The sequence below is a fragment of the Oncorhynchus mykiss genome, chromosome 16, assembly GCF_057628025.1.
Source record: "Oncorhynchus mykiss isolate SJ-2025 chromosome 16, ASM5762802v1, whole genome shotgun sequence".
NCBI classification, from domain to species: Eukaryota; Metazoa; Chordata; class Actinopteri; order Salmoniformes; family Salmonidae; genus Oncorhynchus; species Oncorhynchus mykiss.
The window spans coordinates 15,681,884-15,826,062 of NC_143037.1; the positions used below are offsets into that span (position 1 = coordinate 15,681,884).

Below are 144,179 nucleotides of genomic sequence, written 5' to 3' on the forward strand. Positions count from 1 at the left end.
TGGAGACGAAAACCGCAAGCCTGCAGCTGTTCAGCTGGAAGAGAAAGGACACTTTTCCTCAGTTTTAAAGGCAAAGTGTGTCAAATGGAGGCTTTTACGTCCAAAGTCTAAGAGCTCTGCTTCCTTAACCACACTTAGGGGTCTATTCAATCAGACATCCACATAGCTGTTGTTTTGGCTAGTCGGAGGTGGAACTGGGTTAGAGCTGTCAAATCCACAAGTGGCTCCTGGCATTACACCTAAAGCGGACATTGCCATTAACTGCACGGAGTTGCATTAAGAGAAATCCCATGCATCCCAAACAAGTTCAAACACTGGAATGTGAGATGTAATCTACACCTCCATTAGCCTGATAGAAATACTATTTTCATTTAATGATTTTAAATTTGAGCGTCATTATTTCTATATATCCTACACTTTCTCGTTCTGAACTTCTAACGTGAGTGGGACGGGTGTGGCTTCGTGACAATGATCAAGAGCAGCTGCTCACCGATTTTGACAGCTCCAACACAGTTCACCTCCGACACCGGCAAAACGCTAGCTAGGTGGGTGTCGGCTATCGCAGGTTAAGCTTGATCTGATTGAATCTAGGCCAACGTTACATAAACCTTTTTCGATTAGCCTGATAATAAATCTTTCCATGGATTTGATGTTCTTACACCACGTGTCAAGGGGAGACACTAGAGGAGTGTGGACACGGGAGGAGTGTGAACACGGGAGGAAATGGGGATATTGGATTTTAGAAAGAGATAATAGCCAGCATGTTATCCAATCTGTGTAGTATATTTGGCCATACATTGGAAAATATACAGTACTTATATTTGGGACCTCACGTCCTACCACAAATTGACATGTATCCAGGCCTCAGCGAGGTCATAGATAATACGACGCAGTCCAGACAGTCTGGCGGTTTAGGATTCCATCTCTCCCTAATGATTGGCCTAATTCATGTGTATATTCTATGTTATTATCGTCCTCTCGTCTGGATCAACCGAATCTCATCCTCTATTTATTGACATGACTCTGCTTTCTCTTCCTGTCCTTCCCTCTCTTGGTTCCCGCGCATGCCCGGCGCATGTTAAAGACCAAGATGAAAGGGGGATATATGTTTGGTCATGCTCCATAACTGACAGAATAAAACAAACAGACTATCTACTCCTTGTCTAAACCATCCTTTTGCCAGACCTGTTTCAGCTGTGTGTGTGTGTGTGTGTGTGTGTGTGTGTGTGTGCGTGCATTAGAGCTCTGCAGACAGTCCCAATCCTCCAACCCCCATCTTCTTGTGTGGGATTTGCCTCCTTTAAGGCTGGTTAGCAGGCTTCAATCAGACTAATCCAAATTCCCTATCCACCCAGCACATGGCAGACTATCAGATTCACTGTGATAACATCACATACAGCAGGATGGTTATACAGTGTTTTGACTCTTCTGCAAACACGGGCTCCAGTTTGCACATACTTCAGCTGACTTCCTCAAGTGGTTAGTTTGGTCAGCACGGCGCCCAACATACCTGTACCTAAACACACACATTCTCAAATACCTCTGATGATGAGTTTAGGTGTGTGTGAGTGGTTTGGTTTTACTATCCTTGTGTGTACCAGAAGTCCTCACAAGGATAGTAAAACAAGGAAAATTCTAACAACTGGGGACATTTCGCCAATCCCCAGACGGAAAATGGCTATTTTAGGGTTAGGGTTACAATTAGGGTAGGGGTTAGAATTAAGGATAGGGTCAGGGGTTAGGTTTAGGGTTAGCAGTTAGGATTAGGTTTAGTTTTAGTGTTAGGAGTTTGGGATTAGGGTTAAGATTAAGGTTAGGTTAAGGGTTAGGGTTAGGTCCTGTGGGGAAAATGTAGATTTTTGGGTCCCCACAAGGATAGTAAAACAAATGTGTGTGTGTGTGTGTGTGAGTATGTGTGTTTGTTTGGCTTTTTTGTGGTTCATAGACCTACTTTGTAGAGACAAGTTGCCCGTCATTAATGAAAACATTCCATGGTTGCTATAGGGACTGTTTCGGTGGTGGGCTAGGATTCCACCATTCACTATCCGAAAAGATGAGTACTTTTCCTCTGCCACAAAGTAGACACGCTATCCTACTGCAATACACTCCTGCAACATGTTCACATTTATGGTATACACACATTACATACATTACAATATTGTAATACATTACAACACATTACATACATTACAATAGTGTAATACATTACAACACATTACAATAACGTGTTACAATAACGTTCCCAGCATACAACAATGATGCAGACTACTTACTTTTCAGGACCCAGTATTAAAAACTGAACAATACTTCACACCTTTAAAAACAGAATACGCTTGCGTCACACACATCAATAAAATGCCCCAAAATTTGGAACACTCAAATGTTGAAACGCTAACGGATGCAGGTGAAAATTTGCCAGTAAAGAAATATGAAATCTCATTAATTTTTTAAGAGAAAGCGAGGCCCCGCAGGCCCCTCCCTCTAATGGGGATGGAGGGTTTTTATTGGCGTGTTAAATATGAATGTCGGCCGAACAGTGGCGGCCCGTCCACCACAAACCTCTTGTGCATAATTGAATGACAACAGCTGATCAACAAGCGCCAGTCGATAGCTGGCTGCCTGGCTCCAAGCGTCAGCATCATTAGACGTGCATCAGTCACTCTCACTTCACTGAAGCCAGGAGGGGCTCCTCATCGATCCATAATGGCGGACACATCGCCACCTGTTATGTTGGGACTGGAGCGACTGGGAACGGAATGAAGTGGGAAGTAAGTGGACATGGCAGTGTTCTGTGATGTTGGTCTAGCCAAGAGCACATTCTGTCCATGGCACACAGTGATTAGGGGTGTTTGGTCCGCAGCCACAACAGCTACAACAGCCCAAAAAGGCAAGGCAGGCAAGTCCCCAACACACCAAGTGGAACCCGATCTCTCCTGGCCCATCTCCAGGCTCATTAACCACTAACCAGGCAGCACATGCTGAAAGGCCCCAATTACTCGTCACCGATCCCTTCGCCCTTCCACCACACTGCCACTTGACCAGGAGACAAGTGTTTGTCCCGTCTTAAAAACCCTGAACGTTTACAGAAAGAGTTTTCCACCGAAGTGAAATCATCACCATCTCACTCTTTTTAACAGGGGAGGACATGACAATAAAAATTCTCGCCGGTCGCTGTTCTTTCATCTGGACTGGAACTCTCATTCTCTCCTGTTAATTTCTCCATGGTGTTCAGACTCAGGGTCAGACACAGCGGCTTGGTGCATGGTTGGTTAAGGTCTGGCTGGGAGGCAGTCGAAGACAGATTTATGTAGTTTATGGAGCAGCTTTAGTCATCACTACATACAATGGAGTTGTTCCATGACTGTGATTGGAAAAGAAGGAGTCAATGAATCATAATAGATCACGCCACGCTAATGAACACTAGGCAGAGGTAGCCTACTATTCTAGAATTTTCCAAGGTCCTCTTATCTAATCTGACTAGATGGGCCTCCACTTTAATGCATAATGTTATACATGTATACATTAGCTATGTCTACAGATACATCGTTTTAGTACAAAACAGCCTCACACACCCACATTGGTGGAAACAAGAGCTGGCATGACAAGCCATCTCGTTCACAACAAGAACCCACACACCGCATCGACACTACACCATCCCATAATGCTTTGTTATCCTCGTCTCATCCAAGCGTATTGTTGCCATGGGGACGTCTATATACCAGCCGGGCCTTTGCGTGAAGTGCGGTGAGTGTGCAGTCTGGGGGCATAGAGCAGAGGGGAGAGAGCCATGTACACTCTTAGAAAAAAGGGTTCCTAAAGGGTTCTGCGGCTGTCCCCATAGCATAACCCTTTTTGGTGCCAGCTCTTTTGGGTTGCATGTAGAACCCTTCTGTGTAAAACACAAAAGGGTTCTACCTGGAACCAAAAATAGTTATTTAAGAGGTTCTTCTATGGGGACAGCCGAAGAACCCTTTTTGGTTCTTGATAGCACCTTGACTTGTAAGAGTGTAGGACAGGACAGGATATGATACACAGACAGATGCAGTCAGGGATCTTTATGAGGTGACGACCTCGTGAAGCTGCTTGAGAGAATGCCAAGAGTGTGCAAAGCCATCATCAATGCAAAGGGTGGCTACTTTGAAGAATCTAAAATCTAAAATATATTTTGAATTGTTTAACCCTTTTTTGATTACTACATGATTCCATCGGTGGTCTTCACTATTAGTCTACAATGTAGAAAATAGTCAAAATAAAGAAAAACCCTTGAATGAGTAGGTCTCCAAACTTTTGACTGGTATGGTATATAATATATTTTTTTTAAATGCAGGATGCAATATCATACGAAATGGATGACATAGTACACAATTGGATGACATAGTACACAATTGAATGACATAGTACACAATTGGATGACATAGTACACAATTGGATGACATAGTACACAAGAAACAGGGACGGTTTGAGCTTGTGAGCACCACTTTCAAAACTACTGGCTGAAATGATCCAGACGTTCTGGAGAATCAGGTACTGTAGACGGCTAGGACACGGACAAAGACGGCTTTGTTCCTCTGAGAAATGTGACACCTCGCCAAGCAGGAAGTTTGTTTTTCTGTTCCAGCTCTGAAATGAGGAATCAGAAGCCACAAATGAGAGTGGCGAAGACTGGAAAAGGGGAGAAGACGGGAGAGGAAGAGGGGAAGAGGGGAAAAGGGGAGAGGTGCTGGGCTGGCACCATCCTGTCTCAGGAATGTCCTTCACACTGACATGGAGAGATGGATGGATGGATGGATGGATGGATGGATGGGCGTTCATGATACCACACACACGGCACTATACATAAGACCTGTAATGTACCTTCTGCTGCATGTGCTGTACAGTAGGCATAATGTGATTGGTTATGTACTGTACAGTAGGCATAATGTGATTGGTTATGTACTGTACAGTAGGCATAACGTGATTGGTTATGTACTGTACAGTTGGCATAATGTGATTGGTTATGTATTGTACAGTAGGCATAATGTGATTGGTTATGTACTGTATAGTAGGCGTAATGTGATTGATTATGTATTGTAGAGTATGCATAACGTGATTGGTTATGTACTGTACAGTAGGCATAATGTGATTGGTTATGTACTGTACAGTAGGCATAACGTGATTGGTTATGTACTGTACAGTTGGCATAATGTGATTGGTTATGTATTGTACAGTAGGCATAATGTGATTGGTTATGTACTGTATAGTAGGCGTAATGTGATTGATTATGTATTGTAGAGTATGCATAATGTGATTGGTTATGTACTGTACAGTAGGCATAATGTGATTGGTTATGTACTGTACAGTAGGCATAACGTGATTGGTTATGTACTGTACAGTTGGCATAATGTGATTGGTTATGTATTGTACAGTATCATAATGTGATTGGTTATGTACTGTACAGTAGGCATAATGTGATTGGTTATGTATTGTACAGTAGGCATAATGTGATTGGTTATGTACTGTATAGTAGGCATAATGTGATTGGTTATGTATTGTACAGTATGCATAATGTGATTGGTTATGTACTGTATAGTAGGCATAATGTGATTGGTTATGTATTGTACAGTATGCATAATGTGATTGGTTATGTACTGTACAGTAGGCATAATCTGATTGGTTATGTATTGTACAGTAGGCATAATGTGATTGGTTATGTATTGTACAGTATGCATAATGTGATTGGTTATGTACTGTACAGTAGGCATAATGTGATTGGTTATGTACTGTATAGTAGGCGTAATGTGATTGATTATGTATTGTAGAGTATGCATAATGTGATTGGTTATGTACTGTACAGTAGGCATTATGGATTGGTTATGTATTGTACAGTATGCATAATGTGATTGGTTATGTACTGTACAGTAGGCATAATCTGATTGGTTATGTACTGTACAGTAGGCGTAATGTGATTGATTATGTATTGTAGAGTATGCATAATGTGATTGGTTATGTACTGTACAGTATGCATAATGTGATTGATTATGTATTGTAGAGTATGCATAATCTGATTGGTTATGTATTGTACAGTATGCATAATGTGATTGGTTATGTATTGTAGAGTATGCATAATGTGATTGGTTATGTACTGTACAGTATGCATAATGTGATTGATTATGTATTGTAGAGTATGCATAATCTGATTGGTTATGTATTGTACAGTATGCATAATGTGATTGGTTATGTACTGTACAGTAGGCATAATCTGATTGATTATGTATTGTAGAGTATGCATAATGTGATTGGTTATGTACTGTACAGTAGGCATTATGGATTGGTTATGTATTGTACAGTATGCATAATGTGATTGGTTATGTACTTTACAGTAGGCATAATGTGATTGGTTATGTACTGTACAGTAGGCATAATGTGATTGGTTATGTACTGTACAGTAGGCATAATGTGATTGGTTATGTACTGTACAGTAGGCATAATCTGATTGGTTATGTATTGTACAGTATGCATAATGTGATTGGTTATGTACTGTACAGTAGGCATAATCTGATTGGTTATGTATTGTACAGTATGCATAATGTGATTGGTTATGTACTGTACAGTAGGCATAATCTGATTGGTTATGTACTGTACAGTAGGCATTATGGATTGGTTATGTATTGTACAGTATGCATAATGTGATTGGTTATGTACTGTATAATAGGCGTAATGTGATTGATTATGTATTGTAGAGTATGCATAATGTGATTGGTTATGTACTGTACAGTAGGCGTAATGTGATTGATTATGTATTGTACAGTATGCATAATGTGATTGGTTATGTACTGTACAGTAGGCATAATGTGATTGGTTATGTACTGTACAGTATGCATAATGTGATTGGTTATGTACTGTATAGTAGGCGTAATGTGATTGATTATGTATTGTAGAGTATGCATAATGTGATTGGTTATGTACTGTACAGTAGGCGTAATGTGATTGATTATGTATTGTACAGTATGCATAATGTGATTGGTTATGTACTGTACAGTAGGCATAATGTGATTGGTTATGTATTGTAGAGTATGCATAATGTGATTGGTTATGTACTGTACAGTAGGCATTATGGATTGGTTATGTACTGTACAGTAGGCATTATGGATTGGTTATGTACTTTACAGTAGGCATAATGTGATTGGTTATGTACTGTACAGTAGGCATAATGTGACTGCTTATGTACTGCATGCAGCCAGACACGCATGCACTGTTTGTACATTTCAATCGTGGCATGCACAGAACACATGGCTGTATGAAAGGAGTGTGTTTGCCGATTATAGTGGTTATAAAGAAAACAAACATTATTACATTCATTGTCACAGATGGAGACAAGCAGAAGCCTATGTTTGCAAGTGCAGACTGAAAGTCAGGACTGAGCACTCCTTTCTCCCTGTTCATGTACTGGATGTTTATTTTGCCTGCTCTAAATGGTCTGATCTTCCCAGCAGATGTACGTACTGATGCAAGGGATCGTTCAACTCCTGTTCCTATAACTGCTGACTGCCTGCTTGGAGTCTGCCTGCCTGCCTGAAAAATGAGTGTGGAAGGATTTCAACATCCCCTCCCCTACACCTCATCTCATCTGATCCCCACGCCTCATCTGATCCCCACCCCTACACCTCATCTCATCTGATCCCCTCCCCTACACCTCAACTCATCTGATCCCCACGCCTCATCTGATCCCCACCACTACACCTCATCTCATCTCATCCCCACGCCTCATCTGATCCCCACCCCTACACCTCATCTCGTCCCCTCCCCTATACCTCATCTCATCCCCACGCCTCATCTGATCCCCACCCATACACCTCACCTCTGTGTGTGTGTGTGTGTGTGTGTGTGTGTGTGTGTGTGTGTGTGTGTGTGTGTGTGTGTGTGTGTGTGTGTGTGTGTGTGTGTGTGTGTGTGTGTGTGTGTGTGTGTGTGTGTGTGAGTCAGTATGAAGGCATGTGCATATTATGTGGGTGTGAGCAAATTAATTAATGTATGTATCTATGTAGTAGGATAGATGGAGTGTTGCCATCAGAGTCCATCCAACTCTACTTTGACGCTTAAAAGTGGTGGCTCGTATATAGGCTACACTAAAACATGTTTTTATTTTTTACCCCTTTTCTCCCCAATTTCATGGTTCCCAATTGGTAGTTACAGTCTTGTCCCCTCGCTGCAACTCCCCTACGTACTCGGGAGATGCAAAGGTCGAGAGCCGTGCGTCCTTCAAAACACGACCTTATCAAGCCACACTGCTTCTTGACACACTGCTCGCTTTTGTTACACTCTTCGAAATGATCGGACCAAGGTGCAGCGTGGTAGGCGTATATTTTGTCTTTATTAAAAATTAACATCTAAAAACAACAAAAGGAAAACGAACATAACGTTCGGTAGGCTACACAGAGCTGTACAAAAACAACATCCCACAAAACTAAGGTGGCAAAACAGGCTGCCTAAGTATGATTCCCAATCAGAGACAACGATAGACAGCTGTCCCTGATTGAGAACCATACCCGTCCAAAACATAGAAATAAAGAACATAGAGTTTCCCACCCGAGTCACACCCTGACCAACCAAACATAGAGAATAAAAAGATCTCTACGGTCAGGGCGTGACAAGCTTAACCCGGAATCCAGTCGCACCAAAGTGTTGTAGGAAACACCGTCCAGCTGGCGATCGAGGTCAGCTTACAGGCGCCCGGTCCGCCACAAGGAGTCGCTAGAGCGTGATGGGTCAAGGAAATCCACGCCGGCCAACCCCTCCCTTAACCCGGACGATGCTGGGCCAATTGTGCAACGCCTCATGGGTCTCCCGGTCGCGGCTGTGATACAGCCTGGGATCGAACCCGAGTCTGTCGTGAAGCAGTGCCTTAGACCGCTGCGCCACTCGGGAGGCCACACACTAAAACCTTTAGTCCCATTCATATTGTATATAAAGCGTCCCATAAAGTTCTGGTTCCTGTTTACACGAGAAACACTACATCAGGCCTGATCACTGCTGTGAGAACCCTCTTATTCTGTGTTCGTCCACCCATGGCTGCAGGGCTGGCAGTGAGGCTTAAAGTATGTACATATGACTCCTCCGCTTCACTGCACTGTGTTTTTAGAGCAAAGCCAAAGCTGGGTGTATGAAGGTGATGTATAGATATGGTCCTAGGTGTGTCTGTACGTGTGGGTATGGCTACGTGGTGTGCTGTGTGTGTGTGTGTGTGTGTGTGTGTGTGTGTGTGTGTGTGTGTGTGTGTGTGTGTGTGTGTGTGTGTGTGTGTGTGTGTGTGTGAGAGAGAGAGCGAGAGAGAGAGAGAGAGAGAGAGAGAGAGAGAGAGAGAGAGGTATCCCTGAGGTTACGTGCTTTCTGATGAGTGTGTGTTGGGAGTATGTGTGAATCAGTTGAGATTGTTTAGGAGGGAAAAGAGAAGAGCAATGATAGTTAACTACTGCTTTTTCCCCACTTTTCTTAACCATCTTCTCTCTTTCCTCATGTATCTTTATAAAATGCAAGCACACTTCTGACTGCTCTGGTTTTCTAAGTCAAAAGGACAGGGTTGCTTCATGATGTTTCCATGATTTCTATCACCTACATTGGCTGGCGAAAGTATTCACCCACCTTGTCATTTTTCCTATTTTGTTGCATTTCAACCTGGAATTTGTATCACTTGATCATTGTAGAGTTTGTATCACTTGATTTACTCAACATGCCTACGACTTTAAAGATGCAAAATATTTGTTATTGTGAAACAAACAAGAAATAAGACATAAAAACAGGCAACTTGAGCCTGCACCGTCCCAGTCTCAAATCTCTGGAAGACTGAAACAGGTTTACCTCAAGCATTTCCCTGTATTTAGCGCCATCCATCATTCCTTCAATTCGGACCAGTTTCCCAGTCGCTGCCGATGAAAAACATCCCCACAGCATGATGCTGCCACCACCATGGTGGTGTTCTTGGGGTGATGAGAGGTGATTTGCACCAGACATAGCGTTTTCCTTGATGGCCAAAAAGCTCAATTTTAGTCTCGTCTGACCAGAGTACCTTCTCCATATGTTTGAGGAGTCTCCCACATGCCTTTTGGCGAAATCTTTTTTCTGGCCACTCTTCCATAAAGCCCAGCTCTGTAGAGTGTACGGCTTAAAGTGGTCCTATGGACAGATACTCCAAACTCCGCTGTGGAGCTTTTCAGCTCCTTCAGGGTTATCTTTGGTCTCTTTTTTGCCTCTCTGATTAATGCCCTCCTTGCCTGGTCTGTGAGTTTTATTGGGTGGCCCTCTCTTGGCAGGTTTGTTGCAGTACCATATTCTTTCAATTTTTTAATAATGGATTTAATGGTGCACCGTGGGGTGTTCAAAGTTTCTGATATATTTTTATAACCCAACCCTGATCTGTACTTCTTCACAACTTTGTCCCTGACCTATTTAGAGAGCTCATTGGTCTTCATGGTGGTGCCCCTTGCTTAGTGGCGTTGCAGACTCTGTGGCCTTTCAGAACAGGTGTATATATAATGAGATCATGTGGCAGATCATGTGACACTAATTATGTGACTTCTGAAGGTAATTGGTTGCACCAGATTTTATTTAGGGGCTTCATAGCAAACGGGGTGAATACATATGCATGCACCACTTGTTGTTGTGTTTTTGTGAATTTTTTTGAAACAAGTAAACAATTTCATTTCACCAATTTGTGCTATTTTGTGCACTACATGAAATCCAAATAAAAATCCATTTAAATGACAGGTTGTAATCCAACAAAATAGGAAAAACGCAGAGGGGGGCGGCTACTTTTGCAAGCCACTGTATATTGGCTTCCTTTTCATTGCAACTGGGATACGTGATCACTTCAATGTTTGACTGCTGTCTCCTCTCCGGTGCCTCTCAGATTAGCCTAGGTCATTCTAGAAGGATACAATCGGATGACTCACACAGAGGGTTTGCAGTGATTATGATGTGATTACTCGCTCAGATATCATAGATGCAATGCTTGTTCAAACATGCAATAAGCCTACCCGAAATGCTCTTGGGAAATGTGGCTTCTGTATTCAGAAGACTGTATAAACAATTTGTGTGTGTGTGTGTGTACTTTCGGACATCCTGAACTACAGTGAGATGTCTATTTGTATGATTTGAGGAAAGGTGATTTGTAAGCCATAAAAGTCATCCCAGATTTGAGCTGTCATCTAAACGAGCACAAAATGATGACTAACGACCAAAGGACCTTAATAGATATCATCTTCACCAACATGAACTCTATAGGCCCTACATAAACTGTCAATCACGAACAAACCGTGTGTGATTGCCATTGTTTATTGAATTTTCGTAATCTTCTTTCACATTGTAATCCTGGTTGACAGCTCTTTGCATTTCCCAACACTGTTTATTCAAGCGGAGCGATTTATCGTTCTGCAAAAACCTGTTTGTCTCCTCCGGCCCGCTGTAGCTCCTCCTGCTTCTACCAATGACTACTCTTCAGCAATCGCACTCCTGGGTTGAATGCCCGAGCCAAATGATGTCATCTGATTATAAAAGGAGAAATTTGTGGTTGTTTTCTTTTCCTGTACCGGTAGTAGTTTCTTTTATTGTTTTTAGTCTGAAGAGCCCACTTGGAGCCAAAACGTCTCGTCTGGCCCTTATCGATGACATCATGGTTTAAGTGTTTATTGGTTGATAAGTGCAGCTATGTGGGAGGGCAAAGGCGAGCAGTGGGAGTCAGGACCAAGTTAAACTAGGTGGTGTAGCTGTCCTAATAATTGGCTACACTTTTCCATTATTATTTTGAAAAGAAATATGTCCAAAGTGATCCGGAAGACTCCCTGTGGAGAATGTAGGTGAATGAAAGCAGCTGAGAAGTAGGTTTATGGACCACACACACACACACACACACACACACACACACACACACACACACACACACACACACACACACACACACACACACACACCAAATCTGGGGCCTAACTGGTGCAAAGTACACTGTGTATTCATCCACCTTTAATACATGGGGAGAAATCTGGTTAATTTAAGTGGATTATTCTCCACCAGAGTTCCTTGTTAAAACAGGCCTGGGAAGGAGCAACAGGGGGAATAACATTGAGGTTGGGCATTTGGCAGCACTACCACAGACACTGCACTGAAATGCTACCACATGTGCCATTTGTCCACCATGACGCCACTGTAACGTGAAGACAACAATCATGCCTTCCGCAATCAAGGCTGTTGTCTGGTGACAATATCCAACCTAGATAGACAAAGACCTAGATCTAAACCAGATAGCCTGACATGTGCTCAAGAGGTTGCTTCATGAACAACAAATAATCCCAGATAAGGATCCGTCGGTGATGTAGTCTACCTCGTTACAGTGCTAGAGGGCATGAGTCAGGGTGTTGAGTGAGACAGTGAAGAATGAGCTAGAGACAGACAGATGAACCTGATGAGGGAGAGAGAGAGAGAGAGAGAGAGAGAGAGAGAGAGAGAGAGAGACGAAGGAACCTCTGTCTGTTACGTAGTTACCTAACAGGCTGTGACAGGTCAGCCTCAACAGGCTACGTGAGTCACTCACAACTCAAACGGCAGGTAGAACCTGTTGTAGCTGCTGTGGGGATAGGGTATGGTTGTACTCTGTTATACAGTAAAGTACACTAACCTTTAATTCAATGGGGATTGATGCTAGGAGCTTTGATAAATGGACCAATAATGGGTACACACAACATTAACACACTACTACAACATAAACACACACACATCCTTGGGCTATGTGTAATCCCGTGGACTGTGGCTATAAGCCCTGCTGACTCCAGGTGCAAGTCATGAGCTGGAAGTTGGGGAGGTGGAGGAGGATGAGGTAGAGGAGGAGGTGGTGGAGGAAGATTAGGATGAGGAGGTGGTGGGGCAGGAGGAGGTGGTGGAGAAGGAGGTGGTAAAGGAAGAAGAGGAGGAGGTGAAGGAGGAAGAGGAGGAGGTGGTGGTAGGTAGGCAGGCTGTAGCAGCCACCCTGCCATGCCCAAACTTAGTGAGAAGCAGCCTGCGGTTCATAGACCTCCCTTATAATCTCCTCTCTCTCTTTCAGCAAAACAGACCTTTATTTAAGCAGGTTACTCTCGTTGAGCTAAAATCTTTTTTTCAAGAGAGACCTGGATTGCTATATATTTCTATAGAGTATACTACTCTACTCTCAGGACTGAAACTACCCTGTGTAGGATGGCTCAGGTCCTCATCCAGGCATTTGTCCCAGCGACAGAAGGTTTTTTAATTAATGCACTGTAAGTCCCTCTGGATAAGAGCATCTACTAAATGACTCAAATGTAAATGTAAAAATGTCCTAGACCTTTATACATGGCCCTCAGAGAGTCCTCCCATACGGCTGGATGAAAAAATAGAGGATGGGAAACAGGGTTCGAGGAGCATTGAGGATGGCCCCATCACTCTTCCCCACAGCTGGACGACCCCTGAGTCTGCCTTTGGTGAAAGGTCATCCTCCTTGGGTCACCTGTTACATTAGCGCTCCGCCTGGCCCACACGCAGTGGGTCTCGGTGATCCCTGACCCCCCAGAATATACCTCTGACCCTTATCCATGCTGAATCATTTACCTGACACATCTTTGTTTACAAGAGCTAAGAGAAATAGTTGCCTTTCCTGTTCAGGAGGCGAAAAATAGACATTTACTGGTTGCTCCTTGTAATTACTTGGAAAATGCTTTTGTGTCTTGCTTTTTTGGGGCAATTCCCCAGAAGAATTGCCCCAAATTGATAAGAATTGATAAGAATGGATCAGACTACACACAAATACTCATTCGTATTTGTGTGTAGTCAGATTTTCAACACGATTAACATTTTGTGAAAGGAAAGGTGTAAGCCCATTGTCAAGTTGGACCCACTCCCACATGCATCCATTCATGACATTAGTGGAACTTGTCCAAAAAGCCCACATTCTGTTTTTATAAATGATAAGGAGTCTTCACAGTAGGCCTAAACATACTTATTTTTAATTGAGAAAAAATAGAAGGAGGATATAGAAAAATAAATAAAGAACTAGCATTGTACCCCATTCCAGTTCTGCATTGTTGTCTCTAGTACTGGCATATTTTATAATTACGTGTCTGGCTTAAGACATGGCAGGGCTATCCATTTAATCTGCCTATGTAAAGATAATACAATCCTGATTACATTGGGACCAGGAGGGAGAAGAAGGACACAACAGAGAACTGGTTGTCTGCTTGAAAGGAGAGGATCTAAGATACTCTTGTTTTTAATATTATTATGATTGAACTTTTCTCTTTATCTCCCATTTCTAATAAGCAGCTCGGAGCTCGAGTTACAAGCCGGAGAGACGGTCCAGGGAGATTTGGGGTCCTGCCGATAACGATCGGGGAATGCATCAGCATTCCAGGATGCATTTCAAACCATTCCTATTGGCTGAATAAAGCCTCTCTTTTTTTTTAAAGGAATTATAGAAAAATCCCTGTCTTCATTTCTTCATGATTTCAATCAGGGCCTCTGCAACAGAGAGGAAAGGAGAGAAGGAAAAAAAACAGAACACACGAAGACATAAGTAAGGTTTACACTGTTAGTCTATACTTGTCGTTTACGAAGCATGTGACAAATAACATTTTATTTGAGGCCTCTGTGACTGTTAGAACCCATGATGCGCTTGTCTGTTGTGTTTGTCTGACGTTCTGTGTTTTTTCTCTTTTGTTTCGTTCCAGAAAGTTGCGCATCATTCCCCTTCCACATTGGCTTGAGGAGAAAAACACCTCGGAGCATGCAAGCAGAACGGATGGGTTTATTGGTTTTAACCAGGAGTCAATCACACCGAGTAACATGAGCCCAGACAAGGCGCGGAGGCTAGATTGCGAGGACACTAAACGCTGGAAAATGAGGGAGGGGAAACACCATCTCCCTACTTACAAACGTCTGATAATCCAGCACATGTGCTGCCTTCTAAAGGGATACTTAGGCTTTTAAGCATCTTTGTCATTCCCTTCCGAGCTTACAGAGTTGGGCCAGGAACATCAAGTCATGTTCAATTTAGTCTGCTGATCCTGAACAAACCATTGTGGGGATGGGAGAACGGCAGTGCTGGGGACTAGTTGTCAGATTAGACAAGTGGAATAAGACACACACTCAAAAAGAATGATGCGGCTTAACTATTCATTCGCAGTTTTAATTCTGGGCATAAAGATTGGACTCTGTTCTGTATGTGACCAATGTTCTAGACAGGAAAACTCACAAAGCGAGTCATTCTTTTTCGTTTTTGCCTGGTCAGCTTTCAGATGTGGATGCATTTGAAAGAGCAAACAAGTCATAAACACATGATAAACCTATCCGTAACAAACCAATCAAATGTTAAGTTTGACACTTCAGAAGATATTGAGATCATCTTTTCAATGTGCACACCTTTCTCTCTGCATTAGCACATCACGTCACCATGGAAAAATCCCAACAATGCAAACAGGTGCAGACGAATGAAGATCAGTGCCACACATTGTTTAATCGCGGTTGCCCTCTGACTATTTGTCTTTCTGTTTCCAATGGGAAGCCACCCTGGATAATGAACCTAGCAAATAGTGATAAGCCTGGGCCAGAGACGAGAACAACACCTAACCAATCATACACAGAGATTATCCCTACCCATGACCCCGCAGGCAAATGTGACCTCTATTTCCTTGGCACTGATAAGGTGGGAGAGCTGCGGGACTACTTCTCTCTCTCTCTCTCTCTCTCTCTCTCTCTCTCTCTCTCTCTCTTTCCGAGTGACAGTAAAGTGGAGTGGAGTCTAATGTATGACTGCGTGGTGAGGACACTGATACGGACACCAGTATCATCACAGGCAAACAAACTGTTTTAACTATGTTTATCTAGCCTGTCGATCACTGACTTCTAAACATAAGAGATGGCTATAATATAAATTATTATTATGATGATTATTCCTTGACTACGATAATACCCACTGTAGCAGTAGGCTACTTCAGCACAACGTTGTCTCAGGGCAGTTCGCAGTATTCTGTACGTAAATCAATGACACTCCATTTAGAATGATATGTTGTGTTACGTTGCATTATGAATGGAATAGAGGTCGCACAAGGTCATACTGTCACGTTCTGACCTTTATATCTGTTGTTTTTGTCACTATTTAGTATGGTCAGGGCGTGAGTTGGGGTGGGCAGTCTATGTTTGTTTTTCTATGATTTTGGGATTTCTATGCTACTTAGGTAGCCTGGGTTTCACTGTTTGTTTGTGGGTGATTGTCTATGTTGATTGCTTGTGTCAGCACAGTTCTCATTAGCTTCACGGTGGTTATTTCGTTTATTGTTTTTGTATAGTGTTTCAGTGTTCAGTGTTTTCTTTATTAAAATTCAAGATGAACACATACCACGCCGCATTTTGGTCCTCCGATCCTTCTCGCCTCTCCTCTTCAGATGAAGAGGAGGACGACCGTGACACATACGAATTAGAGGACGTACACACTGAACAAAAATATAAATGCAACAATTTCAATGATTTTACTGAGTTACAGGAAATAAGGAAATCAGTCAATTGACATGGCAGGTTAGGTGAATTGACATGGCAGGTTAGGTGAAATGAAATGGCAGGTTAGGTGAAATGACATGGCAGGTTAGGTGAAATGACATGGCAGGTTAAGTGAAATGACATGGTAGGTTAGGTGAAATGGCATGGCATGTTAGGTGAAATGACATGGCAGGGTAGGTGAATTGACATGGAAGGTTTGGTGAATTGACATGGCAGGTTAGGTGAATTGACATAGCAGGTTAGGTGAAATGACATGGCAGGTTACGTGAATTGACATGGAAGGTTTGGTGAATTGACATGGCAGGTTAGGTGAATTGACATAGCAGGTAAGGTGAATTGAAGTGGCAGGTTAGGTTAGGTGAAATGACATAGCAGGTTAGGTGAATTGACATAGCAGGCCAGGTGAATTGACATAGCATGTAAGGTGAATTGACATAGCAGGTTAGGTGAATTGACATGGCAGGTTAGGTGAATTGAAATAGCAGGTTAGGTGAATTGACATGGCAGGTTAGGTGAATTGACATAGCAGGTTAGGTGAATTGACATAGCAGGTTAGGTGAATTGACATGGCAGGTTAGGTGAATTGACATAGCAGGTAAGGTGAATTGACATAGCAGGTAAGGTGAATTGACATAGCAGGTAAGGTGAATTGACGTGGCAGGTTAGGTGAATTGACATAGCAGGTAAGGTGAATTGACATGGCAGGTTAGGTTAGGTGAATTGATATAGCAGGTAAGGTGAATTGACATGGCAGGTTAGGTTAGGTGAATTGACATAGCAGGTTAGGTGAATTGATATAGCAGGTTAGGTGAATTGACATGGAATGTTTGGTGAATTGACATAGCAGGTTAGGTGAATTGATATAGCAGGTAAGGTGAATTGACATGGAATGTTTGGTGAATTGAAATAGCAGGTTAGGTGAATTGAAATAGCAGGTTAGGTGAATTGACATAGCAGGTAAGGTGAATTGACATAGCAGGTAAGGTGAATTGACATAGCAGGTTAGGTGAATTGAAATAGCAGGTTAGGTGAATTGACATAGCAAGTAAGGTGAATTGACATAGCAGGTAAGGTGAATTGACATAGCAGGTAAGGTGAATTGACATGGCAGGTTAGGTGAATTGACATAGCAGGTAAGGTGAATTGACATAGCAGGTAAGGTGAATTGACATAGCAGGTTAGGTGAATTGAAATAGCAGGTTAGGTGAATTGACATAGCAAGTAAGGTGAATTGACATAGCAGGTAAGGTGAATTGACATAGCAGGTAAGGTGAATTGACATAGCAGGTAAGGTGAATTGACATGGCAGGTTAGGTGAATTGACATAGCAGGTAAGGTGAATTGACATAGCAGGTTAGGTGAATTGACATAGCAGGTAAGGTGAATTGACATAGCAGGTAAGGTGAATTGACATAGCAGGTAAGGTGAATTGACATGGCAGGTTAGGGGAATTGACATAGCAGGTAAGGTGAATTGACATGGCAGGTTAGGTTAGGTGAATTGACATAGCAGGTTAGGTGAATTGACATGGCAGGTTAGGTTAGGTGAATTGACATAGCAGGTTAGGTGAATTGACATAGCAGGTTAGGTGAAATGACATGGCAGGTTAGGTGAATTGACATAGCAGGTAAGGTGAATTGACATAGCAGGTTAGGTGAAATGACATGGCAGGTTAGGTGAAATGACATGGCAGGTTAGGTGAAATGACATAGCAGGTTAGGTGAATTGACATGGCAGGTAAGGTGAATTGACATAGCAGGTTAGGTGAATTGACATGGCAGGTTAGGTGAATTGACATGGCAGGTTAGGTGAAATGACATGGCAGGTTAGGTGAATTGACACAGCAGGTTAGGTGAAATGACATGGCAGGTTAGGTGAAATGACATGGAAGGTTAGGTGAAATGACATGGCAGGTTAGGTGAATTGACATAGCAGGTAAGGTGAATTGACATAGCAGGTTAGGTGAAATGACATGGCAGGTTAGGTGAAATGACATAGCAGGTTAGGTGAGTTGACATGGCAGGTTAGGTGAATTGACATGGCAGGTTAGGTGAATTGACATGGCAGGTTAGGTGAAATGACATGGCAGGTTAGGTGAATTGACATAGCAGGTTAGGTGAAATGACATGGCAGGTTAGGTGAAATGACATGGCAGGTTAGGTGAAACGACATGGCAGGTAAGGTGAATTGACATAGCTGGTAAGGTGAATTGACATGGCAAATTAGGTTAGGTGAATTGACATAGCAGGTTAGGTCAAATCAAATCAAATTAAATCCAATTTATTTATATAGCCCTTCGTACATCAGCTGATATATCAAAGTGCTGTACAGAAACCCAACCTAAAATCCCAAACAGCAAGCAATGTAGGTGTAGAAGCACGGTGAATTTACATAGCAGGTAAGGTGAATTGACATTGCAGGTTAGGTTAGGTGAATTGATATAGCAGGTTAGGTGAATTGACATGGCAGGTTAGGTGAATTGACATAGCAGGTAAGGTGAATTGACATAGCAGGTTAGGTGAATTTACATAGCAGGTAAGGTGAATTGACATGGCAGGTTAGGTGAATTGACATAGCAGGTTAGGTGAATTGACATAGCAGGTAAGGTGAATTGACATGGCAGGTTAGGTGAATTGACATAGCAGTTTAGATGAATTGACATGGCAGGTTAGGTGAATTGACATAGCAGGTTAGGTGAATTGACATAGCAGGTTAGGTGAATTGACATGGCAGGTTAGGTGAAATGACATAGCAGGTTAGGGGAATTGACATAGCAGGTTAGGTGAATTGACATAGCAGGTTAGGTGAATTGACATGGCAGGTTAGGTGAAATGACATAGCAGGTTAGGGGAATTTACATAGCAGGTAAGGTGAATTTACATAGCAGGTTATGTGAATTTATATAGCAGGTTGGGTGAATTTATATAGCAGGTTAGGGGAATTGACATAGCAGGTTAGGTGAATTTATATAGCAGGTTAGGGGAATTTATATAGCAGGTTAGGGGAATTGACATAGCAGGTTAGGTGAATTTATATAGCAGGTTAGGGGAATTGACATAGCAGGTTAGGTGAATTTATATAGCAGGTTGGGTGAATTTATATAGCAGGTTAGGGGAATTGACATAGCAGGTTAGGTGAATTTATATAGCAGGTTAGGGGAATTTATATAGCAGGTAAGGTGAAATGGGTGAAGTTTAGAATAAGTGTTAAGGCAAGGGTTAGCTAAAATGCTACAGTTGTCCCCCAATGCAACACGCAACCTTTGGATTGCTATACAGTCGCAGATTGCTCCCACGCATATTCCCTGACCAACCTCCCTATTTTAATCTCTGTCTAAAGTAACTAGACCATTAGTAGGTATCATACGTCTTGGAGGTGCTCAGAAATACGTAAAGTATGTTTCGTATAGCTCTGAAACCAGGCTATTCAGCAGGACTTATCTGACACTCGATCCTCAGTCCCTCACCATTGAATGTTGTCAACACATATCACAGGACCAGCTTGCGTAACCAAGGGAGACAGAGCTTAAAACTCTGTAGACATCTGAATCCTCCTCATCTTCAGCCTTCACCAGCTATTTTAACCGTAAAAGGTCAAGCCACTAAACACTGTGCGTTGAGTCATCATAAAATGGAAAGTTCTTGTTTTCTTTTTCTTCTTCCCTAAATGAAGAACAAACTGAAGAAAATAACGGAAGAATTAAAGAGGGCATTTGTCATCATTTCCCCCTGCCGGCGGCACTGGACAGAATGAGAAAGTCTGGCGGTAGCTCTGGACGTGCCGGTGCATCTTAAACACGGCTGTGGTGTCGCTGTAGCCCACTCTTGTGCACTGGTCAGGGGATAGATCAAGTGAGGTTGTGCCCTGTGGAGGTAATGGATGGGGGCCAGGAGGCAGGATATCTGGCCAGTGTAGAGGAACCTGAGTGTGGACTGACTGGGCTCTGGGCTCTTCCCTGAGCTATTCGTTACCAAGAGACAGTTACACACCCTGCTAAATGAGGCCTGACCACCAGTCTGAGGTGAATGTGTGTGTGTGTGTGTGTGTGTGTGTGTGTGTGTGTGTGTGTGTGTGTGTCTATGTCCATGCGTGCCTCGGTGCTTGTTTATGTGTGTGTGCGTCATCTCAGTATGTTCACTGTGAGAGTGCTGTGTCCTGCGAACTCGTTAAAGTCTACAGCGTGTACCAACCCCAAAACCACTTGACACAAACAGCGACTATTGATGTTCAGGAATCGCAATTGAGCTCATTACATTTTCCACAATGACAACGTTGTTTGTGTGTCATTAGAATACGTGTGCAGGGCTCATTTTTTATTTGGAAATTTCTCTGGGTATTCTCTCATGTCAGGTCCTGGGTACACTGCTGAGAGGTGGATTTCCAGAAATGGCAATAATTTGGTCATATCTGACAGAAAACAGGATTGTTGAGGACACATACGGCGGTTACATTAATCTATTCAAAAAAACTATTTGGAATCTTACACAGATTAAAGTTAGCGGTATGGGGTCAGTACGTATTGCTTCTGCAGTATTTCTCCGTGTGTGGCTGGTATTAATAAGTCAATTAGCCATGGGTTAAAACTGAACATTCCCAGAGAATGTTTCCCAAAATAATGATTAAACAGATTGGCATATTACTTCCACTGGCAGACCTACCATTACTACACAGCTTTTAGTTCGATATAATGAAAAATAGAATGATGCTATATTCTCTCCTTCTATCCCCTCTCCCTTTTCTATTCCATCCTTCTTAATAGTTCTACACCTCTATATTCTGTCTCTCCTCCCTCTCTCTCTCTCTGTCTCTTCCCTCTACAGTGCCTTGCAAAAGTATTCAACCCCCTTGGCGTTCTTCCTGTTTTGTTGCATGTTGATTTCATGTCATGGACATACACAACATAGTCCAAATTGGTGAAGTGAATTTTTTTTTTAAATGACTTCTTTCAAAAAATAACAAGAATAAAAAACAGAAAAGGTGTGCATGCATATGTATTCTTTGCTATGAAGCCCCTAAATATGATCTGGTGCAACCAATTACCTTCAGAAGTCACATAATTAGTTAAATAAAGTCCACCTGTGTGCAATCTAAGTGTCACATGATCTGTCACATGATCTCAGTATATACAGTTGAAGTCGGAAGTTTACATACACTTAGGTTGGAGTCATTGAAACTCGTTTTTCAACCACTCCACAAATTTCTTGTTAACAAACTATAGTTTTGTCAAGTCGGTTAGGACATCTGCTTTGTGCATGACACAAGTCATTTTTCCAACAATTGTTTACAGACAGATTATTTCACATATAACTCACTGTATCACAATTCCATGGGACAGAAGTTTACAAGTTTAATATGCTTTTAATAAACAGCTTGGAAAATTCCAGAAAATGATGTCATGGCTTTAGAAGCTTCTGATAGGCTAATTGACATCATTTGAGTCAATTGGAGGTGTACCTGTGGATGTATTTCAAGGCCTACCTTCCAACTCAGTGCCTCTTTGCTTGACATCATGAGAAAATCTAAAGAAATCATCAAAGACCACAGTAAAACAATTGTAGACCTCCACAAGTCTGGTTCATCCTTGGGAGAAATTTCCAAACACCTGAAGGTACCACGTTCATCTGTACAACAATAGTACGCAAGTATAAACACCACGGACTACTCAGCCATCATACCACTCAGGAAGGAGAAGTGTTCTGTCTTCTAGAGATGACCGTACTTTGGTGCGAAAAGTGCAAATCAATCCCAGAACAACAGCAAAAGACATTGTGAAGATGCTGGAGGAAACAGGTACAAAAGTATCTATATCCACAGTAATACGAGTCCTATATCAACATAACCTGAAAGGCTGCTCAGCAAGGAAGAAACCACTGCTCAAAAACCGCCATAAAAAAAGCCAGACTATGGTTTGCAACTGCACATGGGGACAAAGATCATACTTTTTAGAGAAATGTCCTCTGGTCTGATGAAAAAATAATACAAAAGTTTGGCCATAATGACCATCGTTATGTTTGGAGGAAAAAAGGGGAGGCTTGCAAGCCGAAGAACACCATCTGAATCGTGAAGCACCGGGGTGGCAGCATCATGTTGTGGGGATTCTTTGCTGCAGGAGCAACTGGTGCACTTCACAAAATAGATGGCATCATGAGGTAGGAAAATGATGTGAATATATTGAAGCAACATCTCATGACATCAGTCAGGAAGTTAAAGCTTGGTCGCAAATGGGTCTTCCAAATGGTCAATGACCCCAAGCATACTTCCAAAGTTGTGGCAAAATGGCTTAAGGATAAGAAAGTCAAGGTATTGGAGTGGCCATCACAAAGCCTTGATCTCAATCCTATAGAACATTTGTGGGCAGAACTGAAAAAGTGTGTGTGAGCAAGGACACCTACAAACCTGACTCAGTTACACCAGCTCTGTCAGGAGGAATGGGACCAAATTCACCCAATTTATTGTGGGAACCTTGTGGAAGGCTACCTGAAACATTTGACCCAAGTTAAACAATTTAAAGGCAATGCTACCAAATACTAATTGAGTGTATGTAAACTTCTGACCCACTGGGAATGTGATGAAAGAAACAAAAGCTGAAAAAAATAATTCTCTCTTCCATTATTCTGACTTTATTTCACAATAAAGTGGTGATCCTAACTGACCTAAGACAGGTTTATTAGGATTAAATGTCAGGAATTGTGAAAAATAGAGTTAAAATGTATTTGGCTAAGGTGTATGTAATTTCCGACTTCTACTTCTACACCTGTTCTGAAAGGCCCTAGAGTCTGCAACACCACCAAACAAGGGGCACCATGAAGACCAAGGAGCTCTCCAAACAGGTCAGGGACAAAGTTGTGGAGAAGTACAGATCAGGGTTCGGTTAAAAAAAAATATCAGAAACTTTGAACATCCCACAGAGCACCATTAAATCCATTATTCAAAAATGGAAAGAATATGGCATCACAACAAACCTGCCAAGAGAGGGCCGCCCACCAAAAGGCACAGACCTGACAAGGAGGGCATTAATCAGAGAAGCAACAAAGAGACCAAAGATAATGTGAAGGAGCTGAAAAGCTCCACAGCGGAGATTGGAGTATCTTTCCATAGGACCACTTTAAGCCGTACACTCCACAGAGGTGGGCTTTATGGAAGAGTGGCCAGAAAAAAAGTCATTACTTAAAGAAAAAAATAAGCATACATGTTGGTGGCAGCATCATGCTATGGGGATGTTTTCATTGGCAGGGACTGGGAAACTGGTCAGAATTGAAGGTATGATGGATGGCACTAAATACATGGAAATTCTAGAGGTAAACCTGTTTCAGTCTTCCAGTGATTTGAGACTGGGACGGAGGTTCACCTTCCAGCAGGACAATGACCCTAAGCATACTGCTAAAGCAACTCTCGAGTGGTTTAAGGGGAAACATTTTAAATGTCTTGGAATGGCCTAGTCAAAGCCCAGACCTCAATCCAATTGAGAATCTGTGGTATGACTTAAAGATTGCTGTACACCAGCAGAAACCATCCAACTTGAAGGAGATGGAGCAGTTTTGCCTTGAAGAATGGGCAAAAACCCCAGTGGCTAGATGTGCCAAGCTTATAGAGACATACCCCAAGAGACTTGCAGCTGTAATTGCTGCAAAAGGTGGTTCTACAAAGTATTGACTTTGGGGGGGTGAATAGTTATGCAAGCTCAAGTTTTCTGTTTTTTTGTCTTATTTCTTGTTTGTTTCACAATAAAAAATATTTTGCATCTTCAAAGTGGTAGGCATGTTGTGTAAATCAAATTATACAAAGCCCCCGAAATCCACTCTCTGTCACTCTCTCTCTCTCTGTCTGCTCTCTCTCTCTTCCCACTATCTCTCTCACTCTTGCTGTCTCCTCCCTTTCTCTCTCTCTCTCTGTCTCCTCTCTCCCTCTGTCTCTCTCTCATGCTCTCTCTCTGTCGCTCTCTCTCTGTTGCTCTCTCTCTCTCTGTCTCCTCCGTCTCTTTCTCTCTCGCTCTGTCTCTTCCTACCAACTCTATCTGTCTCCTCTCTCTCTCTCTGTCTCTTCCCTCTATCCTGCTCTCACACCACCGCCCCCCTCAGTCTCTCTCCCTATTGATGTTAATAATGAGTATGAATGGATCTCCAAATTCCCATGGCTGTCAGACTGCCCTCTAGCCTTCCTCCCGCCTCCTGATGTTTACTGAGAATAATAATTGACTTATCATTCCACGCACCCTAATCTCCTATAGGTTCCCTTATGTAAACACACACATTATATCTACTCTATGTGTTAATCATTCAGCAGCTACTGTATCTGAAGCTTTTCAGATTGACGTGACTACTTAGTGTTTATCTCTCCATCAGCCCCCGGGAGACACATGAATTATGTCATTCAGAAATGAATGACCACATATTCAACAACTGTGTACTGTTTTGCTGTTTGCTCTTGACTAGAACAATGCTGAGCTCCACTGTGCTAGTGGAGTGGTTGTAAACACTGTGAGCCAGAGGCAAGAGGCAATGGAAAACAGAGGAAGAAGGGTTTGTGATGAAGTGTGCTAGAAACCTCAAAAGGTCACAGTTCAGACCCATGCATGATGCAGGGAGATGTAAAGTACGAAATAAAGAGAGAAAGAGACTGATGGAAAGAGAACCTGACAGCTCCTGGATCTCAATTCGTTCTCATAGATGACAGGCAAACAGCAGGCTACAGTAGAATCGATTTCCCACAAGCAGTACAGTAACAGCAATAGCAAACGTCTACCTAACCTCTGAATCTAATATAACTAACGAGCCGGAGCCCTCTATGAGACATTCTCAGACAGTCTACGGAGGACAGACATGCTGTGTATCCATTAGTATGGTTATGCTGCACCACTGAGGGAGTGGGTGAGTGGGCTCATGGCATTGATTAGGTCCAGTTGTCTATCGGGACGGGAAGAGAAATGAGGAGAGGAACTCTCAACGCTCCTGGCCCAATTATATACAGTGGAGAGAGAGGGATGTGGGGAGGGAGGGGGATGGGAGAAAGGGAGTAGGGGGGAGAGAGTGATGGGAGATGGAGAGAGAGAAAGAGAGAGAGACAGAGAGAGACATAGAGAGAGAGACATAGAGAGAGAGACATAGAGAGAGAGAGAGAGAGAGAGAGAGACAGTGAAAGAGAGAGAGGGATTGAGCGAGAGAGAGATGAGAGAAAGAGAGCGAGAGAGAGAGACAGAGAGAGCGAGAGAGAGAGAGAGAGAGAGACAGTGAAAGAGAGAGAGGGATTGAGCGAGAAAGAGAGATAGAGAAAGAGCGAGAGAGAGAGAGAGAGAGAGAGAGAGAAAGAGAGAGAGAAAGAACGAGAGAGAGAGCGAGCAAGAGAGAGAGAGAGAGAGAGAGAGAGAGAAGTCATGAAGTCCTAATGAAGAAGCTTCTCCATCCTGAATGGGGAAATCAATCATTTCCAGGCCCAGGGACATGTACTAGTCTGTGGCGACCTAAATGCCAGAACCGGACAAGAACCTCACTCCCTCAGCACACAGGGGGACAAACACCTCTCCCATCTGCCACCCTAGGCACAACTATGACAACATAACCAACAAAAACGGGTCACAACTCCTGCAGCTCTGTCGCACGCTGGGTATGTACATAGTCAATGGTAGGCTTCGAGGGGACTCCTATGGTAGGTATACCTATAACTCATCCCTTGGCAGTAGTACTGTAGACTACTTTATCACTAACCTCAATCCAGAGTCTCTCAAAGCGCTCACGGTCAGCCCACTGACACCCCTATCAGATCACAGCAAAACCACAGTCTACTTGAACAGAGCAATACTCAATCATGAGGCATCAAAGCCAAAGGAACTGAGTAATATTTAAAAAATGCTATAGATGGAAGGAATGTAGTGTGGAAACCTACCAAAAAAACAATTAGGCAACAACATTCAATCCCATTTAGACGACTTCCTGGACAAAATGTTTCACTGTAATAGTGAAGGTGTAAATATATATATTTGACCTCTCAGCTTCCCTATCAAATCTAAAAATGTCAAACAGAAACCTGAAGAAAATGAACAACAATGACAAATGGTTTGATGAAGAATGCAAAAACCTAAGAAAGAAATTGAGAAACCTGTCCAACCAAAAACATAGACCCAGAAAACCTGAGCCTACGCCTTCACTATGGTGAATCACTAAAACAATACAGAAATACACTACGGAAAAAGAAGGAACAGCACGTCAGAATCAGCTCAATGTAATTGAAGAATCGATAGCCTCTAACCACTTCGGGGAAAATTGGAAAACACGAAACAAACAACATGAAGAATTATCCTATCCAAAATGGAGATGTATGGGTAATCCATTTCTCACATTTTTTTGGCTCTATAACAAAAAACAAACAGCAAAAACATGCACAGATTCTGCCAGACCTGGGCCCTGACAGTAAATCTCAGTAAGACCAAAATAATGGTGTTTCAAAAAAGGTCCAGTCGCCAGGACCACAAATACAAATTCCATCTAGATACTGTTGCCCTAGAGCACACAAAAAACAATACATACCTTGGCCTTAACATCAGGCCCACAGGTAACTTCCACAAAGCTGTGAACGATCTGAGAGACAAGGCAAGAAGTGCATTCTATGCCATCAAAAGGAACATCAAATTCGACATACCAATTAGGATCTGGCTAAAAATACTTGAATCAGTTATAGATCCCATTGCCCTTTATGGTCGTGAGGTCTGGGGTCCGCTCACCAACCAAGAATTCACAAAATGGGACAAACACCAAATTGAGACTCTGCATACAGAATTCTGCAAAAATATCCTTAGTGTACAACGTAAAACAGCAAATAATGCATGTAGAGCAGAATTAGGCCGATACCCGCTAACGATCAAAATCCAGAAAATAACTGATAAATTCTACAACCACCTAAAAGGAAGCGATTCCCAAACCTTCCATAACAAAGCCATTACCTACAGAGAGATGAACCTGGAGAAGAGTCCCCTAAGCAAGCTGGTCCTGGGGCTCGATTCACAAACACAAACAGACCTCACAGTGCCTCAGGACAGCAACACAACTAGACCCAACCAAATCATGAGAAAACAAAAAGATAATTACTTGACACATTAGAAAAAATTAACAAAAAAACAAGAGCAAACTAGAATGCTATTTGGCCCTAAACAGAGTACACAGTGGCAGAATACCTGACCACTGCGACTGACTCAAACTTAAGGAACGCTTTGACTATGTACAGATTCAGTGAGCAAGGCCTTGCTTTTGAGAAAGGCCGCCGTAGGCAGACCTGTCTCTCAAGAGAAGACAGGCTATGTGCACACTGCCCACAAAATGAGGTGGAAACTGAGCTAAACTTCCTGACCTCCTGCCACATGTATGTCCATATTAGAGACACATATTTCCCTCAGATTACACAAATCGACAAAGAATTTGAAAACAAACCAATTTTGATAAACTCCCATATCTCCTGGGTGAAATTCCACAGTGTGCCATCACAGCAGCACGATGTGACCTGTTGCCACAAGAATAGGGCAACCAGTGAAGAACAAACACCATTGTAAATACAACCCATATTTGTGTTTATTTATTTTCACTTTTGTTCTTTAACCATTTGCACATCGTTGCAACACTGTATATAGACATAATATGACATTTGTGATGTCTTTATTCGTTTGGAGCTTCTGCGAGTATAATGTTTACTGTTCATTTTATTGTTTATTTCACTTTTGTATATTATCTACTTCACTTGCATTTTTAACATATGCTTCCCATGCCAGTAAAGCCCCTTGAATTGAAATTGAATTGAGAGAGAGACAGAGAGAGCAAAATGAGGATGAGAAATTCAGAGGAAGAGAGAGTAAATGAATGGGGAAATATTCTGAGAAAGGATAATGAATGCACAGCAGGCCTTCCACACAAATAACCAATTAGTTCATTGATGTTAATTCCAACAACGCCATACTATCTACAGCTAAGAGAATATAGCACTGCATCTTTAACCCATTTTTTCAAATATGAATCATGTTAGTCATTGGCTTGGTTTGGGATTAAGACTTTTACACCCTGACATAGACTGATAACCTGACATAGAGATTTTGGTTTGGTTCCTGTGATTCTGTGAGCTGGGTTTCAGTTGGTAGAGTTTGTATGGAGCCCCTATTCATTATACCCTGGGAGACCAATCAAAAGTTAGCAGTAGCACCATGCAGAGAGAAAACAGGTCAATGTTACCCCCTCAACGTCTCCACATCCCAACCCCCATTCCTTCTCTCTCGCTAACATCATCCACCTCTCTCCCTATGTCCCTAACATCATCCACCTCTCACCCTATGTCCCTAACATCATCCACCTCTCTCCCTCTCGCTCGCTAACATCATCCAACTCTCTCCCTATGTCCCTAACATCATCCACCTCTCTCTTTGTCCCTAACATCATCCACCTCTCTCCCTGTCCCTAACATCATCCACCTCTCTCCATATGTCCCTAACACCATCCACCTTTCTCCCTCTCTGTCCCTAACATCATCCACCTCTCTCCCTCTCTCTTTGTCCCTAACATCATCCACCTCTCTCTCTCCCTCTCTGTCCCTATCATCCACCTCTCTCCCTCTCTGTCCCTAACATCATCCACCTCTCTCCCTATGTCCCTAACATCATCCACCTCTCTCCCTCTCTCTTTGTCCTTAACATCATCCACCTCTCTCCCTCTCTCTTTGTCCCTAACATCATCCACCTCTCTCCCCCTCTCTTTTTCCTTATCATCTACCTCTCTACCTCTCTCTTTGTCCTTAACATCATCCACCTCTCTCCCTCTCTCTTTGTCCCTAACATCATCCACCTCTTTCTATCTCCCTAACATCATCCATCTCTCTCCCTCTGTCCATAATATTATCCACCTATCTCCCTCTCTCTTTGTCCTTAACATCATCCACCTCTCTCCCTCTCTCTTTGTCCCTAACATCATCCACCTCTCTCCCCCTCTCTTTTTCCTTATCATCTACCTCTCTACCTCTCTCTTTGTCCTTAACATCATCCACCTCTCTCCCTCTCTCTTTGTCCCTAACATCATCCACCTCTCTCCCCCTCTCTTTGTCCTTAACATCATCCACCTCTCTCCATCTCTCTTTGTCCCTAACATCATCCACCTCTAACTCTATCTCTGTCCCTAACATCATCCACCTCTCTCCTTCTCCTTAACATCATCCACCTCTCTCCATATCTCTTTGTCCCTAACATTTGTCCTTAACATCATCCACCTCTCTAATTGTCCCTAACATAATCCACCTCTCTCCCCCTCTCTTTGTCCCTAACATCATCCACCTCTCTCCCTCTATCTTTGTCCCTAACATCATCCACCTCTCTCCATTTCCCTAACATCATCATCTTTGTCCTTAACATCATCCACCTCTATCCCTCTCTCAGTGTCCCAAACATCATCCACCTCTCCACCTCTCCCCCTCTCTTTGTCCCTAACATCATCCACCTCTCTCCCTCTCTCATTGTCCCTAAAATCATCCACCTCTCTCCCCCTCTCTTTGTCCTTAACATCATCCACCTCTCTCCCTCTCTCATTGTCCCTAACATCATCCACCTCTCTCCCCCTCTCTTTGTCCCTAACATCATCCACCTCTCTCCCTCTCTCTTTGTCCCTAACATCATCCACCTCTCTCCATCTCCCTAACATCATCATCTTTGTCCTTAACATCATCCACCTCTCTCCCTCTCTCTTTGTCCTTAACATCATCCACCTCTCTCCCTCTCTCTTTGTCCCTAACATCATCCACCTCTCTCCATCTTCCTAACATCATTCACTTATCTCCCTCTCCCTAACATCATCATCTTTGTCCTTAACATCATCCACCTCTCTCCCTCTCTCTCTTTGTCCTTAACATCATCCACCTCTCTCCCTCTCTCTTTGTCCCTAACATCATCCACCTCTCTCCATCTTCCTAACATCATTCACTTATCTCCCTCTCCCTAACATCATCATCTTTGTCCTTAACATCATCCACCTCTCTCCATATCTCTTTGTCCTTAACATCATCCACCTCTCTCCCTCTGTCTTTGTCCTTAACATCATCTACCTCTCGCCTTATTTCCTCCCCCCCCCTCTCTCTTCCACTCTATCAATGTGTCTTCATCCCTCCATCTTGCTTTGAAAATGACACTCAGCTGAGATCCACTGGGCTCTGAGAAGACATGATTTGGGGCTGCTAATTCCTGTTATGTGATTGGACACAGTCAGTAGAGGAACACGGTACTAAGAAAACTGCAAATCCTCCCCCTCCAGTCTCCCTCTCTCTTTCTCGCTCTCCGCATCCCTCAAATTCAAATTCAAAAAGGCTTTATTGACATAGAAAGTGCTACCACATAAATTGCCAAAGCAAACATAAGACATATTCAAATCAATGATGTCACAGATAGATAATAATAGGAAAAATAATAATACTCAGTGAGCAATAATATTATTTTCTCTCTCTCTGCATCGTTTCCTTTCTTCCTCACACTCTGTTCATTCCTCTTTGATGAAGGTCTGGGAGTTCAGAGGAACCTGCTGTGGCTAGGATATCTCTGAATCACAAAGCACCATGGGAAGAGCAGACGGTTGTGAAGGAGTGTGTTTATGTGTGCATGTGGGTCACAAGCACCTGTGTGTGTGTGTGTGTGTGTGTGTATGCATGTACATATGGTATGTTCATAGGTAAAGTATGTTTGTATGCATACAGTGCCAGTCAAAAGTTAAGACACACTCATTCAAGAGTTTTTCTTTATTTTTAATTTTACATTGTAGAATAATAGTGAAGACATCATACTATGAAATAACACATATGGAATCATGTAGTAACCAAAAAAGTGTTAAACAAATCTAAATATATTTTATAGTTGAGATTCTTCAAAGTAGCCACCCTTTTCCTTGATGACAGCTTTGCACACTCTTGGCATTCTCTCAACCAGCTTCATGAGGTAGTCACATGGAATGCATTTCAATTAACAGGTGTGCCTTGTTAAAAGGTCATTTGCATTTTCTTAATGCGTTTGAACCAATCATTTGTGTTGTGACAAGGTAAGGTTGGTATACAGAAGATAGCCCTATTTGGTAAAATACCAAGTCCATATTATGGCAAGAACAGCTCAAATAAGAAAAGAGAAATTACTGTTCATCATTACTTTAAGACATGAAGGTCAGTCAATGTGGAACATTTCAAGAACTTTGAAAGATTCTTCAAGTGCAGCTACACAAAAACCATCGAGCGCAATGATGAAATTGGCTCTCATGAGGACCGCCACAGGAAAGGAAGACCCAGAGTTACCTCTGCTGCAGAGGAGAAGTTCATTAGAGATAACTGCACCTCAGATTGCAGCCAAAATAAATGCTTCACAGAGTTCAAGTAACAAACACATCAACTGTTCAGAGGACACTGCGGGAATCAGGCCTTCATGGTCGAATTGCTGCAAAGAAACAAAAGGACACCAATAATAAGAAGAGACTTGCTTGGGCCAAGAAAAACGAGCAATGGACATTAGACCAGTGGAAATCTGTCCTTTTGTCTGATGAATCCAAATTCGATTTTTGGTTCCAACTGCTGTGTCTTTGTGAGACCCAGAGTAGGTGAACGGATGATCTCCGCATGAAGCACGGTGGAGGAGGTGTGATGGTGTGGGGGGCTTTGCTTGTGACACTGTCTGTGATTTATTTAGAATTCAAGTCACACTTAACCAGAATGGCTACCACAGCCTTCTGCAGCAATACACCATCTAATCTGGTTTGCGATTAGTGGGACTATTATTTGTTTTTCAACAGGACAATGACCCAACACACCTCCAGGCTGTGTAAGGGCTATTTTACCAAGAAGGACAGTGATGGAGTGCTGCATCAGAGGACCTGACCTCCACAATCACCCAACCTCAACCTAATTGAGATGGTTTGGGATGAGTTGGACCGCAGAGTGAAGGAAAAGCAGCCAACAAGTGCTCAGCATATGTGGGAACTCCTTCAATACTGTTGGTTGAGTGGGCAAAGCTGTCATCAAAGCAAAGGGTGGCTACTTTGAAGAATCAAACATATTCAATGTATTTGGACTTTTTTAACACTTTTTTGGTTACTACATGATTCCATATGTGTTATTTTATAGTTTAGATGTCTTTACTATTATTTTACAATGTAGAAAATAGTAAAAATAAAGAAAAACCCTTGAATGAGTAGGTGTGCCCAAACTTTTGACTGATACTGTATGTGTTATGTACACCTGCCATACCCAAATATTGAATCTTACCTCTGAGATAATTCCCACCTGAATTAAATTTGAAAGCCTCCAGTCTCCCAGGCTGCACTGTGTAGCCACGTCGTTGATTTTGCTAAGATGTCACTCACCCTCAAACTTGTTTATGGCAAGCACAGCCATATCAAACTTTACAGGCCATCAAACTATGACTAATTCAAGTGAAGTACTCGCTTCCTTGCCAACCCAGCATCCCAGGGAAGGGTTGAAAGCGACTGGGTCATGATGTCATCAAGGAGGCCCCTAATCGGGCAATATGATCCTGGGTACAAATTATGTCACCTTTTGTTGGGCCATTCCATTCAGGGCTATGGAGCGGGAGTGAGATGAGTGCTAAAGAGAGAAGTCATTTTTCTCCCCATGACTGGCGTGTGAGAAAACCCGCTGTGTTGTGTTGGGGGGGGGACATGCTAATCAAACTACACAATAAAAATGCCATCAAACTAAGCTTAACCCCCCTTGCTCAGCCCCCAGTGCTTTCTAATCCCCGCTCCCAAGTCTTGATTCCCCCACAATGACTATTCCTCAGCAGTAGAGCAGGCTTTGAATATAGACCCCCCACCCCCCTTAGAAACACACTGCATGGGAATTGTCACAAAGTTGCTGTCGGTGGGAACAAAGAACTCCAAGGCACTAGGGTTCCGCCGAGGCCTTTTTTATTTAGACACGTGGAGGAATAAACAAAACGAAACAAAGGACTGCCCCTCAGGCACCACTCCTTTACTTTCTCCCTCCCTCTCTCTCTCTCTTCTCTCCCTTAAAGAAAGGATCGTCTGCCATAGGATGTGACCACTTCACCTTTCTCCAAAGCATTTGGACGTAAACAAACATAAGCCATACTTCCTTCACCAGTGTGTACTCCCTTTGAGCTTCAAATGCAAGTGTGTCATTAAAAGTAGGTCGTCCTGATATCATATGGCTCTTGTCTGTTAAAAACAGAGTACAATACAGCACCAATCAGGTTCTCCATGCTGACTTCTAGAGCTGAAAACCATTACATTTAGACATGGTATTTAGATGCTAAAATAGTTTCTCATGCCAGTTTACCAGTCTGGTACTGATGCCCGCGCCAGTTCCATGAGATGCCAGTCTCAGTTACTGATCTGGGGGACGTCTGGCCAGTCTGTGGCGTCCTCTCTGACTGTCCACGCCGCAACACCCCTCAACACGACTGGGCTCTCGCCCTCAGCACGGAGGGTATCAACTACCAATGAATGCGATGGATGATCGATGGATGTTGCGTCGGCGCCGGAGTGTAGTCCATCCAAGTCCCATTACCAGCCAAGTCCGCCCTTCCCTTCCCAACCATACCCCACCATCCATACTCCAGCCAAGAGGCAAGCCCAGGCGTTTTCCAACCCAGTGTACGCTCTCCGTGGTGGGGCTGGGTCGGCAGCCATCTGGGCCTTGGCGCTGTTACTACCCAGAGGCTGGAGGTGGAGAAACATCCAAAGAAATACAAACCAGATGGAATGAGGGATGGGATGGATGAGCAGAGAGGAGAGTGTGAGTCACTCTCTTTCAACTGGTTAATTCGTTTCTCTTCAGGACTAAGGGGTAGAGGGGGGCGTCTTTCTTCACACCCTCTCTGTCCCACTCAGCTTTCAGTAGAGGGAGAGGCTTGGGGGTCTTGTCCTCACACCATTTCTTCATATCACGTCCTGCATCAAGAAGAGAGAGGGAGGAAGTGAGCAAAGCGACACAAATACTCCGACATTTCAAGTCATTACCCTTCATTTGCCATTTCAAGTCATTACCATTTGTGGGTTTGGATGTTCCGCTAAATGTATGCATAAAATACCACAGTTAATCTAATGCCACCTCACCGCCAACAGAAACGTAATAGTCCCTGGTGTATCGTACAGTACATGATGTACGGTTGTTTGTTTTGGATGAGTAAGATAGCACCGTAGCTCTTCATTTTGCCTCTCTTGCAAGACAAGAGAGGCAAAGAGCTAGACTCCCAAACTCCTCTTCTTCCACCATGAAACACACATACATACACAAACGCAGACATGCACGCACACACACGTTATACACCAGGGCCGAATTGACTTCACGGCTGTCTTGTATTCCTGCCATTACCATGGCAGAGTGTTTGTCACTGAGGAGGTGGCGGTGACCTGGGAGATGAAAGAAGGGATTAGGGAGGAAGCAGGAGAGAACAGATGTGTCTAGAGACCAGTCAGCGCCCGCCCGCCAGTCAGTCAGTCAGTCAGTACTGGTGAAAGGAGGAATAAAATAAAAAAAGTGATCCGCCACCAGGCTCCCGAGCACTCCTCCTTTCACTACTCCTCCCTTGTTCATCTCTCTTCCCCTGAGCACTCCTCCTTTCACTACTCCTCCCTTGTTCATCTCTCTTCCCCCGAGCACTCCTCCTTTCACTACTCCTCCCTTGTTCATCTCTCTTCCCCCGAGCACTCCTCCTTTCACTACTCCTCCCTTGTTCATCTCTCTTCCCCCGAGCACTCCTCCTTTCACTACTCCTCCCTTGTTCATCTCTCTTCCCCCGAGCACTCCTCCTTTCACTACTCCTCCCTTGTTCATCTCTCTTCCCCCGAGCACTCCTCCTTTCACTACTCCTCCCTTGTTCATCTCTCTTCCCCCGAGCACTCCTCCTTTCACTACTCCTCCCTTGTTCATCTCTCTTCCCCCGAGCACTCCTCCTTTCACTACTCCTCCCTTGTTCATCTCTCTTCCCCCGAGCACTCCTCCTTTCACTACTCCTCCCTTGTTCATCTCTCTTCCCCTGAGCACTCCTCCTTTCACTACTCCTCCCTTGTTCATCTCTCTTCCCCTGAGCACTCCTCCTTTCACTACTCCTCCCTTGTTCATCTCTCTTCCCCCGAGCACTCCTCCTTTCACTACTCCTCCCTTGTTCATCTCTCTTCCCCTGAGCACTCCTCCTTTCACTACTCCTCCCTTGTTCATCTCTCTTCCCCTGAGCACTCCTCCTTTCACTACTCCTCCCTTGTTCATCTCTTTTCCCCTGAGCACTCCTCCTTTCACTACTCCTCCCTTGTTCATCTCTCTTCCCCTGAGCACTCCTCCTTTCACTACTCCTCCCTTGTTCATCTCTTTTCCCCTGAGCACTTCTCCTTCAACTCATCCCTTGTTCATATTTCTTCCCTTGAGCACTCTGCACACACCTTCAAAGAGTAAAATAGAATTTACCCCATATAGAAGGATGTTGTCAGCGTTTGGTACCTGTCTTCACACCAAGAGAAAGAGAGAAATACAGAGAGTGTGTGAGAGTGAGAAAACATATTCACTGAGTGTTGTGTAGATATGCAGGAGCACATGGGGCCCAACTGGAGTTCATATTTCCAGCCCGTCATAGAACACAACAGAACAGATATAAAACCTCCATGTTAGCCACAGAGCCAGGACCTTTTCATGAGCTAGGTCTGGTATGTCAGTAGAGCAGGCAAGAGGGAGAGAGAGAAACAGAGAGAGATACTGTAGAGTGTCAGGTCTTGGCCAGTAAATGTAATTGAAAGGAAGGAGAATCAAAGCCTGTGTCGTCTCTAACGTTAAACTCAGAGCACCCAAGACCTGCACCTCATTTGAAGGGATATCTCTATAACTAATTACATTAAAGCAATAGGTCACCTTCTAAAAGGAGGTCAAATGTTTATTGGATTATGTGGTACTTTAGGTATCTTTGATTGATTGTTCTACAAATATGCGAAGTGCTAAATGATGTGCCATGAACACAATGGATTAAATCCATGGTTAACTACGTCATCATGTAAGTTTGAGGATTCATTGTGTGAACCAAAGGGTGTCATCAGTTTGACATTCTACAGGTTCCTTACCGGAATTCCCTGTTGTTTAATTTGCTCCAGGCATTCTGACTCGCCAAGGCATTTGTTACGCACCTGAGAGATAGGAAAGAGAAATTATCCTTGATTAGAAATGTCCTAATCTTCGAGCATTGTCACTTTCATTTCGCATGCCTTTTTCTGAGAATCAAAAAGTATGAGCATGTGGTTTGTATTTGTTATTGTACTATAACTGTGGCCTATTGTGTGGATGACGACATCATGATTTAGCAATATCCAGAGCGTGAGAAAATGATCATGTTTAATTACAAAGTTGTTCATTTGGTTTACCGTCGAAAAAGCAGAGTGAAGGTCGAAAGAGTCTACCTTCACCCTGTTGTTCCCATTGTGCCCTCTCCCCATCCGAAAACAAAACAGAATCATCCAATGGCTTTCAGCAGTGCTAACCAGTTGCCCTGACAACCAATACAGCGTTTCCAAGAAAACGAGAAAGTGAGAGAGCACTTCACTCGAAGAACCCCCTGCAAAGCTATTCAGTCCAGGAGTTAGCCTGGTTGAGAAATATGCTAATGGGAAACAGCACAGGGGTAAAAACAGGGACAAACTGAGTTATTTATCATGCTGTTAAGTGTTCTAAGACAACTCTACATACTCCCCAGGAATGGTCTGTAGAGAGTTACAACACAACAGCCTGAATTTAGGCAGAGATTTCACCCTTGACCCCTTTAGAACAGTGACTCAACGAGCGTCCAGTCACAGAAATGTCAGCAGCAAGCCTTCTGGCCTTATCTTGTACAACACCCAATGGTGCCAATCCAATCCATTGAGCTCTGTATTCATTTCTATGGTTAAATCTGCCATGCTGACTCATTCCCATCAGGAGGCAAGCGTACTACGACAACGGCGAGTCAGTGTCAGTCCGACCAGAACCGCAGCTCCCTGCTCCCTCCCTCTCCCTCCCTGTGTGTACGGAGTGTCCTGTACTGCACTGTATTTATATACACTGAAGATCATTGCTCCCTCGGGACACACTGGTTGCGCCTCAAATAGAACCCTATTCCCTATATAGTGCCCTACTCTTGACGAGATTCCTGTGAGCCCTGGTCAAACGCAGGGCACTATGTAGGGGATGGGGTGCCCATTTGGGATATATTGAATCACTCACCAGGCTGATGGCTCTGGAGGGCAGCTTGCCGTCCTAGCAACCACCACCAATAAGAGTAAACCCAAGGAGAGAGCGTCTCCGACCGCACCCCCACCCCAGCCACCCCCGCCACAGCCAATCACAACAAACCAACTAACTAAAAACACAGCCTGTTTTGTACTTTATTTTTTGGGGAGGGATGTTCATTTCTCGCTCATGGGTAGAGAGGGTATTACATAAAACATCTGGTGCAACCAACTATTAGATAACTATCCCTGTAACATGATCCTACCCCTGAGATGCAAAGCTAGGGTCAGAATGATTTAACAGAGAGCGCAGTAGCATATAGCCCTCATCAATATCATCTTAAAAAGGTAGAACACATTCATACAGACCAGGGCGTGGTCACTGAGCCTTCTAGGAGCAGTACTCCACACCCCTACTGGCCCTAACCCCACTGGCCCATAACCCCACTGGCCCTTACCCCACTGGCCCATAACCCCACTGGCCCATAACCCCACAACCCCACTGGACCATAAACCCCTGGCCCATAACCCCACTGGACCATAACCCCACTGGCCCATAACCCCCCTGGCCCATAACCCCCCTGGCCCATAACCCCACTGGCCCATAACCCCACTGGCCCATAACCCCACTGGCCCATAACCCCCCTGGCCCATAACCCCCCTGGCCCTTACCCCACTGGCCCATAACCCCACTGGCCCATAACCCCACTGGCCCATAACCCCACTGGCCCTTACCCCACTGGCCCATAACCCCACTGGCCCATAACCCCACTGGCCCATAACCCCACTGGCCCATAACCCCCCTGGCCCATAACCCCACTGGCCCATAACCCCACAGGCCCATAACCCCACTGGCCCATAACCCCACTGGCCCATAACCCCACAGGCCCATAACCCCACAGGCCCATAACCCCACAGGCCCATAACCCCACAGGCCCTATCTCATTCCCACAGACCCTACCTCACTGGGCCTTACCCCACTGGCCCTTACCCCACAGGCCCATAACCCCACTGGCCCATAACCCCACTGGCCCATAACCCCACTGGCCCTTACCCCACTGGCCCATAACCCCCCTGGCCCATAACCCCACTGGCCCATAACCCCACTGGCCCATAACCCCACTGGCCCATAACCCCACAGGCCCATAACCCCACTGGCCCATAACCCCACTGGCCCTTACCCCACTGGCCCATAACCCCACTGGCCCATAACCCCACTGGCCCATAACCCCACTGGCCCATAACCCCACAGGCCCATAACCCCACTGGCCCATAACCCCACTGGCCCATAACCCCACAGGCCCATAACCCCACAGGCCCATAACCCCACAGGCCCATAACCCCACAGGCCCTATCTCATTCCCACAGACCCTACCTCACTGGGCCTTACCCCACTGGCCCTTACCCCACAGGCCCATAACCCCACTGGCCCATAACCCCACTGGCCCATAACCCCACTGGCCCATAACCCCACTGGCCCTTACCCCACAGGCCCATAACCCCACAGGCCCATAACCCTACTGGCCCATAAGCCCACAGGCCCTATCTCACTCCCACTGGCCCTTACCCCACAGGCCCATAACCCCACAGGCCCATAACCCCACTGGCCCATAACCCCACAGGCCCTATCCCACTCCCACAGACCCTACCTCACTGGGCCTAACCCCACAGGTCCTACCTCACTGGGCCTAACCCCACAGGTCCTACCTCACTGGCCCTAACCCCACTGGCCCATAACCCCACAGGCCCTATCCCACTCCCACAGACCCTACCTCAATGGCCCTAACCCTCAGGCCCTACCTCACTGGCCCTAACCCCACAGGCCCTACCTCACTGGCCCTAACCCCACAGGCCCTACCTCACTGGCCCTAACCCCACAGGTCCTACCTCACTGGCCCTACCCCATTGGCCCTAACCCCACAGGCCCTACCTCACTGGCCCTAACCCCACAGGTCCTACCTCACTGGCCCTAACCCCACAGGCCCTACCCCACAGGTCCTACCTCACTGGCCCTACCCCACAGGTCCTACCTCACTGGCCCTACCCCATTGGCCCTAACCCCACAGGCCCTACCTCACTGGCCCTAACTCTAAGCCAACCCCCTGGACTAGCCCAGCTCCAGCCATGGCTAGGTCCATATTCAATTTTCTTTGTTAAAGCAGTCATGTGAGTCATGTGAGATGTACACCCTGGTTCACGCAGCTTCCTGATAAAATCCGATTTCTGCCCTCCTATTGGCTGTGCTCCTGTGTTCATGTTCATTGGGCTAGACTAAGTTAGACTGGGCAGTACTAGTGAGGTAAACCGTAACAAGGCCTAATCATATTTGTCCAGGCCAGCACTGTCTCTCCACAGACAGAAGTCTACACTACACTACAGACGTCATACGCTCAGATTACTGTAACCATGTCAACGAGCCAAGCACCCTATCCAAACCACTTCCTAGTTTTGCTCACATGAAACACTGCTCCCCATTTGTTGTCCACTGCAACCAAAATAGGAAATATGGACTCAAGTTGGATACATTTTGCCAATGAACACATTTTCCCGACAATCCTCTTCCCCTGCCGATACGAAACTAAGGCCAAACTGAAACTGAAACAGAGCGTACAACTGGATAAGAAAATGGGCTGCTAGTTTGTAAATTCTTCAACCTGGAAATGAGATTAACAAGCCTTTGGCTAAAACTGAGTACAGGAATGTGTTTGCTGGGTGCATATCAGGCCATTCTCTCTCTCTCTGTTATGGTGTGAACCTACTGTATACTGAATGTGTGTTGAGCTCAGGCTCTCTCTCTCTCTTTCTCTCTCTCTCTCTCTCTGCCTCTCTCTCTCTCTGCATTGTTACAGTATAAACCTCTATGGCAGTTCGCTGCTAGGTTCCGAGCAGGGCCTTGTCATTGCTCCTGATTAGAGGCAGACATGCTGGCTGACTATACAACTCCCAGCCCAGACCCAGTATACTGCTCCAGCTCACACCTCCAGTACTCCAGGGCCCCAGTACACTGCTCCAGGCCACACCTCCAGTACTCTAGGGCCCAAGTACACTGCTCCAGCCCACACCTCCAGTACTCCAGGGCCCCAGTACACTGCTCCAGCCCACACCTCCAGTACTCCAGGGCCCCAGTACACTGCTCCAGCCCACACCTCCAGTACTCCAGGGCCCCAGTAGACTGCTCCAGCCCACACCTCCAGTACTCCAGGGCCCCAGTAGACTGCTCCAGCCCACACCTCCAGTACTCCAGGGCCCCAGTACACTGCTCCAGCCCACACCTCCAGTACTCCAGGGCCCCAGTAGACTGCTCCAGGGCCATGCACAGACATTCTGGGGGGCATATGCTCAACAACAAAAAAGGACACCCCTCCCCCCCAAAAAAATAAAAATTCTGCAACCGCTGTCACAGATTTCTTGAGCAATTATTAAAAGAAGAGGGAACAATCTGATGAGTAAAGTATTTAGCAAAACTATTTTGAACATATGCTGCATTTACTAACAATGACCAACACAATTCCAGTCAAAAGAGAAGATGGTATGAAATACACTGTACTTTAACCTACCATGACTATATCCAACCCAACTCCATTTGTTGCCACTATCATGTATCCCTGTGGTTTTCAAAAAACTTTGGACCCGAGACACCCCAAAAAGGAGTTGCACAAAACTTGTGAGCCCCCGCGCACGCACATGCACGTGTTCACGCGCTCGCACTATAGCTGTGCTAATTTAGCCTGTCATAGAGCTCGCCGGCTTGTAGTCCTAAAACTCTGGTTCGTTCAGCCGTTTCTATTGGAAAAATGAATCGGGAAAGAATAGGTCTGAGGTTAACACAGGCTTAGGAGACATGTACGTTTTGTTCTACGAGATAATACCAGTCAGTAAACATGACCTTTATGAATTATGAAGCCTTAATGTGCTTTATGGGTTGACCCGTGGCGGAGATCTTTGTGGGCTATACTCGGCCTTGTTCCAGGATGGTAAGTTGGTGGTTGAAGATATCCCTCTAGTGGTGTGGGGGCTGTGCTTTGGCAAAGTGGGTAGGGTTATATCCATCCTGTTTGGCCCTGTCCGGGGGTATCATCGGATGTGGCCACAGTGTCTCCTGACTCCTCCTGTCTCCTGTTTATGTGTCGGGGGGCTAGGGTCTGTCTGTTAAATCTGGAGTATTTATCTTGTCTTATCCAGTGTCCTGTGTGATTTTAAGTATGCTCTCTCTAATTCTCTCTTTCTTTCTCTCTCTCGGAGGACCTGAGCCCTATGACCATGCCTCAGGACTACCTGGCATGATGACTCCTTGCTGTCCCCAGTCCACCTGGCCGTGCTGCTGCTCCAGTTTCAACTGTTCTGCCTGCGGCCATGGAACCCTGACCTGTTCACCAGACATGCTACCTGTCTCAGACCTGCTGTTTTCAACTCTCTAGAGACAGCAGGAGCGGTAGAGATACTCTCAATGATCGGCTATGAACTACTGTGCACAACTACTGTGAACAACTACTGTGATTATTATTATTTGACCATGCTAGTCATTTATAAACATTTGAACATCTTGGCGATGTTCTGTTATAATCTCCACCCGGCACAGCCAGAAGAGGACTGGCCACCCCTCATAGCCTGGTTCCTCTCTAGGTTTCTTCCTAGGTTTTGGCCTTTTCTAGGGAGTTTTTCGTTCTACACCTGCATTGCTTGCTGTTTGGGGTTTTAGGCTGGGTTTCTGTACAGCACTTTGATGTATCAGCTGATGTAAGAAGGGCTATATAAATACATTAGATTTGGGCTTTTTTTAATTACGTAAATTCTTCAAAATTCACAAAAAGTGATGTTAGCTGATGAAGATTGTCTCGTATAACAAAAAATATAAGATCTCCTAAGCCTGTGTTGACCACAGACCTTATTTTTGGCGAATTTCCTATGGATGATAAATGTAGGCCTACTCTGTTTTTGCCATGCAAAACTGGAGGAAATGAAACAAATCCTTTCTGGTTACTAATTTGGATACGCTCGCCTGAGCATAGATGAGAATTTAACGACGACTTGAGGGCAGTGAGTTCAGAAAAACAACGACAAAAAAGTATACCATTTTTGTAAATATTATACCAAAGAGCACTTTGGAGACTGGAAGGGCAAAGGGGAATGTGCTCTGCACAGGTAGAGCCCTATCTGTGCACCTGCCTGCACTTCTCTGGCCCACTCCTCCAGTACTCCAGGCATCCACTACACTGCTCCAACAATAGCAGCCCAGCTGTTCAGCCCAGCGCTGCTCAGTCAGCCAACAGCAGATTGGCCAGGTACAGGGTCCACATCACCCAGCTTAAGACACCACAGAGAGCACAGCATACACTTAACCCTTACAGCAGGGTGGACTCACTTATAAGGAGTGATTGAGACGAATACCGTACTAAACAGCATTTTCAATGGATAATTATTCCACCTCTCTCTCTCTCTCTCTCTTTAATCCTGCTCTGCTCTATTATCCTTCCACAACATTTTCCCTCTTTCAAATCAGGATGAGTTATGATGGTTAAATGTCAAACTTAACATCCTCACTAACTTTCCCATCCTCTCTTTTGTTTATGCACACACCTCTACGTGTGTTCTCAAAGTGACATGTTCATGTAGACACACACACACACACACACCATTGGGCCTCTCATCTCCTGTCTCTTACGAAATACTGCATGGCATCTGGTAGTGGTGGGAAAAGTACCCAGTTGTCATGCTTGAGTAGAACAATCTATATATACACTACCTTTTAAAGGTTTGGGGTCACTTAGAAATGTCTTTGTTTTTGAAAGAAAATATCATTTTTTTGGTCCATTAAATAACATCAAATTGATCAGAAATACAGTGTAGACATAGTTAATGTTGTAAATGACTATTGTAGCTGGAAACGGCTGATTTTTAATGGAATATCTACATAGGCCCATTATCAGCAACCATCACTCCTGTGTTCCAATGGCACGTTGTGTTAGCTAATCCAAGTTTATCATTTTAAAAGGCTAATTGATTATTAGAAAAAACATTTGCAATGATGTTAGCACAGCTGAAAACTGTTGATCTGATTAAAGAAGCAATAAAACTGGCCTTCTTTAGACTAGTTGAGTATCTGGAGCATCAGCATTTATGGGTTCGATTACAGGCTCAAAATGGCTAGAAACAAATAACTTTCTTCTGAAACTCCTCAGTCTATTCTTGTTCTGAGAAATGAAGGCTATTCCATGCGAGAAATTGCCAAGAAACTGAAGATCTTGTACAACGATGTGTACTACCCCCTTCACAGAGCAGCGTAAACAGGCTTTAACCAGAAGAGAAAGAGGAGTGGGAGGCCCCGGTGTACAACTGAGCAAGAGGACAAGTACATTAGAGTGTCTAGTTTGACAAACAGACGCCTCACAAGTCCTCAACTAGCAGCTTCCTTAAATAGCACCCGCAAAACACCAGTCTCAACGTCAACAGTGAAGAGGCGACTCCGGAATGCAGTCCTTCTAGGCACAGTTCCTTTGTCCAGTGTCTGTGTTATTTTGCCCATCTTAATCTTTTTTTTTTATTGGCCAGTCTGAGATGTCTTTTTCTTTACAACTCAGATTTTTTAAACAATTTTCTACATTGTAGAATAACAGTGAAGACATCAAAACTATGAAGTAACACATAACACATGAAATAAATCATGTAGTAACCAAGAAAGTGTTAAATCAAAATATCTTACATTTTAAATTCTTCAAAGTACCGATTGCTTTGATGACAGCTTAGCACACTCTTGGCATTCTCTCAACTAGCTTCACCTGGAATGCTTTCCCAACAGACTTGTCCTGTTGGAAAACACATGATAGTCTCACTAAGCGTAACCAGATGGGATGGCATATCGCTGCAGAATGCTCTGGTAGCCATGCTGGTTAAGTGTGCCTTGAATTCTAAATAAATCACAGACAGTGTCAACAGCAAAGCACCCCCAGCAAAGCTGACATCAAGGCAAAGGGTGGCTACTTCAAAGAATCAAAAATATTAAATATATTTTGTCATTTGTTGAACACTTTTTTGGTTACTACATGATTCCATATGTGTTATTTCATAGTTATGATGTCTTCACTATTATTCCACAATGTAATAGTAAAAAAAAATAAAGAAAAACTCTTGAGTGGGTGTGTGCAAACTTTTGACTGGTACTGTATATAAATAGTAAAGTAAAGTACAGATACCCAAAAAACAACTTAAGTAGTACTTCAAAGTATTTTTTACTTAAGTACTTTACACCACTGGAATCAGGTTAGGTAATCACAGACCATGTGGGGAGAGAAAGAATGAGAGAGAGTTGTCTGTCTCCAAACCCTGGTCTTAACAGCTCTGCCTGGGCACTCTAACTCCTGCAAACAGTTATTAGCCATTTAGCTAGTGGGCCCACATAATTACACGATCAGCCTGTGCCAGTGCTTTCACGCCTTTGATTGGCGGTTGGTAGGGGCTCTGCTCGTTAGGGATAAGTGGCTTGGTGTTTGTACTAATGCCAACCCAAGGAAGAGAGATGTGCCAATGCAGAAGAACACTATCCCAACCTCCCTGCATCCTTAACAAGCAATATGTAGAGCTATTAGACATTGGCATTTGAGGGTTGTATTTATGATGAAGTTCAGGGAATTTATGAGGTGTTTCTATGCCATTTTGCCACACTGTACGTAGGTCATTTCCTCTGAGTCCGTTCAGAAACCCATACATTCATATTCCCAGCAGATATGTCACACAAACAGTCCATTGGGAGTCTCACACTCTATCTCCCCTGTAGTATTTTGACATTGATTCCACATACAGAGGAATGCTAGGAGGACCAGCCTCCTAGAGAGGGTTTCGCAATTAGTCTCAGTATTCCACACATCTGGAGATGTCCCTCTTTAGGGAATTATGTTTCTGGGAAGGAGCCTCACAAGCCTAGCTTCACATGCTTCTCCCAACACACACACACACACACACACACACGTGACTGCATAATGTATACACACATAAAAATACACACACACATGGGCAGGGTTGGGGAGTAACAGGATTACTTGTAATCTGTATTGTAACAAATCAAATCTGTTACATTAACAACTAAAATATTCTAATCGGATTATAGATACTTTTGAAAAACTAGATGACTACTTCTAGGATTACTTTTAAATTAAGTAAGGATGTTTAAGAGAGAAAAAAATATTTGACACCTTTTCTGTTTTCTCAATGACATTCAAATCAGCATTAAAAAAAAGCACGAGTTGAAGTTCGTTTCGCCTGAGCGAGACAGACCACAAGTCAGAGACCACTATGACAAATCACCAAATGCTTCTGATGAATAAGCTTTTGTAGGCTACAGTCCAAGCTATGTCTTCCAATGGTGCGACTGCTGTCGGCAGCAAAAGATTATCCACGCTTGGAGTTAAGGAGTTAAGCCTACGGGCTGGGAGATACAGATATCACTTGTTATTGATATGTGACTTGTTTCAGGAAACTAGGCATATGTGGCGCATCAATACTTCACAGGAGCGTCAGTTGAACATAAACTTTTTTTTATTTTTATCAAAATGATTTTTTGGGCAGTAATGCCTTCTGGAACATGTGATCTTTCATGTGCTTTAATAACAAACTTGTCTGCCATCTGTAAATACAAATTAAATGGTTAAATTACGAGCCTAGTTGGTTTAGCCATGGAAAAAGTCAGCAACCTTCCTGCTAGCCATGATTGGCTGAGATAATGAGGGGTTGGACATGCTGAGAGATGAGTTCGGAGTTCGGATTGGTCTGCCATGTAGAAAGCTTCTATCTATAATATGAGCTGGTCAGTGTGTGTAGGTAATCCTTTCTAACGTGGCTTTTTTGAAAGATATCACGTAGTAGAACTGCATAAGTGTTGCTCTCCACTTTCTGGAGGACCAGGTTTTGAAATCAGTGGAATTATAGTATGATAGCTAAGGAGATGGAGAAAATTCTGGCATTTCATTGCAAATATGCAGACAGAGTCGAAAAGAGAACACACAGAAGGCTGTTGTATAAAACACCTGTACGGATTACATCTTCAATCTAAGGGCAACCATGGCATCCATGACAGAGAGAGAAAAGCATCCATTCATGTTAGCTATCTAACATTGAACCTGGTTGGTTAACTACCTGCAGATTCATGCAGGGTAGTAATGTTATGAGTTGGGATTATGGTTCATTGTTTAGTTAGCTAGCTACATGTCTAAACAAAAGATTCCACTATGCAAGTTAATATTTCAATAGAATGTTTTATGATGTCCCTGTGAAAACTGTTGATAGACGTAGCTGGTAAATTCACTCTGGCTATCTACGTTGATTTCAGAGCAGTCTCGTCTGAGTGTGCCAGAGCGCAGAATAACTGATGAATTTATGAACGCTCAACACCTGTTGAATATGGACGGTGTCAGTAAACATTGGCAAATAAGCGTAATTACATTTTTGCCAGCAGCACAGTTGCAGTCACCAATGCTCTGGATAACACAAAAACAGCCTAACCAGCTCTGCCAGGGCAAGTAAAATGGTCAGAGTGAGCTGTTGTCTGGAAGTAGCTAGCAAGCTAGCCAACGTTAGCCAGTTAGCTTGGGTGCTTGACTGCTGTTGTTAAGTTAGAACGCTCGGATCAACCCTACTTTACGAACGGACAGTCTGACAACGCTCAGAATTTACGAACGGACAGTCTGACAACGCTCTGCATTTACGAACAGACAGTCTGACAACGCTCTGCATTTAGAAACGGACAGTCTGACAACGCTCTGAGTTTACGAACACTCCGACACTCCAGATTAAATTTATGAACACACCCATAGCATAAGCCAGCCTTTAGTCTTGAAATCTTTTTTTGTTTAATACATAGCCTCATGTGAATCCTTAAAGAGATGGGTGGGGCTCGAGCTTAAGAGGGTGTGGACGATGCTGAATGGGTGTAGACAAAGAAGAGCTCTCAAGTAGGTACCAAACATTTAAGGTCCATTTTCTCAAAATCGAAGTTACAAGTTTATCAACATTCAAAGAAGAATTACTTTCCCATTGTTCCTCAACTGTAGTATCTGATATACCGTTTTCTAGCTCTGAGTCTCTACTTTTATCAAAATCTAAAAAATACCATTTAAATCGTTGCTACATAAGACCGAATCGAGCTGGTCGGTCACATATCTACAAAGAGTATTTATGTGAATCACACTGCTGCAATCTCATTTAGCTAGGCCTATTTGCCCCTTGCAGATTTTGTGGATGGCTGTTCACAAATGTACAGTGTATGTGTATTTTAACCTAATAATGGTTGAATAGAAGAAGTTTAAGCTGCCTTTCAAATCACTGGTTTTGCCACCAGTGGACAGCCAGTGAGAAATGTGTATTTGCAACAGCTGCATAGTGCTGATCCCAGCCTATCTTCATAGACGTCTGAGGTAGTTCCTACTTTATAACAGTGCTGGGAAAAGTGCTCAATTGTCATACTAAGTATAAGGACAAATACATTAATAGAAAATGACTCAAGTAAAGGTGAAAGACACCCAGTAAAATACTACTTGAGCAAAAGTCTAAAAGTATTTGGTTTTAAATACACATACGTATCAAAAGTAAAAGTATAAATAATTTCAAATTCCTTATATTAAGCAAACCCGACTGCACAATTTCCTTTTTAATGATTTTTTATTATGGACAACCAGGGGAACACTCCAATGCTCAGTCATCATTTACAAACTAAGCATTTGTGTTTAGTGAGCCCGCCAGACAGTAGCAATGACCAGGGTTGTTATCTTGATTAATGCGTGAATTGGACCATTTTTCTGTCCAAATGTGACGAGTACTTAAAAAATATATATATATATATTGCTCAATCTAATTCGTAGTGACTTTAAAAAGTCCATAGACCTAATGGACGCACTTAGAGGGGAAATCTGTAGTTGCTACAGTACATCCATATTTTGACTTGTAAATGAATGATATATGGACCCATTGATTCTTGAAGAATATAACTTATAAAGTTATATTAAAGCTTGTTTTTCCTCCAATGTTTGTAAACATTGTAAATGTAAACAAACACTGTACAGCCTCAACACATGGTTAAAACAATAATGTTGACATCATGGATGGTCAGTCCTTGGAGCTCTGTCTATTAATCTGAGAGTGGTTACATTTCTCCAGGCCCATCTCTCTTTTGACTAAAACAAAGGCGGGGTTAGTTGCTTTGTTATAGTTTCAACTGTGGGTTTGCCCTTTAAACAGCTGCCAATTATTGAGATATCAAAGTGTCACCAACAAAAACACAAACAATAGGCCTATAGAAAATGCAGCATATGGCATACATCTTTCACATGCAAATAGCACTTTTTGGTAGTGCTCAGAGCATGCTATTCCATGAGAGCAGCACTTCTTTTTCAACTCGAAGCAATGAGCCCAATTAGTCCTCCATGACAACAAAACCATAAACAACAGAGTAGGCTAATAAGTCGTTCATATTTCCAAGTCCTATTCTTGAAGATCAAGGGGTATTAAAATGAATCGGAATGACTGGAAATCTGACAGACTTTGGTTTATAATGTAAAGCTATAACCTAAATCGTATTATTATCTGTAGTAGAAAGCAATGGGTTAGAGTAAGCCTACATAATCAACCCATAAAGTAAAATGCAACATCCATTTATGGCCAGGGCTATGTAAACTGTAACATTGATTTATCCTGCAATAGATGTCGTTCAATTGGGAATATACATTTTTGTCTTCTGCCTCTTAAGGGGAAAGTAATCTAAAAGTAACCGAAAGTAATCCGATTATGTTAATGTATGGGAAAAGGAAAATAAAATGGGAAAAGTATGGGACAATAAAAAGTTACATTACTGATTACAATTTTAAACGGGTAACTAGCAACCATAACAAATTAAATTTAGAACGTAACCAGCCCAACCCGGCAAATGGGCGCACACACACACACAGAAACACACACACACAGAAACACACACATACACACAGAAACACATACATACAGAAACACACACACACAGAAACACACACATACAGAAACACACACACACAGAAACACACACACACAGAAACACACGCATACAGAAACACACACACCCAGAAGCACACACATACAGAAACACACACATACATACAGAAACACACACACACAGAAACACACACATACATACAGAAACACATACATACAGAAACACACACATACATACAGAAACACACACATACAGAAACACACACACACATACAGAAACACACACACACACAGAAACACACACACACATACAGAAACACACACATACAGAAACACACACATACAGAAACACACACACACATACAGAAACACACACACACAGAAACACACACACACAGAAACACACACACATACAGAAACACACACACACAGAAACACACACACACAGAAACACACACACACAGAAACACACACTTACAGAAACACACACACACAGAAACACACACACACACAGAAACACACACATACAGAAACACACACACACACACACAGAGAAGCACACACATACAGAAACACACACACACAGAAACACACACACACAGAAACACACACATACAGAAACACACACATACAGAAACACACACACACACAGAAGCACACACATACAGAAACACACACACACACACACACACAGAAGCACACACATACAGAAACACACACACACAGAAACACACACACACAGAAACACACACACACAGAAACACACACACACATACAGAAACACACACACACATACAGAAACACACACACACAGAAACACACACACACATACAGAAACACACACACACAGAAACACACACACACACACAGAAACACACACACACATACAGAAACACACACATACAGAAACACACACACACAGAAACACACACACACAGAAACACACAGAAACACACACACAGAGAAACACACACATATCTGCGTACATATAGTGTCTCGGAAAGTATTCAGACCCCTTAACTTTTTCCACATTTTGTTACGTTACAGCCGTATTCTAAAATGGATTCAGTTGTTTTTTTCCCCTTATCAATCCACACACAATACCCCATAATGACAAAGCAAAAACTTACATCCGACCAGAGAATCTTGTTTCTCATGACCTGAGAGTCTTTTGGTGCCTTTTGTCAAACTCAAAGCGGGCTGTCATGTGCCTTTAACTGAGGAGTGGCTTCCTTCTGGCCACTCTACCATAAAGGCCTGATTGGTGAAGCGCTGCAGAGATGGTTGTCCATCTGGAAGGTTCTCCCACCTCCACAGAGGAATTCTAAAGCTCTGTCAGAGTGACCATCAGGTTCTTGGTAACTTCACTGACCTAGGCCCTACTCCCCCGATTGCTCAGTTTGGTTGGGCGGGGAAGAGTCTTGGTGGTTCAAACATCTCCTATTTAAGAATGATGGAGGCCACTGTGTTCTTGGGGATCTGCAATGCTGCAGAAATGTTTTGGTACCCTTCCCCAGATCTGTGCCTCGACACAATCCTGTCTCGGAGCTCTACGGACAATTCCTTCGACCTCGTGGCTTGGTTTTTGTTCTGACTTGCACTGTCAGCTGTGGGACCTTATGTCGACAGGTGTGTGCCTTTCCAAATCATGTCCAATCAATTGAATTTACCACCGGTGGACTCCAATCAAGTTGTGGAAACATCTGAAGGATGATCAATGGAAACAGGATGCACCTGAGCTCAATTTCGAGTCTCATAGCGAAGGGGCTGAATATTTTTGTAAGTAAGGTATTTCTGTTTTTAAGTTTTAAAGAATTAGCAAAAATTTCTCAAAACCTGTTTTTGCTTTCTCATTATGGGGTATTGTGTGTAGATTGCTGAGGATGTTTATTTATTGAATCCATTTTAGAATAAGGCTGTAACATAAAATATGGGAAAAGTCAAAGGGTCTGAATACTTTCTGAAGGCACGGTATATACACATGCAAAATCACACAAACACGCACGACAAACACACGTACAAACGCACACATATGCATGCACACACACACTCACTCACTCACGCACGCACCCACTCCCTCACACACACACACACACACACACACTTCTGATTATGAATTATACAGCTCTGGTACCAGCATGGTCAGAGATTAGAACATTTCATTAGAGCCAGATTCAATTTGATTAAATGGTTTATTTTTTCATCAGTTCGTACCCCACATTGAACAGCGTACATTACTTCCTTATTGGCAACAATAAGGAATACATCAAGGGAAATCAAAGAAAACAGAGTTGTGATTTATAGACCACAATGACAAAGATGATAACTCCAAGGGGCTAGAAGCAGACAACAACACCAATACAACACCAAAACAACAACTTCTAGTGATCCTATGAACTTAACAGGCAAGCTCTCAGAGAAATGTATATTGCCTGAGTCCCCGGTGGTAAGATACACATGCACACATAGTGTCTGTCAGAGGCCTTACCACCTAAATTCCACTAATTTGAGACATTTTTGTTGCATTCCTATGGGGAAATTGTGTCTAATTCCATTGACAGGAATTGAAAAAGCATTGACCTCAACTCTGTAGTGTCTGTACTGTTGTAGTCTCTGGAATGCATTTTGCCAATAAGGAAGTACTGTACAGGGTTCAATGTTTCTTCACTAACCTTTCAGGTCTTTGAAATACACTGTTCAGCTCAGTCTCTCTGCCTTGAACTTTGACCTACAAGAGAGAGGCCGGAGCCATACTCTGATACAGAATCACAGAGATTACACAACACACACAAACCACAAACCCTCAACTCCAACCCTAATCCTAACCCCAGAGTAGAAAGATGAGAAGAGTGAGAGAGAGCCAGAGAGAGAGCGAGACAGACAGAGAGAGCCAGAGAGAGAGAGCCAGAGACAGAGAGAGAGACAGAGAGGGAGACAGAAAGAGAGAGACAGAGAGGGAGACAGAAAGAGAGAGACAGAGAGAGCGAGAGAGAGAGAAAGAGAGAGAGAGAGAGAGAGAGAGAAGACAAAGCCTATTCTGGGTAAGGATTAAAATGAGTTCATGGATAAAATTCCAGACCCCAGATTTCTTGGAGAGACAAGAGCAGTGTTTAGCCAGGATTGTGTCAATATATCAAACCAGCCCAAAATACACCTCCAACTCCACTGCCTGTTTATTACCCGAGTCTGTGTTCTGACCACACATACACACACACAAACAAACAAGGCTGCACGCAGGCGCACACACACATACACCGCATTCATGTGCGCAAACACTCGCTCTAGCCAAACACAACCACTCAAATGTGACATCTACACAGAAATACACATGTTTCCTTGGAGACATAGGCTACATTCCACCCAGCAACCAATAAACACAACACACACATTGGCCTACTTCTGTCCTGCATTCTATATCATTCCTCAAGATTCTTGTTTAATGGTATTATTCTACTGTTGTCCATTTACACTTTCTGGAGTCAAACCCTCAGCATGTTGCGAACACACACTACTAGTCAAAGGTTTGGACACACCTACTCATTCAGGGGTTTTTCTTTATTTTGACTATTTCTACATTGTAGAATATTGGTGAAGATATCAAAACTATGAAATAACACATATGGATGCAGCAATCCGACCATGAAGGCCTGATTATCACAGTCTCCTCTGAACAGTTGATGTTGAGATGTGTATGTTACTTTAACTCTGTGAAGCATTTATTTGGATTGCAATTTCTGAGGCTGGTAACTCTAATGAACTTATCCTCTGCAGCAGAGGTAACTCTGGGTCTTCCTTTCCTGTGGCGGTCCTCATGAGAGCCAATGTCATCACGGCGCTTGATGATTTTTGCAAATGCAGTTGAAAAAACGTTCAAAGTTCTAGAAATGTTCCGTATTGACTGACCTTAATTTCTTAAAGTATTGATGGACTGTCGTTTCTCTTTGCTTATTTGAGCTGTTCTTGCCATAATATGGACATGGTCTTTTACCAAATAGGGCTATCTTCTATATACCACCCCTACCTTGTCACAACACAACTGATTGGCTCAAAAGCATGAAGAAGGGAAGATATTCCACAAATTAATTTAAATGCATTCCAGGTGACTACCTGAGTTGTTAAACACTTTTTTTGGTTACTACATGATTCCATGTGTTATTTCATAGTTTTGATGTCTTCACTATTATTCTACATGTAGAAAATAGTAAAAAATAAAGAAAAACCCTTGAATGAGTAGTTGTGTCCACACTTTTGACTGGTACTGTACATTGTGGGGGAATTAGCATGGAGGCTGCTGAGGGGAGGACAGCTCACAATAATGGCTGGAATGGAGTGGATGAAATGGCATCAAACACATGGAAACCATTTAGCCTCAGGCCACCATTCTGACCCATGTTTCAAGTTTCATGTTTTAATGTCACAAGTACAGTGAAATGCCTTTCTTGAAAGCTCTAAACCCAACAATGCAGTAATCAATATCAATTTAGTCCTAAAAATAACAAAGTAGAACAAAAACACACAAGAAATAAGAAATAAGAAATAAGAAGAACATGAGAAAGTAAGTAAGCTATATACATAGTCAGTTCCTGGGTCAGTTCCAATACCATATGTACAATGTGCAGGGATACATTGATTGAGGTAGATATGTATATGGGTAAGGGGACTAAGCATCAGGATATATGATACGTTAATCCCTTTAATCTGCTATACAATACGCTATTGGGCCTCATTCACTCTCACTGATTTTCTCCCACTGATGTACTCTCACTGATGCACTCTCACTGATGCACTCGCACTGATGCACTCTCACTTGGTCCTAATGGGCCTCGGGAACACAGATCTAATGGGCCTGGGGAGCACATCTGGTTCCGTGGGAGAATAGATATGTCATGACTAACAGGGTTCTGGTCTTAGTTCTGTGGGGGATAGAGGGATGGAAGTTGAGATTATGGGCCCAGGAAAAGGCCTGGAAATGCAGATCCCAGATCTCCAAGCCCCAGTCCCACAGCTCCAAGCCTCATCCCCAGACCAGAGCTCCCTGGCCCTGTCCGGGGTGGGCCCACTTGCTTTCTCCATCTGGATCTAATCACAAGGGTTTGTCGTTGGGAATTGAATCAAATTAAAAAGTGTAATATTTAATGCGACACCAGATGGAAACGGATAGGGGAAAAGAGGCCCTGCGGTCAGTCTAATATCCCCCTCTGAAGACCGGGCCTGGAATTCCTGGAGGCATAGCCTGTGGAAATATGTATGCACACATATGGGAGAGGAAGAGAGGCAGGCAGGGAGGCACGAACGATGTAACAAGATTAGTCGGAGTCAGGACACAGGAGCAGGGGATTCTGAGATCTAGCCTGTCAATCAAACCGCCTGCGGCCGGAGAAAGACGGGTCTAATCGCCGGACACTTTGGAGTACCTATAAGCACACAACAGCAGATACACACGGGTAGACACACACACAAACAGACACACACACTGTGTGGGCTGAGTTTGAGGTGATGTTTAGGACAGCTGTGGCTCAGGGGAAGCAACTCTTTCTTTTTTAGCTTTCATAAAAACAAAGACCAAGGCTAGAATTTCAGAGGGAGAGAGCGAGAGAGAGAGAGAGAGAGGTCGCCTGGACAATGAAATAGAAAATAGCCAAATGTAATAATGTGATATTGAACCAACTTAAGGAGCAACGCTGGACGTAAATCAAAGGCCTGATGGGAAGGCAGGGGTTTCCAACACTCAACACCCAGTCATAATGACCTACAGTACAAATATTTCACTTGGACATTTTACTTGATGTATGTCAGTGCAGTGGAGCAGCTGGGTTGCACAGCGTTACCGTCCTATGGGTCTCCATGGGGGAATTACTTGATTTCATGGGAATACAAGGCACACTTGATTTCAGAGAATACATCAATCAATCAATCAATCAATCAATCAATCAACCAACCAAATGTATTTATAAAGCCCTTTTTACATCAGCAGATGTCACAAAGTGATGATACAGAAACCCAGTCTAAAACCCCAAACAGCAAGCAACGCAGGTGCAGAAGCACACACAGTACACAATGTCAAGACCTGATTCAAAATCTGTGGGTCTTATAGATGTTCTGGTATCTATGAGGCAGGATATCATGTACTGTACTGGGTGGAATGAACTCTCTATGGGTTTCAGCGAGGGCCTGTGTGAACCAATAGGTACAAGAGGAGCGGAATGCAAGGTAAACTTGATTTGAGATACATGTATACTGTGCACACAAAGCAGGCCAGGACATGAGCCAAAAATATGTGTCTTAAGAGATGTTATGTGTATCTGCACACAATGTGAGGGTCTACACACGACACTGAGTTGTTAGCGTGGCATCACAGGGAGAGTTGATGTGGATGTCTGCATTAGGAGCTTGCACAGTATATGGATTTTAGCATGTGAGTACCTCCCCATGTTACTTTAGCATGGTGTGAGAGCCTCCCCATGTGATTTTAAAATGTGAGTTCCTCCCCATGTGATTTTAAAATGTGAGTTCCTCCCCATGTGATATTAGCATGGTGTGAGTTCTCCCCATGTGATTTTAGCATGGTGTGAGTTCCTCCCCCTGTGATTTTAGCTTGCTGTTAGTGCCTCCCTATTTGATTTTAGCATGGTGAGAGTTCCTCCCCATGTGATTTTAGCATGTGAGTTCCTCCCCATGTGATTTTAGCATGGTGTGAGTTCCTCCCCATGTGATTTTAGCATGGTGTGAGTTCCTCCCAATGTAATTTTAACATGATGTGAGTTCCTCCCCATGTGATTTTAGCATCGTGTGAGTTCCTCCCCATGTGATTGTAGCATGATGTGAGTTCCTCCCAATGTAATTTTAACATGATGTGAGTTCCTCCCCATGTGATTTTAGCATCGTGTGAGTTCCTCCCCATGTGATTTTAGCATCGTGTGAGTTCCTCCCCATGTGAATTTTGCACAGTGTGAGTTCCTCCCCATGTGATTTTAGCATGGTGTGAGTGCCTCCCCATGTGATTTTAGCATGGTGTTAGTTCCTCCCAATGTGATTTTAGCATGATGTGAGTTCCTCCCAATGTGATTTTAGCATCGTGTGCGTTCCTCCCCATGTGATTTTAGCATGGTGTGAGTTCCTCCCCATGTGAATTTTAACATGATGTGAGTTCCTCCCCATGTGATTTTAGCATCGTGTGAGTTCCTCCCCATGTGATTGTAGCATGATGTGAGTTCCTCCCAATGTAATTTTAACATGATGTGAGTTCCTCCCCATGTGATTTTAGCATCGTGTGAGTTCCTCCCCATGTGATTTTAGCATCGTGTGAGTTCCTCCCCATGTGAATTTTGCACAGTGTGAGTTCCTCCCCATGTGATTTTAGCATGGTGTGAGTGCCTCCCCATGTGATTTTAGCATGGTGTTAGTTCCTCCCAATGTGATTTTAGCATGATGTGAGTTCCTCCCAATGTGATTTTAGCATCGTGTGCGTTCCTCCCCATGTGATTTTAGCATGGTGTGAGTTCCTCCCCATGTTAATTTAGCATGGTGAGAGTTCCTCCCCATGTGATTTTAGCATGGTGTGAGTTCCTCCCCATGTGAATTTAGCATGGTGAGAGTTCCTCCCCATGTGATTTTAGCATGGTGTGAGTTCCTCCCCATGTGAATTTAGCATGGTGTGAGTTCCTCCCCATGTGATTTTAGCATGGTGTGAGTTCCTCCCCATGTGATTTTAGCATGGTGTGAGTTCCTCCCCATGTGAATTTAGCATAGTGTGTTCCTCCCCATGTGATTTTAATATGGTGTGAGTTCCTCCCTAATCAATGTGACAGGGGATTACACCGAGCTCTGAAGACCACCATGGGAGAGACATGGGACTGGGCACCACCTGGGTCACAAACACACAAACCCATTCACACATATGCACACACACAATATACAGTTGAAGTCAGAAGTTTACACACACTTAGGTTAGAGTCATTAAATCTCATTTTTCAACGACTCCACACATTTCTTGTCCAGTGGGTCAGAAGTTTGGAAAATTCCAGAAAAGGTTAGCTTTTCTGGAATTTAGAAGCTTTAGAAGCTTCTGATAGGCTAATTGACATAATTTGAGTCCATTGGAGGTGTACCTGTGGATGTATTTCAAGGTATACTCAGTGCCTCTTTGCTTGACATCATGGGAAAATCAAAAGAAATCAACCAAGACCTCAGAAAAATAATTCATCATTGGGAGCAATTTCCAAACGTCTGAAGGTACCACGTTTATCTGTACAAACAAGTACACAAGTATAAACACCATGGGACCACACAGACATCATACCGCTCAGGAAGGAGAAGTGTTCTGTCTCCAAGAGATGAATGTACTTTGGTGCGAAAAGTGCAAATCAATCCCAGAACAACACCAAAGGACCCTGTGAAGATGCTGGAGGAAACAGGTACAAAAGTATCTATATCCACAGTAAAACAAGTCCTATATCGACATAACCTCAGCAAGGAAGAAGCCACTGCTCCAAAACCGCCATAAAAATTTAAAAAACTACGGTTTGCAACTGCACAAAGATCATAATTTTTGGAGAAATGTCTTCTGGTCTGTTGATACAAAAATACAACAGTTTGGCCATAATGACCATCGTTATGCTTGGAGAAAAAAGGGGGGGCTTGCAAGCCGAAGAACACCATCCCAACTGTGAAGCACAAGGGTGGCAGCATCATGTTGTGGGGGTGCTTTGCTGCAGGAGGGACTGGTGCACTTCACAAAATAGATGGCATCATGTGGTAGGAAAATGATGTGGATATATTGAAGTAACATCTCAAGACATCAGTCAGGAAGTTAAAGCTTGGTCGCAAATGCGTCTCCCAAATGGACAATGACCCCAAGCATACTTCCAAAGTTGTGGCACAACGGCTTAAGGACAACAAAGTCAAGGTATTGGAGTGGCCATCACAAAGCCCTGACCACAATCCTATAGAAACTTTGTGGGCAGAACTGAAAAAGCGTGTGCGAGCAAGATGGCCTACAAACCTGACTCTGTCTGGAGGAATGGGCCAAAATTCACCCAACCTATTGTGGGAAGCTTGTGGAAGGCTACCTGAAACGTTTGACCAAAGTTAAACAATTTAAAGGCAATGATACCAAATACTAATTGAGTGTATGTTAACTTCTGAACCACTGGGAATGTGATGGAAGAAATAAAAGCTGAAATAAATAATTCTCTCTGCTATTATTCTAACATTTCACAATCTTAAAATAAAGTGGTGATTCTAACTGACCTAAGACAGGGAATTCTTACTAGGATTACATGTCAGGAATTGTGAAAAACTGAGATTAAATGTATTTGGCTAAGGTGTATGTAAACTTCTGACTTCAACTTCCGACTTCGTGGCCAAAAGTTTTGAGAATGACACAAATATTAATTTTCACAAAGTCTGCTGCCTCAGTTTGTATGATGGCAATTTGCATATACTCCAGAATGTTATGAAGAGTGATCAGATAAATAGCAATTAATTGCGAAGTCCCTCTTTGCCATGCAAACTGAATCCACAAAAAACATTTCCACTGCATTTCAGTGATTCTCTCGTTAACACAGGTGTGCGTGTTGACGAGGACAAGGCTGGAGATCACTCTGTCATGTTGATTGAGTTTGAATAACAGACAGGAAGCTTCAGAAGAAGGGTGGTGTTTGGAGTCATTGTTCTTCCTCTGTCAATCATGGTTAACTGCAAAGAAACACGTGCCGTCCTCATTGCTTTGCACAAAAATGGCTTCACAGGCAAGGATATTGCTGCCAGTAAGATTGCACCTAAATCAACCATTTATCGGATCAACAAGAACTTCAAGGAGAGTGGTTCAATTGTTGTGAAGAAGGCTTCAGGGTACCCAAGAAAGTCCAGCAAGCGCCAGGACCGTGATTCAGCTGCGGCATCGGGGCACCACCAGTACAGAGCTTGCTCAGGACTGGCAGCAGGCAGGTGTGAGTGCATCTGCACGCACAGTGAGGCGAAGAATTTTGGAGGATCGGCTAGTGTAAAGAAGGGCAGCAAAGAAGCCACTTCTCTCCAGGAAAAACATCAGGGACAGACTGATATTCTGCAAAAGGTACAGGGATTGGACTGCTGAGGACTGGGGTAAAGTCATGTTCTCTGATGAATCCCCTTTCTGATTGTTTGGGGCATCCGGAAAAAAGATTGTCCGGAGAAGACAAGGTGAGCGCTACCATCAGTCCTGTGTCATGCCAACAGTAAAGCATCCTGAGACCATTCATGTGTAGGGTTGCTTCTCAGCCAAGGTAGTGGGCTCACTCACAATTTTGCCTAAGAACACAGCCATGAATAAATAATGGTACCAACACATCCTCTGAGAGCAACTTCTCCCAACCATCCAGGAACAGTTTGGTGACGAACAATGCCTTTTCCAGCATGATGGAGCACCTTGCCATAAGGCAAAAGTGATAACTAAGTGGCTCTGGGAACAAAACATAGATATTTTGGGTCCATGGCCAGGAAACTCCCCAGACCTAAATCCCATTGAGAACTTGTGGTCAATCCTCAAGAGGCGGGTGGACAAACAAAAACCCACAAATTCTGACAAACTCCAAGCATTGATTATGCAAGAATGGGCTGCCATCAGTCAGGAAGTGGCCCAGAAGTTAATTGACAGCATGCCAGGGCAGATTGCAGAGGTCTTGAAAAAGGTCTTGAAAAAGAAGGGTCAACACTGCAAATATTGACTCTTTGCAACAACTTCATGTAATTGTCAGTAAATGCCTTTGACACTTATGAAATGCTTGTAATTATACATCAGTATTCCATAGTAACATCTGACAAAAATATCTAAAGACACTGAGGCAGCAGACTTAGTGAAAATGAATATGTGTGTCATTCTCAAAACTTTTGGCCACGACTGTACACTGAGTGTACAAAACATTAAGACATCTGACAAAGCCTGCTCTTTGTGAGTGAGTGAGTGAGTGAGTGAGTGAGTGAGTGAGTGAGTGAGTGACTGTGAGTGAGTGTGTGCCAGGACACATTATTTATGGTTGGCACTCTTTCAGCAAGCTTCCTCACTTTTCTACACCATATACAACACACAGACACAGCAACACTCACACACAGACATAGGCCTATACATATTCACATATGAACAAACGTTTACTTTCTTTAACGGGTCAACATTTTAAACAAAAGCGCATTACAGACATTCACATGGGCATAAAACCATGCCTCGCAAACCTGAACACAGCGTCCTTACCTCAGAATCTGTATATAGAAACGACATAAGTTTACACACATGGCTAGTCTTAATGATGTCCAGGAATGTAATATATCTGTGACCTGGCAGGGCATGGTACAGTACTGGAGAACCCAATATGTAGAAACAAAGGAGGTCAGAGGGAGGAGAAGAGAAAGAAACACAGAATGCACTTGATCTCTAAGAACCAAGTCAATAAAGAGTGAAAGGAAGGCAAACACTGTACAGAAGTAATAACTGGACTGTGTGTGTGTGTGTGTGTGTGTGTGTGTGTGTGTGTGTGTGTGTGTGTGTGTGTGTGTGTGTGTGTGTAGAGAGGAAGGTTAAAAGCATGCAGATATGCAACAGTATTTGCAGTGGATAAAAGTAGCAGGCAAATAACAGGTCTCTTTTTCAGTCAGTTCCTCGGTCTTCTCGTGCTCAACTGGAACCTAACCTTGTTCACATGACACAGAAATAGGTTGAAACAGTAGCACTCTTGTCGCTCAATGTATCCACTCAAGCCAACACTAACCATACAAACATTAGGCTATAGCCATAGTTGAACAGGCGAAACCGTGGAGTTTAGCCGCACGGTATCCAGGGGGGACGAAAACGGGTGTCAGCGCTACTGTGGGGTTCAAAGGCTATACCCCCTAGACTTGACCCGGCTTGTTGCTGGGCAACAACATGTTGTTTTATGCGAGGTCTGGGGCATTGGGAGTCAGGTCATGTACATGGCTTAGCTTTACAAGAGAAGAGGGAGAGATGTCTCACACCCCAGAAGCTTGCAAGCTGCCAAGGCAGAAAAATTTAAAAACTTTTTCAGCAAACATAGCTACACCCCTCCCTCACCACAAGAGGCAAGTCAGGCAACAGTTCCCGGAATCTGAGGAGAAAGAGAGAGAGAGAGAGGGGAGAGCGGGGACTATTCTCAATAATACCATTGGGTATATGTATTTACAGTGCATTCGGAAAGTATTCAGACCACTTGACTTTTTCCACATTTTGATACATTATAGACTCAATCTACAATTGATTAAATAAAAAAAGTCCACATCAAACTCCACAAAACAGGTTTTGAGAAATGTTTGCAAATTTATGAAAAATAATAAACAGTAATAGGTTATTTACATAACTATTCAGGCCCTTTGCTATGATACTCGAAATTGAGCTCAGGTGCATCCTGTTTCCATTTATGATCCTTGAGATGTTTCTACAACTTGATTGAAGTCCAGCTGTGGTAAATTCAATTGATTGAACATGATTTGAAAAGGCACACACCTGTCTATATAAGGTCCCACAGTTGACAGTGCATGTCAGAGCAAAAACCAAGCCATGAGGTCGAAGGAATTGTCCATAGAGCTCCGAGACGGATTGTGAGGCACAGATCTGGGGAAGGGTACCAAAACATTTCTGCAGCATTGAAGGTCCCCAAGAACACAGTGGTCTCCATCATTCTTAAATGGAATAAGTTTTGAACCACCAAGATCTTCCCAGAGCTGGCTGCCCGGCCATACTGAGCAATCAGGGGAGAAGGGCCTTGGTCAGAGAGGTGACCAAGAACCCGATGGTCACTCTGACAGAGGTCTAGAGTTCCTCTGTGGAGATGGGAGAACCTTCCAGAGAGAACTTGCAGCACTCCACCGATCAGGCCTTTATGGTAGAGTGGCAAGACGGAAGCCACTCCTCAGTAAAAGGCACATAACAGCCCGCTTGGAGTTTGCCAAAAGCCACCTAAAGAATCTCATACCATGAAACCAAGATTGAACTCTTTAGGCCTGAATGCCAGGCATCACGTCTGGAGGAAACCTGGCACCATCCCTACGGTGAAGCATGGTGGTGGCAGCATCATGCTGTGGGTATGTTTTTTCAGCGGCAGAGACTGGGAGACTAGTCAGGATCGAGGGAAAGATGAACTCCGCAAAGTACAGAGAGATCCTTGATGAAAACCTGCTCCAGAGCGCCAAGGACCTCAGACTGGGGCGAAGGTTCACCTTCCAACAGGACAATGACCCTAAGCACACATCCAAAACAACACAGGAGTGGCTTCAGGACAAGTCTCTGAATGTCCTTGAGTGGCCCAGCCAGGGCCCGGACTTGAACCTGATCAAACATCTCTGGAGAGACATGGAAATAGCTCCCCATCCAACCTGACAGAGGTTGAGAGGATTGCAGAGAAGAATGGGAGAAACTCCCCAAATACAGGTGTGCCAAGCTTGTAGCGTTATACCCAAGAAGACTCAAGGCTATAATACCTGCCAAAGGTGCTTCAACAAAGTACTAAGTACTGAATACTAAATGTATTATTTACGTTTGTTATTGCAAAAATGTCTTTGTCATTATGGGGTATTGTGTTTAGATCGATGAGGGGGGGAAATATTTAATCAATTTTAGATCAAGGCTGTAGTGTAAGAAAATGTGGAAAAAGTCAAGGGGTCTGAATACTTTACAAATGCAGTGTATACAGAACTAAAGCTAGTCCTAGGCCTAGTCTAACCCTATTTAAACCCTGAGATCACAAACAAAACCCCACCACTATAATTACTTAACCAATAAGTTATCCTCATAGGAAATACGAGCAAGCCATAGTTTAAAAATACTTATATTTTGGACCAATAACATCATGTCGCAATAAAGTGCATTGATGCATGCCTTTCCTGTTCATGATCCCGGTAGACCCTTACTGCTTGTCCACCCACTCACCAGACCATAGCCCGCCAAACTCTCTGAGTCTTATGGGGAGACCAAGGGCATGGCCTCAACACTCAACTCACACACACAATATGTAAAAACAGAGGTATTTTTCCACTGGTGCATATACATAGTGATGGAGGATAGACAGGACTGACAGGTGATCTAGCTCAATCATTGTCACTCAAAATCAACACAAACCAAATCAAGTGTCAAAGTACACAAGGTCCCAAATTCCATTTATGGAGATTCACGGCCCTACACTGTCACTCCCTGACCTTAGAGAGCCTTTTTAGGTCTCTATTTGGTTTGGTCAGGGTGTGATTTGGGTGGGCATTATATGTGTTGTATTTCTATGTGTTTGGCCGAGTGTGGTTCCCAATCAGAGGCAGCTGTCTATCGTTGTCTCTGATTGGGAATCATACTTAGGTATCCTTTTTTCCCACCTATGTTGTGGGATCTTGTCCTTGTATGTTGCTGTTGAGCCCTACAAGGCTGTACATTTCATTGGTTCTCTCTTTCTTGTTTTGGGGTTATCATTAAAGAATATGATTAACCTACCCCACGCTGCATCTTGGTCTAATTCCTCCAAAGGCAATTGTCACATAAACACAACGGACTAAGGTCTCCTGGGCAAAGACTAAGCCTAGTCCTGGACTAATGCTCAATCGATTTTTCCCCAATGAACAGGAATATTAGTCCAAAACTAAGCTTTATCTGTGTCCAGGAAACTGTCCCACAAAGACTAATGTGCCCTAAGACTAACTGCACTCCAGTGTGCTGTAAAGGTGTCTTGGCTCAGTGGAGACTCTGGCTTAGTCAACACCAGCTCCCTAGGAAGCTTTGGCCTGGTGTCTATATTGTAGGACTGTAGCATAGGGAAATGTGGGCATTCAGGCACCATCAATCCAGACCCTATAAACCAATCATCACTAGGAAGAAAAGACTGAAGATAGTTACATAGGAGAAGTGATACAACATTCCCACAATGTTCCCAGCCCGGCACCACCTTCATATATTGTGTATATTCTAGTTCCTCTTCTCCCGTTTTGTGTGGATATTGAAGGAGGCCATTTTATAGTAAATGAGAGCTGTATATATCCTTTTTTATATTTTTTTATTTCACCTTATTTAACCAGGGAGGCTAGTTGAGAACAAGTTCTCATTTACAACTGCGACTTGGCCAAGATAAAGCAAAGCAGTGCGACACAAACAACAACAGAGTTACACATACAGTCAATAACTCAATAGAAAAAGTCTATATACAGTGTGCGCAAATGAGGTTAGATAAGGGAGGTAAGGCAATAAATAGGCCATAGTGGCAAAATAATTACAATAAAGCAATTAAACACTGGAGTGATAGATGTGCAGAAGATGAATGTGCAAGTAGACATACTGGGGTGCAAAGGAGCAAAAAAATACATGAAATAAATACAGCATGGGGATGAGGTAGTTGGATGGGCTATTTACAGATGGGCTATGTACAGGTACAGTGATCTGTGTCATTGGCAGCAGAGAACTAGAAGGAAAGGCCGGCCAAAGGAGAAATTGGTTTTGGGGGTGATCAGTGAAATATACCTGCTGGAGCGCGTGCTACAGGTGGGTGCTGCTATGGTGACCAGTGAGCTGAGATAAGGCGGAGCTTTACCAAGCAAAGACTTATAGATGACCTGGAGCCAGTGGGTTTGGCGGCGAATATGAAGCGAAGGCCAGCCAACGAGAGCATACAGGTCGCAGTGGGGGGTAGTATATGGGGCTTTGGTGACAAAACGGATGGCACTGTGATTGACTGCATCCAATTTGCTGAGTAGAGTGTTGGAGGCTATTTTGTAAATGACGATGTCAAGGATTGGTAGGATAGTCCGTTTTACGAGGGTATGTTTAGCAGCATGAGGTGGTACTGAACGCTGTCTTCCACTCGTCTCCCTCCCGGATACGCACCAAGTTGTAAGCGCTCCTGAGATCTAGTTTCGTGAAGAAGCGTGCCCCGTGCATTAACTCAATCACTGTGGCTATGACAGGTAGCGGGTAACTGTACTTCACAGTGATCTGGTTTAGGGCTCGATAGTCAATACACGGGCACAATCCTCCCTCCACAAACTTAAGGAGGCGGGTGAAGTGGAGGACCGAATTTACCCCTGATGCAGAGATTCGGTGACATGTGACAGGGGATACATGTGACTCCTAGGAAGTGTGGCGTCTACCTGGAGGTTTTTTGCACAATCCCCTGTCACATGTCTCATTGGTAATTGAGTCGCCTTCTTCTAGGAGAAGGCGAGACCCAAATCGGAATATTCGGGGGAGATGCGCACGGTGGAGACCTGGTCTGGACTTTCCACCGTAGTTGCACCAACAGAAACACATAAAAACCTCCCCGAGCACTCTCGCGACCACCCTGTGAGAGCCCTCCGTTTCCATGAAAAAGTGGGGTCATGACAAGCTAACCAGGGTTGGCCTAGCACCACGGGAAACGCAGGAGAGTCTTGTGACCCCCCTGCGTCACCATGCCCCGGGGGGGCTCTGGGTGAGAATGGTGCCGGCTCACCTGGGCTGACACCAGAATGCCCTGGCTGCTGCCTCGACCCCCAGAGGAACCAACCCAACACCGACCGGCAGTGTGACCTCTGCGACCACAGATGGGACACGTGAAGGAACCTCCTCTGGTCTCCATGAGCGCAGCACCTCCCAGCTCCTGCAGGCCAACTCCCGACGGACGTCCTCGCGCAAACTACAGCAAGTGGTCGATCAGGGCCCTGTCGTTCCATCCCGCGCCAGCGGCCAGGGTCCGAAAGTCCATCGTGAACTCCTGGGTGCTCCTCGTCCCCTGCCTCAGGTGGAAGAGAAATCCTTGAAGTGGTCCAGTGCCGCATCTCCTTCTCCCCACACAGCGTTGGCCCACTCCAGAGCTTTCACCGAGAGGCACGAGACGAGGGCGGACACCCTCTCACGGCCAGAGGGAGCCGGGTGAACAGTCGCCAGGTGTAAATCCAGCTGCAGCAGGAAACCCTGGCAGCGTGCGGCCGTCCCATCATACTCCCTGGGAAGTGCGAGACGAATCCCACTGGAACCGGGTGCAGAGGGGGTGAGTAGTGGAGATCCCTGTTGTACTGGTGGGGGTGCTGGAGGGACTCTCTGTCTCTCCCAGCTGTCCATCGTCTGGACGACACGATCCATAGCGGTGCCTAACCCGGCACAAACCAGCCTGGAGTACACATACATTTACATATAACAATTCCACACACAGACATGGGGGGAAACAGAGGGTTATATGCAAGACGAGTAATGAGGGAATGCAAACCAGGTGTGCGGGAAAACAAGACAAAACAAATGGAAAATGAAAGGTGGATCGGCGATGGCGGTGACGACGACCGCCAAATGCTGTCCGAACAAGGAGAGGGACCGACCTTGGCGGAAGTCGTGACATTAGGATAGATATGGGTCTGTAGCAGTAGGAGTAGGATAAGGATATGGCTAAAGGCTATAAGAACTGGTCATCTAGTACGTTCGGAACAGAGAGTAAAAGGAGCAGGTTTCTGGGCGCGTTAGAATAGATTCAATGCATAATGTAGAGACTAAGGTATGGTAGGATGTGAGTACAGTGGAGGTAAACCTAGGCATTGAGTGACGATGAGAGAGTTACTGTCTCTAGAGTAGAGGTCGACCGATTATGATTTTTCAACGCAGATACCGAAACCGATTATTGGAGGACAAAAAAAGCAGATACCGATTAATCGGCCGATTTTTAAAATGTATTTGTAATAATGACAATTACAACAATACTGAATGAACACTTATTTTAACTTAATATAATACATCAAAAAAATCTATTTAGCCTCAAATAAATAATGAAACATGTTCAATTTGGTTTAAATAATGCAAAACAAAGTGTTGGAGAAGAAAGTAAAAGTGCAATATGTGCCATGTAAGAAAGCTAATGTTTAAGTTCCTTGCTCAGAACATGAGAACATATGAAAGCTGGTGGTTCCTTTTAACATGAGTCTTTAATATTCCCAGGTAAGAAGTTTTAGGTTGTAGTTATTATAGGAATTATAGGACTATTTCTCTCTATACCATTTGTATTTCATATACCTTTGACTATTGGATGTTCTTATAGGCACTTTAGTATTGCCAGTGTAACAGTATAGCTTCCGTACCTCTTCTCGCTCCTCCCTGGGCTCGAACCACGAACACAACGACAACAGCCACTCTCAAAGGAGCGTTACCCATACAGAGCAAGAGGAACAACTACTCCAAGTCTCAGAGCGAGTGACGTTTGAAATGCTATTAGCGCCCACCCCGCTAACTAACTAGCCATTTCACATCACATTGTTACACCAGCCTAATCTCAAGAGTTGATAGGCTTGAAGTCATCAACAGCAGAGCTGCTGGCAAAACGCACAAAAGTGCTGTTTGAATGAATGCTTATGAGCCTGTTGGTGCCTATCATCGCTCAGTCAGACTGCTCTATCAAATCATAGACTTAATTATAACATAATAACACACAGAAATACTAGCCTTAGGTCATTAATATGGTAGAATCCGGAAACTATCATTTCGATAACAAAACGTTTATTCTTTCAGTGAAATATGGAACCGTTCCGTATTTTATCTAACGGGTGGTATCCATAAGTCTAAATATTCCTGTTACATTGCACAACCTTCAATGTCATGTCATAATTACGTAAAATTCTGGCAAATTAGTTCGCAATGGCAGCCCAAACTGTTGCATATATGTAAGATGGCCCAAATAATAAGCAAAATTTATTATTATAATATTATTATTTGTGCCCTGGTCCTATAAGAGCACTTTGTCACTTCCCACGAGCCGGGTTGTGACAAAAACTCACACGCATTCTTATATTTAATATATGTATCGTATACTGTGTGTGTGGCAGGCTTACAATGATGGCAAAAAAAAATTTTTTGAGAGTGCACTGACCCTGATGCTAGAGGGGGTCACAGAATAGTCCTAGCCAGCCAGACTGAGGTAGGGAGTTCCCAGCAGGTTAATGTTTACACTGAGGCTGACTGGGGGAAGGTGGGGTGAGGGAGGGGGGTTACTGTGAGTCATAAGGTTCCTGACTGTCATTAACATGTTACCGAAACCAACCCTGACACACAAGCATGACTGTGACACTATCCAGAGTCACACACACTCACCTAACAGAGTTAATCCTGAAACACACATAAATACAAGGTTGACTGTACTTTTGACTAAACACACATAGGCAAACATGTTATAGACATCTAAACTTTCAACATAGCAGTTTGGCTACTGTACAAGGAGAGCCATCCATTACTATGGAACATCCTTCACAGACTCTATACAGTCCAAACACAATGCCAAAATATATATGCCACTATGATGGTGGTCAAGTGCATTAGTCTGTTATTCTAGCTATATGGAGATATCGGTTCATATTGCTCTTGCCTTAGGAAGCAGATGTCAGAATCTTTCAACACGGTGGATGTAGACATAACCAATGGACATTCAGCAAGTGGAATCTCAGGAATTAATTATTTCTTGCACTTGCACGCTCGCAGGAAATACTAAACCCCTAAGGTGGAGCAGAGTAGAGTTTCTGGGTTTGCCCTCTGGGCTTGCATGGTAGGCAAATAGCCCATCAGTCAGTATGCGATTCCTGCCGGACCACAGAGCTGCTAAAATACATTTTTATTTAGTCTGCTCCCCACACTTCTCTTTCCTTATTATGTAGAATCACTTAAAAAGTCTTAGGGTACGTCCCAAAATGGCACCCTTTTTTCTCTATAGTGCACTACTTTTGATTAGAGCTCTATGGAGACCTATGAGCCCTGGTCAAAAGTAGTGCACTATATAGGGAATGTCAGAGAGGGAGAGAGAGGGAGTTTGGCATCTTGATTGAAGGACTACTTTTCTTGGAGTGCATTCAGAAATGCCTCGCTTTTCCTTTTGGGTGTTTCAAGTTCCAGCTGTTGTCTTTAGTAAGCATTTATTCAAATACTTAATCATAATAATAAGAGTATTAATTGTTGACGTCAATAAGAATTACATGTAAATGTAATTGGGGCAAATTATACTGGGTGTCGAAAGTGGAGACTACTGAGTACACCGTTTTTGACTGACTTGGGAAAACAACATAAAAACACTGGAAAGCTACTTTTCCCAGAAATCTATTTGCTTGCTCAATTGCAAAGCTTCTATTTTCCTTCAATATAGTATGCCAGTCTCTAATAATTGATAACACAGTGACTGAGTCCATTGATGATCAATGAACCATGGAACGATTACCTAAATATAGTAACCTGTAGTCTTTAGTGGAATAATTACCACTGATATTAATAGGGTGGGGCCAGAGAGGGGAAAAAACAATGAGACCAGGAAGTATAACGTTAAGCAATGTTTTGCCATGTCACAATTATACATGGAAACACATACTGTACCACCTATGCAAACCTAATAGCACAAACATACTGTACCACCTATGCAAACCTAATAGCACAAACATACTGTACCACCTATGCAAACCTAATAGCACAAACATACTGTACCACCTATGCAAACCTAATAGCACAAACATACTGTACCACCTATGCAAACCTAATAGCACAAACATACTGTACCACCTATGCAAACCTAATAGCACAAACATACTGTATCACAAACATGACACACTTGCCTAACCACATAACTGTCAGACAAAGCCAAAGTCAAATCTTTTCAATCAATAACATTCACCACAGTGTTACGAAGCTGATATTGTGCACAAAGGCAATGAATAGTCTGGACACCATCTGATTCAACGTGTTCCTCTTTCCATACTGATGTAATACAGTACATCCTGATGATGTGAATTAAAATGCAACCAAATCTGGCTGGTGTCCCCAGTCCACTTCCTGTTTGGTCATTGATCTATGCTTATCTTCTCTTCCTCTGAAGCCCAGATGAGCCGCAGTTACATAGCTACCCAGAGACAGTCTGGATATTACAAGATGGAGCCGTACTGGATGGCCAACGTTTTGCATGCTCTGACCCAACTTTGCTATTTTGTGATTTTGTTGTTTATTTTGACTTTTTTTCAAGAAATGTAACAGCTATTATTTCTTACAACCGTCAAGAACTACAGAACATCAGATCGGCAGGTACTTACCTCAATTGCGTTTTCTACTTCGACTCATCTGCCCTGGGCTCTCTGTGTAATTCCAACCCAATTGTCATGCTAACCAAGAGGAACCGCCGGCATCACAGATGCAATAGAGGGGGGACCCTGGTGAGATGAAAGCAAAGGGAAAACCAGCCACCTCCACCCTCCATTCTATTGGCCAATGTACAGTCGCTTGATATTAAGATGGATGACCTCTGATCGTGGATTCGCTACCAACGGGACTCTCAGAATTGCAATATTCTTTGCTTTTCAGGAACATTGCTCTCAGACAAGATACCCCCCACGGCTATCCAACTCGATGGATTCTCCATTCACCAGGCGGACAGGACAGTGGAGTCTGGGAAATCATTGGGGGGAGGGGTTTGCCTCTTCATCAAAACCAACTGGTGTGCTAACTCCAGCATGGTGGAAGTGTCGACCCACTGTTCACCCGTCTTGGAATACCTGATGGTCAAATACTGACCCTTCTACCTCCCGAGGAAGTTTTCAGCTGTTCTCGTGATTGCTGTATACATTCCACCAGCAGGTGCTTAACGAACTGTACAAGGCTATAAACATGCAGGAAATCCTACACCAAGAGGTTGCCTTTCTGGTTACCGGCGATTTTAATTCGCCGTCACTAAGACACGTGATGCCCAATTTCCATCAACACTTCTCCAACACAACTAGGAGCGATAAAGTCCTAGACCACTGATATTCTACCCACAAGCAAACATACAAGGCCCTCAGATCATAATTCCGTACTCTTGCTGATTCCATACTCTTGCTTCCTGTTTACAAGCAGATGCTGAAACAGGAATTACCCGTGATTCGCTCCGTTGAGAAATGGCCACCAGAATCAAAGGGTAGGCTTCAGGACTGCTCTGCTAGCGCTGATTGGAATATGCTTCGAGACTCTGCCAATAACATCGACGAGCTAACCACATCCGTCAACGGCTTCATTAGAAAATGCCTCAACGATGTTGCACCCATGGGGAGGGTTCGCTGCTTCCCCAATCAAAAGCCCTGGATTAACACCAAGGTTGGCGCTAAACTAAAGAACAGGGCTACCGCACACAGAGCTATCGCAGACAACCCTGATGCTACGGTCAAATACAGGAATAAGTACAAGAAGGCCCGTTATGACCTATGCAGAGTCATCAAATGAGAGAAAGGACAATATAGAAATAAGGTGGAATCCTATTACACAGGCTCCAACACCTGTCGCACGTGGCAAGGGCTACAGTCTATTACAGATTACAAAGGATGACCCAACCGTGATCTGCCCAAATATGCCTCTCTACCAGACAAACTCAATGCATTTTATGCACGCTTCGATAATAACAACAACGTTGATCTCGCTCCCTGAGGCGACATGAGAAGGGTCTTTAATCAGGTCGACACTCGCAAGGCCACGGGCCCCGACGTATTCCAGGGCGCATTCTCAGAGCATGCGTAAAACAGCTGGCAGGCATATTCACAGTCATTTTCATCCTCTCCTTGTCTCAGTCTGTAATCCCCAGGTTTTAGGATGACCACCATCATCACTGTTTCTAAGAATTCTAAGGTTTCATGTCATAATGACTACCGCCCTGTAGCTCTCACTTCTATAATCATGAGGTGCTTTGAGAGGCTGGTTACGGCACACATCAACTCTACCATCCCAGACAACCTAGACCCACTCCAATGTGAATACCGCCCCGACAGACCCGTAGATGACACAATCTGAAATTGCTCTCCACACTGCCCTCACCCACATAGATAAGACGAATATCTATGTGAGAGTGCCGTTCATTGACTACAGCAAGAGCTACCGGTGCATCAAGTCTGACACCAACAGGCTCTTGAACAGCTTCTATCCCCAATCAATAAGACTGATAAATTCTAATACAAAATAGCTACAGGGACTATCTGAGTTAACCTTGTATCTTTATTGACCTATTGACCTATTGACCTCTATGCACACTCATGGGGCCCTACACACACACACTCACGGGGCCCTACACACACACACACACCATCATCTGCTCACATGTACATTATATGCACATACATTTATACTGACTCTACACACATGCAAACCCACTCACTGTTTATCTTATATCATGTTGCCTAGTCACCTTACCCCTATACATAGCTACCTCCATCACTCCAGTATCCCTGCACATTGTAAACATGGTATTGGAACTGACCCTGTACATAGTATGCTTACCTACTTACTTCTTGTGTTCTTCATATTTCTTGTGTGTTTTTTCTAGTACTACATTGTTATTGATTATTGCATTGTTGGTGTTAGAGCTTGCAAGAAAGGCATTTCATTGTACTTGTGCATGTGACATTAAAACTTGAAACTTGTTTTACTAGAAAACGGGGGGGGGGGGGGAGAGAAGTGGAGAACATTTGTCGAAAGAAGAGAGAAAATGGATAGAAGACAGGAAAGGGGAAAGTAGTTATCTTCAGTCAATAGCGCCTCCTAGAGCAGAATCAACCCCCCCTCCCCTGTCCCCGTCACACACACACCACACACTGCTACACAGCATGGCAGGATGCCATCCATCTGCACCATTCTCCTTAGCTGTGTTCCCTCCCTCTCTCCTGGATTGTGTTCCTCTCACACACCCTCCCTCCCTCCTCCCTACCTCACTCTCTCTCACTTTCTCTCCATCGACATCGACTTGTTCTCTATCAACCAGCATAATCTATCCTCCACAACAACATTCAATTCCTTCACCCACACCACCCTCGTCCCCACTCCCCCAACATCACAGGTATATATCTCTTCCAGCAATCCATCCTCCAAACCTGCAAGCCTTATTCACAAAGCGGCTCAAAGTAGCAGAGCTGATCTAGGATCAGTTCTGCCCTTTAAGTCATAATGAATACAAGGTCTTCTTTCCACACATAGGAGGTGGTGTAGAGGTTAAACCGCCTCACAATGGCTATTGGCCTGCGCTGTGTGGCGTGCTATGCTAGCATGTGGCCAGCGTGTTACACCATGCCAATGGAATGCCCTCATATCAGAGAGAGATTAAACACAAAACAAGTTACAAAAGGAGCAGCCGGAGCACTGGGAACAGAAGAAGAGAACAAAAAGAAGCATTTTGGTGTGACAGTTTGCTTACGAAAGAGGTCTGTCGCCAACCAGTGGGCACAGACATCAGTTCAACGTCTAGTTTTGATTTACATTTGGTTGAGTTGTTGGGGGGGATGACATGTGGTCACCTTCAATGTTCTCTACTGATGGGCATCTCAAATCATTAGAGGAACAATTCAAATCCCCCCATTTAGAGTGACCAAGTCACAAAGAGAGGGACTGAGGGAGAGAGAAGAGAGAGATTGAGAGAGAGAGACCGAGAGAACGAGAGAACGAGAGGAAAAGGAGAAAGACAGGAAGCAAGAGAGAGCGTAAATGAACACAACAGAGTGATAGAGAATGGGTTTAATGGAACATTATGGAATCCATTCAGCGCTAATGGCTGGCAGTGATTCCAGACGAGGCCTGTTCTGACTGAAGTGGCTGTTCCTTTCAATGGTTAGGCCCCAATTAGGACTAGCAGTCTAGCGTTAGCACATCCGTCACATCACTGGTAATTACCATTGAATTACCACAGAGGCTAACGTGACGCTCCATCTGTCCCTCTTCCAACGTCGTGATCAATAAGCAGTGGAGTGACGCGTGGACTGATGGTACAACATTGACTAAAGAAACGTTAATGTTCTCCAACCGTGGAAGGAAAAAACAGGCCCGTTGCATTTAACTATGTTGGTGAGAGTCTGTTAGAAATATGTAAGCCTGTTAAATCGAAATCAGTTGATGTGATTCCGAGTGGGGAAAAATGGGAGTGTATGCTGATGTCTTAAAATATAAAAACTATATAAGTGTTGTGCTTTATTGCATGGTAATAATGTCAAATAAAGTCAATGTGATTAGAGAGAGTTTTTGTTTAAATCTACGGATGATCTAAGGCAGGGATGGGCAACTCTGATAGTGGTGGGGGCCAGATGAAATCTGAAATTACGTTTGTTTTTGTTAGTTTCCTGCAATTCTATACATTTTCCCAAAGAGCAGGGATAAATATTTGCAATTTTATTACTGATTTCATGCAATTCCACTAATTTGCAGTTTGCAGTTTTGAATATGATAAGGGTGACTAACAAAATCAGTGGGGCCCACGGTCGGTAATTTGACCATGATTACTACAAGTTTAGATAGCTGTCTAGACTAACTTACCGATAAATTTTTTGGGGGGCTGATATGGACTAATTGGGTGACTGTCAGTGACTGACATAACAAGAGAAATACTGCTGATACACAAGCACATTTCGAAATTGCACCTTGTGTACTCTATAATTGACTATTAAAATCTAACATATCATAAAGGTATGAACAATGACTGAACAATGATATCAAGTTGATAACTTTCAACTGCACTGACAGTTGACGAAACCCCATACTGCATGATGAAACACACAAATACAACAGATTAGATGTCATATGGAAAGATCAACCTCTACAGTATTGGTGGGTCCCCCTCGGGATGGTTGTGCTAACGTAGGCTAATGCGATTAGCATGAGGTTGTAAGTAACAAGAACATTTCCCAGGACATAGACATATCTGATATTGGCTTAAATTCTTGATAATCTAACTACACTGTCCAATTTACAGTAGCTATTACAGTGAAAGAATACCATGTTATTGTTTGAGGAGAGTTATGAGAGTTATGAACTTCAAAAGTTATTAATAAACCAATTAGGCACATTTGGGCAGTCTTGATACAAAATGTTTAACAGAAATACAATGGTTCATTTGATCAGTCTAAAACTGTGCACATACACTGCTCCCATCTAGTGGCCAAAATCTAAATTGCGCCTGTGCTGGAATAATACATTATGGCCTTTCTCTTGCATTTCAAAGATGGTACAATTTTGATATTATTTTTATGAATTTTTCTTTGTATTATCTTGTACCAGATCTAATGTGTTATATTCTACTACATTAATTTCACATTTCCAGAAACTTCAAAGTGTTTCCCTTCAAATGGTATCAACGACATGCATATCCTTGCTTCAGGTCCTGAGCTACAGGCAGTTAGATTTGGGTATGTCATTTTAGGTGAAATTGAAAAAAAGGTTCTGATCCTTAAGAGGTTTTAAAAACATACTCATCGAAGAGATGTGTTTTATATGATATTACCTCTTCATTCATATTGAAGCCATGACTCCAGAACTACTCAATACCACAGAGAGCTCAATGCTTCTCAAAGCTAAACAGTTGGCCTTCTTGCTCCCAATCTCTTCATTTTCTTCCTTTTCATTTCCAGAGCTCCTGAAACATGACGGCCAAAATCCTTAACAGTCCTTAACTCCACTGCTCTCTCTGTCATATCTGATGCAGGCAGAGGGCCAAACGAAGCACGAGTGGGTGGATGCACCACAACAGGCAAGGGGATATCTCACTAGCACACACACCTCACAGAGTCTCACACACACCTCACCGAGTTCTACACCAGCTATTTAATGGGTACCCACTTTGGGAACGCTCCCCAACACTTTGGGAACGCTCCCCAACACTTTGGGAACGCTCCCCAACACTTTTGGTAAACTTTTCTCTTGTGCCCTTTTTGACCCCAAAGAAATCACAGTCTGATGTTCCCCCACACCTTTTTAGACCTTCTACTTATTTTCCCTCTCGCTCTCTCGATGTCGTTCCTCTGTGTGGCAGAATGGAGGTGACTGACTTAAAACCTCATTCAATAGAGCCAGCAGCAGCGATTACAATGACAACAACAAACTAAAAACTATATCATCGCTATCATAATATCGAAAACTCAGAACTAAAATCTTGCGTGTTAAGTTGGCCGGATGTTCTCTGGGTGGTGGACCATTCTTCATACACACGGGAAACCCAGCAGCTTTGCAGTTCTTGACACAAACCAGTGTGCCTGGGACCTACTACCATACCCCGTTCAAAGGCACTTTGTCTTGACCATTCCCCCTCTAAATGGCGCAAATACAAAAACCATGTCTCAATTGTCTCAAGGACTAAAAATCCTTCTTTAACCGGCCTCCTCCTCTTCATTTACACGGATTGAAGTGGATTTAGCAAGAGACATCATAGCTTTAACCTGGAGTCATCTGGGCAGTCTATGTCATGGAAAGAGTAGGTGTTCTTAATGTTTTGTACACCCAGTGTCTGTGGATCAGATGTGGTCCTACCGCACATGTAGCGTCAGCTGCAGCTGGCGGAAGAGGAAAATGCTGTTAATTGGAGTCTCACTCCGGAGGCCCGAGGTTTAAATGGTGCAGCGCTCAGAGTAAAGGGTTCAACTGAACCACATGCACACACACTCTCATACACACATTCATTCACACAGGCAGTAAAGCAATCGAAGGTCAAGATGGGTGACATTCAAAACACTGGCAACCCAGGCCTGTCATTCTGTTTCCTCTCTCTATCATTCTGTCGTCTCTCTCACCCGTTTCTCATTCCTCTCTCCCTCCTATCTCTCATCCATTTCTCTTGTCCTCTGTGTTCTCAGACCCGGCTAAACGTCAGGTGTATTTGCATTAAGGCATAATTCACATTCTGTGAGTCATTTTTCAAAGGCTCAGTTCCAGGCCAGTGGTTTAGTAAAATACCTCAGATATATTTTTGTGGCTTTAAGTTTCTATGTATTCACCCCAGTCGCTACGGTTTCAGGCCCTCTGTTGCTACGGTTCCTAGCCCTCTGTTGCTACGGTTCCTGGCCGTCCTGGGCAGTTACAGGCAACTTTGTGAACATTGGGCCTGTTTGTGGTGGCACAGGATGGAGAAAAGGAGAGAACCGCCTGTCTTCCCTCGCTCCCTCTCTCCTTTTCTTCCTCAGACAGCTGAAAAAAAGATGTACGTGCAGGTGGCCGTTCTCAACTAGTACTCAATGCCAACCCCTTAGGCGAATACACACACACAGGTACAACTGCATATCTGGCATCGTCACAGTTGATAGAGCAATGAGGAAATGCCTGTCTGTAGTTTGCACTCGGTTCGATTCTTAGCGGCCAGATGGGTCACACCTTCCAGAGTGACCTCTCCAGCACGTCTCTGATCTCTTATTGTCGTTTGTCTTTCTGCGCTTCGCTTTAGAGGCCCTGGGCCCCAGGCATGCCAAGCTCACCCCTCAGATTCTTCTCTGCGTTGTCAGCTGCCAACAAGCTGTCAATCACTCACCAGCCCCCGCCCCCTTACTCATGTCACATCAATATTTGACAGTAAGTGAGATTGTTGAGAGAGTGTGTGTCTGGAAGGGAAGTGTATGTGCATGTGCGTGTGTGTGTGTGTCGTGAAGCTTATTTGTGTACGCGTGAGTGTGTGTGTTTGTTCCCTATGCTGTGCCAACGGTTGCATGTGTAACTGTGTATGTGTGCTCCTAGGGGGTTGTGTGTATACATACACATTCAGTGACTCTGTGGTGTGATATCTAGTGTTCATTTGAAACAAGAGGATTACTCAAGGGCATCAAGCAAGATTCCTAAAATCTCCAAACCTCCATGCACACGTCTGTCTTCCAATAGTGCATTTGTGTGATGGTTGCAAAACAACATATATGAATCCATAGACTACTTGAGAAAAATGAATGGCAGGGAATGTATCTGGTCTTTTCACAGGTGAGTTTCTGGTTACCACAGCATAAACAGTATAAATGGGATTTGTGAGAAGTTTGGAGGTGTGGGAATGTTGAGGGAGAGCTCCTTCTCCTCCGTTATAGGACGGGAGTGTCTGGGAGTAGAAGAGGCACCACGGGGTACGTTAAGACACACACACACACACACTGCGTGATCCTCTCCAATCACATCTACAACACTGACCACACGGTTTACACACGCCACTCAGTTTACCCGTTTCCACGACAACGTCAAAAGGCCTCAATTGTTTTATCTGCCGTAAAGCTGTCATTGATCATTTGGGGCTTGCGCTCGTTGGGCCAGTAATTACCCGTTAGTCTTCCAGAACCCCCTTGCAGTCGCAGGTCAACAGACTATCAGTCTTAAAATGGCCCACCGATCCTCATGGTCAGAAATATGACGAGTCATGTACCAGCTAGCGTCTTATTCCGAGCTAGCGCTGTACTCAGCTCAAATAAACAGGCCTATAGCATATCAAACATACCAGATCACATTCTAGCTGCGACCACAGGGGCATGTTTGTTTTGATAGCACGCTAGGCCATGGATAGATAAATACACCATATTGAAAATGCTCTGTCTGATGGGAGATTAATGCAGCATAAATATGACAGATAAATATGTCATGCTATTTTTTTTTTGGTTTGTTGCTGGAAGCACATTTTGAGAGACCGCAGTGGCTTTGGGGGCTGAGACGGCGTGGAAGCCGGAGAGCATAACAACCCTCCCTGTAACTAATGTCTTATTATACACAGGGAAACAAAAGGAGAGCGATTTCAACATGCTGATCCTACGCAACAGAAAGAGATGAGAAATAGGCTACAGAGAAAAGAGAGATGGGCAGAAGACCTGTAGGAGAGGTAAAGAGGTGAAGAAACAGAACAATAACGGAGACATGGGTTTCAAAGGGGTAAGACTTAGAGGCAGAAACATGTTGAGTCAATCTTACCACAGAAGAAGCAAGTCAAAGTCACATATCACTGAATTGTAGGACATAGTATATGAACAGTGGAATATCACAGTGTATCATTCCAGTCAGATGATAGACCCTGAACAACAGCAAGGCACCAGGCAATCCTAAGGGATGATGATGTCATCAGAAGTGGCCCATGCTGGAGACGGGAGGTTTTCAGTGCACACAGTGTTGATGAAGACTTACAGGAGGCTCTTTGACAACTAGGCCTCTTAGCCTGTGTGGGACAGGAGTCTCTCTCTCTCTCTCTCTCTCTCTCTCTCTCTCTCTCTCTCTCTCTCTCTCTCTCTCTCTCTCTCTAAGACTTAATGGAAGCAAATATCCGCTAATTGTGCCACGATATCTATCTCCCAGCCAGACAGTAATAAAGGAGAACACATTAGTGAAAACACAGCGGTTTCTACCACACAACTGTGAAATCTACCAGGGCTGCGAGATTTCCCCTTTTCCCTCCTCCTCGCCACCCACACAAAGCGTGAAGAGAACTTAATGGTAAATCAAAACAGTGCGGTACATTACGTGGCATATGGGGGTTGCTAACGCTAACGCACTGGTACCATGGCCTGAAGCCCTCAAATCTCTCCCACAACAGAGAGCAAAGATCACATGAATTGTTGTGTGTGTATGTTTCTGGGTGTAGTGTGTGTGTGTGTGTGTGTGTGCTGAACTTTAACTGTCCTCCACTGGTCTTTCTGGGTGGAATGCTCCACTGAACTACCCACGCTGCATAGCTTCAGTTGTCATGACAACATCCCGGTGACGCTCATGGTCAACTTAGCAAGAAAGAAATATTGTCGACATCCCTCAAGAATGCAGCCTCTCACCGAGCCTCCATTTCACACAAGTCGTTCCTCATCCAACAAGATCAAAAGCATCCGAAGCTTACAGAACATGCATTGTAAGAGCATATTAAACTAGGGACGGGTATTGTCCTGACAACTAGCTGTGGGGAGGCTCTTTAATACCATCAGGTTAGCAGATCAGTCTGGCCCACAGATCTGTCCTGTAGCCTGGTCCAAGATCTGTTTGTGCTGTTTGGCATACAATGATCATGGGAGTTGTCAGGACTGCACAAACTGATCTGGGACCAGACTACAGTGCCTTGCGAAAGTATTCGGCCCCCTTGAACTTTGCGACCTTTTGCCACATTTCAGGCTTCAAACATAAAGATATAAAACTGTATTTTTTTTTGTGAAGAATCAACAACAAGTGGGACACAATCATGAAGTGGAACGACATTTATTGGATATTTCAAACTTTTTTAACAAATCAAAAACTGAAAAATTGGCCGTGCAAAATTATTCAGCCCCTTTACTTTCAGTGCAGCAAACTCTCTCCAGAAGTTCAGTGAGGATCTCTGAATGATCCAATGTTGACCTAAATGACTAATGATGATAAATACAATCCACCTGTGTGTAATCAAGTCTCCGTATAAATGCACCTGCACTGTGATAGTCTCAGAGGTCCGTTAAAAGCGCAGAGAGCATCATGAAGAACAAGGAACACACCAGGCAGGTCCGAGATACTGTTGTGAAGAAGTTTAAAGCCGGATTTGGATACAAAAAGATTTCCCAAGCTTTAAACATCCCAAGGAGCACTGTGCAAGCGATAATATTGAAATGGAAGGAGTATCAGACCACTGCAAATCTACCAAGACCTGGCCGTCCCTCTAAACTTTCAGCTCATACAAGGAGAAGACTGATCAGAGATGCAGCCAAGAGGCCCATGATCACTCTGGATGAACTGCAGAGATCTACAGCTGAGGTGGGAGACTCTGCCCATAGGACAACAATCAGTCGTATATTACACAAATCGGGCCTTTATGGAAGAGTGGCAAGAAGAAAGCCATTTCTTAAAGATATCCATAAAAAGTGTCGTTTAAAGTTTGCCACAAGCCACCTGGGAGACACACCAAACATCTGGAAGAAGGTGCTCTGGTCAGATGAAACCAAAATTGAACTTTTTGGCAACAATGCAAAACGTTATGTTTGGCGTAAAAGCAACACAGCTGAACACACCATCCCCACTGTCAAACATGGTGGTGGCAGCATCATGGTTTGGGCCTGCTTTTCTTCAGCAGGGACAGGGAAGATGGTTAAAATTGATGGGAAGATGGATGGAGCCAAATGCAGGACCATTCTGGAAGAAAACCTGATGGAGTCTGCAAAAGACCTGAGACTGGGACGGAGATTTGTCTTCCAACAAGACAATGATCCAAAACATAAAGCAAAATCTACAATGGAATGGTTCAAAAATAAACTTATCCAGGTGTTAGAATGGCCAAGTCAAAGTCCAGACCTGAATCCAATCGAGAATCTGTGGAAAGAACTGAAAACTGCTGTTCACAAATGCTCTCCATCCAACCTCACTGAGCTCGAGCTGTTTTGCAAGGAGGAATGGGAAAACATTTCAGTCTTTCGATGTGCAAAACTGATAGAGACATACCCCAAGTGACTTACAGCTGTAATCACAGCAAAAGGTGGCGCTACAAAGTATTAACTTAAGGGGGCTGAATAATTTTGCACGCCCAATTTTTCAGTTTTTGATTTGTTAAAAAAGTTTGAAATATCCAATAAATGTCGTTCCACTTCATGATTGTGTCCCACTTGTTGTTGATTCTTCACAAAAAAATACAGTTTTATATCTTTATGTTTGTAGGCTGAAATGTGTCAAAAGGTCGCAAAGTTCAAGGGGGCCGAATACTTTCGCAAGGCACTGTATGTGCAGGCGTACTGGTAGAGAGGAAGGCAGGGATTCAATCAATGGCAAATAGTGGGTTTCCAGGTGGCACTTTCAGAAGTGTGTTTGATTTTGTTAGTATGAAAAGGCTGCTACTGTATCTAGTAAAGTCTCCATTACTGATGCCCCAGCTAGGTGATTAGGTTCTGAGGTCAGGATGATGTATACTTGGTGTACAGACATGTGGATAGACCAACTGCATCATACCTGCTGTATTTTGAAAGTTATATATCTTGAAAACTTGATTGCTGACATGCAAAATATTTTGAGACTATATCAACAATGGACTACTGTAGCAAATACCAAAAGATACCTCTCCAAATCCAGACCCATGGCCTGTTGTACGTACCAGCTGCAGACAAATACTGTATGAGAGAGACAGTGAGTGAACGCTTCATCAGGTGTCTTTGATTAATGCATGATTGTAATTGTGCTCAGGTGTGGAACTTGCCCATGCCTGCAGGCACACATACACTCTCATGCCCTCACCTGCATTAGCCAATCAGAGTGTTAGTCACGTAGGCACCTCTGTGCTGAGCCCACAAGCCCAAACCAGTCACAGACAGTGGAGCAGGGCAGAACCATGCCAAGCCTGCTACTCCAAACCCCCTCCCTCCCTCCTTAATTCCTCTGTTCCCCCCACACACAGGGCATGGTTGTTCACGCCACTGTTCATTAAAATGAGCTCAGTCTCTGCAACCTACTGTATATTCACACACCTGTATGTACACTACCGTTCAAAAGTTTGGCGTCACTTAGAAATGTCCTTGTTTTTGAAAGAAAAGCAACAACAAAAAATACCCATTAAAATAACATCAAATTGGTCAGAAATACAGTGTAGACATTGTTAATGTTGTAAATGACTATTGTAGCTGGAAACGGCTGATTTTTAATGGAATATCTACATAGGCTCACAGAGGCCCATTATCAGTAACTATCACTCCTGTGTTCCAATGGCACGTTGTGTTAGCTCATCCATGTTTATCATTTTAAAAGGCTAATTGATCATTAGAAAACCCTTTTGCAATTATGTTAGCACAGCTGAAAACTGTTGTTCTGATTAAAGAAGCAATAAAACTGGCCTTCTTTAGACTAATTGAGTATCTGGAGCATCAGCATTTGTGGATTCGATTACAGGCTCAAAATGGCTAGAAACAAAGAACTTTCTTCTGAAAGTCATCAGTCTATTCTTGTTCTGAGAAATTAAGGCTATTCCATGCGAGAAATTGCCAAGAAACTGAAGATCTCATGCAACGCTGTGAACTACACCCTTCACAGAACAGAGCAAAAGGCTCTAACCAGAAAATAAAGAGGAGTGAGAGGCCCCGGTGTACAACTAAACAAGAGGACAAGTGTCTAGTTTGAGAAACAGGCGCCTCACAAGTCCTCAACTGGCAGCTTCATTAAAAAGTACCCGCAAAACACCAGTCTCAACGTCAACAATGAAGAGTCGACTCCGGGATGCTGGCCTTCTAGGCAGAGTTCCTCTGTCCAGTGTCTGTGTTCTTTTGCCCATCTTAATCTCATATTTGTATTGGCCAATGGCTTTTTCAATGCAACTCTGCCTAGAAGGCCAGCATCCCAAAGTCGTCGCTTCACTGTTGACGTTGAGACTGGTGTTTTGCGGATACTATTTAATGAAGCTACCAGTTGAGGACTTGTAAGGCGTCTGTTTCTAAAACTAGACACTCTAATGTACAGTTTTCAGCTGTGCTAACATCATTTCAAAAAGGGGTTTCTAATGATCAAATAGTCTTTTAAAATTATAAACTTGGATTGGCTAACACAACGTGCCATTGGAACACAGGAGTGATGGTTGCTGATAATGGGCCTCTGTACGCCTATGTAGATATTCCATTAAAAATCAGCCGTTTCCAGCTACAATAGTCATTTACAACATTAACAATGTCTACACTGAATTTCTGATCAATCTGATGTTATTTTAAATTTGAAATGATTTTTTTTTTTGCTTTTCTTTCAAAAACAAGGACATTTCTAAGTGACCCAAACTTTTGAACAGTAGTGTACATTACAGTGAGCTGAACCTCCGTTATAGGTAAACTAATGAACGAACACATGACGGTGGGAAGGTTGTATTCAGACAGAACACGTCACACTACATGGGCTGATTGCTCATCATAATCCTTTGAGTCAGACCTTCAACAAGGCACAGCAGAACAAACCCCATGTGAGACTGAGAACTGGTTAGGTGGAAAACTTCAGCAGGAGAGATCCACACAATGGGGTTGTTGTCTTTCACTTCACCTCAAATCAGGTCACGGCAAACAGCAAAACTTCCTGTGTGGTTTTTAATCTCGGACCAATCGGCTCCTCTGTCTGGCCTGTTGCCATGGCTGCTGTTGATGTCGCTGGCCTGTCAGAGAACAAGCGCCCACGCTCCAGGAGAAGAAAGAGATGAAAGAGAGAGAGAGCAAGCAAGCGAGAGCGAGAGTGGACGAGAGAAAATGAGAAAGAGACAGACAGAGAGAGAGAGCGAGAGAGCGAGAGAGAGAGAGGGCGAGAGAGAGCAAGAGAGAGAGAGAGAGGGGGGGGGGGGGGGGGACATGTTCAGTCTTTTATCCTGGGAGAGGGAAGTATATGTGATATCTTCCACTAGTTATCAAAGAGGGTGGTGATGAAGAGGGGAATGTGAGCTGCTGGTATATGGTTGCCTCTATGAAAGAGCCCTCTGTAAAAAATGTGTGTGTGTGTGTGTGTGTGTGTGTGCGCGCGTGCGTGCGTGCGTGCGTGCGTGCGTGCGTGGGGCAAAGCCACCAGTTGCAGCGATGCCCTAACTAACACTTGGATTTTGGTAATCATGCACACATACAAAGAAAAGCAGTAAGGGCTGTATAGCATATGAAGACTTTAGTGAACTACAAGAAGGTCAAAGGTACACCGTCACTGGCAGATGACACAACATGTCAGCCCTAACAGGTCTTCCTTATGCCAGAAAGCAATAGGCCCTATAGTTGTTTCAGGGTGTCTTCATCATTTTGCCTCATGGGATGTCCTGTGCTGTATCCAAATACAGGTTGATATCCTCATTTGGTGCCAGCCTCTTCAGTTTAGCTGACAGAGCAGAGGTATAGAGACAGTGTAGAGTTACGGCTACTTAGCCCCTACTCACTCTCACTGTGCGCTTAATTTACTTTAACGAGCTTTGTGTTCCTTTGATGCCCTACAGGGGAAACATATGGGCTAGTCTGAGCCAGGGAAGCACACACACACACACACACACACACAGCACGTTTTCTCCCTGAGCCCGATCTCACACACCCAGAAACTAGGCGATGGACATCCACTTCTCCCAGGTAGAACATCCCTCCTGAAACACCAAGTTCTGATCCAATCTAGATAATACATCTGAAGCTACAATCCACCTCTAGGTCTTTGTTCTCTGCCTGACAGGCTGCAAAACCCAATCCTGCCATGCCTGCCCCCATCACAACTACTACACCACCACAGGCCTTAACCAGTGATGTGTGAAAACACACTGAAATGTCCTCTTTCCTTGTCTCCTTTACTTCAGGACCACTGATCTGAATAGATTCCCTCACTGATTCTGCAGGCCAACATGAGATCCTCCCTGAAGTCATTAGACTGCACACTGTTCCCTCCCCCATGTTGAGATCCAGTTTAGAATCTGCTAAATGGGCCAAGTAGGTAAAAGTCCCATGTTTGTGCAGAGATTTCGGCGAGACACGTGTCCTTGTGCGTGTGGAAGCGTGGGTATGTTTGTGTGAGAAAGAGAGAGAGAGGGTTATGGATCTCTTTCCATCCTCTGTTTGGCTCAGTCCATGGGAAAGGTGTGTCACAGACTCCCAAGGCCTCTTGCCCTTTTCTCCTCCGTTCCCTCGTTCCCCCCTTCCTGACGTCAAACACTAAAGCTGATTCCAAACCGCTTGTCTGGATGTGGCACTCTTTAACAACTCATGAGTCATGGGTCAAAGTGTCACGGACGCACATACACACGCTGCTGCTCAGTAACGATGCCAAAGCCCCTCGTTTTAACCAGTTGTGTAACACCAGTGGATATGTTATGAGTCTATTTTTAGCCCACTTTGGCCAGAACAGCCACATGACACAATGAAAACACCCTCCTCCTGATCTAACTAAAAGGTTTCACACTAAAAATAGACAGACTCAATTTCCTTAACCCAGTCAACGACTGTCCTCATGTGACATGATGTGCAGAATTTTTTTAAACACTCAGTGGCTGTGTCTCAATTGACAAGGATGTTGCCTTTTGAGGCGGCATTACAAGGCAGGAAGTTAATACTGACGTTTAAAGACATGTCCCATTCTCAAGGTTAAATGCTGCCTTCTTCATTTGGGCAATTTTTGAAGTCAGCAAATGTTTTAACTTCATCTGCATGACAACCTAGTTCATCCCATTGTGTGAAAACTCAGGAAAGGAATAACACAAGATCAAAGGCAGCTTCTGCATTTCTGATACCATTCTAGGCCCCCGTAACGGGATAAGGGGATGCTTTCTTCAACATCTGCTCAGTTACAGAAATAGACGGGGTAGATGTGACACGTGAGAGAAAGCCTTTAGAGTGTGTCCAAGGAAAACAGGGCTGTGATCAGAGAGAGAAGCTTCTCTGGCTGGAGGGAGATGACCCCATGGGGTGGCAACGATGGCAGCGTCTCCACATGTCTTCTTCCGCCTGTTTCCCCCCCTCATCTGTTACCCCTCCGATGGTCTGATCACAGTGTAGGTGTACTGATCACAGTGTCGGTGTACTGATCACAGTGTAGCCCAACTAAGATACACTGACCTACCGTCAAAAATAGCATTCTCTATGACCCACCTAAGTGTATCGCATTATGAATAGGTAATATAAATACTATGCATTTTTATAGGCCGGGTGAGATTTTAATTGGCTGTGGGTGTGGTAGAAGGCACTATAATTCCATTATAAAACACATGGTTTATGTTCAGCTTTCAATGATTTTAAATTGCAAATGATGCACTGTGGTGTGAAAGTGGAAGGAGTTGATTAACATCAAATGAAAACCACGATGCCTATAATCCATGATAACCCAATTAAGACCATGTTACCCACCACAAATAAAGCTGAGTATCATACCAAGCCCAGGAAGCACATACATGGGTGAAGTTCGAAATAACAAACAACCATGAAACAAACTCAAATGAAGTGTTGTTGTCTTGCCGGGTCACTTCCTGTGATCTTGGCTGTGGTGTCAAAAGTATCTAAACCAGGACATCTGGGAAGTTCTGCGGTGCGCGGGGTTTGATTTTGCTCTTTAGCGTGTGTGTGTGTGTACGTGCATCTACCCTTTCAGATATTCCCCAACTGCCATCTCACTGTGGTCTATTTCCTCTCCAGCTCAGTACAGACTCCTAGGGGAGGCGAAGAGGGGGTTAGGGGGTTTTGGAGGATTTGGGGGGGGGGTGGGGGGGCAGCGAGGGGCGGACACGGGGGTCCCCCAGGGCAGCGGGGAGCGGAGGTACACCCCAGTACAGAGCTACAGATTAAAGAGACCTCCTGTAGCTTCCCACTCAGCAGCTCCATGACACGGCTGATGAGGAAATGAGACTTCTGAAGAGCAACAGGACAGATCTGTCATGCAATCGAATGGAAGTTCTAGCCGCGCTCTCTTCAACTTAACCGTGTCCTGAGTCGCAGCAGAAAATGACTGACAGCATGTTATACGGCCTTATTATCTACTCAAGGATCAGGCGTGTGACTGTCTTCAATGCATGCACAAAAGCAGAACATTGATATCAAGACGAATATACCTGAATTGGTACAGGTGAAAAATGCAATGCAGGTTGGCCTTAATAAACCTTGTTGAGGAGACGTGAGCAGGGATAAATTTAACCGCCTCAGTTCTCTCTGTTCCAACATGTACACTGTGTTCTGCAGGGGAGCCTCTGGCCCAAAACGTAAACACAGGAACATTATTTCTGTCAGACAACGCGGAAACATAAACAGCAATTTATCTCTACCTACGGGGTGGGAACATTCCATTATAGCTCTCTCCATCGTCCAACACACAGGGCCTTTCCCTTGTTACACACACATACATGAAACACAAATCACACACACACACACACACACACACGTTATCTGAGCATTGTGAAATCAAGTAGCACACACAGTAAGAACTTAATTGAGTGATTGTCCCACTAAATACTTGGTTCTCATATTGAGGTTGGGTTTCAACAAAAAGTTACAGCACAGCTTTAATTGGAAATTAAAACAATAATTCACAAACACACACAAACAAAAAAAACAAACACATACACAAACACACACACACCCTCACACACACATACCCTAAACCAAGTTGTCATCCATTCCGGTTTGTTTTTACCACAGTTGCCCTTTAATGCCATTAGGTGTTAAATCAATGTGCTCAAGTTCCAGGGGAATTCCAACTGAGGTTAGGAAGATAAGGCTGAGATCCAGACCTTCTCTGACAGACAGAGAGAGAGAGACAGATCTGTACAGGCAGGTAACTATTCCGTCTGTTTATTTAAGCATGCCTTTGGCCTACCCGCAGATGACATGGAAAACTGTACACTGGATCAGGTGAGAGGCTCTTCCTCTCCCTTGACAATGACAGAATTGTTCAGGGTTCTACATATGGCACAAGGGTTCAAAAGGGAGCCCATTTGACACTGGTATCAGAACTCTTGTCTGAGCCAGCCAACTGTACTCAGGCCCTTGCTATCTAGTAAACCATGTCACACTAGTTCTGCAGACAGGGTAGATTACAGTGGATTCATCCACTACCCCCATCCCAATGTCTATTTGCAGACCGCTCTTTCCTCTTCCCCTCCTCTCTGCCTCTGATATCCCTCTCTTCTTGGCCTGCAGAAGTCATTCCACAGGGATGATTTGTGCAGAGAGGCAGGCTGGGTAATTTGCATCCCAACAGAGCAGACAAGAACAGAACAGAGCTGAGCAATCAGCATGCCTCTCATTCAGACCAATCCTGGGCCACATCCTGTGCCAACACTTTACCATAGTAACCCGAGTCTCCACGACTGGGCATATCAATGAGGCAGGGGTTGACAGCAGCAACATGAAGACCTGTGGGTTAGTCCAGGACACGGAAGTGACAGGGCTTAGGTAGTGAACTGAGGCCTGAGTAGCCACACTGAAGGGTGGGAATAAATGTACCCTGCTCTGACATCGCAAGAGGAAAGAAAAGGTGAGCTGATGTTATTACTTCTACTTCACCGGGGTCCCTGGAACCCGGGCTCCAACTCCTGAGGGCCAGCAAAACGGCTCTTTCTCACAGCCCAACCAAGACGCTGGGCTTTCTAGGTGAACAGGAAAGAGTCATTCATCAGAACTGCTGTGAGCATAAGTGTGAGGAGGACAATCTCACTTAGAGCTGTGAATTATCGCGCTCCAACGCCAACAATGCCGGTTGCAAGCCCAGACTGGATCAGGAACGCAGTGAAACATTAGTTACTTAGCTATGTCTTTGGCTTACACTCTCTGGTAGAAATTGAAATATGTGTATTACTAAAGCAAAGTGTGTGTGTGTGTGTGGTTGTAGTGGGTTAGGGAACTACGCGTCGACATGGCATCTCAGCTTGGTTACTTGGTCATGAGAGAAGGATTCAGCTGTTTGATCCCCGTAAACACAGATCTGCAGATCATTTCACTGGCATAAAGCACAGGCCCTATAGCGGTTTAACAGTGCTAAGAAATACAGCAATGTGCAAAATGCTGATTATTTTAACATTCTGCCCCAAAGCCATAAACTGCAGGAGAGTATAAAGGAATGTTGGACTTTGCTACACAGGCGTGCGTCTATCACAAACTTTAACTGGTCCAAAAAACTATAGCCGCAGCCAGCTCCATGAAAAAGGCACCACACACACACACACATACACACACACACACACACACACACACACACACACACACACACACACACACACACACACACACACACACACCAGGTTAATGTTGTACAGCCTTACAGATCCATCTAAATGATAGCCTTGTGTGTAGGACTTTGCACAGTTTGGTGGGTAGTACAGAGTATAAGAAAGTAAACCACCCAAATTCCTCTCACACGCTTCGTCAGGAATCCAGCGAACAGGCGGAGGGGTGGCGCTCAACTCTCTCTCCGAAGCCAGGGCATAATTTGTATTGTTCTCAGTATGATATGAATACAGAGTGTACCATGCAGAAAAGAAGAACGAGGTCACCAATCGACGGCGATGTTAACCCTTCGAATAGACACACAGACCAGACCACACAGGCCCAGGGGAGAAAATCACAGCAAACCACAGACACTCTCAGTACAACGCGGGAGGAAGAAAACAGAGCGTTGTAAAAGCTCCAGAGAAGACACTAAAGGAAGAAGAAAAGAGGGGAGAACATCAAAGAAGATGCTGCTTTCTTACGCTATGTAGCCCGCTTTGAGGTCTGAGGGAAACACTTCATCACTAACATGCATTATTTTCCTTATTAATAATATTTGAACATTGAGGACATCATTAAGACATCAAGAGGACATCATTAGGACGGGGACAATTAGCTACGAGGGGCCAGCTCTTAAAGTAGGGGCCAGGGCCCCAAAAATAAATGGTCATTAGGGCCACAAGTCTATCCCAAGGGCCCCGCTCTCTTTAAACAAATTGAAGAGAGGGGAGAAAGTGTTCTGTTCATCCTCAGAACCACCGAAACATTTAAGAGAGAGTTAGAGGCAGAGGGAAAGAGAGAGAGAGAGAGAGAGAGAGACAGAGAGAGAGAGACAGAGAGACAGAGAGAGAGAGAGAGAGAGAGAGAGAGAGACAGAGAGAGAGAGAGAGAGAGACAGAGAGAGAGACAGAGAGAGAGAGAAAGAAAGAAAGAAAGATAGAGACTGCACACTCTCTAGCTACCCACTTAGAGCCGGGTCGGCCTTGGGTGTCTCAGAAGTGGAAAGAAATGAAGAGTGTTTCTTTTATTGTTTGTTTTTCTAGCACTTTGTGTTATTCTGGTTCCCTCTCTGTTCTCTCTGTCTTTACGTTACATAATGAGGTCCATCCATCCCAATTAGGAGGTGTTGCTTCCTGACGAGGAGTGTGTTTTGTGGGTGAGGGGAGGGGAGGGGAGAGAAGGGCGGAGGGGGGGACTCGGTTTTGTGTTGTTCTTCTGAGAACTTTTTTAATTGTGTATAAAAGAAACGGGTGTGCTGAGCATCAATCATTAGCTCATACAATTATCAAGAGGGGTAAAGCTAACCCAACTTCCCCTAAGGATTACACTATGGATTCGGTATGCAGAGCAACTGTGGTTCATCAATCTGGATGAACCCCGGGCAAAACCAATCAATCTACTCCTCATGAAATATGACAGTAAACCCTAAATTCAGTACTTTCAGCTTCCCTAGCTAGTCTCCAAAGAGAAACACGGAGACTACTCCACACACGCACGTGCACAAACACACGCACACTTCTCTCCCTCTGTCACACATGCGGAGCTGGCGCTTTTGTTTTGGAAGGAAGAGGGGTTAATAACTTGCACTTCTCAATCAGAAACATCTTTACTGAGCTCTCCCCCCTCTCTTTTCTCTTTAATTCTGGGGGAGGGAGGCAGGAAGGGAGGGAGTTAACTCTGTGTGTCTCAATGGAGAACAGCTGCTGGGTGCGGGCCAGAGATAGTTCCACTTGGCTAGAGAGAAGACCAGAGACCCCCTGGGGAGGACAGGAGAGAGGAGAGGAGCTAGAACGATATAGTAGGAGCGGGAAGGAGGTGGAGGGGGTAGAGAGATAGAGCAGGAAAGGAAAGAGAGGAGAATAAGATGAGGATTGGGGGGGGGGGGATAATAGAAGTGCTTAGTGGTTCCCATAAACAGGACCTGGTTCAACAGATGATGGGAGCCTGAGAATATCACAACACAGTGGAGTGATTCAAAAACACACAACTTCATACGCTAGCAGAGGACTCACAAACAGTCATTGAAAGAGACCGATACTGGGATATCAACAGAAAATAACTTTACGAGCATACAGCAACATAACTGCCAACAAACGACCAAACTCAAACAACAACATGCATCATGAGCAAGAGGCACTGTGGGAACACATTTGGTAGCGAAGCATTCTGGGTAAGGACACAAACATGTGTCAAGGCTCACCTGGGTGATTTACTACACTGGCGGTTTCTCTCCAGTCAATCAGGCATTGTTAATGCTTTAACGAACTGGCTGTCAGGACATGAGTTGTGTGTGACACCGCAGGAATGACACCTTATGTAAACAGCCCCTTCTCGGATATAGGCTAGGATCAGATAGGGGAGGGAGTCGTTCATAAAGGCGAGTGGTGATGATGAATTAGTGCAGCATGGTTCTGGGGTGTTACAGCTGTTGTCTGGTTTTGATCAAAAACGGATCGTGTTGCCAACGATGCAGACAACTCCATACTTTTTGGATTGTTCCTCTTGCCGTTCATAAGAGTTAGTATCTAAATAGGACTATGTATCTGGCAATGCTGGAATCTGTAAGTTGGGTAATAATGCCAGAAGACCGTTTTGGCTGGGACTGTTAACCAATATCTACACGCGCTATCTGCATTGACCCTTTATGCACTAACTCTTTGAACTCATCACATGAGCTGTTATAGTTTGTTTCTCATGTTGCCCAATCACTTTATCCCTACCTATATGTACATATATACCTCAATTACCTTGTACCCCTGCCCATCGACTCGGTACTGGTACCCTGGGTATATAGCCAAGTTATCGTTACTCATTGTGTATTTATTCCTTGTGTTTTAATTTCTCGATATTTCTATTATCTCTCATTTTTTCCCTCTCTGCATCATTGGGAAGGGCCTTAAGTAACCGTTTCAGAGTTAGTCTACACCTGTTGTTTACGAAGCATGTGACGAATAAAATTTGATTTGTAACCCACAAATCCCAGTCCTCTGTGATTCTTTAACCACTGGGCACTTCATGCACTGAGCGTTGCTTCCACCCAGTGGTCAACGGGAGTATAACCTCTTCCCTGCAGTAGTCTGTGACCAACTCTAGCACTTCCTGCTCCATTTCTAACCAATCAGGGGACAAGGAGGAGTTTGTACCATACTGCTTATACCTGTCAAGTCATTTCAGAACTATTTCAGGTGGCTCTAGGATAGCGTTTCCCAAACTCCGTCCTGGGGACCCCAAGGGGCCCTACACAGCTGATTCAAATAATCACAGCTTGATGATGAGCTACTTATTTGAATCAGCTGTGTAGTGCTAGGGCAAAAACCAAAATGTGCACCCAGGGGAGGCCCCAGAACCGACTCTAGGGGTAAGATTTGGAATTAGGCAGTAGCCATCTGAACTCAAATGTGTGTGTGTGTGTGTGTGTGTGTGTGTGTGTGTGTGTGTGTGTGTGTGTGTGTGTGTGTGTGTGTGTGTGTCCACCTGTGCAAGCATGCAAACGAGGATGGACGTTTCTAACTTTCGATAATGCATTTCTTCACTATAAAGTTCTACAATAAAAGTAAACACTAACCAAAATATCTCACCAGGTGGTGTAGATAGCCAGATCACTAAGGACTTAACATAGTCCACACAAAGTTGTTGTGAAGAGAGCATGCCAGCACCTCTTCCCCCTCAGGAGGCTGAAAAGATTTGGCATGGGCCCTCAGATCCTCAAAAGGTTCTACAGCTGCACCATCGAGAGCATCTTGACTGGCTGCATTACCGCTTGGTATGGCAATTGCATGGCCCTTGACTGCAAAGCACTACAAATGATGGTGCGAACACCAATGTACTTTACATCACTGGGGCCGAGCTCCCTGCCATCCAGGACCTCTATATCAGGCGGTGTCAGAGGAAGGCCCTAAAAATTATCAAAGACTCCAACCACCCAAGCCATACTGTTCTCTATGCTACCGCACGGCAAACAGTACCGGAACATCGGCCCTTGGACCAACAGGCGCCGAGACAGCTTCTCCCCCCAAGCCATAAGACCGTTTAATAGCCAGACTGCTAAATAGTCAATGAATGGTACACAAATTATCTACACTAGACTTTATATACTATCGGTAAATAGCCCACCCAATTTACCTACCTCATCCCCATACTGTTTATATTTATTTACTTTTCTGCTCTTTTGCACACTAGTATCTCTACCTGTACATGACCATCTGATCATTTATCACTCCAGTGTTAATCTGCAAAATTGTAATTATTCACCTACCTCCTCATGCCTTTTGCACACAATGTATATAGACTCTCTTTTTTTTCCTACTGTGTTATTGACTTGTTAATTGTTTACTCCATGTGTAACTCTGTGTTGTCTGTTCACACTGCTATGCTTTATCTTGGCCAGGTCGCAGTTGTAAATGAGAACTTGTTCTCAACTAGCCTACCTGGTTAAATAAAGGTGAAATAAATTAAATACACACACACACACACACGACACTCCCACACACATCCCTCACACATTCAAACAGCACACTCACAAACACACACACACACACACACGCATACCGACACAACACAAACACTTTAACACTCATCATTTGCTGGTGCTGCTCTGTTCTTTATTTTACTCTTATTATTTTTCCTGATGCCAAGTCACTTTACCCTGCCTTCATGTACATATCTACCTCAAATACCTTATTATTATCTATCCTGATGTCTAGTCACTTTACCCTGCCTTCATGTACATATCTACCTCAAATACCTTATTATTATCTATCCTGATGTCTAGTCACTTTACCCTGCCTTCATGTACATATCTATCTCAAGGACCTTATTATTATCTATCCTGATGCCTAGTCACTTTACCTTGCCTTCATGTACATATCTACCTCAAGTACCTTATTATTATCTATCCTGATGTCTAGTCACTTTACCCTGCCTTCATGTACATATCTACCTCAAATACCTTATTATTATCTATCCTGATGCCTAGTCACTTTACCCTGCCTTCATGTACATATCTATCTCAAGGACCTTATTATTATCTATCCTGATGCCTAGTCACTTTACCTTGCCTTCATGTACATATCTACTTCAAGTACCTTTACACATTGATGTGGTACTGGTAGTCCCTGTATATACAGTTGAAGTCAGAAGTTTACATACACCTTGGCCAAATACATTTACACTCAGTTTTTCACAATTCCTGGCAATTAATCCTAGTAAAAATTCCCTGTTTTAGGTCAGTTAGGATCAACACTTTATTTTAAGAATGTCAAATGTCAGAATAATAGCAGAGAGAATGATTTATTTCAGCTTTTATTTATTTCATCACATTCCCAGTGGGACAGACGTTTACATACACTCAATTAGTATTTGGTAGCACTGCTTTTAAATTGTTTAACTTGGGTCAAACGTGTCGGGTAGCCTTCCACAACCATCCCACAATAAGTTGGAATTTTGGCCCATTCCTCCTGACAGAGCTGGTGTAACTGAGTTAGGTTGGTAGGCCTCCTTGCTCACAAACGCTTTTTCAGTTCTGCCCACAAATTTTCTATAGGATTGAGGTCAGGGTTTTGTGATGGCCACTCCAATACCTTGACTTTGTTATCCTTAAGCCATTTTTCCACAACTTTGGAAGTATGCTAGGTGTCGTTGTCCATTTGGAAGACCCATTTGCAACCAAGCTTTAACTTCCTGACTAATGCCAGGAAGTTAAAGGCTTGCAAGCCTCCCCCTTTTTCCTCCAAACATAACAATGGTCATTATGGCCAAACAGTTCTATTTTTGTTTCATCAGACCAGAGGACATTTCTCCAAAAAGTACAATCTTTGTCCCCATATGCAGTTGCAAACCGTAGTTTGGCTTTTTTATGGCAGTTTAGGAGCAGTGTTTTCTTCCTTGCTGAGCGTCCTTTCAGGTTATGTCGATATAGGACTCATTTTACAGTGGATATAGCTTTGTACCGGTTTCCTCCAGCATCTTCACAAGGTTCTTTGCTGTTGTTCTGGGATTGATTTGCACTTTTCGCACCAAAGAACATGAATCTCTAGGAGTCTGAACGCGTCTCCTTCCTGAATGGTATGATGACTGCGTGGTGTTTATACTATTGTACTATTGTTTGTACAGATGAACGGCATACCTTCAGGTGTTTGGAAATTGCTCCCAAGGATGAAGCAGACTTGTGAAGGTCTACATTTGTTTTTTCTGTGGTCTTTGCTGATTTCTTTTGATTTTCCCATTTTGTCAAGCAAAGAGGCACTGAGTTTGAAGGTAGGCCTTGAAATACATCCACAGGTACACCTCCAATTAACTCAAATGATTTTCTGGAATTTTCCAAGCTGTTTAAAGGCACAGTCAACTTAGTGTATGTAAACTTCTGACCCACTGGAATTGTGATACACTGAGTTATTTGTGAAATAATCTGTCTGTAAACAATTGTTGGAAAAATGACTTGAGTCATGCACAGAGTAGATGCCCTAACCGACTTGCCAAAACTATAGTTTGTAAACAAGAAATTTGTGGAGTGGGTGAAAAATGAGTTTTAATGACTCTAACCTAAGTGTATGTAAACTTCCGACTGTAGCAAAGTGGATGCTCCTCAGAGGAGGAAGGGGAGGAACCATCCTCCTCAGTGAATTTAAAAATATATATATTTTTAAACGTTTAAAAAGTTATCCTTTTTAGATAAACCTACACTAAAATATAACCACGTCACCAAAAAAAACAAAAAAACACTGTTTTGCAATGAAGGTCTACAGTAGCCTCAACAGCACTCTGTAGGGTAGCACCATGGTGTAGCCGGGTGACAGCTAGCTTCTGTCCTCCTCTGGGTACATTGACTTCAATACAAAACCTAAGAGGCTAATTATTCTCACCCCCTTCCATAGACTTACACAGTAATTATGACAACTTCCGGAGGACGTCCTCCAGCCTATCAGAGCTCTTGTAGCATGAACTGACATGGTGTCCACTCAATCAAAGGATCAGAGAATAAATCTAGTACTGAAAGCATAAGCTACAGCTAGCTAGCACTGCAGTGCATAACATGTAGTGAGTAGTTGACTCATAGAGAGAAAAGACAATAGTTGAACAGTTTTGAACAAATTCATTTCTTCCAAAATTCATTTCTTCCAAAAATGAAATGAAGCAAGATTTTTTTTTTTGTCATTTTCTTTCACTTTCAGTTTCACTTACTTAGTTAGGAAATGCAGCTAGCTAGTTTAGCCTACTCAAACACCCTGCTCAAACAGAATGATGCTGTGTTAGCTAGCTGGCTATCACTATCCAACACAACACTGGAACTCTTCCAAGTCAAGATAAGCTTTGGTTTTACTAATTTATTGCCACCAGGGCCCGTCTGTGTAACTGCTTACTGATTGTACACTGTAACTTTACTGCGTGATTGTAGTGGGTTTACTAACACATTAGTTCTATTAGCTATGTTGACTAGGACGTTACGATGTAGGCTGTGTGTATCAGATGTGATATGGTTTGGCTTGGAAAGTTTTTTTTCTGCCTGGTCACATACAGCTGATTTGTAATGCACTGAAGTCCACTGGCGAAGGGAAAAGGTGAGAAGGGGTGAGCGTGTACAATAGATACGAGTAGAAATACAACTTGGCTGCTATGAAAGTGAACTGTGTCTACTTGTGATCAGGGGTGTTTTCATTCCACCGATTCTTAAACGGAAGCAAACGAAACGGCGATGAACTTACCTGAATTTGTCCAATGAAAAGTCTCTTTTGCAACTGTTGGACGAATGTTTACACCCTGTCTCAGCTAGATGCAGGCAAGAGTGTGCAAGGCGGTATTGAATGTGTCACTGTCTATCCATATGTCTGTCACCTCAAATGTTTTCTCTCGACCTGTGTGCACCTACGTTGTAAACTTTCATTCATAGGCTAGGTTGTAGCAACCTCATGATGGATATAGGGGAAATGTTTGTATCGTGTAGTAGCCTAATCCTATAAAATGTTACATTGAACTGGGTGTAATAGAAATAAAGCTGTGCTCATGAACAAAACAAAATTGTTCTCCCTCATCTTAAACGACACTGACCACCACTGGCATAGCTCCGTTCGAGTGTATTTTATTTTATTCCTTGTGTTAGTTAGTATTTCATTTTGTATTACTTTCTGCATCGTTGGGAAAGGCTCGTAAGCAAGCATTTCACTGTGAAGTCTACACCAGTTGTATTCAGTGCATGTGGTCAATACAATTTGATTCGATTTAGTACACACTGGTGGTGGTGACCAAGACGGTTATTTTCCTTCTAATATAAAAATGCGTTGCTGCAGTACTAAGTCATCACCATGAGGTGGGGGTATTTGACCATGTTGGGCATCTTGAGCAGGATCTAGGAGACTCCAAGATGTTGTAACCCGTTTAAACCACAAGGTGTCAGCAGAGCCTTTACTACAGACATGATAGATGCACCTGTACTTCAACAGGTAATAAATACACACACACACACACTACATGTTCTGTTTCACTGTTTAGGTCCACTGTTTTGTTCTAAAGGTCAATGTAAAGGTCTAATAAAGATTTACTTCATCACATAGTGAACAGATCAGTTGCCAAACATAAGGACACCATTCAATGAACAGTGGAGGGAGAAGACAAAGGCCATTCATAAATTACATTCCACACCGAGAACATCCCCCACATTGAACAAGTGGCCTTGGCTCCTCCAGGGGGAAAACAGCTCCTGCTCCCTAGCCGACACAAACCCACAGGGGGGCAGGCTGAGTCAGGAATCCCTTTACCAGGTCTGAAGAACATTTTCCTATCATTACAAGTTTGTTTATTTCACCGTTGTTGCATTTGAGGGGGCTAGCCGGAGTGCCAGTCTGTTTGTGCTAACATGTAAAATCCTTGTCATTAATTATTTTGGCTTGACAATAAGCAATTGGAGTTGGCGAGAGCACCAACAAATCAGGGACCCGGCTGTGAGGGGGCCAAATGGGACTTGAAGCAGTGACCCTGCCGTTACATAACAATGTAATACCACCTGTGCCATAAAGGTTGCGCTAACTTTGCAGAAGTAAAGAAAGATTTCCCCACTGGGAGGGAAAACTGATATTGAATTGTATGAAAAAGTTGGAACAAGTCACCAGCGCTTCAGAGCAGCAGAGACAATAAGAACTTTAGTTCTCTGAATGTCACCATAGAAACGGCCTGTACAAAGTTGCTTGACATAGGCTACCTTTACCTTTATGATAGGATTATAAACTCTTTGGACCACTTTGATCCAACAACAAACATTAGAATTATATGTCATTCAAGTTTCATTTATTACAGCCATTACAATGAGCACATCCTCCTATAGGTCCTCCCACCAGCCTCCTATGACATACAAGGCTCAAAGTATTATTTTTCAAGGCATTTGGCTCTGGTCTGGCAAAACCCTCTCCTCCCCCCCTGTCAAATGGCAAGTGACAGCTTCTTACAGCCTTGCAGCAAACCATCTGACAGGAAACATGACTGATCAACCCAACATGACTGAAACCATGACATTTTCAGGGTTTCAGTAAGGCTATCACAACTAATTCAGGCAATACCATCTGAATTCCCATAACTGTACGCATTTCAATAATAGTGTGAACCCTTGTCAGAAGGACATGAAATGAAATCACATAAACTATCCTCCCCCAGGGGTAATTCTGTGTCGCGTTTCATAATTAACAGCAGACATCTTGACATTGTCCATAAAGATAAATTGAGGTCAAATCTCCGCTGCTCATACAGACAAAAGCCCGTGCATAACACTAACTCTGCATTCTGTTTCCCCAGTCATGATCTACAAACAACACACAGACTCCGAATAAGTAAATAAATAAACAAACAGTAGCTTATAAACAATATCATCAATGACTTGAATCCATTTTTATAAGTGATGGGCTCACAGCTTCGTCACATTTCCTCCCCTTTCTGACGAAGCAGAAAGTGCAGCGCAGAAAGATTCAGCAAAGCCGGGGTTGAGCACACATTTTTAAGGACAAGAAGTCCACAGATAATAAACCCCATCTCATGAGGAAATAATAGTGCATATCTGTCCATGGGTGGTAAAAAGGTGCAGCACACACTGGTAGTAGAATGTAGCCTACACCGTCAACCAGTACAATGGCTGCACTAGCCATTCAGGAGAAAAAAGGGAGCAGGAGAGTTGAAGGGTAGTATTTGCTTGAGTCGGCAGGTAGGCCCTGGAGAAAAACACCGTTGGCTAGCCCATCTGATCTGACGACAGTGGCCACATCAGTAGGGAGACGATTTGGGAAGTCAGGCCCAGAGCCATGGTCGCTTTCCAGACAGAACCTGCATTACTCCTACTCCGCACACTCAAGATGACAGGAACGTGGCTCCCGCTCTGGTGAGATGTCGGGTCCCAGCAGATGCAGCAGGAATCTCTGGCCCCCGAAGCACTCCTCCTCGAGGGTCAGCAGGGTAGAGCTCCCCAGCCATCAGGGAAACTGCACCCCAGGGCGTCAACCAGGAAAGGGGTGGCCTGCAGCTGGAGCCACTCCCAAAAGGTAGTCCACTTCGTCCAATGTCCTCCATCACCTCAAAAACTCTGGCACTGCACCAGCTTGGGTAGATCAGTGAGGAGGCAGACAGGAGGTAGAGTGCTCACCCAATGTGCCAGAGTTCCAGGATTCTCAAGATAAATATACACTATTTATAAATATATGCAAAATGTACAAATTAAAGAAAGACTATACAGTGCATTCGGAAAGTATTCAGAACCCTCAACTTTTTCCACGCTTTGATACTTTACAGCTGTCATGCGTGCTCCCTCTCCGGCCTCTAGGTCACCAGGCTTGCTCATTATGTCGCACACCTGCCACCATCATTACGCGCACCTGTTAGCCGTCAGGCTCACCTGGACTCCATCACTTCTCTGATTACCTTCCCTATACATGTCACTCCCTTTGGATCCTTCCCCAGGAGTCATTGTTTCTGTTCCAGTGTCCTATCTGTGCGTTGTTCGTGTTTTCCTGTTTTGTTTTATGTTACATTTATTTATTAACACTCACTCCATGAACTTGCTTCCCGACTCTCAGCACACAAGATACAGCAGCCTTATTTTAAAATGTATTAAATTGTTTATTCACCTCATCAATCTACACACAATACCCCATAATCACAAAACAAAAACAGGTTCATTTATTTTTGCAAATGTATAAAAAAAAATACTGTAATATCACATTTACATAAGTATTCAGACCTTTTACTCAGTACTTTTTTGAATTACCTTTGGCAGCGATTACAGCCTTGAGTCTTCTTGGGTATGACGCTACAAGTGTGGCACACCTGTATTTGGGGAGTTTCTCCCATTCTCTGTAGATACTCTCAAGCTCTGACAGGTTGGATGGGGAGCGTCACTGCACAGCTATTTTCAGGTCTCTCCAAAGATGTACAGTCGGATTCAAGTCCAGGCTCTGGCTGGGCCACTCAAGGACATTCAGAGACTTGTGCCGAAGCCACTCCTGCTTTGTCTTAGCTGTATGCTTAGGGTCGTTGTCCTGTTGGATATTGAACCTTTGCCCCAGTCTGAGGTCCCGAGTGCTCTGGAGCAGGTTTTCATCAAGGATCTCTCTGTACTTTTCTCCGTTCATCTTTCCCTTGATCCTGACGAGTCTCCCAGTCCCTGCCGCTGAAAAACATACCCACAGCATGATGCTGCCACCACCATGCTTCACTGTAGGGATGGTGCCAGGTTTCCTCCAGACGTGACGCTTGGAATTCAGGACAAAGAGTTCAATCTTGGTTTCATCAGACAAGAGAATCTTGTTTTTCATGGTCTGGGAGTCTTTAGGTGTCTTTTGACAAAATCCAAGCAGGCTGTCATGTGCCTTTTACTAAGAAGTGGCTTCCGTCTGGCCACTCTACGATAACGCCTCATTAGTGGAGTGCTGCAGAGATGGTTGCCATTCTTGAAGGTTCTCCCATTTCCACAGAGGATCTCTAGAGCTCTGTCAGAGTGACCATCGGGATCTTGGTCACCTCCCTGACCAAGGCCCTTCTCCCCCGATTGCTCAGTTTGGCCGGACGGACAGCTCTAGGAAAACTTCTCCCCAGATCTGTGCCTCGACACAATCCTGTCGTCTCCGGGCTCTATGAACAATTCCTTCGATCATCACAGCTAGCTAGCTGCTATCTGAGTGGCTACCCCCCTGGATAACGTCTTTGTCCCGAAGCAAGCACCAGTGAGCCAGGAACTAGCCTCATGCGAGGCCAAGCCCCCGGCTAGCTGAAGAGGTCCATAAGCCACTCCTTGGGCTACAATACATATTTTGCCAATTGGCCAGGACCCCTTTTACTGCCGAAATGGAGCCCTGCCGATTCCACCACGACTGGTCTACCAACGTAAACCGCCCGAGGGGTGTCAACAGGCTCCTCTGTCACGACGTCCCCTGACAGCCCATCCACTAGCCTGCTAGCCACTAGCTGTCAAGAGCATGTCGGACTGCTAGCTGAAGAGGACCATCAGCCAATTTCTTGGGCTACAATACCTATTTTGCCAATTGGCCTGGACCCTTTTACTGCCTACACGGAGACCTGCCAATCCAACACGACTGGTCTGCCAATGCAAGAAACTCCAGCCCTGCTCAATATGCCTTAGCTCGCCCTTTTGTTTCACCTCCCACACATGCGGTGAGCTCACCTGGTCTAAATGATGACTCTAGAGACAAAACCTCTCTCATCGTCACGCAATGCCTAGGTTTACCTCCACTGTATTCACATCCTACCATACCCTTGTCTGTACATTTTGCCTTGAATCTATTCTTCCACGCCCAGAAACCTGTTCCTTTTACTCTCTGTTCCAAACACACTAGATGACCAGTCCTTATAGCAATTTAGCCATACCCTTATCCTACTCATCCTCTGTTCCTCTGGTGGTGTAGAGGTTAATCCAGGCCCTGCAGCGCCTAGCTCCACTCCCATTCCCCAGGCGCTCTCATTTGTTGTTTTCTGTAACTGTAAAAGCCTTGGTTTCATGCATGTTAACATTAGAAGCCTCCTCCCTAAGTTTGTTTGACTCACTGCCCTAGCACACTCTGCCAACCCGGATGTCCGCGTCGTGTCTGAATCCTGGCTTAGGGGGCTACCAAAAATCCTGAAATTTCCATCCGTAACTATAACACTTTCCGACAAGATAGAACTGCGAAAGGGGGCGAAGTTGCAATCTACTGCAGAGACAGCCTGCATAGTTCTGTCATACTATCCAGGTCTGTGCCCAAACCATTTGAGTTTCTACTTCTAAAAATACACCTTTCCAGAAACAAGTCTCTCACCATTACCGCTTGTTATAGACCACCTTCTGCCCCCAGCTGTACCCCAGACACCATATGTGAATTGATTGCCCCCATCTATCTTCAGAGATCGTACTGTTAGGTGACCTAAACTGGGACATGCTTAATTAACACCCTGGCCGTCCTAAAATCTAAGCCAGATGCCCTCAATCTCACACAAATGATCAATGAACCTACCCGGTACAACCCCAAATCTGTAAACACGGGCACCCTCATAGATATCATCCTGACCAACCTGCCCAATAAATGCACCTCTGCTGTCTCCAACCAGGATCTCAGCGATCACTGCCTCATTGCCTGCGTCCGTAATGGGTCTGCGGTCAAACGACCACTCCTCACAACTGTCAAACACTCCCTAAAACACTTCAGCGAGCAGGCCTTTCTAATTGACCTGGCCCGGGTATCCTGGAAGGATATTGACCTCATTCTGTCAGTAGAGGATGCCTGGTTATTCTTTAAAAAGTGCTTTCCTCACCATCTTAAATAAGCATGCCCCATTCAAAACATTTAGAACCAGGAACAGATATAGATAGCCCTTGGTTCACTCCAGACCTGACTGCCTTTGACCATGTGTATCGCATAAGCATCGAATAGCCCATGCAATATGCAACTTTTCAGGGAAGTTAGGAACCAATATACACAGGCAGTTAGGAAAGCAAAGGCTAGCATTTTCAAACAGAAATGTGCATCCTGTAGCACAAACTCCAAAAGGTTCTGGGACATTGTAAAGTCCATGGAGAATAAGAGCACCTCCTCCCAGCTGCCCACTGCACTGAGGCTAGGAAACAGTCACCACCAATAAATCCATGATAATTGAGAATTTCAATAAACATTTTTCTACAGCTGGCTATGCTTTCCACCTGGCTATCCCTAACCCAGTCAACAGCCCTGCACCCCCCACAGCAACTTGCCCAAACCTCCCCCATTTACCCTTCAACCAAAATCCAGATAGCTGATGTTCTGAAAATGTTGCAAAATCTGGACCCCTAGAAATCAGCTGGGCTAGACAACCGTCATTCATCACATTCTTATCGGCAGACTCAACAGCCTTGGTTTCTCAAACGACTGCCTCGCCTGGTTCACCAACTACTTCTCAGACAGAGTTCAGTGTGTTAAATCGGAGGGCCTGTTGTCCGGACCTCTGGCAGTCTCTATGGGGGTGCCACAGGGTTAAATTCTCGGGCCGACTCTTTTCTATGTATACATCAATGATGTCGCTCTTGCTGCTGGTGATTCTCTGATCCACCTCTATGCAGACGACACCATTCTGTATACATCTGGCCCTTCTTAGGACACTGTGTTAACAAACCTCCAGACAAGCTTCAATGCCATACAACTCTCCTTCCGTGGCCTCCAACTGCTCTTAATAGCAAGTAAAACTAAATTCATGCTCTTCAACCAATCGCTGCCCGCACCTGCCCGCCTGTCCAGCATCACTACTCTGTACGGTTCTGACTTAGAATATGTGGACAATTACAAATAACTAGGTGCCTGGTTAGACTGTAAACTATACTTCCAGACTCACATTAAGCATCTCCAATCCAAAATCAAATCTAGAATCAGCTTCCTATTTCACAACAAAGCATCCTTCACTCATGCTGCCAAACAAACCCTCGTAAAACTGACTATCCTACCAATCCTTGACTTCGGCAATGACATTTACAAAATAGCCTCCAACACTTTACTCAGCAAATTGGATGCAGTCTATCACAGTGCCATCTGTTTTGTCACCAAAGCCCCATATACTGCCCACCACTGCGACCTGTTTACAGGCCTCGTTGACAGGCCCTCGCTTCATATTTGTCGCTAAACCCACTGGGTCCAGGTCATCTATAAGTCTTTGCTAGGTAAAGCTCCACCTTATCTCAGCTCACTGGTCACCATAGCAGCACCCACCCGTAGCACGCGCTCCAGCAGGTATATTTCAGTTGTCACCCCCAAAGCCCTCCTTTTGCCGCCTTTCCAGTTTGACTGGAACGAATTGCAAAAATCACTGAAGCTGGAGACTCATATCTCCCTCACTATCTTTAAGCATCAGCTGTCAGAGCAGCTCACAAATCACTGCACAGCCCAACTGTAAATAGCCCATCCAACTACCTCATCCCCATATTGTTATTTATTTTTTGCGCCTTTTCACCCCAGTATCTCTACTTGCACACATATCTTCTGCACATCCACCATTCCAATGTTTAATTGCTCAATTGTAATTACTTCGCCACTACGGCCTATTTTTTATTTGACCTTTATTTAACTAGACAAGTCAGTTAAGAACAAATTCTTATTTTCAATGACGGCCTAGGAACAGTGAGTTAACTGCCTTGTTCAGGGGCAGAACGACAGATTTTTACCTTGTCAGCTCTGGGATTTGATCTTGCAACCTTCTGGTTACTAGTCCAACGCTCTAACCACTAGGCTACCTGCCACCTAATTTATTGCTATTTATTCTCTTTACCTCCCTAATCTTACCTCATTTGCACACACTGCATATAGATTTCCCCCCCCCCCCTATTGTGTTATTGACTGTACGTTTGTTTATTCCATGTGTAACACTGTGTTGTTGTTTGTGTCGCACTGCTTTGCTTTATCTTGGCCAGGTCGAAGTTGTAAATGAGAACTTGTTCTCAACTGGCCTACCTGGTTAAATAAAGTTGTGTGCCTTTCCAAATCATGTCCAATCAATTGAATTTACCACAGATGGTCTGAAATCAAGTTGTAGAAACATCTTAAAAGTGATCAATGGAAACAGGATGCATCTGAGATCAATTTGAGTCTCATAGCAAAGGGTCTGAATACTTATGTAAATAAGGTACTTCTGTTTTTGCTTTGTCATTATGGGGTATAGTGTGTAGCTTGATGAGGGAAAGAATGTATTTAATCAATTTTAGAATAAGTCTGTAATGTAACAAAATGTGGAAAAGGTCAAGGGGTCTGAATACTTCCCGAATGCACTGTATATACAAGGCTCAAAGTATTCTCTTTCAAGGCTTTTTGCTCTGGCCTGCATAACCCTCTCTCCTCCCTGTCAAATGACAAATGACAGCCTCTTATAGCCTTGTAGGAAACCACTTGTCAGGAAACATGATTGATCAATCAACAAACATTATCATGGTTTAAACAAGGCAATAAATCAAAATTAACACATCCAGGTTATACCATCTGAATTCCCATGAATTCTACTTCCGGCGCCGACAGAGATGGCCGCCTCGCTTCGCGTTCCTAGGAAACTATGCAGTCTTTTGTTTTTTTACGTGTTATTTCTTACATTAGTACCCCAGGTCATCTTAGGTTTCATTACATACAGTCGAGAAGAACTACTGAATATAAGATCAGCATCAACTCACCATCAGTACTACCAAGAATATGTTTTTCGCGACGCGGATCCTGTGTTCTGCCTTACAAACAGGACAACGGAGTGGATTCCATGCAGCGACCCAAAAAAAAAACAACTCCGAAAAAGAGGGAAACGAGGCGGTCTTCTGGTCAGACTCCGGAGACGGGCACACCGTGCACCACTCCCTAGCATTCTTCTTGCCAATGTCCAGTCTCTTGACAACAAGGTTGATGAAATCCGAGCAAGGGTAGCGTTCCAGAGGGACATCAGAGACTGTAACGTTCTTTGCTTCACGGAAACGTGGCTCACTGGAGAGACTCTATCCGAAGCGGTGCAGCCAACTGGTTTCACCACGCATCGCGCAGACAGAAACAAACATCTTTCTGGTAAGAAGAGGGGCGGGGGCGTATGCCTTATGACTAACATGACATGGTGTGATGAAAGAAACATACAGGAACTCAAATCCTTCTGTTCACCTGATTTAGAATTCCTCACAATCAAATGTAGACCGCATTACCTACCAAGAGAATTCTCTTCGATTATAATCACAGCCGTATATATCCCCCCCCAAGCAGACACATCGATGGCTCTGAACGAACTTTATTTAACTCTTTGCAAACTGGAAACCATTCATCCGGAGGCTGCATTCATTGTAGCTGGGGATTTTAACAAGGCTAATCTGAAAACAAGACTCCCTAAATTTTATCAGCATATCGATTGCGCAACCAGGGGTGGAAAGACCTTGGATCATTGTTACTCTAACTTCCGCGACGCATATAAGGCCCTGCCCCGCCCCCCTTTCGGAAAAGCTGACCACGACTCCATTTTGTTGATCCCTGCCTACAGACAGAAACTAAAACAAGAGGCTCCCACGCTGAGGTCTGTCGAACGCTGGTCCGACCAAGCTGACTCCACACTCCAAGACTGCTTCCACCATGTGGACTGGGACATGTTTCGTATTGCGTCAGACAACAACATTGACGAATACGCTGATTCGGTGTGTGAGTTCATTAGAACGTGCGTTTAAGATGTCGTTCCCATAGCAACGATTAAAACATTCCCTAACCAGAAACCGTGGATTGATGGCAGCATTCGCGTGAAACTGAAAGCGCGAACCACTGCTTTTAATCAGGGCAAGGTGTCTGGTAACATGACCGAATACAAACAGTGCAGCTATTCCCTCCGCAAGGCTATCAAACAAGCTAAGCGTCAGTACAGAGACAAAGTAGAATCTCAATTCAACGGCTCAGACACAAGAGGCATGTGGCAGGGTCTACAGTCAATCACGGACTACAGGAAGAAATCCAGCCCAGTCACGGACCAGGATGTCCTGCTCCCAGGCAGACTAAATAACTTTTTTGCCCGCTTTGAGGACAATACAGTGCCACTGACACGGCCTGCAACGAAAACATGCAGTCTCTCCTTCACTGCAGCCGAGGTGAGTAAGACATTTAAACGTGTTAACCCTCGCAAGGCTGCAGGCCCAGACGGCATCCCCAGCCGCGCCCTCAGAGCATGCGCAGACCAGCTGGCCGGTGTGTTTACGGACATATTCAATCAATCCCTATACCAGTCTGCTGTTCCCACATGCTTCAAGAGGGCCACCATTGTTCCTGTTCCCAAGAAAGCTAAGGTAACTGAGCTAAACGACTACCGCCCCGTAGCACTCACTTCCGTCATCATGAAGTGCTTTGAGAGACTAGTCAAGGACCATATCACCTCCACCCTACCTGACACCCTAGACCCACTCCAATTTGCTTACCGCCCAAATAGGTCCACAGACGATGCAATCTCAACCACACTGCACACCGCCCTAACCCATCTGGACAAGAGGAATACCTATGTGAGAATGCTGTTCATTACTACAGCTCGGCATTCAACACCATAGTACCCTCCAAGCTCGTCATCAAGCTCGAGACCCTGGGTCTCGACCCCGCCCTGTGCAACTGGGTACTGGACTTCCTGACGGGCCGCCCCCAGGTGGTGAGGGTAGGCAACAACATCTCCTCCCCGCTGATCCTCAACACTGGGGCCCCACAAGGGTGCGTTCTGAGCCCTCTCCTGTACTCCCTGTTCACCCACGCCTCCAACTCAATCATCAAGTTTGCGGACGACACAACAGTGGTAGGCTTGATTACCAACAACGACGAGACGGCCTACAGGGAGGAGGTGAGGGACCTCGGAGTGTGGTGTCAGGAAAATAACCTCACACTCAACGTCAACAAAACTAAGGAGATGATTGTGGACTTCAGGAAACAGCAGAGGGAACACCCCCTTATCCACATCGATGGAACAGTAGTGGAGAGGGTAGCAAGTTTTAAGTTCCTCTGCATACACATCACAGACAAACTGAATTGGTCCACTCACACAGACAGCATTGTGAAGAAGGCGCAGCAGCGCCTCTTCAACCTCAGGAGGCTGAAGAAATTCGGCTTGTCACCAAAAGCACTCATAAACTTCTACAGATGCACAATCGAGAGCATCCTGGCGGGCTGTATCACCGCCTGGTACGGCAACTGCTCCGCCCTCAACCGTAAGGCTCTCCAGAGGGTGGTGAGGTCTGCACAACGCATCACCGGGGGCAAACTACCTGCCCTCCAGGACACCTACACCACCCGATGTCACAGGAAGGCCATAAAGATCATCAAGGACATCAACCACCCGAGCCACTGCCTGTTCACCCCGCTATCATCCAGAAGGCGAGGTCAGTACAGGTGCATCAAAGCTGGGACCGAGAGACTGAAAAACAGCTTCTATCTCTGTTAAACAGCCACCACTAACACTGAGTGGCTGCTGCCAACACACTGACACTGACTCAACTCCAGCCACTTTAATAATGGGAATTGATGGGAAATGATGTAAATATATCACTAGCCACTTTAAACAATGCTACCTTATATAATGTTACTTACCCTACATTATTCATCTCATATGCATACGTATATACTGTACTCTATATCATCGACTGTATCCTTATGTAATACATGTATCACTAGCCACTTTAACTATGCCACTTTGTTTACATACTCATCTCATATGTATATACTGTACTCGATACCATCTACTGTATCTTGCCTATGCTGCTCTGTACCATCACTCATTCATATATCCTTATGTACATATTCTTTATCCCCTTACACTGTGTACAAGACAGTAGTTTTGGAATTGTTAGTTAGATTACTTGTTGGTTATTACTGCATTGTCGGAACTAGAAGCACAAGCATTTCGCTACACTCGCATTAACATCTGCTAAGCATGTGTATGTGACAAATAAAATTAGATTTGATTTGATTTGATGAATGTACACGTCAATAGTGTGAACATTTGTCAAAAGGACATGAAATGAAACCGTACAAGCTGTCCTCCCACGGGGATAATTCCCAGTGTTGTGTGTCCCCAACACTGGATAAAATTGCTTATCTCCAATAAATCTGTTTGACACTTGATAGCTGACCAAGCCATGTAGCGCCAGAACCCTCGCCAAACACAAGCGACAGGAGGACTCTTAAATGACTTGCACAAAGATTTACAATTATACGGCATAACATTACAGAATTAACGTAGGACATCTTTACATAGTCTATAACGATACATTGCGGTACAGACAAATTACCACGCTTAATAATAACCCTGTATGCTTTGTTGCCACTGTCACGTGATCTACAAACAACACGTCCTCGTAATGAATAAATAACTAAACAAACAGTATAAACAACATCATCAATAACGGGCTCACAGCTTTATCACAAATAGGGAAAGTGATTTACCTGTAAGGCCACTTAAAAATTATGTTCTTGCCACGTCTTATCCAGGTGTGCCATTTTACAATCCAAAATCGAGTTTCTTCTTACATTAAGCAAAGGGCCGTTATGTGGCAAGTTGTAAAAAATGCGCGTGTTGACATCCACCTGTGTCATTGATGCTGATGCGTTCTATAGTTATAACCCAACTCCTGGGCAACTGTCGCCAATGGGTCCGCGGGATATGAATATCCATAAGCATGATGAGTAAAAAGAGATCCAAGTCGGATGTCAACATCTAAATGTTGAACCTCAAGCATGCGTAAATCGATCCACAGCTGAACATAACTCGATATATAACTCCATAACGCACAGCACGCACATCTGGCCGTGGGTCAAGGGATATCCAATGAGATCCAACAGTCAACGAACCACGGAGCAGATGCCGACGAAACCTGCTTAATTAATAAACAGCGATTTAAACCGTATAAATCCGTTGGTGTGGATTAAAAGTCCAGTCAGTTCGTTGCGATGCCGTGCTCGACTGTAGCATGCTCCTGCAGTTTGGAGTGTGGTTTCTCATGCATCTCTACAGTTCCAGAGAGTCGCTTCTCACGCGGTGAAAGCCAGCACGAGTGCCAATTTATGCTTGATCCGAAAATGTATTCGGAGGCGCCGTATGGATATTGTGATGCAATCGCGGAGTCTCCAGAGGGACCCAGAGGCCAAATTGAGCTCATCACACAGCGTCTCTCAAATGTGACAATGTGGAGGGCTACATATAGCTCCACATTGAAATTATTGGGTGGTGGTAGGTGAGGGCTGGAGGTCCAGCATAAACACAAACTCACTTCCTTGATAACAGCCCTGCTCTGCTCAGCGAAGCGCAAGAAGTATGAATGATCTAACTTCTGCAGAGGCCATGTAGCGCCTTTAAATGAGCCATGTGGAGAGCTGCTAACCCAAAGAATTCGGGCAGTGGCAGATGGGATATGTCCCTACCCACAACAATTTGTTACTCCAACAGTGTCCCCCAAGGTGAGTAAAACACAGAATTATATTCAAAATGTGCACATTTGTCCTGGTGATGCAAGTAAGTAGGCTTTTTTCCTGTATATTCCTGGTCTCGCTTCAATCAAAATTAGCAGAATTTAGCAATAACACTAACGCTACATCCAATAGGTCCTTCTCTGCCTGAAAGCTCTGCTCCCGGTCTTACATCACCTCGAGGTATCCCTGCCTGCAGGCATGCTGTTATTTTTGGAGTATTTTAAGTCACTAGCACGCATAAACTCGGCTTGGCTAAGGACATGAGCGGACCTTTCCATAGAATGGACTGGATGGGTGTGGGAATTGTACATAAAAGGGCCAATCAACGGGAAGCCAACTGTCACAATCATGTCGGAAATAATTAATTCACAATCACTGCATCTCAGTTGGGCTCCAATCACCCATTTTTAAGCATATGCTTCAATATTTAAATGCATTCATGAGAGATGAGTTGTTTTATACAGCATATTGTCTCTATATTTTTTCTTGCAATAGACACATAGGCAACTTTAAACTGCGTTATATAAGCAGTTATAATTTCCAGTGGTTCCTTTATTCTGGTTGGTTCCCTGTGGTGATGTATATTTCCAACACGCAGAAAAAAGCTTGGAAGTCAAACTGCCAGATGTTTCGGTTCCACACAATGTTTATGTCCACACCGCGTTTTCCCTCCAACACTCACACCTGGATTCGCTCCAGTGCGCCCCAAGCACCTGAACTGCACGCGATCCCGTAGAGATGCAGGTACTTGATCACGCTCTTCTGTGAGCAGGGCTGAGCGGTTACGGAAAGTGTGCTCACACGGCGTTGCGTGACTACAGGTCGGGCCGGGGAACACAAAGACATTGTTCAGTGTGTGATCAGTTAGTCAGTCCGCCTCTCCAGTAACACAGCAACATTCCTTTGGCGTTCCTCAGCCTCCCTCTCCCGCCACCACTGCACTGGCTGCTGCTGAGGGTTAAGCAGGGAAAGCAAAAGTTATGTTTTTGTATTTATGTGTTATGGTGGTTCCAGCCATTCGTGTGGTTTTCTATATTTAACAACATGTCAGGGAGAAATTAGAAAGGAAACCTTATAAACACTAAAAACAGTGACTACAAATGATTCCTATTCAACAATAGTCACTATGAGAACATGACATAAATCGATCAACAAATGTGTGTCAGAAGAACCCACTACTAGAGGAATTACTGAGAGATCTTAAGTCTTCATGATCATGTGTTTTAGGGTTTCGGGACACCACTTTCTATCTCTCTGGTCTCCCTCTTTCTCTCTGTCCTGTCTGTGTTTTTCTCCACTGACACAAGGGCTCATTCAGAGGCTGAAGAACAAATGTTTCCTTATGTAGCCTGGCTGTGAGGGATGCCAGCAACGGGGGCAACACAAGAGAGGCTGCCCTCCTCTGCTTTTCTCTCCTCTCAGCACACTACAGCCCTTCAGCCTGGCTGGCTGCCGGAACGACTGGGAGCACTCAGGGCATAAACTATCAGAGAGCAAGATAAAGTCAAACAGCTTTACACAGAGACTTGAGGGATACATTGAGCTCTACCTGGGGGGAGCTGTAGTTATCTTTTGTCTTTAATTCACACTCTTAATGTCTCTTTCTGGGTCTATCTGTGTCTGTCTTTCACTAATATGTGTGTGTGTGTGAGAGAGAGACTGACAAACGCACGCATGCACACACACACAAAGGATGGTCAGTGTTTGTGGTAATGAGTTCTTAAGCATTATCCTCTGCAGTCCAACTGATGCAGCAGAGGCTATAAAATGTACATAGGCTGACGCATGGGGTTTGTCCATCTGCATTTACCCCATTGGACACAACATCCTGACTGTTATTATTATTATACCATGGCATTGTTGAATACTTGTTTCTGATTGGCTTGAAGGGCATTCTAGAGGGTGCATTATTTCCCTATAACACACAGTATACTTGAATGCTTGAATTCTATGGCTATAGTTCATTCTTACATGTTCTATGTTTGAGCTGCTTTTGAAAGCAAAAGTCAAATGAAAACAATATTGGAATTGTTGAATTCGATTTTCCTAATGGCAAGCTAGGACTGATGGTTTGGTTAGCTAAACGAGCAAGTCTGGTTGTTTGGTTACCACAGCAACTACTGTAGCTATCTAGTAAACTTGCTAGCGACTTCAGTGTATGTTGAACACATTTCTACCTGCAAATGAACACCTTTCTAGAGGTGAATGTGTTAAATTATAGCCATGGCATAAATAATCAACTCGGGGTTCTATGTATTCTCTGAAAAAAAAATGCAGCTCTGTGGGAGGTCAGTTCCACACCTTCCAGGTCGTTCATTATCTTCCATAGAACACAGCCCCTCGTTGATTGTCCCTTACTTATTTTATTTTAAACAATTATATAAACAATTATTATTCACCATTTTTGGGGGATTTTTTGGGGGTTTCTATTACAAAGTATGTTATTGGCCTTTTAAGACACCATTGCCACTTTAAGATCTCTATTGGAGAAGTGGGTAGATGCATCTCAATATGGTGACTGGAGTATGGGCGAGTGGGCGTGTGGAAAGTAGAGGACCCGTGGAAAGGCAGCGGTGGAAAAGTACCCAATTGTCATACTTGAGTAAAAGTATAGATCCCTTAATAGAAAGTTACTCAAGTAACAGTGAAAGTCACTCAGTAAAATACTTCTTGAGGAAAAGTCAAAGTATTTGGCCCTAAATGTAGTTAAGTATCAAAAGTAAACATAACTGCTAAAATATACTTAAGTTTCAAAAGTAAAAGTATAAATCATATAAAATTCCTTATATTAAGAAAAGCAGACAGCACCAATTTCTTGTTTAAAAAATTACATAGAACCAGGGGCACACTCCAACACTCCGATAATGGGTGTGCTGTTGCTTAATGCCAGCAGCTACAGACCGCTGTTTGATTTGATTAGCACAGTGGTGTGCGTTGTCGACTATTTCATTCCCTTCATCTGACCATCGGAGTATCAGCAACAATCACGCATGTCAGTTCAGTGCACACAGCGTGGCAGAGAACGCATCACATTTGAGAATACATTTATTTGGGAATATATTTCGTCGAACAGACATGTTGCTGTCTATATTAGGCAATGCCATGACGCAGGTATTAGGATCTATCACTGAAATCTCCCCTTTGTCTGAGCATGAGAGAGAAAGAGAGCGAGTCAGCCGTTGCGATGCAGCCTTCATAAAGGTAGTATTGTTAAGTTGCGTGCGAAGCTCCTGCTTTGAGCTTTGGGTCTCCGCCCACTCTTGTTCACCACAGACATATTTTTCTTCTTCTTTTACATCTTCCCCTTTCTTTCAGCTACAGGTAAGCATTTGATGTCCGCACGCAATCCCTGGAGTGTCTCCTCCCCCCTTTCGCTGTTTGACTCCTCCTCACGCACGCACACATTATCCCAGGGCATGAGTAAGCGCCTATCAATAAAGTCTACTGTCATTGGTTGACGCTGTAGCCTTCCAAGAGACCATCTTCAGAGCTAAACTATCATTCCTTTCTTGACACCCTCTATCTGATTGAGACAATACCTTATTTGAGATACTCTGTACTCATCCACTCACTATCTTCCCACACATTAGCTATATTTCACTCATGCTCCCATACCTCACGGTATCCCACTTTTAGCACCTACCCAACATCATGATTTACTCAGCACTCTCCTACTGTAACTGTGCTGTACTGTTCTTTGCCTTTGGAGTGGCTTTTTCTGACATTATTTGACCGCTCTCCAGACCAGATTGTTAGCAGACTGCCTGTGGTCAATGCTCTCCACTGTTTTCCTCGTACAGGACTATGAACCAGAAGGTTGCCATTCGAAACACAAAGCAAAGAAAGGGTCCCTTCTCTCGGATCCTGTGTGCATGCGAGAGAAAGAGAGAGCGTGAGAGAGAGACAGAGAGAGACAGAGACCAAGTGAGTGTTTGTATCTGTGTGTGCGATCCATGCCTGTGGCTTACCCCTCTCCGGTGCCCAATAATGTCAGGGGAGATGTCCTGCCTTTACCAATCTCTGCCCACAGCGAGGTGGGCATGGTCGCCACGGGCGACGCTGGCACAGGGCGGCTGTGAAAGGGGTTCTTTGTCCTCCGCAACAAGGTGTGTTTCCTGAACTGGCATTCCGACTTAATAAGCGGCTAAACCACGTCTCGCCTCTCCCTATCACACTCATCAGTTTCACAGCTCAAAAGAAAAACAAATAGGAGAAAGAGGGCGCGAACCCGCACTCGCATACATCTCTCTGTGTGTGCCAGTCGACTAGCTGCCAGGTCCTAGGCTTAAAGTTACACAAGGATGGGTCATGGTTCAGGATACTGCTAGTGTCATTGTGTAGCACTCTGAACCTGCGTGGACAACGTGTATACATAGCACATTTATACAGTTCTGAGAGCCCCTTTGCTCGTGTTTGACCTCAGAAACGTCGCCATTCCATAGAGTCGTGAGGGAATTAAAAATGTCCTCGCTGTAAAACGAGCGGGTAGAGAGCGAAGTCAAGAGAGAGTGAACTATGGCTCAACTCCAGACCAGGTCTCCGTCAGAGTAGGTCTCACTTCTCAACACGGATTCTCTCCAATGAGAGCTAAGGACTGAAATTACAAGACAGAGGGAGAAAGAGAACAGATGACAGAGTCAGAGAGACAGAGAGAAAGAGAGAGGCCCAGTACCTAGACTTGTAGAGTTGACCCTTTCTGTACTTTACCATCTCATGTCTACTGTTCATAGCACTGGCCAAACACACACACACGTCCTGCCAACACGGAAGTGCAGTGTGCACTCCATTTTAACTGTATGAAAACTGTACATTAGTTAGTACCTTCAGAATGTATTCATACCTCTGAACCTATTCCACATTTTGTTGTGTTACAGCCTGAATTCAATTCATCTGGATTTGGGGATGTTCTCCCATTATTCCTTGAAGATTCTAAAATTGTACTAAGCTAACAGTTGAAATTGTTTTAAAATGGTCATACCATAGATCATTTAGCTATTTCATTTAGAATTTTAGAACCCCTTTAGGTATACAGTAAGAAAATAATAAGGAATAAGGTTGTGAAGTGTCTGTCCTAAATCTAGGAGATATAAGAAAGCTCAGGAAATATACACTGCTCAAAAAAATAAAGGGAACACTAAAATGACACATCCTAGATCTGAGTGAATGAAATATTCGTATGAAATACTTTCTTTACATAGTTGAATGTGCTGACAACAGAATCACACAAAAATTATCAATGGAAATCAAATTTATCAAACCATGGAGGTCTGGATTTGGAGTCACACTCAAAATTAAAGTGGAAAACCACACTACAGGCTGATCCAACTTTGATGTAATGTCCTTAAAACAAGTCAAAATGAGGCTCAGTAGTGTGTGTGGCCTCCACGTGCCTGTATGACCTCCCTACAACGCCTGGGCATGCTCCTGATGAGGTGGCGGATGGTCTCCTGAGGGATCTCCTCCCAGACCTGGACTAAAGCATCTGCCAACTCCTGGACAGTCTGTGGTGCAACGTGGCGTTGGTTGATGGAGCGAGACATGATGTCCCAGATGTGCTCAATTGGATTCAGGTCTGGGGAACGGGCGGGCCAGTCCATAGTATCAATGCCTTCCTCTTGCAGGAACTGCTGACACACTCCAGCCACATGAGGTCTAGCATTGTCTTGCATTAGGAGGAACCCAGGGCCAACCGCACCAGCATATGGTCTCACAAGGGGTCTGACGATCTCATCTCGGTACCTAATGGCAGTCAGGCTACCTCTGGCGAGCACATGGAGGCCCCCCAAAGAAGTGCCACCCCACACCATGACTGACCCACCGCCAAACCGGTCATGCTGAAGGATGTTGCAGGCAGCAGAACGTTCTCCACGGCGTCTCCAGACTCTGGAGCACACAGGGAGCCAGTGCGCCAGTGGCGAATTTGCAAATCTTGGTGTTCTCTGGCAAATGCCAAACGTCCTGCACGGTGTTGGGCTGTAAGCACAACCCCCACCTGTGGACGTCGGGCCCTCATACCACCCTCATGTAGTCTGTTTCTGACCGTTTGAGCAGACACATGCACATTTGTGTCCTGCTGGAGGACATTTTGCAGGTCTCTGGCAGTGCTCCTCCTGCTCCTCCTTGCACAAAGGTGGAGGTAGCGGTCCTGCTGCTGGGTTGTTGCCCTCCTACGGCCTCCTCCACGTCTCCTGATGTACTGGCCTGTCTCCTGGTAGCGCCTCCATGCTCTGGACACTACGCTGACAGACACAGCAAACCTTCTTGCCACAGCTCGCATTGATGTGCCATCCTCGACGAGCTGCACTACCTGAGCCACTTGTGTGGGTTGTAGACTCCGTCTCATGCTACCACTAGAGTGAAAGCACCGCCAGCATTCAAAAGTGACCAAAACATCAGCCAGGAAATATAGGAACTGAGAAGTGGTCTGTGGTCACCACCTGCAGAACCACTCCTTTATTGGGGGTGTCTTGCTAATTGCCTATAATTTCCACCTGTTGTCTATTCCATTTGCACAACAGCATGTGAAATTTGTCAATCAGTGTTGCTTCCTAAGTGGACAGTTTGATTTCACAGAAGTGTGATTGACTTGGAGTTACATTGTGTTGTTTAAGTGTTCCCTTTATTTTTTTGAGCAGTGTATTTATATATAGTCCCAGTCAAAAGTTTAGACACACCTACTCATTCAAAGGTTCTTCTTATTTTTACTATTTTTCTACATTGGTGGGAGCAGTATCACGTCAGGTTATTTTTGTATTTTAGCTTTTTTGTAAAGTAATAGTAAAGACATAACAATGAAATAACACACATGGAATCATGTAGTAACCAAATATATTTCATATTCTCTCAACCAGCTTCATGAGGAATGCTTTTCCAATAGTCTTGAAGGAGTTCCCACATATGCTGAGCACTTGTTGGCTGCTTTTACTTCCCTCTCGGGAACCACACATGCGGAGATCATCCACTCACCTACACTGCGTCTCACAAAGACACGGCAGTTGGAACCAAAAGTTGAGAGATTTCCTCCGGTCTAAGGTCCATTGCTCGCGTTTTTTGGCCCAAGCAAGTCTTTTATTATTATTATTGGTGTCCTTTAGTAGTGGTTTCTTTGCAGCAATTCGATCAGATAGGCCTGATTCACGTAGTCTCCTCTGAACAGTTGATTTCGAGATGTGTCTGTTACTTGAACTCTGTGAAGCTTTTATTTGGGCTGCAATTTCTGAGGCTGGTAACTAATGAACTTATCCTCTGTAGCAGAGTTACAGTAACTCTGGGTCTTCCTTTCCTGTGGCGGTCCTCATGAGAGCCAGTTTCATCACAGCGCTTGATGATTTTTGCAACTGCACTTGGAGAAACTTTCAAAGTTCTTGACATTTTCCAAATTGACTGTGTGGTGGTTCATTTCTTTACCATCAAAAGAGGAGAGACAAAGTTACCACACAAGTCAGAGTTATACTTACACTAAATCTTTAATAGTGAGAGCTTTGCAATAGCAATGGCTTGTCGACGAATCACCGTTTCTGATGATCTGTTGAAAAGCGACGAGACAAAAGTACAAAGTCCTTTTATAACCAAGATACACACCTTTCAACCTACATGACGAACAAAATATATATAGAATGGGTCACAAGGTTAAGATTTGTATGAAAGTTACCTATAATACAAAGCAGACAGCATCTGCTGTGTCAACAGTTTTCATTTATAGACCAGTGTCTGGCCCTCCGACTGCAAACTGGAACCATCTCTGTCTGGTACCATATAGAACAGAAACATTAACTCATGCTCTGGAATGCTCTTTAGGTTTCATCACCCAAAGACATAGGCCCATCCTCAGTATAAAACACACACAATATCTATAAGAATACTCTATTATGTTGAATAAAACAACCATTTGATGCAATACAAGTATTATAACAATCTTGCAATTTCTCTCTCACAACTGAACTTCATGTCTTAAAGAAATTATGGACTTTCGTTTCTCTTTGCTTATTTGAGCTGTTCTTGTGATAATACGGACATGGTCTTTCACCAAATAGGGCTATCTTCTGTATACCACCCCTACCTTTTCACAACACAACTGATTGGCTCAAACACATTAAGGAAATAAATTCCACAAATTACCTTTTGTAGAGCAAATCGGAGAACACCACCGTGTTCATGAGTCTCCCGTTTCCATAGAGTGGTCATAATATTTTGTAGGCCATTCGGACGCTACATTTGTTTTCGTGAATTAATGTTTTTGTGAATGTGGTGGATTGAGATGCCGTCCATGAAAAAACCCTGATACCTCTACCTTAAACTTACTGATTTTTATGAGGATTCTTTGATTATGTTACTTAGATTGACGCACTGCTGTGTCAATAAACTCTTAAGGATTAAGTTAGATGGGCAGCGGCGGTGAACAGCAATCTTCAAGTCTTTCCACAGATTTTCATTGGGATTCAAGTCTGGCCTTTGGCTGAAGCCATTCCAGCCTTGGTTTGGCTATATGTTTGGGGTCATTGTCCTGTTGGAATGTGAATCTTCACCCCAGACTAATGTCGTTTGCACTCTGAAGCAGGTTCTCATCAAGGATTTGTCTGTATTTGGCTCCATTCCTTGTTCCTTCTATCCTTACCAGTCTCCCAGTCCCTGCCGCTGAAAAGCATCCCCATAGCATGATGCTGCCACCACCATGCTTCATGGTAGGGATGGTGTTAGACAGGTGATGAGCTGTGCCTGGTTTGACCACATAATATTTTTGCCTTATGATCTGTTTTTCACTTGCCTTTTTGCAAACTCCAGGCGCACTGTCATGTGGCTGTTTCTCAGGAGTGGCTTCCGCCTGGTCACTCTCCCATTAAGCCCAGATTGTTGAAGTGCCGTAGAGACATGTCCTTCTGGCAGGTTCTGCCATCTCAACCAAAAAACTCAGTATTTCTGTCAGAGTGGTCATTGGGTTCTTGGTCACCTCATTGCCCGGTTGCTCAGTTTGGTCATACTGACAGCTCTAGGTATGGGTAGTTCCATATTTTTTAATATGCCAATGATGGAGACCACTGCGCTCTTGGAAACTTTCAACACTCAATTTGGAGTGTTGTAGCAAAGGGGAGTGAACACTTATGTGAATGAGATATTCCTGTATTTAATTTTCAATAAATGTGCAAACCTTTCTAAAAACATGTTTTTACTTTGTCATTATGGGCTATTGTGTGTAGACGGGAGAGAAACTTTTTAAAAATTGTTTTTACACATTTTGAATTCAGGCTGCAACACAACGAAATGTGGAATCAGTCAAGTGGTATGAATACTTTCTGAATGCACTGTATGGATACTTCTGAGTATAACTCGTGTTTTTATACATATCTCCCAATGCCATCAAAGCATGATTTACAAGAACCTTTAAGTTATTACATGTCTTTTCAGTTAGGCTTGGACCCTGTGCAGTAAGAGCACAGCTGCATTACGGTAAAGGTCTACAGTACAATATGTTAATGATTCCAGTAAATCATGAGTCAGTGGGGTGGTGACTGAACCAGGGTTGACACCTCTAACTAACAACGGAGAAAAACACATAGTGGAATCAGTTTTGGTTTATTACATCATCACCACATCTCTCTCCATGACACTTTTCCTTGGGAATGGTTCTATCCAGGCCCCTCCAAGAATAGAATTAGGCAGGGAGACCTGAGGGGTATACCGCGACGCAGGATCAATGAGTTAGCCAGCTAACTTGGATAAACAACCCAAAATAACTATTGATTTTCTGTTTCATTAAGTAATCTAAGCTAAGATATGTGTTTTTGGTTGTTGAGTTAAATCAGACCATGCCCGTTTCAGGCTAATCAAACACATTTAAAAAATAATAATTTATGCAAGTTTACTGGCTAACTCATTGATCCTGCTTTGTAGTATACCCCTCAGGGTTCATTTCAATCAAGCGTGTCCGAGTAAGAGTGCTGAGATCATTTTTACTTTTTAAAATCACATCCTAGATCAGCACACCTACTCTGAGACGTTGTCCCATACATAGCTGTAAGGCCAGAGGGTCTACAGTACAATAAGGCCAGAGGGTTTAGAAGCCCCCACCAAACTCCAGCAGTACAGTACAGTTCATGAACGTAAAAATGAACAAGCAAAAAGGAGGTTGCATCTGGGTTGTGTAGCTAGCATTGCATTTGGCTAGCTGCAATATCTCTCTTTTCACAAATTAGTAATTATATGTCATTTCACCTGTAATGATAACTGAATGTCATATTATAATAATGTAATAACAATGCAATACGAATGGAATGTGTGTGCTGTAGTTGAGAAAAAGATAAGAAAGGAGAAGCTAGCTGTAAAATGTTGCTATTCACATTCTCTTCATCCACACCACATTCTCTTCATCCAAACACACACAATGGCCAGCCTGAGGATGATAGAGAATGTATGCGAGAAAAAGCTAAATAAAGCAAAAGAGCAAGGAAAAAACAGACGGAACCACTTGGTCATTTAAATGTTTGATAATTGAGGAAGAAAAAAAACATTCCATCCTGAATGAATCAGGGTGTGCACCATTTGTAAATACATTACATCATAATCCGAGCAAAGATCCTTCTCAAGGATCAGGCAAGCCGACACATTCACCTCGTAATATGTGACATATCTGTAGACAAAGATCCCTGTGTTTCATTCAGTGACCATAACTAGCCTTCAAAACACAGTCTTGAGGTCCAACTGTGGAGTGGGCTGACACAGTTGGAGCCAAAATGGACTTAGCCCTTAGAGGTGTAAACCCAATTACACACACACACTCCATAAAAATCTATTCAAAATCAACTATCAATTTTTCATACATGGCTGTCTCAGTACCAGTCTAAACTAGTCATACAAACACCACTTTTCAAGTATCATCACATTTTATAATAAGGATCCAGTATCCCAAAAAACAACAACCAAATTCACAAAATGTCAAAATTAAAAAATAAAATAAAAATAAATACAACAAAAGCAAGCAATTAGAGAGAAGGCAGATTTGGTCCCTTTTTCCCCAAGGTCTGGCGATTAGCCGTGACATCATTCTGTGACATCAGCGAGGTGTTCTGCGTGGAGGTGAGGCCTCAGCCCAGCCCAACGTCAAGTGACATCATCACTACAAAGCCCAGGATGGAGGTCCAGGAAGCCAACTTACCGTTCCCACTTCAAGACAATATACATGGACAGTGTTAATCAATGTTGGTGTATTTATACAGTACTTCAATCATATACAATACATTGAGACACAGAGATAAGCCAAGCACATGGAAATCTGTCAGGTTACTAAAACACACACACCCTAAACATGCTAGCAGGCACACACTTCACAGTGACAGTGGACCCACACAAGTCAAAAGGACAGCTCGCTCCCTGTCTCACTTCTTAAAGAAAACAACACGCCCAGGGTTGTGAAAACCAGAACATTCCAGGGGGACAGTGTCGTTGCTCCGCTCCCACTCTTCCTCCTCGCGGCTCACACTAACACAAAGACAGCGATTGATCTAGTCCAGCTCAGAGTCACAGAGCTATGAACAACTACTGTTGGAACCAGGGTAGAAAAATCTGTTAATGGGCAGTATCAGTCAAAGGTTTGGACACACCTACTCATTCAAAGGTTTTCCTTTATTTTCTACATCGTAGAATAATAGTGAATCATGCAGTAACCAAGCATTTCGCTACACTCGCAATACCATCTGCTAACCATGTGTATGTGACCAATACAATTTGATTTGAAAAAGTGTTAAACAAATGTAAATATATTTTATAGTTGAGATTCTTCAAAGTAGCCACCCTATGCATGGATGACAGTTTTGCACTCTCTTGGCATTCTCTCAACCAGCTTCATGAGGTAGTCACCTGGAATGCATTTCAATTAACAGGTGTGCCTTGTCAAAAGTTAATTTGTGGAATTTCTTTGAAGCATCTAAACTGTATAATTTAATTTGATTTTTTTTTTTTTTTTTGGTTTACTACTTTTTTTGGTTTACTATATGTGTTACTTCATAGTTTTGATGTCTTCACTATTATTCTACATGTAGAAAATAATAAAAAATAAAGAAAAACCCTTGAATGAGTAGGTGCATCCTAACTTTTGACTGGTACTGTATTACTAGGAAACATTGTTCCAGTGTTTTCTAAAGGGTTGGACATGGACTAAGCCTTGACTAAGACATGGGTTAGGAGAGCACAGTAAAAAATAACCTCTCTCTACCCACCTGAGTTGAGCCTCTGGGATGATGTCATCAACCACCACATACACCATAGCCCCTGCAGCGAAGGCCAGGGCGTACGGCAACAGTGGTTCAGCCAGCACCACGGCAACAGCTCCTAGCAACCCGGCGATTGGTTCTACCATTCCACTGAGCTGTCCGTACCTGAGAGAGGAGTTAGTCAAAACCCTAGATAGTACCCTTTATGTCCCCTTCAGTCATTGGCTGTCAAACAAAAACAATTATTTTAATATTCAGTTTAATATACAGGAAGTATTCACACCCCTTGACTTTTTCCACATTTTGTTGTGTTAAAAAATGGGATTAAAATGGATATAATTGTCATTTTTGGTCAACGATCAACACAAAATACTCTAATGTCAAAGTGGAAGAAAATGTACAATATTTATAAAAAATGCATGAAAAATAAAAAACACTCATATCTTGATTCGATAAGTCTTCAAAGCATCCCATCATCTGGTGAGTCTTCTGCCCTCCACAGACAGGGGGTTAAGGGGCTCTGGCTGGCTAAAACTGGAAACTATTCCTGGAGATACAAGGCTGAATTGCTCCAAACATAACGCTTTGTATTCAGGACAAAAAGTTAATTTCTTTGCCAATATGTTTTGCATTATTACTTAAGTACCTTGTTGCAAACAGGATGCATGTTTTGGAATATTTGTTTATTCTGTTCCGGCTTCCTTATTTTCTCTCTGCTTTTTTTTTTTTTTGCACATCTACCAATAGGTGCCCTTCTTTGTGAGGCATTGGAAAACCTCCCTGGCCTTTGTGGTTGAGTCTGTGTTTGAAATTCACTGCTTGATTGGGGGACCTTACAGATAATTGTATATGTGGGGTACAGAGATGGGGCAGTCATTCAAAAATCATGTTAACCACTATTATTGAACACAGAATGAGTCCACGCAACTTGTTATGTGACTTGTTAAGCACATTTTTACTCCTGAACTTATTTAGGCTTGCCATAACAAAGGGCTTGAATACTTGTTGACTCAAGACATTTCAGCTTTTCATTTTTAATGAATTTGTAAACATTAAAACAAACATAATTACACTTTTACATTATGGGGTATTATGTGTTGATCAGCGCCACAAAATATCAATTTAATCCATTTTAAATGCAGGCTGTAACACAACAAAACATGGAAAAAGTCAAGGGATGTGAATACTTTCTGAAGAACCTGTCAGTTAAGGTGCAGAAAAACAGTGATGATCATGTGGAGATACTGTTTGGATATTAAGAGTTGTTACTCACCAGAAGGCTTTCCATGTGGACATCCCTGCACCTCGCAGAGGGAGGCTCACCGCAAGGCCCTCTGGGAAATTCTGGATCCCTATGCCAATGGCCAAGTTCCTGTGGAACACATGATAACGCTTTAGAGGACACCACTCCTTAGATCATTGTCTGATGGCCTTTCAGGTGACATTTCTTATTGCCATTACCCTAATCAATGGTCGCTCATTGACATTGGTTTAGAGGCCTAAATGGGAGAGATTTCAGAGCGTCGAGTTGGCATGTGAAGCATTACATTCACTTCAACCTCTCTGCTTCAATAGAGTTACAGATGTATCGTGGCTACGTGTGGTAGAAGTGTGGTTGGAGGGTGGGCGGGTGGTTGGTTGGTTAGCGAGGAGGAAACTGTATTTGAATGATGTACAGTACATAACACGGGGGGGAAACTCTGTTATTTTGCTGCTGGCAGTTTCCGGGGTCAGTTAAAAGGCAGTAGTGCTCAGTCTAAAGAGTCAGCACTGGAGGAAATCGCCATCACAATAAAACCGCAGACTATGGATAGGGGCTCATTCTCAGGACAGGAAATGACTTGGAAACAATTGCTAAGGAGACACACGAGGAGTTAGTTGGATATGAAGAGTTGGGAGAAAATGCATACTGCTGAACAATTAGAAGAGAAGAAACTCAAATCTATTCAAAACAACAACACAGCACTCAAGTCACCTCATCCTAAGCCCTCCGGAGCATCAATAAACTGAGGCTAACAGCACACTCCCGTCCACACTATTAGCAGCCAGGGCGGTAATTCAAAGACATGCTCATAAGTGGTGTTAGTGCTGCTCGCACTCCACTGCATCCTTGTCGGACCGCATCAGTTCCCAGGGGGCAAAGAACTCAGCAACACCACACACGGGTGTTTTTGGGAGGAACGTTTTAAGTTTCCTCTCTCCTTGTGAACCACTGTAACAGGCACAGAGTCAAGAGCCTGCCCCTGGAGAGAGAAGATTAATGACAGCTAGTCACGGAAAGGTTTACAGCAGTCACTGCCTGGGGGGGGGGGGGAAGAAGCGAGAGAGAGCGAGAGACAGAGACAGCGAGAGAGACAGAGGCAGAGAGAGAGACAGAGACAGCGAGAGAGAAAAGAAAGGAAATGTGTTTTCAACACGCTAGAAAGAGTGTTTCTGTGTCAAGGAAAAAATGGGGATACAATGACAGGGAGAGAATACAGAAAAAAAATGAAGAGAAGGCTGGAGTATAGAACGAGGGAAGGACAGCAGAGAAGAACATCTGGGCCGCATGAGACAGAGAAGGGAGGAAAAAGAAAGAGGAAAAAGTGGATAGAAGAGAAAAAGGAGAAGTCTGGAGAGAGTGAGGGAGTAGACCCTGTGGGGTGTGGTTGAAGTGAATCCAGTCACTGGTCACATGGGGGCTGTATTGGCAGGAAACACCTTTGTATACAGTACTATTTCATAAATCTGAGCTACATTGATCCATTACAGCACAGCAGAACAGGGATAATGCAGCATAATGCAGTAACAGTAAGTTGCATGCTAGGCTAGTAGACCAAACCCTACGGTCTAGGCTACTATACACAATACAGTTAGGCTAACATGTAAACAAGGATATGACCATGGGGGCAGCCATTCTGGATGGGCCACATGACCATTGGATTGTGTAACAACAATCACCTGGAGAGACAAAGACAGACCAAAGAGAAGGCTGGAGTATTGGAACGAGGGAAGGATGGCAGAGAGATACATCTGGGCCGCATGAGAGAGGAGACCGAGAAGGAGGAAAAATAAAGAGAAAAGGGATAGAAAAGGAGGTCAGGAAGTCCTGAGTGAGTTAGGGAGAAGCTGTGCCTTTGGTGTGGTAGAGTTGAACCCCAGTCACCCAGTTCTGTTTTCACTGCTCGTCACATGGGGGCTGTATTGGCAGGAAACACCTCAAACAGTACTAATTAATACATGTGAGCTACATTTCCCCATTACAGCACAGCAGCATTTCATGGCAGCTATGTTTGTTCAGCTGCGGCATCAGGACAGGACTGGCCCAGAACATATGGAACCACGCCTGTCCAGTCCTCAGTACTGAGGACTGGCCCAGAACATATGGAACCACGCCTGTCCAGTCCTCAGTATTGAGGGAGGGAGAGAAAGAGAGCGAGAATGAAGAGAATGAGAAAGAGGGAGAGAGAGAGAAAGAGATTTCTGTCTGTAATAGAGCGAAATACAGCAGGTATTGCACAGTGGTAATACATTAATAGCGATGTTGTGCTTTGGCCTGCTAGCCTAGCGTGCTAACTTACTGGTACTGCAATAAGCTGCTAGTTGGCCCTGTTCCTATGGTGTGCTTGGTTATCCTCTGCATATAGTGTGCTTTTCCATTGTGCTATGGTTATATTAGGCTGTTAGCCTGCTAGCCTTAATAACGTAACACTGTAGGTAGCAGCATAGCATAGCACATAGCTATAACGTAACACTGAAAGTAGCAGCATAACATAGCACATAGCCATAATGTAACACTGTATATAGCAGCATAACATAGCACATAGCCATAATGTAACACTGTATATAGCAGCATAACATAGCACATAGCTATAACGTAACACTGTATATAGCAGCATAACATAGCACATAGCTATAACGTAACACTGTATATAGCAGCATAACATAGCACATAGCTATAACGTAACACTGTATATAGCAGCATAACATAGCACATAGCTATAACGTAACACTGTATATAGCAGCATAACATAGCACATAGCCATAATGTAACACTGTATATAGCAGCATAACATAGCACATAGCTATAACGTAACACTGTATATAGCAGCATAACATAGCACATAGCACATAGCTATAACGTAACACTGTATATAGCAGCATAACATAGCACATAGCTATAACGTAACACTGTATATAGCAGCATAACATAGCACATAGCTATAACGTAACACTGTATATAGCAGCATAACATAGCACATAGCTATAACGTAACACTGTATGTAGCAGCATATCATAGCACATAACACATAGCTATAACGTAACACTGTATATAGCAGCATAACATAGCACATAGCACATAGCTATAACGTAACACTGTATATAGCAGCATAACATAGCACATAGCTATAACGTAACACTGTATGTAGCAGCATATCATAGCACATAGCTATAACGTAACACTGTATATAGCAGCATAACATAGCACATAGCTATAACGTAACACTGTATATAGCAGCATAACATAGCACATAGCTATAACGTAACACTGTATATAGCAGCATAACATAGCACATAGCTATAACGTAACACTGTATATAGCAGCATAACATAGCACATAGCTATAACGTAACACTGTATATAGCAGCATAACATAGCACATAGCCATAATGTAACACTGTATATAGCAGCATAACATAGCACATAGCTATAACGTAACACTGTATATAGCAGCATAACATAGCACATAGCACATAGCTATAACGTAACACTGTATATAGCAGCATAACATAGCACATAGCTATAACGTAACACTGTATATAGCAGCATAACATAGCACATAGCTATAACGTAACACTGTATATAGCAGCATAACATAGCACATAGCCATAATGTAACACTGTATATAGCAGCATAACATAGCACATAGCCATAATGTAACACTGTATATAGCAGCATAACATAGCACATAGCTATAACGTAACACTGTATATAGCAGCATAACATAGCACATAGCTATAACGTAACACTGTATATAGCAGCATAACATAGCACATAGCTATAACGTAACACTGTATATAGCAGCATAACATAGCACATAGCTATAACGTAACACTGTATATAGCAGCATAACATAGCACATAGCCATAATGTAACACTGTATATAGCAGCATAACATAGCACATAGCTATAACGTAACACTGTATATAGCAGCATAACATAGCACATAGCACATAGCTATAACGTAACACTGTATATAGCAGCATAACATAGCACATAGCTATAACGTAACACTGTATATAGCAGCATAACATAGCACATAGCTATAACGTAACACTGTATATAGCAGCATAACATAGCACATAGCTATAACGTAACACTGTATGTAGCAGCATATCATAGCACATAACACATAGCTATAACGTAACACTGTATATAGCAGCATAACATAGCACATAGCACATAGCTATAACGTAACACTGTATATAGCAGCATAACATAGCACATAGCTATAACGTAACACTGTATATAGCAGCATAACATAGCACATAGCTATAACGTAACACTGTATGTAGCAGCATTTCATAGCACATAGCTACAACGTAACACTGTATATAGCAGCATAACATAGCACATAGCTATAACGTAGCACTGTATATAGCAGCATAACATAGCACATAGCTATAATGTAACACTGTATATAGCAGCATAACAGCACATAGCTATAACGTAACACTGTATGTAGCAGCATAACATAGCACATAGCTATAACGTAACACTGTATATAGCAGCATATCATAGCACATAGCTATAACGTAGCACTGTAAATAGCAGCATATCATAGCACATAGCTATAACGTAGCACTGTAAATAGCAGCATATCATAGCACATAGCTATAACGTAACACTGTATATACCAGTGGCTATAACCACTGTGTAATACCTGCTCTATTTCTGTCCATTACAAAAAACAGTAATAGTTGACATTGGCAATATGCAGGGACCACTATCACTTCCACTTCTCATTGCCAATGTTGTATGTGCCCGTTAGGCGCAAAAGTGTGTTCTGTACATCTGTCTCCTACTTGTCATTGGCCCCAGGCCAATTGTTCTATTCTAAACTGACACCTCTTTCAGAGACTAACAACCAACCAACCAACAGGTGGCACTCTTTTTCAGTCTTAAAGGTACAATCTGCAATATTTACAACTGTTCACATTTTTTTAAATGTTACATTTATTTAACTAGGCAAGTCAGTTAAGAACAAATTCTTATTTACAACGACGGCCTAGGAACAGTGGGTTAACTTCCATGTTCAGGGAAGAACGACAGATTGTTTTACCTTGTCAGCTCGGGGATTTGATCTTGCAATGCTCTAACCACTAGGCTACCTGCCGCGTCAATGGTCATCTCATCTCAGTGATTGGTCTGTTTGAAACCTAAAATAGTTTCATTATAAAAAATATAACCACATCACAGGGACCATATTGTTAACACTGGCGACAATTCAACCAGACAAAAATGTATCGACAAACTGTGCAAAGAAATTAGGAGATAATTTACTAAAGAACAGTTGCAGATTTCTCACGGTCTTGGACAGTATCGGTTGAAATGACTTGCTACGTGGCTAAACTTATCTGATCAAATGTTCTCTCAAATCTTGGGCTTTAGTCGAATAAAAATGTTCCATGATGAACCGGTCTCACGTAGCTCTACCTAGGATGTGTGTGTGTATAAAGACGGGGACTGAGCATCATCAACTGCATCATATCTGAAGAGGCATTGTTTCAGAATGAAGGGTGCTGTAGCTCTGCTGGTGTTGCTGTTCTGTCTGTCTGGGTCACAGGCTCAGGGAGGGAGTGGATGGCTCAGAGAGAATGACATCACTCAACAGGGTCACAGCACAGGCAGAGAGAGCATAGTGAGTGGAGTTCAGATAGTGCGCAGAGGGACTGAAGCTACTGTCACTACCGACGAACGCACACCCACCGGACATGACTGCTTGACTGAGGTGCAGAAGCTGAGAGAATATGTCCTGAAGCTCGGGTTGGAAGGCTGAATGACCAGTAGGAGACAGATGTACAGAACATACTTTTACACCTAACGGGCACATACAACATTGGCAATGAGAAGTGAAAAGTGGATGTGATAGTGTTTTTTGTAATAGACAAATAGAGCAGGTATTGCACATGGGTAAAAGTCTAATAGCGATGTACTATGTTATCATTCATTTAGGAATAGTGTACATACATTTTTTTTTAATTAAAAAATAAAAACATGATATGTATTTCGAATATCCGGATATCCATATTTTAGTAGGGATATTATTGGAATAGCGAAATCATTTCAAATGCCCGACCACTACGTCCGAGTCTTCCCTGTGTGAGAACATTCTGAATGCGCAATGAATACTATAATGATCTCAGGTGAAAAGTCTGTATTGAAAGACCCTCTTGGAGATCCAAACGCTCCTCTTGCTACTATTAATTAAACATTACAAATCAATTATACTGTGTGTGTGTGTGTGTGTGTGTGTGTGTGTGTGTGTGTGTGTGTGTGTGTGTGTGTGTGTGTGTGTGTGTGTGTGTGTGTGTGTGTGTGTGTGTGAATTGTTCACAAAAACAATGTGTACAAAAAGTTAAACAATGTGTTGTAACATGGGGTACGAGAATAAGGTACACAACATGACCAAATGTATGTGAACACCTGCCAACATCTCATTCCAAAATCATGCACATTGATATGGAGTTGGTTCCCCTTTCAATCATCGATAAAATCCAATTGTGTTCATTATCCGTAGCTTATGCCTGCCAATACAATAACTCCACCGCCACCATGGGGCACTCTGTTCATAATATTGACATCAGCAAACCGCTCGCCCACATGTTGCCATGCAAGTGGTCTGTGGTTGTGAGTCCGGGTTAGACGTGCCTCCAAATTCTCTAAAACGACGTTGGAGACGGCTTATGGTAGAGAAATTAACATTAAATTATTTGGCAACAGCTCTGGTGGACATTCATACTGTCAGCATGCCAATTGCGCGCTCCCTCAAAACATCTGTAGCATTGTTGGGTGTCAAAACTGCACATTTTAGAGTGGCCTTTTATTGTCCCCAGAACAAGGTTCACCTGTGTAATGATCACACTGTTTAATGAGCTTCTTGATATGCCACATCTGTCAGGTGAATGAATTATCTTGGCAAAGGAGAAATGCTCACTAACAGGGAAGTAAATACATTTGTGCACAAAATTAGAGAGAAATAAGCTTTTTGTCTATATGGAACATTTCAGGGATCTTTTATTTCAGCTCATGAAACATGGGACCAACACTACATGTTGCATTTTCATTTTTGATCAGTGTATATTTCCACACTATGAGGATGGAATATTACTGTCACATTGTGAAAATTATGATAATGCCTTTTTAGTGTCAGCCTGCTTTGGCCTGCCTGGTGATGTCACCAGGAGGGAAATGATGTAATAGACCAATAAGTAAGAGAGCTCCAAACCTCTCTGCCAATAACAGCTCGTTTTCAGTGTTCCCCTTCCTACTCAGACCACTCCCAGACAGTCCTATCAAAATTCTTGCTTGAGAAATGTCAAGTTTTTGTTAATTTTTTACAATTTTAATTGAAAACAATCACAGCAAGGTATTTCATTTTTACTCAGAAATGATTTGATAATGATATAAAAAAAAGCTGCATTGGACCTTTAACTGCTCTGCACTAGCTGATGTAGAACTTCTACCATGCAAAAATACATTGACAAATTGCAGAGAAATATAATATAATTTACTAAACAACAGTTGGACACGTCTCATGGGTCTCAAACAACATTAGATACAAATAACTCGCTATGTGGTAAAAACATCTTATCAAATGTTATCAAAAGTCCTTGGCTTTAGTGTAGTGCTACCCGCCGAGGTGTGTGTATATAAGACCCTCTTGGAGACCCAACGCTCCTCTTACTACAATGAATAAAGCATTAAAAAAAATAATAATACTGTGCATGTGTTGTTTGTTCAAAGACACTGTTTACCACATTATATTGTGGGTTATGATGGGGTAAGACATTGGTACTTGATGTTACTTTCTTCAAGAATCAAAATGGGTCGACATTAGGGCTGTGGCGGTCATGAAATTCTGTCAGTCTGTTACTGTCATGCAAAAGTATACCGGTCTCACTGTATTTCAACATTAATTAACATAATTGTGAATGATACTGATACTGATGGAGGGACAATAGAGCCCTGAGTACCAGGCCATTAGGACTTGATAGAAGGACAATAGAGCCCTGAGTACCAGGTCATTAGGACTTGATGGAGGGACAGTAGAGCCCTGAGTACCAGACCATTAGGACTTGATGGAGGGACAGTAGAGCCCTGAGTACCAGACCATTAGGACCTGATGGAGGGACAGTAGAGCCCTGAGTACCAGGCCATTAGGACTTGATGGAGGGACAATAGAGCCCTGAGTACCAGGCCATTAGGACTTGATAGAAGGACAATAGAGCCCTGAGTACCAGGCCATTAGGACTTGATGGAGGGACAGTAGAGCCCTGAGTACCAGACCATTAGGACCTGATGGAGGGACAGAAGAGCCCTGAGTACCAGACCATTAGGACCTGATGGAGGGACAGTAGAGCCCTGAGTACCAGGCCATTAGGACCTGATGGAGGGACAGTAGAGCCCTGAGTACCGGACCATTAGGACCTGATGGAGGGACAGTAGAGCCCTGAGTACCAGGCCATGACCCAGTCTGTAATACCTACATGTTTCAAGCATACCACCATATTCCCTGTGCCCAAGAACGCCAAGGTAACCTGTCTAAATAATTATCTCTCACATCTGTAGCCATGAAATCAGATCCTTAAAAACATCTGCAGCTGCACCATTGAGTGAATCTTGACTGGCAACTGCTTGGCATCCAACCTCAAGGTGCTACAGAGGGTAGCGCCCAGTACATCACTGGGGCCGAGCTCCCTGCCACACATATAAAACAAAAAACAAAACAAAAATACCCCTCCCTTTCTCTCCCCAATTTTCGTAGTATTCAATTATTAGTAGTTACTCATCGCTACAACTCCTGTACGGGCTCGGGAGAGACGAAGGTCGAAAGTCATGCGTCCTGCGAAACACAACCCAACCAAGCCGCACTGCTTCTTAACACAGCGCGCATCCAACCCGGAAGCCAGCCGCACCAATGTGTCGGAGGGAACACTGCGCACCTGGCGACCTTGGTTAGCGTGCACTGCACCCGGCCCGCCACAGGAGTCGCTGGTGCGCGATGAGACAAGGATATCCCTACCGGTCAAACCCTCCCTAACCCGGACGACGTGTGTCGCCCCACGGACCTCCCAGTCGCCCCATGGACCTCCCAGTCGCGGCCGGCAGCGACAGAGCCTGGGCGCGAACCCAGAGTCTCTGGTGGCACAGCTAGCGCTGCGATGCAGTGCCCTAGAACACTGCGCCACCTGGGAGCCTGCCACACATATTGAGAAACACCCACAGTACACCTACACACCAATATACAAATCTATCAATCTAAGCCAGTCAGCATGCAGCAAGCTTAACGTGACAGTGCTACTCTCCAACCCCTCTCATAGTTGCTACATTAGTACTTCCGGCGCCGACAGAGATGGCCGCCTCGCTTCGCGTTCCTAGGAAACTATGCAGTTTTTTGTTTTTTTACGTGTTATTTCTTACATTAGTACCCCAGGTCATCTTAGGTTTCATTACATACAGTCGAGAAGAACTACTGAATATAAGAGCAACGTCAACTCACCATCAGTACGACCAAGAATATGTTTTTCGCGACGCGGATCCTGTGTTCTGCCTTACAAACAGGACAACGGAGTGGATCCTATGCAGCGACCCAAAAAAACGACTCCGAAAGAGAGGGAAACGAGGCGGTCTTCTGGTCAGACTCCGGAGACGGGCACATCGCGCACCACTCCCTAGCATTCTTCTTGCCAATGTCCAGTCTCTTGACAACAAGGTTGATGAAATCCGAGCAAGGGTAGCATTCCAGAGGGACATCAGAGACTGTAACGTCCTTTGCTTCACTGAAACATGGCTCACTGGAGAGACTCTATCCGAAGCGGTGCAGCCAACGGGTTTCTCCACACATCGCGCTGACAGAAACAAACATCTTTCTGGTAAGAAGAGGGGCGGGGGCGTATGCCTCATGGCCAACGTGACATGGTGTGATGAAAGAAACATACAGGAACTCAAATCCTTCTGTTCACCTGATTTAGAATTCCTCACAATCAAATGTAGACCGCATTATCTACCAAGAGAATTCTCTTCGATTATAATCACAGCCGTATATATCCCCCCCCAAGCAGACACATCGATGGCTCTGAACGAACTTTATTTAACTCTCTGCAAACTGGAAACGATTTATCCGGAGGCTGCATTCATTGTAGCTGGGGATTTTAACAAGGCTAATCTGAAAACAAGACTCCCCAAATTTTATCAGCATATCGATTGCGCAACCAGGGGAGGAAAGACCTTGGATCATTGTTACTCTAACTTCCGCGACGCATATAAGGCCCTGCCCCGCCCCCCTTTCGGAAAAGCTGACCACGACTCCATTTTGTTGATCCCTGCCTACAGACAGAAACTAAAACAAGAGGCTCCCACGCTGAGGTCTGTCCAACGCTGGTCCGACTAAGCTGACTCCACACTCCAAGACTGCTTCCATCACGTGGACTGGGACATGTTTCGTATTGCGTCAGATAACAACATTGACGAATACGCTGATTCGGTGTGCGGGTTCATTAGAACGTGCGTTGAAGATGTCGTTCCCATAGCAACGATTAAAACATTCCCTAACCAGAAACCGTGGATTGATGGCAGCATTCGTGTGAAACTGAAAGCGCGAACCACTGCTTTTAATCAGGGCAAGGTGTCTGGTAACATGACCGAATACAAACAGTGCAGCTATTCCCTCCGCAAGGCTATCAAACAAGCTAAGCGCCAGTACAGAGACAAAGTAGAATCTCAATTCAACGGCTCAGACACAAGAGGCATGTGGCAGGGTCTACAGTCAATCACGGACTACAGGAAGAAATCCAGCCCAGTCACGGACCAGGATGTCTTGCTCCCAGGCAGACTAAATAACTTTTTTGCCCGCTTTGAGGACAATACAGTGCCACTGACACGGCCTGCAACGAAAACATGCGGTCTTTCCTTCACTGCAGCCGAGGTGAGTAAGACATTTAAACGTGTTAACCCTCGCAAGGCTGCAGGCCCAGACGGCATCCCCAGCCGCGCCCTCAGAGCATGCGCAGACCAGCTGGCCGGTGTGTTTACGGACATATTCAATCAATCCCTATACCAGTCTGCTGTTCACACATGCTTCAAGAGGGCCACCATTGTTCCTGTTCCCAAGAAAGCTAAGGTAACTGAGCTAAACGACTACCGCCCCGTAGCACTCACATCCGTCATCATGAAGTGCTTTGAGAGACTAGTCAAGGACCATATCACCTCCACCCTACCTGACACCCTAGACCCACTCCAATTTGCTTACCGCCCAAATAGGTCCACAGACGATGCAATCTCAACCACACTGCACACTGCCCTAACCCATCTGGACAAGAGGAATACCTATGTGAGAATGCTGTTCATCGACTACAGCTCGGCATTCAACACCATAGTACCCTCCAAGCTCGTCATCAAGCTCGAGACCCTGGGTCTCGACCCCGCCCTGTGCAACTGGGTACTGGACTTCCTGACGGGCCGCCCCCAGGTGGTGAGGGTAGGCAACAACATCTCCTCCCCGCTGATCCTCAACACTGGGGCCCCACAAGGGTGCGTTCTGAGCCCTCTCCTGTACTCCCTGTTCACCCACGACTGCGTGGCCACGCACGCCTCCAACTCAATCATCAAGTTTGCGGACGACACAACAGTGGTAGGCTTGATTACCAACAACGACGAGACGGCCTACAGGGAGGAGGTGAGGGCCCTCGGAGTGTGGTGTCAGGAAAATAACCTCACACTCAACGTCAACAAAACTAAGGAGACGATTGTGGACTTCAGGAAACAGCAGAGGGAACACCCCCCTATCCACATCGATGGAACAGTAGTGGAGAGGTTAGCAAGTTTTAAGTTCCTCGGCATATACATCACAGACAAACTGAATTGGTCCACTCACACAGACAGCATCGTGAAGAAGGCGCAGCAGCGCCTCTTCAACCTCAGGAGGCTGAAGAAATTCGGCTTGTCACCAAAAGCACTCACAAACTTCTACAGATGCACAATCGAGAGCATCCTGGCGGGCTGTATCACCGCCTGGTATGGCAACTGCACCGCCCTCAACCGTAAGGCTCTCCAGAGGGTAGTGAGGTCCGCACAACGCATCACCGGGGGCAAACTACCTGCCCTCCAGGACACCTACACCACCCGATGTCACAGGAAGGCCATAAAGATCATCAAGGACATCAACCACCCGAGCCACTGCCTGTTCACCCCGCTATCATCCAGAAGGCGAGGTCAGTACAGGTGCATCAAAGCTGGGACCGAGAGACTGAAAAACAGCTTCTATCTCAAGGCCATCAGACTGTTAAACAGCCACCACTAACACTGAGTGGCTGCTGCCAACACACTGACACAACTCCAGCCACTTTAATAATGGGAATTGATGGGAAATGATGTAAATATATCACTAGCCACTTTAAACAATGCTACCTTATATAAATGTTACTTACCCTACATTATTCATCTCATATGCATACGTATATACTGTACTCTATATCATCGACGGTATCCTTATGTAATACATGTATCACTAGCCACTTTATACTATGCCACTTTGTTTACATACTCATCTCATTTGTACATACTGTACTCAATACCATCTACTGTATCTTGCCTATGCTGCTCTGTACCATCACTCATTCATATATCCTTATGTACATATTCTTTATCCCCTTACACTGTGTACAAGACAGTAGTTTTGGAATTGTTAGTTAGATTACTTGTTATTACTGCATTGTTGGAACTAGAAGCACAAGCATTTCGCTACACTCGCATTAACATCTGCTAACCATGTGTATGTGACAAATAAAATTTGCTTTGATTTGATTTGACATTAATCGACCTCCAGTGTTAGTCCTTGGGGATCTCTCGCTCAGTCGTCCTACAGTTCACTGTAGAGGCCCCCTCAGCCCCCTCAGACACAGGCTGAGATAATGTCACCGCCACTGACCGTCTGCTGAGGAGGCTATTGGAGGAGCGTAAGGAAAGAGAAGACAGGAATGTCAAACCATTTCTCACCTATCAGGACAGGCATGCTTCACGCATGCACACACACACACACAGGCCCTTGGATGGCTGTCTAAATTATCTCGGCCCAGTCAATAGAAGTGTTACGCCCAGCACTGGGAACTAACAGCATTGGCTGAGGGGGCTGTCAGGGGGAGACTGCACAGTACACTGAAAATATACTGCCAGACACACAAGTCCTTCTTAAAAGAATGCCTGTTGAGTGACTGTGCAAATGTGTTATAAGCAGTGTGAATTACAGCGTATCAAACATCTGTCAGCTGCTTTAAGAGGGCCTGAGTACCATAGTGGAACCTGACTTCATAAAGACACTATTCTTGTGCTGTGTGAGAGAAAGAGAGCCGAGTGGTCAGTGAAGGAGTGAAACACCATGCGTTGGCGTAGCAAGCCCCCCTATACCTCCCTCTTATTGACATCTGTAATAACGGCAGGATTTGGCTGCACTCCGGCCCTCATAGCCACCTGTGTGCGTGCGTGTGTGTGTGTGTGTGTTTGTTTGTGTGTGTGAAATGGCATAGGGGACGATTCAGTTCAATTGGCTGACACAACACAGTGCAAGCTCCGCCCACCACTGCCACCTCCAATAGAAGAGCCCGGATGCAGCGAGTCACAATGGCTTTGATCTCTGCTCCAGCAAAACCGTCCAGCTAACAGGAAGAGCATGAGCTCAATGTTACAGAAATATCAAAAAGGTTTTCACAGTAAGGCATGATTCTGTTTTGATTCCATATCTCGTGCCAAATAGTATAGTACTTTTTCCATATTGGGTTCATTATGACAGCTATATTATGACTAGACTGTAGTCTGAAAACAGCCCATTTCTGCCCTGGCCAATCCAGAAGGCAGAGAGAGAGGTAGAGAGAGAGAGAGAAGCAGAGAGGTAGAAAGAGAGAGAGAGGGAGAAAGAGAGGCAGAGAGAGGCAGAGAGAGAGGCAGAGAGAGAGAGGCAGAGAGAGAGAGGCAGAGACAGAGAGGCAGAGACAGAGAGGCAGAATGGCAGAGAGGCAGAATGGCAGAGAGAGAGAGAGGCAGAGAGAGAGAGAGGCAGAGAGAGAGAGAGGCAGAGAGAGAGAGGCAGAGAGAGAAAGGCAGAGAGAGTGGTGCTAAACCCACCAAGCTCAGAGGGGCTCTCTGCTGGGGAGGGCCGGACCTCTGCAGACCCCAGAGGACTGAGCCAACAGCACAGGAATGCTGTGGTTTGGACCACTCTGTGTGTGTGTGAGTGTGTCAGGGTTCCTGTTAGGAAAATGTGGCACCGGACATTTGATCAGCAGCATTTTAATTTACCCTGGAAGTTTGACAAATTTACCGGATCCATATGCATTGGGGTGCGTAACCTGATTATGGCATCCAGCCACAGTGCTCAGAACGACATAAATTACATTTAGATTGTGGTAATTCATCTTAACAGAACATGCAAGTCAAGGATGCAGTGGTATATGTCCTTTTTACCGAATTATGATGCTCACTATGAAGATGTTAGAATAACTGTCCACATTGACTTTCCTCAGTCGACGAGACGAGTAACAAACAGAAAAATCACTAGCCTATTTCAATCTATGATCCCCCATAGTAGAAAAGTTTACCTCTTCTATTGGTCAGCTTGTCGTTCTGGGCTGGTTTCCCGATAGCGAATGAACATAGGCTTACGAGTGTTTTAACGATGCATCTTTCCTACAACGGCCGAAGACGTAACATGCATTTCCCAAAACACAACGCAGAGAGAACATTTGCTAAGTGCTTCGTTGGAGCATGTGTCAATAGTGTACTGGTTGTATGAATCGAAAGAAAGGGAGCGCTGCTCTCGGATCAGCTTTCTCTCCTCAAATCTTTGGCCGGCATAAGATTGAGCGTTTTAAAGTGCAACGTTAATTATAATGGTTTTTGGAAACAGCTCAGAGATTTAACGATGCTCCTACGAAAGGTTCTAACGATGAACTTAGCCTTAAGATGAGTTTATAATTGGTTGCACAATAATTGGGCTTATAAAAGAATGTCTCACTCCAGCAGGAACACGAGCTGATGCAACACCTCTCGCGCTTTGGCTCAAACTAATCTCTGTATCTGTATTCGTTGCACATGTAATAAATAAGATGCATTACGACAAAATAAAATACACATGCACCAATTTAGTTCCTTCTAAATTATGCAAATTTTTTCTTGAGCGGATGGTCCGGGTACCGGAACATAATTACAAATCATTTGTAGATTGACTGCAAGAAGACCAAACAGAAATAATACTAAAACATAATCATTTCCAACCTTGCTTAGATTCTCTATTATGCGTGGGAATACTTGGCAACAGTTTTCCTAAATTAAAATCACTTGGAACGGATTCCTGGTGTTTTTACAGTCTTATGTCCAACAATGAAAATTCAACAACAACAAAAAACTTAGGGGGTCAAATAAAAAACCCCGCAGGCCACATTCGGCCCGCGGGCCGCAAGTTGGGGAACCCTGCTATAGACCATGTGTCAAACTCATTCCAAGATGGGCAGAGTGTCTGCGGGTTTTCGCTCCACCCTTGTACTTGATTGATGAATTAAGGTCACTAATTAGTGAAGAACTCACCTTGCCTAGTTGTCTAGGGCTTAATTGAAAGGAAAAAACAAAAACCCACAGACACTAGGCCCTCCAAGGAATGAGTTTGACACCCGACAAACATGACAGCTCAAATGTATTTACATCAATTAATAGGCTAAAAAGCATTATTTCGAAATGATAATTTATTGGCTTTTCATTTTGGTGATCTGCTAAAAGCCGGCTTTTATCAGCTAACAGAAACCCTATTGGACTGACTGGGTCTGCTGCAGTGACAAAGACTTTCTTGATTTTCCTGTCCGGGTTGGCGCCCCCCCTTAGGTTCGTGCCGTGGGGGAGATCTTTGTGGGCTATACTCGGCCTTGTCTCAGGATAGTAAGTTGGTGGTTGAAGATATCCCTCTAGTGGTGTGGGGGCTGTGCTTTGGCAAAGTGGGTGGGGTTATATCCTGCCTGTTTGGCCCTATCCGGGGGTATTGTGTCTCCCGACCCCTCGTCTCAGCCTCCAGTATTTATGCTGCAATATTTTGTGTCGGGGGGCTAGGGTCAGTCTGTTATATCTGGAGTATTTCTCCAATCTTATCCGGTGTCCTGTGTGAATTTAAGTATGCTCTCTCTAATTCTCTCTCTGAGGACTTGAGCCCTAGGACCATGCCTCAGGAATACTGGCCTGATGACTCCTTGCTGTCCCCAGTCCACCTGGTCATGCTGCTGCTCCAGTTTCAACTGTTCTGCCTGCACCTATGGAACTCTGACCTGTTCACCGAACATGCTACCTTGTCCCAGACCTGCTGTTTTCAACTCCCTAGAGACAGCAGGAGTCGTAGAGATACTCTGAATGATCGGCTATGAAAAGCCAGCTGACATTTACTCCTGAGGTGCTGACCTGTTGCACCCTCTACAACCACTGTGATTATTATTATTTGACCCTGCTGGTCATCTATGAACATTTGAACATCTTGGCCATGTTCTGTTATAATCTCCACCCGGCACAGACAGAAGAGAACTGGCCACCCCACATAGCCTGGTTCCTCTGTAGATTTCTTCCTAGGGAGTTTTTCCTAGCCACATTTGATTGATTGACTCTCTTCCTATTCACACTAATGACTACAATACACTCTAAGAGGCTGCGCACAAGAGGCCACTTTACACTCAATTTGCAGACAATTCACACAAATAAGCATGCTGTAATCCTACATTTAGACTTTCATTGACTGTCCCCCAAAACATCTTGGGTTAAGATAGGTAGAAACGCATTGCAATACCACTGATTATGTGAAAGAATGTAGCCTCAAAGAATAAAAAAAGCAAATACATTTGGGATTGTTTTCCTCAGCTTGGCTGAGGAGGCCTCTTTGTTTAAATCACTACATTACCTGACTACCACCCCTTTCCTCTGGCTGACAGCTCATGCACACACACACACACATGGTTATACTGCAGCTGGAGAAAGGCAAAGCCACTGGGATGGAGAGAACCTGCTCACGGCGTCCACTCTGCCTCCTGTGAAGAGGCCTGCTAGAACACATCAAGGAGAAAGAGGAGTTGCATCTGAAGGAGAGCTAACACAGCTACCAGAGGACAAGAGAGGCTTTCACAAGGAGAGAGAGGAGGAAGCGCAAGAGAAAAAGCGAGCGAGTGGACCAGGACCAGCACCAGCGGCTAGTCCGCATCTGGAGGGCGATCTCCACACATTCCTATGGATTCCTGCTCCCCTCCCTCCCGCCTCTCAATCGAACCATTAACAGACATGCACATGCATGCGCGCACAGACCCAGACACACAAACATGGAGACACACACACACAAGCAGATATGCTCACTCCAGTTGCGGTCAGTGCCCTTCAATTTTCATTTCTTCATGAGCATGGCCTTATTTCGATTACAGCATATTGGATGACTGTCATTCACATTCCATTCACCCAGTTCAATCTAACAGCGATAGGTTTAGGCTATTACATAATTCTCAAATTTTCCCTATACTCATCATGAAGTTGCTACAACCTAGCTTATGAATGTAAGTTTACAACGTAGGTACACACAGGTCGAGAGACCAATTTGATGTGACACACAGTGACACATGGACAGACAGTGACATTCAATAACCCCTTTCACACTCTTGCATGCATCTAGCTGATCTCGGGTGTAATCATTAGTCCAACAGTTGCAAAAGAGAGTTTCTATTGGACAAATTCAGGTATGTTCATCCCCGTTTTGTTCCGTTTAAAAAATATTTCAACAGAATCGAATGAATTCACCCCTGATCACATGTAAACACAGTTCACTTTCATAGCAGCCACATTGTAATCCTTCTCACATCTCTCCTCTTCTCGCCTTTTCCCTTCACCAGTGGACTTCAATGCACAACACATCAACTATATGTGACCAGGTGAAAAAAACTTTCCAAACCATAACTGCTACACACAGCCTACACCGTTGTCACTATATTAACTAAAGTAACGTCCTAGTCAACATAGCTAATAGAACTAATGCGTTAGTAAACCCACTACAATCACACAGTAAAGTTACAGTGTACAATCAGTAAGCAGTTACACCGACGGGCCCTGGTGGCAATAAATTAGTAAAACCAAAGCTTATCTTGACTTGGAAGAGTTCCAGTGTTGTAGAAAGAGGAGGAAGGGAAGCGCTACTAAGGTACACAATAGTACATTTTGGTAGATAGAAGGTGCTCTTTGGTAAAAGGGGTGAATTGGTTGTCAAAAAGAAAGGAGGACCAAGGCACTCTTCATATAATTAATTAAAATGCCTTTATTTGTATGGCATGTTCAATAGAAACAAGGTTTTAAAAATCCGATGCGTTTCGGCTGCATGGCCTTTGTCAGGGAGTGCAAAGAAATAATACAATGTCCTCTTTTGACAATGTCCTCTTTTGACAATGTCCTCTTTTGACAATGTCCTCTTTTGACAATGTCCTCTTTTGACAATGTCCTCTTTCTTTTCAAAAGAGAACATTGTATTATTTCTTTGTACTCCCTGACGAAGGCGATGCAGACGAAACGCGTCGGATTTTTAAAACCTAGTTTCTATTGAACATGCCATACAAATAAAGGCGTTTTAATTAATTATATGAAGAGTGCCTTGGTCCTCCTTTCTTTTTGAGTTCCAGTGTTGTGTTGGATAGTGATAGCCAGCTAGGTAACATAGCATCATTCTGTTTGAGCAGCGTGTTTGAGTTGGCTAAACTAGCTAGCTGCATTTGCTAAATAAGTAAGTGAAACTGAAAAAAAAAAATGAAATTCAGTCTCTTGCTTCTCCATTTTGGAAGAAATTAATTTGTTCAAAACTGCTTCTCTGTCTCTGAGTCAACTACTCTCCACATTTTATGCACTGCAGTGCTAGCTAGCTGTAGCTTATGCTTTCAGTATTAGATTCATTCTCTGATCCTTTGATTGGGTGGACAACATGTCAGTTCATGCGGCAAGAGCTCTGATAGGCTGGAGGACATCCTCCGGAAGTTGTCATAATTACTGTGTAAGTCTATGGAAGGGGTGAGAACCATGAGCCTCCTTGGTTTTGTATTGAAGTCAATGTACCCAGAGGAGGACAGAAGCTAGCTGTTGTCCAGCTACACCATGGTGCTACTCTACAGAGTGCCATTAAGGCTACTGTAGACCTTCCTTACAAAATAATGTGTTTAAATCAATTATTTGGTGACGATACTATATTTAGTATAGTTTAATCTAAAAAGGATAACTTTTTTAATTGTTCTCCCTTCCTCCTCTGAGGAGCC

General features: G+C 43.8%; 1 protein-coding gene and 1 long non-coding RNA gene across 5 annotated transcripts in view; both read right to left on the minus strand.

Moving 5' to 3' along the window:
* Positions 1-33,420: 33,420 nt before the first annotated feature.
* On the minus strand, positions 33,421-112,265 carry LOC149976560 (uncharacterized). 2 transcript variants are annotated; one of them, XR_016487149.1, is made up of 3 exons: positions 110,399-111,587; positions 36,600-36,662; positions 33,421-34,442 (listed from the first exon to the last, which is right to left on the minus strand). It is a non-coding gene; the product is annotated as an uncharacterized LOC149976560 (long non-coding RNA). The 2 variants fall into 2 exon arrangements; XR_016487150.1 differs by lacking the exon at positions 36,600-36,662 and having other exon boundaries at positions 110,399-112,265.
* An 8,710-nt stretch (positions 112,266-120,975) lies between these two features.
* Positions 120,976-144,179, minus strand: part of slc39a11 (solute carrier family 39, member 11) — a 144,030-nt gene continuing 120,826 nt past the window's right edge. For all 3 annotated transcript variants that reach the window (XM_021564907.3, XM_021564906.3, XM_036946293.2), the window contains exons 8-10: positions 124,898-124,996; positions 123,631-123,789; positions 120,976-122,578 (exon numbers count right to left, since the gene is read on the minus strand). In XM_021564907.3, coding sequence (XP_021420582.3) covers positions 122,500-122,578; positions 123,631-123,789; positions 124,898-124,996 — 337 coding nt within the window. In that variant the 3' untranslated portion in view covers positions 120,976-122,499. The remainder of the gene's footprint in view (positions 122,579-123,630; positions 123,790-124,897; positions 124,997-144,179) is intronic.